General features: G+C 45.6%; 2 protein-coding genes and 1 long non-coding RNA gene across 3 annotated transcripts; 1 reads left to right on the top strand and 2 right to left on the bottom strand.

The window, feature by feature from the left end:
• Positions 1–13,556: 13,556 nt before the first annotated feature.
• Positions 13,557–14,181, bottom strand: LOC116887612 (interferon-induced transmembrane protein 2-like). Its single transcript, XM_032889223.1, is given in 2 exon segments — positions 13,557–14,069; positions 14,071–14,181. Coding segments are annotated over 2 exon segments (435 nt in total). The 5' UTR covers positions 14,143–14,181; the 3' UTR covers positions 13,557–13,706.
• Positions 14,182–35,518: 21,337 nt separating this feature from the next.
• Plpp3 (phospholipid phosphatase 3) lies at positions 35,519–110,652 on the top strand. Its single transcript, XM_032901190.1, has 6 exons — positions 35,519–36,282; positions 72,551–72,708; positions 85,783–86,063; positions 86,462–86,519; positions 96,529–96,705; positions 108,788–110,652. Exons 1-6 carry the CDS (start codon positions 36,144–36,146, stop codon positions 108,911–108,913), a joined length of 939 nt encoding a protein of 312 aa, XP_032757081.1. The 5' UTR covers positions 35,519–36,143; the 3' UTR covers positions 108,914–110,652.
• A 3,785-nt stretch (positions 110,653–114,437) lies between these two features.
• LOC116887604 lies at positions 114,438–117,567 on the bottom strand. Its single transcript, XR_004386225.1, has 2 exons — positions 117,388–117,567; positions 114,438–114,991 (listed from the first exon to the last, which is right to left on the bottom strand). It is a non-coding gene; the product is annotated as an uncharacterized LOC116887604 (long non-coding RNA).
• Between the last annotated feature and the right edge of the window lie 26,612 nt (positions 117,568–144,179).

The raw sequence follows: 144,179 nt of genomic DNA, 5'->3' as shown, positions 1-144,179 counted from the left end.
AAACAGAACAAGAGGTCAATGCTGTCTTCAACTGTAGGCTCAAAAACATGCCTTTAAGGTTTCCTCATGAAGGGCAGAGAGGTCACCCTTAGACATCTTTGTTGTGCTGCTGTTTGGTGTTTTGGCAATGGGAGGGGATTTTTCACTTACCTGTTTGCTTTGTTTTGCCCTTAGAGACAAGATCTACCTCAGGATAGCCCAGAACTCGCCATCCTCCCTTAGCGCCTCCCGAGTATTGAACTGTATGTTACTATGCTTGGGTGTCCTTTGTTTTTAAATATATATACACATTTAAAACCTTTACATTTTTTGTCTGGGGAACAATGAAAACAATAGATTTGGAAAGTTCTTATTTTGTTTTCTGATTCATTTTGATTTGTATGAAGCTTAGGCCTACTTCTTCTGATACAGGTACAAAAGACTTATCCCCTGACCCATATTCTCAGGGCTTTTCCCAAAGCAGGTATGTTCCAGTGAAACAATTGTAAAACAATCTACTGTCCGTCATTTTCACAAACCCCTTTTAGTTATCCAGAAAGAACTTTTTTCTTGGTGTTTTGCTTCCCAGCTTCACTAAATATAACATAAATTCCCTTGATTAACAGACGTGCAAACAAAGTGCGTGCACGCCATTCTGCGGGATACTTTCCCATTTTAAAATCTAATAGTCACTTCATGATACACATAGGCCAAACACTAATTAATGTTGTAATTGGCCAATGAAATTTGTATTTTCTTTTTTTTTTAAATATTTTATTTGTGAGTACACTGTAGCTGCCTTCAGACACACCAGAAGAGGGCATCAGATCTCATTACAGATGGTTGTGAGGCACCATGTGGTTGCTGGGATTTGAACTCAGGACCTCTGGAAGAGCAGTCGGTGCTCTTAACCACTGAGTCATCTCTCCAGCCCTGCCCAATGAAATTTACCTAGAAGACAGGCTGGATTTTGAGACAGAACTATCCAAGCCTGCCTTGGACAAAGGGTGTGTTTCTGACTGCTGTGTACTTCAAACTCAAACTCATCTTCCACTCTGAGTACTTGCCACAAGTGTCTTCTGCATGGGTCTCCTCTTTGTTCCTGGCCCCTTACTTTGCCTTGTAGGTAACCACTGAAGTCTTCTCTACAGTTTTGAAGGCTGTCCGTTTCCCTTTGCATCTCGATCCAAACTCTAAAAAACAAACAAACAACTTTTTAAAACCCTCTTGCTCATTTTACAAGTTTAAAATTCATTTTACAAAGTTCGGATTCATTCAGAAAACTGCAGGCCTTTCTCATGAAAGGGTTGCCAAAGAGTCTAAAAAGGAAGGAATATGGCATTCTGGCACCTCCAACCACGGACAGCATTTTTTTTTTTTTCAACATTGGATAGACTGCCCTTTCCTCTACATCATGGAAGAGAGTGGCATAAATATTTATTTGTGGATTTGCATTGAAGAATCACAGGCATTGAGAGGTATCAGATGAGAAGTTTTTTCCACTGGCTGTAGAGAAATGAGGAGCTTTTATGAATTGGAGAAATGAATTCCAAGTTTGGTTAATAGCACATTCCACACCTTGTTTCCTGCTCAATCAATGGGGCATTTTTGTGGAACTACGCCAAAGTGTTTTATGAATAGTTCTTTACTTTTCTCCATCTGTTAGGAACATTTTTTTCAAATATAAATTAAAAATAAATCCCTTACAAAAATGTGTGTGTTCTCAGTCTGCTGCTGGGAGCTCAGTGCTGGGAGATACAGTTTGTCGGCATATGTCTTAGTTGAGTCTGCATCTGCTAAACTACTCCTAATAGAGATGATCTGTACACAGAAGCACCTTGTTCTTATTGTATTGCAAATACTTCTCAGGTTTAAGCCAAGACTTCCAAGATTTCAGCTGTTCACTATGTGGGGAAGGATTGACATAGGGTCTTGCTATATAGCCTTGGCTAGCTCAGAGCTCACTACGTAGCCCAGGCTGGACTTGAATTCCTAGCAATCCACCTGCCTTAGCTTTTGAGTACTGGGATTATAGGCATATACCACCATGCCTGCTATGTAAATTATTTTTAGTTACTATGTTTCCCTTACGATATAGTTAAGATCCTTAATGAAAATCATCTGGACTGCTAGGCTGATGGCTCAGTCAATCCAAAGAACCTACATGAAGAACACCAGGGTTGTGGGGTGGTCTGTGGTTAGAGTCCCAACACTGGGAAGGCAGGGATAGGAGGAGCCATGTTGTTGGCTGGCCACTCTAGGCTAACTGATGAACTCCAGGCCAAGAGAGACTGTCTCAAAAGAGGTAGATAGCATTCCCAAGAATGGTACCCAGGGCGTCTTCATGCCTCCACATGCAAGCCTATGAGTACACATAGAGCACGACAACTCATACACACACACTCACACGAAAATGCTCATCACAAGCTGTTGCTTCTTGAGGCAAGCCATGTGGGTTTTGGATAATTAACTCGCTCTACACTGTTACCACATTTTTGTGAATAATAAAAAATAAACAGCAGGGCTGGAGAGATGGCTCAGTGGTTAAGAGCACTGACTGCTCTTCCAGAGGTCCTGAGTTCAAATCCCAGCAATCACATGGTGGATCTGTAATGAGATCCGATGCCCTCTTCTGGTGTGTCTGAAGACAGCTACAGTGTACATGTATAAATAAAATAAATAAATCTCTAAAAAAAAAAAAAAAATAAACAGCAAAGTCACTTGAACAAATCCTTGACTAAGAACTGACATTCATCTGAATGTTCAAAAGTTACCGTGAACAATTAAGCTTCTTGTATTAAGATGGCCCAGCATGTAAAAGTCATAAGCAAACTCTGTTTTCCTTGAGAGTAGATACATTAAAACAATATTTGCTATGTAATCTAGCTAAAACCAGCAGCAGAATTGGAAGGCTGTCTTCTGGGAGAGCAGGGGGAACTGCAGAAAGGATGCTTCAATATTATTTCTGGATGACTTGTAAAGATGCAATTCTGTATAAACTACCTCCTTGCTTCCCTGTGAAGTTCAAATTATGAAAATACACAATTGAGCCGAGAGAGTTCAGCAATCATTTTGTAGATATTGAAATGTTTATTATATGTCGAATGGTAATAGAAACCAGTTTGCAGCCCACCGTTTCCATTTTCATCTTTTTGAAATTATATCAGCTTTCTCATTCCTTCATATTATTATCTGCTCTTTACAATAAAGGCACTGCATTACACAGCCTATTTGAAATCTTTTTAGTAGCCTACTAGGATAACAGTTCTCCTGACAAGTTCATAAATACGTAATGTCAATCTCCATAGCTTTTCACAATAAACAAATCACAAAAGATCAATGTTAAGAAGAATCTGACTCAAGAGCTGACGTTCATCAGTAGCACAGTGAGTGGATAGTGGATATATCCCTGAGATATTTCCAAATGCAGAAAAACTCCTTTCACAGATTGCATGCTGTCTCTGCACTTATCAGCAAGAAAGTGTATATCAAACAAAAACTATTCATTTTCGTTTATTTAAAATAAAATAACTTCACTGGTTTCTAAAACTACTTAGCAGAGAGGAGGTTTCCAGTTCTATAGCAGCTGATTTCAAGTCCTGTGACCAATGTGTATGGTGTCTGCAGTAATGGGGTCTTGCAGTAATAAGTAGTAAGTTCTGATGGGCAATCAAGTTAATGACAGTGGCCTTCATTTTTCTCTGGGATTTCTTCCCCTATTGTGTCCAATCTACATCTTGAGGGGAGGTTTCCCAAACCTGGAACTGGGCTTTTTCTTTGTTGATCTACGGTTCTATAAAGGCCATTATCCTATATACAAGGGAATTCTATTTAACTCTGTGAGTGTGAGTGTGTGCTTATGTATGTGCGCGTGCACTTGCGTGCATTTATGTAACAGCAGATTGGTTATTCTTTTTCTTGCTCCCTCCTCATTCCTACTAAGTTGCCTGGGAATAAAACTCATGAACAGTCTTACCTGTGAATGCTGGATGTGACTAGATATCCCCAAGGCTGCAATAATGGCACAACTGTCATGGAGGCAACCAACCACTTTCTGATTGGATTTGAGGTCATTCCACAGGAGGAAACTCATGCATAGTGCTATGAATCTGAACAAAAACCCATGGATTCGAAGCACATGGTATTATTTTGCTAGACAGGCATCAAATTCTTGTAAATATGAATCTCTACACTCACAGATTAGTGCAACTCCCAGTCTTCATCGGAGAAGCATGCTGGTTAATACAAAGACTCACGGTGGGTCAAAGTACAGAAGACAAGTGTTTGTGCCTGCTCTGCCATAAATGAGACATCAGTGTCACACACTCTCTCCTCAAGATTCTGAGAACATGAGCAAAGAGGGAGGCAGAAAGATTGTAACAATCGGAGGTTGGAGGTCACTGAGGTGAAACAGCATCTTCTGGACATGACAGGACTATCACACTCATGAGCTCATGGCAGCTGTGGTTATAAGCACAGGACCCCTGCAAGATTAAAGTGTTCATGCCTCTGTCACAGAGGAGAGAGGGACACAAGAGTTCATACCCTTGATGATGAGCTACTGACAGATGATGGCTGCCTGGGGAGGAAAAGTCAGTTTTCTTTAGGGAGATGGTCTCTGGTGGATTGATCATGCCCCAGTAGATGCTGCCTCACGCATGCATGTATGGACTCAGTAGTTTATATAATAAAATACATTTTTAATATAATAAAAAGAGACAAGTTGAAAGGGGGCAGTGGGAGGGGGATCCAAGAAGTAGAGACAGGAAGTCAAAGTAGTTATCACAATATTAGATGAATGTATGAAGTTCTCAAAATAAAAATGTATTTATAAATAACTGAGAGAAGCAACAACTAAAAAGTTTCAGGTAGAAGAAGATAGGGAAGAAAATGGGAAAGAAGTTAGCTTTCCTGTGATACAGAATGGGAATAAGCATATGCAGGTAAAATACCAGTAATTAGCACTAAATCATAGCACCACGTGTTGAGTCATGAGTTTATTAAACCATTTATCAAGCAGTCATTGCATGCCTAGTCCGCGCCACAGATTTTCCTAGGTTCCAAATATATACCAATAAAAGAAAATACCTCTCTCTTTATAAATAAATAACCAAAAAGAATAATGGCAAATTAAATGCTAGGAGACAATAAAGAAAAGCTTCCAAAAGGATGACTACGCTTTCATTTTATGCTTTAAGTATAAAATTAATGCATTCGATTGCTTCCTATAAACTCCCATTATGGTTGCCAAATTGTTATTTCCTTTATAAGTTAATAAAGACGTTTTCAATTTCCCTAGATATATATTTTTTATTAGTTAATTCTTGCTAGTCTGGGATACAGTCATGCTAGCTTGTAACTAGTTACTCGCCTATCCTCCCACACCATTTGAAATATATATTTCCACATTAAAGAAGGGCTGGTTCATGTGACTCTCTTTGGCCAATGAAATGTGAATGGTACCTTACATGGATTTTAATGTGTGTCCCTGATTTGACATGAACTGGATGCCCCAGACCTCTGCCCAAAGAACAATGGTCTCCAGACATCTCTTGATTTGTATGAAGGGCTATGCTCACTCCACGGTGTACAGAGTAAATGTTTGCCTCACTCAGTGTGCACCGTTGTGATTCGGGCTTCCCTCCCCAAAGACGAATCTTTGCTCACACTTGAACTATTTTTTTGTTTGTCATTTTAGTCAAGTTGTTTTTACAACTAATTTTTGCAATAGTTTTTTATTATACCCTGTAGATGTATTAATGTGTTTTTATTAAGTTGACAATTTATTATAAACAAGCCTATTTCATGTCAGACTTACTATATTTCCTCCATAAGAGGAAGTCGGGATTAATTTCAATCAAAGAAGACATAAGTAATAGTCCCTGCAGGAGCCCATGTAAGTCTTTACTAGCCTGAGGCTGAATACTGATGCCGGGGAGATATGATCCCCTAAAATACAAACAAAAATATTTTCACAAAGTTTTCTGAATAGAAAAAGGAAAATATGCCTGGGATACACCACACAGATATTTTTTTTTAATCCCCTGGTCTATGCCGAGAGAACCCACAGCCTAACAGATGCGGTTGATGATCCTGCAGCTGGAGACTCATTGCTTTTCTGCTTTATATGAAAGCGCAGGTGACTAAAGCCGTTGGTCTGAATTTGTACTTACAGTAAACAGGTAATGAATTGCTTCCTCTGCTCTCTCTGGGAACTGAATAGAAGCCTTATCACGAATCCAGCAAATACTGAATGTCTAAGGCTGAATATTGAGGCCGAAAATGCCTTTTTCAGAGGTCATTTTATCCTCCTGTGCCTTGGTTCCTCCTTCTGCCCTTTCCTTCCCTTATTTATTTATCCAGTTAATGATAAATATTTATCGAGTGCTTCCCTGGAAGCAGGCCTGTGCTAAGTTCGGAGAGTACTGGGTAAATAAATAGACACCGGAGGGGCTCCAAGAGCAAACCTCCATCCTCCTTAAATCCCACTCTATTTATTTATTCTATTTATTCTTGTTTATTTCCAATACAAAGTACAATGAACAGACTCCCAAAGACAGGATTTAACTCTTCTTTAGCAGCTGAATGGTCTTGGGGCCAGTTACTTAAATCCTCTGAGCCTTTCCATTCCGTCTCCAAACAATGGAGGGCATTACAAAGATCAAACTTCCGGACACTCCGTTCTCCTCCTTCCCACTCACAGCTCACTCTCCTCAGAGCCTAGAGGTATGGAGTGAGCAGGAGATACTGTATAGCATTTTACTGAGTTGAGACACAGAGCAGTAGAAAATGTTACCCCTGCCTTCTGGAAAGTTACATTTTGAATGGTAAAGGCTATCATTTAACCTCTACCAAGCATCAAGAGCTGTGTAGGCATGAGCTCGTCCTCCAGATGAGGCATATATCTATCCTCCTGGCTGCTGAAGAAATGGGTACAAATGATGGAGTAAGTTTGCCAAAGCCAGAGAAAACAGTGAGCAGTGAGGATGAATTCAAGCCCACTGTCATGTGTGTGTGTGTGTGTGTGTGTGTGTGTGTGTGTGTGTGTGTGTGTGTGAAACAGAGAGAGACAGAGACAGAGAGAGACAGAGAGGCAGAGAGACAGAGAGACCAAGAGAGGAAGGAGGAGGGGTCAGAAAACAACTTCCCAAAGCTGTGATTTTAACCACAGCTACACAGAGAAACACTGTCTCAAACAAAAAAAAAAAAAAAAAAAGTTTTCTAAGTTTCTCTACTCTGGTCTCCTCTGGTTCTTTTAATGATCCCTGCCTTGCATGTGTTTTCTCTCCCTCATTTGTCTTTGCTATGCTGACGGGCTTCCAGGTGAAACTTATTTTAGGAAATGCATTTTCTGTGAGAAAATAGATTCTTTACAAACTGACATAAAAAGTCACTAGATGTTCTAAGGTTACTTGAAGACACACTGGAGAAAGGGGCCTTTGAAAGGAACTGTGAGGTGCCTGCTTTCCTGTCATGAGACCTGTCACTAAGGATTCCCTAAGCCCTGTTTCCTGTGTGTGAACAGGGGCTGGGTAGGGGTCAGGTTCCCCTGAAGCCAGTTAGTGGATGCTAGGAGAGAGTGACACTTATTAAAAGGTGTAGGAGGAATGGAGAGGGAAGGGTGTAGAGCACCCAGTTCAGTTCTGCACACCTAAAACCCCACCCTGCTATCAAGAATTAGGTAAAGCAGCCTATGGAACACAAGATATCAGGTCTGGGGCACTTTATAATGTTTCCTTTTTTAAAATATAAGTCAACGGGGGTGAGTCGGAGGCCTTCAGCCTTGGAGTATTTAAAGGTTTCTATAAATTTCCTTCACTGAACCCCACACCGGTGCTTGAGTTTATAATGTATGTGACTGCTCTTCTGCCTAAGAGGGTTGGCATCTTTACTCCCCTCAAGAATAGAAGAGAATGCAAAGAACTGTTGGCCAGGGTCCTAGTTCCTCGTGCAGCGCTGTAGCTTGGCCTGCCTGTCTTGATGTGCACCTTTGTAGCCCAGCTCCGAGGATGGCAAGCTTCCCTGCTGTGGGTAGTCAGGTACCTGCAGACAGAGGAGACCTTAGTCTTAGCACAAGGCCCTAGGCCTGGTGTGCAGGAGCATTGACGTCTCGTGCTACAGCAGTAGGCACAGCAAGTTTCTTCGGTGGATTTGATTGGCTAGTAGCTAGGAAGAGGGCTTCTGCAGAGATACCCACACTTGGAAGGGTTTTTAAACCATTGTAGACAACGAGAAGGTGGTTTGCCCTCTTCATGTCTATTTCCCTTCCAGATAGTTGTGTCCAAAAGACAGCTGTTTTGTCCCACTCTCCTACTTTCCTCCTCTGTTAAAATAAGAACAGGAGTCGACTTATGTCCTCCTCCTGAATACATGTAAAATTTGTACAAAAATATCTTCTATGAAAATGATTTGTAATCTGTAGACATCGCTTGGGAGATGTCGTGAGATGTAAAATCCCATCCTTTGGGTTGAGGGTTTTTTGTTTTTCTCCAAATAAATCCAGTCTTTAAAGTTGAAAAGAAAATATATATACATAAGTCAGCGTTCAGAATCCATAAGACTCGTTTGCCCTAACTCCATACTTGTTCCCTGCACAAGCCTAAACTATTGCTTTGGGCCTGTAGCTGTATACAGTCTGGCTAGGGGCAGATGTCAGTGTCCCACAGTCCTCCTCGAGGTCTCATTCCCAGCCTCTCACTAGGCTATGTAAGGCTTCCTATCGCCCTGTACTAGAGCAGTATCTATTCCTGCCCCAGATGCCCTGACAAAGCTCATCTAGTTCTGTGTTGGAACCATTTCGCTTCCCACCTCTGCCTTCCACCTGTCTCCTCCCACCCCAGGGCTTCATTTGCATCTCAGCCCCTTCTCAACCCTACTAGGTGTTGACACTAAGTCATGTGCAACCAGAAAGCACAGGGCGTCAACAAATATTTTTCGGTGTTTGTTTGCTTTGTGAAGCAGGATCCCAGGATATTAGCCAAGCTGGCCTGGAACTTGCTCAGCACACAGACTTCTAACTTAATCTCTACAGCCACAATGTCCAGTCTCAATGGCTGTAGATAGTGGATAAAACCATTACACCTAGGGTCTCCACACTTAAGTGAACAGTCCTGAGGTGCGGTGTGTTCTGATGATTAGAAATGCCGTCTTTGACTGCAACAGTGTGTCACTTTGTAGCGCCTCCCTTTGACTCTCAGTTGATCATCCTTACCGAAGCATCTCGATCCCCTAACTCTTCTTCCCTGGAGTTCCTCTCTCTCTCATACAAAAGCATAAGCTGTCCGCTTTAGGCTCTGCTCTCAGGAGATCCAGCCCAAGATACAAGGAAAGTAGAGAGCCGAAGCCAGCATCTAGTTAATTCAGTCCTACCTCTTCCGGAGATCAATTTGGATTGACTTACAACCGGATGTTAAGTTCAGAACAATCATACGGCCACCTGGCATCTCTCTTATAGCTCCCTTCCCTCCTCTGAACTATTGATTTCACAGTTTCGCTTCCCTCAACTCTTCCTCCTCCAATCCCTATCATGTTCAAACGACAGCGTCTCTGCAAATTTAATTGAGAAAGCAGAAGCCAGGAGGTGCGCCTTCCCTCACAATCTCATCGCCCCATCAGCAGATGTACCTGCGCCTGCTGAATTCCCTCCGCTCCAGTTTCATCTGGCAAGTCCCCTTGCTTATTTATTTATTTATTTCTGTGACTCACTTTTACTATTACCTGCAGCTTCTGTAGCAGGTAGAAGTCTTTAAAATCCATTCCCCAGACTGGGAGAGATCAGCAGTTAGGAGCCTTTGCTGCTCTTCCAGAAGATCCAAGTTCAGATCCCAGCACTGACACCAGTTGTGCTTACACAACTGTCTGCGACTACAGCTCCATAGGACCTTGTTGCCCTCTTCTAGGCTCCTTGGGCAGGCACATGTATGTGTGTGTGTGTGTGTGTGTGTGTGTGTGTGTGTGTGTGTATATGTATATGTATATATATATGTATATATATATATGTCATACATTCACACATACATACACATAAGTAAAAACAATTTTAAAAATCAAAATGCTTCTTATGAGGCAAATGATTCTACCTTCCTGTGCTGGAGGAACCTGCTAGAGCATCCCTGGACTAGGACACCCCAAGAGAGGAAGAATGGGGCTCCTCTACCAGCTCAGGAGCTCTGTTCTCCTTTACGACCTTCATTATACAGGCTGCTTCGAGCTCCTCTCCTGGCCTACTTCTTTTTCTAAAAACAAAACAAAAAAAAATCATATGCATTTACTTATTTTTTGTGTATGTGTGCGCATGTGGATGTATATGCCACAATGGTGCTTGTGTGAAGGTCCAAGTACAATTGTAGGAGTCAGTTTTCTTGAGTTTTCAGGCTTGGCAACCAGTACCTTTAGCTGCTGAGCCATCTTGCCAACAGAAACACCCTCTTCTTGAAGACTTGTATGAGCAGCTGCAGGCCTTGGTGATCCCAAATCAAGCCACTGGACTGGGCCAGGAAGTTGTGCGTGCACAGTACTATCCAGTCCAATGGTCAGATTCCTCAGGTTCTTGAGGATAATGAAATCTGTGTCCCAGCAGATGCCAAAGAATTGGAACCATGGAAGCATCCATAACACTGGCAGCTGAAAGGGCTTCCAGCTTTACCTTCTGTGGCTGTACCAGGCTGCCACTGGTGTGCCCAAGAGCACATTGTACCTGGCATCAGGAAAGCACCAGAAATAAGATGTGCTGGCTCTGGAGCAGGTCTGCATTGCCTTTGTGTAGCCCCTCATCTGCACCACCACCTGGGACTCGGGGGCAGGCCCCGTGTGGGACCCTCCAGAGCACATAAGCAGGAAGTCGTGTTTGGTCTGCTCCAATGTCACCAGGAAGATGTTGCCTGGAGTAGGGTGCTGGGGGCAGGGCGAGAAAAAACAGAGAGTACTAAGGGACATTTACTGAAAGGGTACGTAGCTTTGGTCCTTGGGCTCTCCTACAGTATGCCAGTGGATTATGACAGAGATAAAGAAAGTGAACTTGAAGCTGACAAGAGAGGATCCATGTGTATTGTCTGTGGATGCCTGGGCAGCTGCAACAAGCAATCCAGGGCCTGGATGTGTCTGACCTCTTGTCTCTCTTCATAGCAAAAGCTGCCAACAGGAACTGGTTGCTGTACAAGCCAGCATTCAGGAAGACAAACATGCTATAGGCATTCTGGATGCTCAAGCAACACCAGTTTCCAGAGCCCAGGGACCCCAAGGCCCAACAGGCCTAGGTTAAACCCTGGCCAACTGGCTACTCATCTATAAAATGGCAGCCTTTAGACTGTGATGTGATCAGGGTTCCTTTTGTTCTCTGTAGCAAACCTCTATGTGCCCAACATGTGGGCCAATGTCCCTGACAGTTTGTGGCTGGGTGTAGTGCAGATAGGGCCTGTTAGAAGTGATAGCTTTGCCTTGTGGTACTTTCTTCATGGGGAGACCTGTTCATCTCTGCCTGTTGTACTTGTAGCCTATCACTAGAGGCCGGGCGTATGCACCTCTTGGCTCCACAAACAGACTAAGCCTTAACAAGGACAGACCACTGGATGGTCTTGAGCACATCTAGCATGAAGACCACAGTGTGGACAGGCCTGGTGATGGCTCCTGAAGGGATGGCATGACACAAACTAGGACTCATGCTAGATATATGGCTCTAGGAATATGGATTCTGCTGAGTCCCATAACTCTTTCCCCCAGACATGAAGGGATCTCCTGCTCCTTGGCTTCCCCAGTCCAGGCACTGGACTGTTTGCCATAGATAACAGACGTACAGTAAGAAGGCAGGGAAGATACGCTTTCAGCTTGACCTTGACTAGTTCCAGTGACCTTGGACCCTCACTTTATCTTCTTGACGTCCACATGGACAGTCCCTAGGAATATTTCTGAGGCCTAACAGGAAACTGAGGTACCAGATACCAGATACCAGCTTCTAAGAGTGGAGCTATGAGGCACAGGGATCCCAACTCTGCTAAGCTGGTAAGGAGACCTGGCGTAAGTCACTGAGGTCTGACTTTTCACATGCAAGGCAGGAACTTTGGGACCTGCTGGAGGGTGACAGTCATACCGTTTGCACTCTTTTCTGTGGTGTCGGGGATGGAACCTAGTCTCACCCATGCTAGGCAAGTGTCCCACCACTCAGCTACAACACCTTCAGATACTTATCATTTTTAATTTGGGGACAGGTTCCCACTAAGCTGCCAGGGTAGCCTGAAAGTTATTGCATAGTCCAGGCTGGTCTTGACCTTATAGTCTCCTGGCTGAACTTTCTAGAACTTGGGAATTATAAGTACATGCCGCCATGCTTAGTCAATGAATATACTTACTCATTCAATAAATACTGGTTATCTAAGGAGTACAGAGTAGGTGGCCTTGTCAGTATTTTATACATATAATGACTTGTCAATCCCTTACAAGCACCCTGTGGTGGGTTACTGCTCACTCCTGTATTACAGAACAGGCAGAACTCTATGCATCACACTGTCCCATGGGCTATCAACAACAGAGGTGAGAAACAATTATGGTCTTGCTGGGGCATTACGTGGACTCTTCCCTGAGAGAGAGCTGGTATCACTAAGGTTCCTGGTACATTGGAGGAATTTATGGCTGTGACCAGAAAACACTTGCTATTAATAGGAATTTCAGCCGCCAGTCACTTCTTGCCCACTGTGTATGCCAGGCTACATCCATACCCCTCTGGCCTTTGGCCATCCCTGGGGACAGTTGCATTGTTTCTACTTTAGGGGTCAAGGACTAGGCACAGCTGAGAGCTGAGGGAACATGGGAGCTAATTTCCTCCCAGGACAGTTGGAGCAGCTGTCCCACAGCTTGAGCCATCTCACTTAACTGTCCCCCACGCTAACGGGCAAAAGACCAGCCTGGGTAACACACGGCAGAGAGGCGTGATCCAGGCACCCAGGAATCCCCTAGAGACGTTTGATGGCCCAGCAGCTGGTTCTCTCTGCCAACAAGAGCCTTGCTTTCCTGCTCAGCCTTGCCTGCCCACGCTGGGAGATGGCTTTGTTTATCATGGCAGGACAGCAAAGGTGGAGTTTATGGTCTGTACTTGCGGTTGGAACGAACGTCTTACATCTTACGTTAGTAAACCAGGAAGCAGGAGAAGGAGCAAGCCAACATTCTGTGTGGTTGCTTTTGTTGAAGCCAACTCTTTCGTGCGGATCAGACTCACCCAGGCCCTCTCAAGCTAAGCTCCTTGTCATGCCCTTCTTTCTTTCAGCTACAATGCCTCACTCCACCACCATCCCATGTGCATGTGAAACAGCCTTCCATCTTACCCTCATTCCAGCCTCCGGAGGCCGACTTCCCTTTTCTGTCATGCTTGTTGGAGGAGGAAACTGTCCCAACTTTCTCCCTGTTGTCGCTCAACTTAGACTGTGGTTCCAGGGCGTCACTGAATCTTCCCTGACTGAAGACGATTGCACAGTGCGCTGTGTGCTAGTCGAACGTCAGCTGACATGCTAACTAGATGTATCTGAAAGGAGGGGCCCTCAATAGAGAGAATGCCTCAAAAGATCTGCCTATAAGGCGTTTTTTTTTTTTTTTTTTTTTTTTTGCCACCAAGTGTACTTTTTTTACTCCCTTGTGGGCAGATATACGAAGGTAACATTTGCATACACATAGGGTAAAGGGTCAAGGCCTCAGCCTCGGGCAGGGGGAGGGCCAGATGTGGACCATGGGACACAGGTCAGCTAGAATCCAGAATGTGGCGTTCTTTGTGAAAGCGACTGAAAGACTATCGCAGAGGTGGTAGAGAAAATGATGATGCAGATAATGACCATGAAGACACTGAAGATCAGGGAGCTGATGTTCAGGCACTTGGCAGTGGTGGCGTAGGCCTGTGCTCCAATCACATCGCCCACCATCTTCCTGTCCCTGGACTTCACAGAGTAGGCATAGGCAATGAAGCCCAGGCAGCAGGCATTGAAGAAGAGTGCATTGAACAGGGACCAGACCACATGGTCAGGCACAGAGACCTCTCTGGGTATGTTGATCACGGTGGTCCTCACAACAGCTGAGTTGTTGGGTTCCCCCAGCTCAGTCACCCCTGCATCTCTCTTTGATTGTCTCATAGCTTGGAGGAAGCCCGGCATTGGCAGGCAAGAAGGCTTGGGAATTGTGGCTCATGGTATTGACTCTGGAACAATCGCACCGTCTGGAGGATGGCTGCTGTTCTCCTGGTTCTGTAGCTATAAGGCGTTTTCTTAATTAGTGACCAGTGGGGGAGGGACCAGCCCTTTGTGGGTGGTGCCATCCCTGGGCCGGTGTTTCTGGGTTCTAGAAGAAAGTGGTCTGAACAAGCCACGAGGAGCCAACCAGTAAGCAGCACCTCTTCATGGCCTCTGAATCCACCCCTGCCTCCAGGTTCCTGCCCTGTTTGAGTTCCTGCCGACTTCCTTTGATGACGAACAGCAATATAGAACCCTATCCCAAATAAATCCTTTCCTTCCCAACTTGTTTTTTGGTCATGGTGGTTTTGGTGCAGCAACAAAAGCCACACAGTCTAATAGTCATCTTTATGGCTTCCTCTGAGCTCAATCTCAGCAACAAATGCAAGACAACAGTTTTCCCTTCCTTCACTTCCTTTTCCCTCTGCTTCCCCCTTTAGCTCGGCCCCAAGGCTGCTATCCCCCTGGCTCTGTGCACTCCTCCTCTTCCGGCTATGCAGACTTATCAACGCTCAGGGCCTAGGCTAGACCTCTCCTCCCTTATTAAATAATGAGGCCTTCTCCTGTCTGCCCACGGATTCAAATTAAACCACCTGGCGGAGACTGAACTGCATGCCATCAACAGACGCCGCTCCCTGCCCCCACCCCCACCCCCGTTTTCCATCTGGTACTAACTTATCTTAGAATTTAAATAAACCTGTCTTAGCCTGATCCCCAAATCAGCACATTGTTTCCATTCCACTCCTCCATACTCCTGGACCTAAACTACTTGCAGGGTTTCCTGTGTGTGGGTGATTGTACTGATGCCCATCAATCATAGAAGCAGAAGGGTGAGAACAGAGCACCCCTGGAACGACCCCTCCATTAAAAGGCATTCTAAATATTTAAATTTATTTTTAAAATGCCAATGATTTTCTTAGCACTTTTTTGTTGTTGTTGTGGAAACTAGGTTTCATAATTTAATATTAAACCTGAGGACATGTCTTCAGGTCGTCTGCTTTGCCATATCACTGTGGCCTGAGTGCACCAGAATCAATATCTCTTGCTTGGGCTACTCATGTTTCTGTTCATACTACAGCTAGCATCATGTTTCCCTTCCCCAAATCTGCTTGTATGACTTTGTTGCTTAAACTCTTCCAGTGGACTCTATATGTTAGACCACAGGGAAGCATACTTAACCTTACCTTCAAACATTGCACATTGTAGGCTCTTCCTACCCAAACCACTCTTTGCTCCTTGCTGTGAGAGAATACCTGGCCAAAACAACTAAATGGAGGAAGGATTTAACTCTTGGCTCAGGGTTCAGAAGGATTGCCAGGCCCCTGCAGCAGGAATGAGGCAGAGGCTTGTATCACGTGGGTAGTCATCAGGAAACAGAGAGGTCAGGCCAACATAACAGAGGCTGCTCAGCTCCATGGAGATCCTCCAGGTAGGCCCCATCTCTGAAAGGTCACCTTGGGAGGCCCCAGCCTCCCCAGACAGTGCCACCAGCTGGGGACCAATTGTTCAAACTCTGAGCCAATAGGGAGCACCAGCCAACACTAATTCTGCAGTTTGTTTTCTTTGACTTGGTGCTCTTTCAACCCACTAAGATTTTGGTCTTGTTTGTTTGTTCTTTGGGTTTGGTTTGTTTGTTGCTGTTGTTGTTATTTTTGTAATTTTGTATAGGAGTCTCACATTCTTCCCACATATTCATAGAACCATACTTAAGGATATCTTTGCCTCTTTGGTAGAATATCCTTGGTCTAGTTAGTATGTCTTCAGTCCTTAAAGACAAACTTAGGAATATTTGGGGGAGGGCAAATTCCTATTTCATATTCTCTCCTGTGCACTAAAATACTGATAAGTGTAAGAAAGTACATCCAAAAATGGTTCACAAGGCTGTGGCTTAATGTAGAGATTTTAGGGATTAAAAGTCAGAAGTCAATTTGAAATATAATTAGGAGATAAATGTAATTATGAGATAAAGGTATTTTAATTTTGTCTGCATCAGTGGTGGCAGAGATTTTTTAAATGGGGAAGAGATGGAGGAAATTCCTAAATGTCTAACGTGTTTGGATAGACAGAAGTCCACAGAGGAAGGTGACAGATTAAGGCAAAGACATCCATTAATAGGGTCAATCCCAGTTAATGTTTACCAAAGTTGCCAAGTTTGACTTCGCAATTATGTGCTTAAGACCACCTTAAAATAAATGAGGTGACAGGAAAACTGACAAGAGTCTAATGTTATTAACAACAGATTAGGTGAACATCTCATGCTACAGTATATTTATTTAACAGAACATCAAGCAGAGGGAGAAGGAGGAAGAGTTGTCGGAGAGATGGCTTAACAGTTTAGAGCATTTGATACTCTTGCAGAAGACCTGGATTCAGTTCCTAACACCTAAATGGCAGCTGACTGCCATCTGTAACTCCTGTTCCAAGGGATCTAATGCTGGCTTTCAACCTGGGTAGACATCAGGAACGTGTGTGGTTTACTCGGATTACATGCAGACAAAACTCTAATTGTTGTGTAACAGTTTTCTCTGAGATTGAAACATTCTATCCAGAAAGGAAACTCCTTAAGTAGGAAAGCAAACAATTTAAAATAGCTTCCAGAAGTCCCTGAAACTGACCAGATTCACTAGGCTCCTTCTTGACAGAGTAAACAATAAAAACTGAGTATCTCTTAAATGGAAGGAAGCTGAACTGCAAAGAAGACTCAAAGAAGAGAAAAGACTGCAAAGAAGGCCCCGAGATCAGACTAGCTGCCTAGGAGAAGCAGCAATCAGCCAAGCTGCCTGGTAGAGGTTTAGACACCTGAGATACCTGGAAAGGACATCCTCCAACCTATTGAGCTACCTGCAGGCTGTGCAGTGTACTCCAGGTTCCCAGCTTTGTGATTTGTCAACTCATGCTTTAGTGGGCTTTAGTGGGCTTTAGTGATGCAGCTATCTTTGAGTTATTTCTATTCCCGTAAGAAACCTCAATAAAACTCATTGGTTCCCCAGGTTGGACTTTAGTGGTATCTGTACTTTGGTCTGTTATAGGACTCCTCTCTGGAGTGATTAGACATGTGTGCTGCATGTCCCCAAGAAAAGTTTTGTCACATGACACTAATATACATCAAATAAATAAGTGAAATTTAAAGAACAAAATTTCTGCAAATTACCATGAAGTATATATGGTTTGGTACATAATATGTGTGAAAAGCAAAGTGCTGAGTGTATGCTTATTACACTAATGTATATCAAACAAAGAGAGGTGAGGATATATATTAAGTGTATATATTTTTTTAAAAGTAGGTTTACTTCTTTCAACCAAACAAATAACAACAACAATCTAAACAACAACCCAAACCACAGAATAACAAATCATCAATGTTTTTAAGATCTATTGACAGAGAAGGCTTAAAACTTCAGGATAGAACTAGAAAGTGCTGGAGAAATGATTAAAAGTCCAAATTGGGCAAAATTGCATACACTGTAGTATATTGCATTAGTCTGCACAGTTTTGGGTTTAAAATGAATTTTCAGTACAGGGCAGCAACATTCAGTTTGTAACATGCATTGTAGTTAGAGGCTAGCTTGAGTTTGCCTCAACTAGGCAAAATTCAGTTGTAGAATCCAAGAGAACTCTCAAAAAGCAGGAAATGAAGGCTACCAGTTGGCTTTCCTCTGTGTAACTACAGGCAAACCCCAGGTCCTTTCTCGGCAGGGGGGAGGGAGAGGCTGCAGAGGTGCATCTCTGTGACCTCTACATTGTGCTTACAGGATGTAGAGTGTGTGTGTGTGTGTGTGTGTGTGTGTGTGTGTGTGTGTGTGTACATGTGGTGAGAAAGCTACACTGTGCTTACAGGATGTAGAGTGTGTGTGTGTGTGTGTGTGTGTGTGTGTGTGTGTGTGTGTACATGTGGTGAGAAAGAAATGTAGGAGGCTGTTCCATATGATAGCAGAACCTGGCAATTACAAAGACAGCGTAAAATTTATATTGTGTCTCGAGTCCACAGGCAACCTGAAGATCTAGCTTCTATATTAAATCCTTCAAATGATGAGGCCTATTCTTTAACTGGGGCGGGAGGGTGCAGGGGCGGTAATTCAGTTTGCCAAATGTCTACTAAATCTAATTTTATTCATATCTAAACTGCTTTCACAGCAACATCTGGATTGTAGTTTGACCATACACCCGCACTCTATAGCTTGACCAAAGTTGGCACAAAGTTATCCACCAAAGTACAAATGTTAAATACCACACCCTGCTCCAACAGTTTTATAAGTGTAGGTATTTTCTTTCCCCAGTAGGTAGTTACCCATGTAAATGGTCTCTCTAAGAAACAATGGGAAATTCTGAGTGAATTTGCTGTGGGAGGGCAGTGTCCTTTTTCCAGGGGAAACACTGCCTCTTCCTATACGCTAGGAATGAATTGATTACCTTTCAGTTCCAAATGCACCCATCAATACTTCCTGCATGATGATGCATGGAATTCCACAACCTATTTCCATAGTGAGAAAATGCTGAGCTTTCCCAGCAGAGGATGCTAGAAGACTGGTCTAGGAGGGAGGAGAGCTTTCTGCTCCAGGTAGCTGTGCTGTTGTTGTTCAACAACGAAGTCAGTTGTGTTTCACCCAGCTCCGCCTGATGACCAGTAGTCAAAGGCCTTTCAGTGCAGGCTTTATGCCCTCCGGGCTTCTTGTCCATACTATACCAGCACATTTCTCCTCTCTCTGCATAATGAGGTATGAGCTCTGCCCTTCAGGAGATAATGCCTTTCTTTACAAATTTGTCTTTGCAGGGTCTCCCTCACTGCTGGGGTAGTCTTGTATTTACATTTACCCCTCTTAATAGCTTAATTATTCTTCATATTGAACTTCCCATGTTTATGTTCTTGCATGGTATCTATGTCCTGATTGGACCTGAGCTGATAGAGAATAGGAATTGTCCCAGAATGCATGCCGTTGCTGTTATGATTTGAGTGAAAACCACATAGATTTGGTCCTAGTTGGTGGTGCTGTTGGGATGGGAGTTATAGACATTTTGGAAGGTACAACCTTGCTGGAAGAAGTGTGTCCATAGGAGCAGGTGTTGAGAGTTTACTTCCTGTTCTTTCTCTCTGCTTCCTGTGTATGGATGAAAGGTAATCAGCCAGCTCTCTGCTCAAACTAGAATGCTTTTCTCACAATTATGGACTCCAGCCCCCTGGAACCATAAAACTAGGCAAACTCTTTCTTAAGTTGCTTTTGGTTATGGTATTTTATGAGCTGCAGGAAAATAACTGCTCTCCATGCTTGGGAAGTCATGATTTAGGGACCGGGGCAGCCATACCCCTGGTCTTGCATGCAGTGCTGTGTATGTTGCTGGCAGGAAGTGGGATGCTAGTAACCTGAGCATGTGATGACATCATAACTAGTTAATTTGTGGTTGACTACAATAAAGTACAAGGTAAAACACACGTCTTGGAAACCCCGTTGTCTGCTGTGTTTGAGCGGTATGGCAGCACAATAGGTATCAATACCATGATCAGGAATAAAGTAAATAAGTGAAAATTTTCCATAACTTTCAGCATTTTTCAGCATTTACTCTGCAAAAGTAGCTTTCTCTTCTACCCTTCACATAAAACCCTAAGCATACTTAGCTGCTGGCTGTGCCTGGCCTGGGTCCCAGGTAATCACTTCCTTCTTGCCCAGTGGCTGTGAACCAGCTCTGTCCTGGGCAACACAGAGTCTCTGATAGTCCAGTGAGCTCTGCTGTATTTTCACTAATGAGGGCTGCAGCCCACTTTCCTTGTCATTCAGGAGAGCGTGCCTATAGTCCTATACACTCATCTTTTTCTCTGCCCAGACAATTGGTAATTCTGTATACGGAACTTTTCTGTCTAAATCACCTTGTACTTTCTGGGGCCTGGTTAGACTTGTCTAAGACAATACCCAGGTCTGACATTTGAGACAGGGAGATGCTTATAAAAACTAAATGTCAGTGAGAGATTCAGTACTTAGGTCAGATGGAAAGAAAGCAGAAAATAATGTTTGTATATATGTTGTAAAATGATATTAGAAGGGAATGCATAAAACATACAATCAAGCTACTATATGAGGCTGTAGGAACTAAATACTGACTCCTCTTTTATGTTTCAGATAATGTATACTTATATACTTCTTTTAAAATGGTCTTAAGAGGGCTGGAGAGATGCTCAGCAGTTAAGAGCACTGACTGTTCTTCCAGAGGTCCTGAGTTCAAATCCCAGCAACCACATGGTGGCTCACAACCATCTGTAATGGGATCTGATGCCCTCTTCAGGTGTGTCTGAAGACAGCTACCTGTACTCGTATATATAATAAATAAATAAAATATTTTTTAAAAATCAAGAATAGGGCTAGAGAGATGGCTCAGTGGTTAAGAGCACTGACTGCTCTTCCAGAGGTCCTGAGTTCAAATCCCAGCAACCACATGGTGGCTCACAACCATCTATAATGGGATCTGGTGCCCTCTTCTGGTGTGTCTGAAAATGACCACAGTATACACACATACATAAAACAAATCTTTTAAAAAAGTGGTCTTAAGGTTGGGGATTTAGCTCAGTGGTAGAGCACTTGCCTAGCAAGCGCAAGGTCCTGGGTTCGGTCCCCAGCTCCGAAAAAAAAAGAAAAGAAAAAAGTGGTCTTAAGAAATAAGCTAAAAGTGTAGTACCTTTGTTTCCTACCCAGCAAAGTGTAAACTTTTATATCAGCTGTCTTTACTGTGAGAATTAACTGGTACGCAAAATATTTAAGCCTTTAGCGAAACAATGTTTGGACTGTGGTCAAGTGTGTCAGTTCTTTTCCTGAAGGGTCATTTGTGCATTATCATTTATTATACTGTGTTATGTGACATCCCTGTGTTCTGGTCAACTTCCAGTCATAATGAGTGACCACTCACACATACAAACCAGCATACACATTTACAATGTGTGTGTGGGGCGGAGGTGGGGGTGGAAAACCACATGTGAGGATTAGAAGGACCTGGAGCGGGTAGATATGGCCAAGTTTCCCTTTCCTTATACTTTTGTTGAAGCAGAGTCTTTTCACCAAAAACAGAACTCACAATGTGGTGTGCTGGAGAGTAGAACAGATTGGGAACGACATTTGAGAGTTTGTTTTTTCTCTACTTTGATCAAACCCCTCGGATTCTCTAGACTAGTTTCCTGCTTATAATACGAGACGGTGTAAGATACCATCACAGTCTTGCCAGTTCTACGAGTTAATGGATTTTGTGTATTAAAGAAATAGTTTGGGGGCTGCAGAAATGGCTTAGTAGTTAAGAGCTCTATCTGCTTTTCCAAGGGACCCTGGTTCAATTTCCAGCACCCAATGGCAGGGTCACAACCATCCATAGCTCCAGTCCCAAGGAAGCTGATGCCCTAGTGCCTCTGTGGGCACTAGACATACATATGGTGCCCATGAATATATGCAGGCGAGATACTCCTATGCATATAATAAATAAAATATAGAGGAATAATTTTGCTGTGGTGCCTTCTTTCTGTGACCATAGTGATCCCTCAGTCTAGTTTTGGAGCCTGTGAATTACAGAGGAAGCTCAGATTCTATCTCCTGTCCTTCACTGTAGAGGCAATCAAGTGATCAGGGTCAGAGTAACAAAGCCCAGGAGGAGTTTCCACGCATGCCGGCTTCCCAAATGGAGATCATTTGTTGCTGTTGTTGGCTGACAGGAACTCTGAATCACACTGGAAACTCTAGGCCATGATTGTGCATATATATGCTCGCCTGATTTAAAACACCATCACATACCTTCCCTCTTTTGTCTGTAACCTAGAAATCTGAGCATTTTGATTAGCAAACATGAAGACTTTGTGTCCATTACAGAAGGTAAGTTCCATTATGATGCTGGATGGTAGGTAGGACGTACTTCAGAACCTACCCTATCTCTCACTTAGAGATAGAAAATACAGCAACAGGAAGGTGACTTAGCCTACCAGTGATGACAGCTGTGGACAGATTAGGAATTCTGACCTCATCTCTGAACTGAGGCAGCGTGAAGGTGAATCAAATCAGTTATTTAATTAACCCATGGACATGCACCCTCTTCCAAAGAGAACTCAGAGACATGCCCATCGAAAGTGAAGATGTATCCCTAACACTGGCCTTGGAATTGCTTCCTCCGATTCCTGTCATAAGCTAGAGAAAGGGGAACAAGTACTGGAAACTATATAATTACTGTTTATTCCTGAAGAACAATCTAGAAAGAATGGACCAGGGCAGAATAGAACTTTTTAAATGAACTTTGAAATATGTGTGTTCACTTCCTTGGCAGTCTACAGGCTAGGGAAATAGACAAAAATATTTTCCCCATGTTCAACTATAAAAAAGTCACAGCACTAGGACCCATAAGGACTATCAATGAGTCTTTCCTAAACAAACTTTTGTTCATAAAACTTAACAGAGGACATATGTCCAATAGGTAGTTATGCAAATGGGTGGCTCCATCAATGAAACACGGTTTTAACCAATGCTTTGTGGTTGGCGTGGCACACAACGATATTCCCAGCTACTAAGGTGGCTTAGGTAGCAGGATGACAAGTTCAAAATCAGCACTGACTATGTAGGAAAACCTTATCTCAAAATTAATTAAAAGAGGTCAAGAAGGGCTGGAGAGATGGCTCAGCGGTTAAGAGCACTGACTGCTCTTCCAGAGGTCCTGAGTTCAATTCCCAGCAACCATGTGGTGGCTCACAACCATCTGTAATGGATCTGACGCCCTCTTCTGGTGTGTCTGAAGACAGCTAGCTATAGTGTACTCATATAAATAAAAATTAATAAAAAAAATTTTAAAAAAGGTCAAGAAATGTTGTAGGGAGCCATTCTGAGCTATATAGTCACAAAGGATGTGGGGAGCGGGTGTGGCAGCAGTTCCAAGATGGCGCCCGGGACTGCGGCTAAGTCTCATGACTAGCACCTGACTTCCTCACACACCTGAAACTAGCCACGTCCATTGTGAGAGCTGCGCAGACGCACCATGACGCAAGATCAGGCCATGTGATGTGGACCTATGAACTGAGACTATGCAGTCTGGACTGAGGAAGCTGAGTTGAGGGAGGATATAAGGGCGTGTGCTCGGGGGCTGGGGGGAGGAAGGGAAGAAAAGAGAGATTGCTGCTTGCATGCAGAAAGAAAGGTTCCTGAATAAACTGCTTTGAGAAGAATGTTGTGGTGTTGCTCCTTTCTGTGGGACGGAGACGGAGGCGACAAAATGTGGCCTCTGCTTGCCTAGCAACCATAAAAACAGACAGTAAGTACCTCATGTTTAAAAAGAGCAGAACAGAGCTGGACTTTGGCTGGTTTGTGGGTTCTTTTTTCTTCCACCTTTCTCCACCCTTTTTTTTCTTCCTTTTTAATCCCCTAACACTAGATAAAAGATAAAAAGGACAGAGGGGAAAATAGAGTCTATTTTTAGACTGTGTCCTGCTAATGAGAGGTATCCAGTTCCTTCTTCACTGTCAGGATTTCTAATTTCTTTCTTCTGTTTCTTTTTTGCACATGATTACTTAACAAACCTCGACCAACAGCAATGAACCATCAACACCCCAACAACAAGAACCCACCTATCTGGGACCTAGCATTCCCATACGTCTGAAAAGCCCCCAGAATTCCAAACACTGAACAACTGAAGAAACTGTCTGCAACTGACAGAAATCACACACCTGCTAGAGCACGAGACAAATCATAGTCAGCTGCTGTGGGCAATGCTAAACAGCCCCACATCCCATATCTGGGATTAAAATGAAAGCATATTCCCAAAATACTTGTGTGCTTTTCAAAGATATCAAAATTCTTACTACAGTAGAAATCCACATATTTGAATACACAAATGTAAACATTTGCTTGTCCCTTTTAGACATTATAAGTTATCTGTTGGGATGTATCATTTTTCACTTTATCTGTTTTAAGAGCCCGGGGTTAGGGTTAGGTTCTGGGGATATGTCTGTTATTGACAATATAGTGATTGAAATCTTAGAACTTGTAAAGATGTGTGTGATACAATCACCATCCTCGGGAAAACACAGCATCAGAATCCACACATGACCACAATCAGCAGACAGAATATTAGAAATACCATATCGGGTGTGGAGGTTCTGTTATGAAGGACTTGGAGAAGAAAACAGTGGCAATGTAATGTGAACTTTTGTTTACCTTGAATAGTACGTATGTAATGAGAGGATAAAGAGTTGTTTGTTGTTTAAAGGAAAGATATTTTTAAACTCATGGTAGTGAAGCAACCATAGGAAAGAGATCGTAGAGAATCAAGGATACATAGAACATTTTCTGTTTTCATTGTTTGGTGAATGAAGATAAAGAGAAGAAGCTATCTAAACCTAGCAAAGGGCCAAGGACATGATGTCAACTGGGAACCCCAGCTTTCATTGCAATAAGCAATAAGAAGGACATTCAAGACTGTGGGAAGATTTCAGCCACCATCTTTCATGACTCCACTTTAAAGCTGAAGAACCTGAGGCAGAGGTGGGCGATAGGTGATAACATCCCCAACCCTGTCATCAATGGAAACGATACAGAGCAATAGGCTCCAGGGTCTACCCAGCGCTAACTGACAGCCAGCAACACACAGAACTCGGTGCAGAGCAAAGATATCACACTGTTCTATGAAATGCCTACAGTGGCTCCTTATACATAGCAGGCACTCACTAATCATCCACTGAATGGATTGAAAAAAATCGTTACAATTAACTGTTTGATGTTATCGAGAAAAAATTAAGTGATATCTATAATATAGATCTAGTTATCTACTCGCCATCCTGTCACTGAGCTGTCTAAAAGCTTGTTCTAGATTTAGCATGTCTAAACAGTTCCAGCTCTCCACTACCCAGACCTGCTTCACGTCAAAGGAATCTTTCTCTTTCTTGTTGATGGCAACTCCTTCATCATCCTGGTTACTGGGGATCAAATGTCGGGAATTACCTTTGATATTTCCTGTTGGTTGTTCTTTCAAAATACACCCAGAAACTGACCACCCCCTCCCAAACTTCTCTCCCTGCCTAACTCAATTCACAGGCATCTTTCTCTTCCTCAGCACAATGCTCTCCAGAGTCCTGATTTTTATCTTTGCTTATACCTAGTCTACTAAAAAACCAAAAACCAAAACAGCCAAAAAAAAAAAAAAAAACAAAAACAAAACAAAAAAAAAACCCAGAGTGAGTCTTTTAAAGCAAGTCAGAACAGCTCTCTTCTGACTCATATAAAGTAGACTTACATTACACTTAGAAGAAGGGCATTGTTCATGATATTCAAGAAGTGGAAACAATCTAGAAATTTCCAAATGAATGTATAAACAAATGTATCATATTCGTTTGGCTAAATAACATATAGCTAGGAGAAAAAGGAATACGCTGAAGTGCACTACAACTTGGCTGGGTCTTTAAAGCATTATAAATGAAAAGACAATGGTCATAGGCCACACAGCATAACTCCAGTTACAGGAAGTCCAGCGCAGGCGAGTCCACATGGAAGGTACATTAAAGTGCCCAAGCCTTAGAGAGATGGGAGAAAAGGCCAGTGAACTTTGCCTGAGGAGGGGAAAAGAAAGAAAAGAATGTAAAGAGAAGATGAGATGAGGGGAGAGGGCCAGGGAGGGGGGAGAGAAAACAGAACAGAAGATATGGAACTTCGTGTAGACCCAGGGCAAAGGGTATAATCCACGGGGAAAATGGTCTGTTCTGGAACACAGTGTGCTGTGAGATGAATCTCTCAGGCCATGACTGTGCTTTTTAATCTAATGAGCAGTGAAGAAGCAGGCTTCCATAAGTGAAAGCACTCCCTCCACAGTATCAAAAGTATGACCTCTCCCTTTGTGCATAGGGACACGAGTCCTTCATATATTCACTTATACATTTGCTTATCTTCTAATTTATTTACCATTTACTGAGTGGTAGGTATTAGAAAGAGATAAGTAGGGGTGGGGGAGGGGAGGAAGTGGGAGAGGGAGCAACCTCTCAGAGGCAAAAGAGAAGGGGGGTGGGGTGAAGAACTCTTAGAGTGGGAACCAGGAAGGGGGTAATATTTGGAATGTAAATAAATAAAACAATTTAAAAAAAAGCTACCATTGAAAGAAATTACAATTGTAGATTTTTGTAAGGTAAGATATGAATATATATTATTAGAATTGGTGAAAAGGTCAATAGAATGTGTGCTAAGGTTAAAATTTTTTTGTTGTGACAATAAAGATTTTCCAGAAAAAAAACAAAGAGATAACCAAGGAGTTGGGTGGGGGTCAGGGAGCATCCCTCTATCCTAGGAGAATTTGATGTCTCATAGATGAAGACAGGTCTGAAAATCCAATAAAAATGCAGGGTCAGCTAACTTCCATGAGAACATCGGCTGGGAGGTGTGGGCCTGGTGAATTGTGACCTGGTCACAGAGTGGACACTCAAGGTACAGGCCCCTTGATATGTTCCTGTAATCTTGCAACTCGCTTTCGGTCATCCAAGATTTAAGGAAACTTTTATTCCCTAAATAAAAAGTGGGCTGGAGGGGTTGGGATTTAGCTCAGTGGTAGAGCGCTTGCCAGGCAAGCGCAAAGGCCCTGGGTTGGTCCCCAACTCAAAAAAAAAAAAAAAAAAAAAAATTTGGGCTGGAGAAGATAATTATATTTATTTTCCCAATGGTTTTGGTTTAGGGTTGCTATAACAGTGGCTTAGGACATGAGAAATGTGTGGCCTTGCTCTTGTCCTCCATCCCTTCAAGGGTCTTTTGGAAGACCCCATTGTTTATCTCTTCCAGCGTCTTGCATCTGGGTCTACACTGCCTCTGCTGTGGGAGCTTTCCAGTGATCTTGTGTCTTTACTTTATTGCTATCTTTCCCCCAGTACCAGAGGATCAAACCCAAGGCCTGTTCATCCTAGGGAAATGTTCCACTGCTGGTCTACAGCCCCATCTCCTCTCTGTCTCTTGTAAGAACACAGTCATTAGATTTAGGCCCCACCTGGGTCAAAATAAATTTACCACAAGATCCTCAGTGCAATTCTGTCAGAAACAATCACACTTCCCGTCTTTTCCAAATAAGGTAATTTCCTAGATTTTTGGATGAACTTATCTTTCTTAGAGGTTACCTTTCAGTTTGTTATAGTCAATAAAAAATATGAAGTTTGGGCTAGAGAGATGGCTCAGTAGTTATGAACATCCACTTCTCTTGCAGAGGGTGTAGGTTCAATTCCGAATACCCGCTCGGCAGCACAGAAGCTCGTATTTGGCCATGACTCTGATTTCAGGGGATTTGACGCTTTCTTCTGACCTCTGAGGGCATTGGGCATGCATGTGGTACATATATACACACCCAGGCAAAGCATTCAAACACATAAGATAAAAATAAATCTCGAAAAAATATAAAGTTCTCCTTTGCTTTTCTAAAACTTTCTCACATATTTTTTCCTTCCAGGGTAAAAGATTGCCTTTCAGAAGTGCATGTGTGTGTGTGTGTGTGTGTGTGTGTGTGTGTGTGTGTGTGTGTGTGTGTGTGTGTCTGTGTGTGTCTGTGTGTGTGTCTGTGAGTATCTCTGTGGAGTGTCTGTGTGTCTGGAGTGTCTGTGTGTGTGTAGTATCTCTGTGTGAGTGTCTGTGTGTGTCTGTGTGTGTGTGTCTGTGCGTGTGTGTGTCTGTATCTCTGTGTGTGTGTCTATGAGTGTGTGTGTGTGAACTCAGGATCTTTGTAGAACTAAATGAAGAAGATGAGTTACCTACGATAGAGATGCTCATGTGACCATAGCAATTATTAATATGATCCAAGCTTATGGTGGTTAGTTTGACTTCTATTGTGGACTTATGATGACAAAATAGGTTAATTTTTTAGAATAATTATTTTCTGTTGACCATACACCAAATTGGTGAATGTAATCAATGTTAACACTCTGGAAAATTGGGAAAGTTTTCCCACTTAACCCTTTCCCCATTCATAACACGAATGTTGCTCCATAAGGCTCAGTGAGTAGCTGTCGAGTCAGTGACTAGAAGAGATTTGATTCAGGAGCATAGAGAAAACAGCCGGGGCACACACATGTCACAGTTGCACAAGGTGCGTGATCGATTCGTACCCAGAAATGGAAGCACTGACCTCTGACCCACATCCCACTCAAAACTCAATACTAGAGGGATTATAGACAGCACAAGATGGATAAAATACAACTAGTCGGGTAAACAAGGGGGATATAGTCACAACACTGCATAAGGCAGAGATTTCTTACATAGGTAAAAAAGAAAACAGTAATGATAAAAGAGGCAGATAAACTGGTACTCATTAGAATGAAGAGCCTAGGTTTATAAAATACGCTGGAGCTTGGCAAGTTATGGACCAGCAGCTAAATCAAGCCTGCCACATTCCATTGAGCAGCTTGTGAAGTAAGAATAGTTTTTTCTATTTTTATAGAGGTGAAGAAATCGGAAGATGGTATTTTGTAATATGTGAGAAATGCATGAAATTCCACTTTAGTGTCCATAGATAAATTGGATTGAAGCATAGCCCAACTCACTCATCGGGCTTCTTCAATAATAGGTTCTCTAAGTGCTGTAGTAGTAGTGTGGGAGAGCTGGCTGGTTGCCATGGAGATCACACACCCTGCAAAGCCTAAAATAGCTACTACTTGGCACTGTTCAGAAAAATTCTGCTGACTTCTAAAAATGTAAAATCAAGAAAGTACAAGGATAAGTTACAGATAAGGGAAATATTCTCCAGAGGAGAAGGCATACCATCCCTAAGGAAACAGTTAAGGGAGGGACAGACACCTTGAATATGCACCTCGCTAAAGAGTACATACAAATGTCTATCGAGCACATAACACAGTGCTCATTAGAGACATGCCTATTAAAACCACAATGAAATATCCACGCATGCCCATGTATACCCGCCAGAATGGCTAAACCCCCGAAGCCTGACAATATCACGTGCTAAAGACACAGCCAGTTAGGGTATGGATTGGTGTAGCAATTCTGAAAACTCTCTTGAATAGAATTTACTACATGGAAACATAAGCCATCCTGTGAGGGTTGCCTAGGAAGAACATCCCCCTGCAAGACGTGTGCAAGGGGAGGCTCATTTGCAGCTTTGCCCATGACAGATCACAAATAGAAATAACGCAATTAGAACAACCAAGTTATGACCTAGAGGGAAGTAGGACAGCATGCCGGAAGTGAAAAAGAATAATATTTAGCTTCACGAAAGAGCATGGCTGGTCCTTTCAGACATCATATCGAATAAGGTAACGCAGGGGCGTCATCCTCATGCATCCTGGATACTGGTTGTAAGAGGTTCAACGAGGAACATTTCAATGTTGGTCAACTCTGGTGAAGGGTTGTTAATTGGGACGTGGCTAGGGAAGCCATGGAGGTGTTTGATTCGAATGTAGTTCATGACATATTTATATAAAAGTTAATAGCGTAAGATTAACAAGTGAACTCAAAGGTTCACAACTAATTACTCACACAGCATAGTGCGTTCCTCTACAACCAAAGACTTAAAGGTGTGAAAAGATGAACTAGGATGTGTGTGAGGTAGAAACTTGGTGTGTCTGTTTCTGTGCACTTAAGTTGTCACACACCTTTCCAGCTGCGTTGTACAATCACAGCTCGTATGCACTGTGGCCCTTTCTCTTGGGCTCCTGTGGTGAATCATGAGTCTCTTCCTATCATGACTGCTGCTTGAAGCCTTACATGTGAATTGAAGCCTTGTCATAATACACATGAAGCACATATTTTAATTTTTTTGTCTGAGATTATAGTCTTTCCAAAGAAAACAACTAATCCCTGTGAAGGAAGCAACACCGAGCTCTAATACGTTTATCCACCAGTCCTACAGGGATTCCTAACATAGCATGGGTGCTCAGAAAAACCTGGTGGGTGATTAAACAGTGAGTACATGTATGCACACAAGTGATACATGAATGCTTGTATGTACACAATGAGTGACACGTGAATGCATGTATGCACACAGAAATGCAGTGGACGTGTCTATTTGTGAGTTCATTGGTTATATGGACACAACATTTGCACACAATCATCCACCACTTCCTCTCAGACAAACACACATAAGCAGCCACTTCAGAAAAACTTCTTCTCCTTATTAGTTTGACAGAAGGTAAAGTTTATTCAGCATTGATTAATGATTAAAATCTTGATGTCTCCTCTCTCCATGGGTTCAAGTCTGGGACTCAGCCCTCGGGCAGCCTTCAGAGAGTTTCTTTACTTCTCTGTGATTAGCAATCTTATCTTTATCATGAAACAGATTTGTTCCTGTGACTGTTTAAAATTTAAGATGAGTTAATGCTTATAATAGTCAGATACTTAAAGGCTCCGTGAGGGTAGGAATTAACCTGTTCGTTTGCTTGTTTAGTCTGTTTGACTTCTAGAAACCCTAATTCCTAGAAGTGTTAGGAGTGTGCATGGCAGACACACATTAAATATCTACCAAATAAAAGACCACTATCCAGATCTTCAAATCTATCTACTCTTGCTTGTCTATTGTTTATACATCACAGAATAATTCCAGCCATTCCTCAGCCTCCAACTGCAATTTCCTCCCAGTATAGTAAGAGCATTTTTCTGTAGCGTCACAAGGTGGCAGCATGAGTCTTTTTGACCGAGCCGAGGGCTGGTTTAGAACAAGCTTGGCAGTGTCTTTATTTGCTAGTTTCTTAAGTCGGCCCGCATCCCTGGCTTTTGTTTTTACCCCATCGGTACTGACTGTGTGAAGTCCTGTAACATTTTCTCTTCGAAGCTCTAACTTTCAGCTAAAGAAAAGAGTACTGTTTGTAGAGCGGTAAGAATGCTGATGTGATTCCTAAGTCGCCTTACAGCAACCCGTTTTGATATTCCTAAAGCTCTTTTCCTGTAACAACAACCTGCTTGACAAATGATGAACACAGATCTCTTGTCTCGGAGACATGATGTCAAACGACATTGTGATCTAACCATCCTGTAAGAAACAACAAACCAATTAAAGTCTCGTTTCCTAACAAAAACAAAGGAAGGCCAGTTCTGCAAGGGAGCTCGAAAGGCCTTCTGGGAGACCGGCTGGGTGGAAGTGGAAACCTCTGAGCATCTTCCAGAACGAAGATGCCTGGTGGGATAAAGACAATCTTGACTTAGAAATGAACAAATCTGGCTTCTAGCAGGACTTTAGGAATCTCCTCACCTCCAACCTAAGGCAAGCTCTCGTCCTTCCAGAATTCGGTTTCTGCCTTTCTGAAGCAAGCATAACACTCTCCTGCGATCAGGGGAAAGGAGAGAGATTCTTCTATAGATTGTACAGTATGGCTGACTTTGCACTGCATGAGCTAATGTGAGAATCGCTTCCACTTTATCTGTAAGAAAACTGGTTCCATCCAGTTGAATAGGCTTGCCTAGATTTTCTCATCAGTAAAATAGTACTAATGAGTACTGAAGTCACTTGTGTTGTAGAAATAGTATTCACTTAATACATCATTTATTATTTCTGCAATGCCGGAACCAACTTGTTTATCATGCATCACGTGATTTCAGGTGTATTATTTCATTTTTAAAAGGTCTTGGAATCTTCCACAGAAGAAAAAAAAAATTCAACCTGACTGAAAAGTTTTGAGGAAAGTAAGGATTGGGCTGGTTCCTCTGTTTGCATCAGGTCAAACAGCAGAAACCAGATTTTCTGAACCACATCCCTGCTCCTTCCTGCTTTGGCTAAAGTATGGAGTTACTCAAGATATCAGATTCAGTGTTCACAGTAGCCAGCCAGCCAGCTTTGATTAGAACATACGGAGGTGGAGTGGGTCAGCTTTGAAGAACCTGAATAATTGGGTAGTTTCTAGCCAAACTAATGTCTTCTTAATTTTCACAACTTAAAACAGGGAGCTCTGAGTTTTTGAGTACACAACTATGTAGAGTGACTGCCACTCTCTTTCTTCAAACAGCTCCAGAGCCAATTCATATCTTTTTCCAAAAAATAAAAAGAGATTAATTAAATATCAGGGATTAACATGATTACATAGATATTAGGAGGGAGGAGGGAGGAGGAGAGAGAGAGAGAGAGAGAGAGAGAGAGAGAGAGAGAGAGAGAGAGAGTTATGAGGTAACCGAGAGAACCTAGAAATGAAAGCTATTAAACCTCCTGGGAGGGATCAGTTATTTGAGAATGACATGTTGTTGCCACACGTAGTAAGTTACTCTTAAAAAGGCGTTTATCCCTGCTGATGTGATAGTTTTTACACAGCCATGCTAGTGAACTGCCTGTCATTTCAATGTGTGAGTTTTGGTAAGCTATGTTTACCAGGAATTTTAATTACTTAATGACTTTGAAATGACACCATTGTAAACTATCATCAGATTGGCTTCACTGAGGTTTATTTGCTGGTAAAAATGGTTCAGCGTCAGGTGTACAGCTGAGAAGAGGGAGAACAAAGGGGAACAAACTAGAATGAGGAAAAAGAGTAAGTCGGGTTTCCAGATGGCCTTGCTTGATTTCCTTTGAATGGCGATGCTGCTTCTGATTGGCAGCTGACACATCCACTCCTTGCCAGTCCTGCTATTAGCCCATCCCAATGCGAGTTTGGGCTGCTTTGTATCTGATCACCCAAGGAATTAAGTTGACACTGTATTTGGTGACTTGTTGAAGTCAGTTTTAATGAATATTTCAAATATTCCCTTGAACACTATCCAAATATAGTCTTGTTTGCAGAGAGCTGCGCCTACCCCTTAACACCACAATCTGATCCTTTAGTCAGGAAAGGCCCGTAAGTAGAAATAGAAAGCTTTTATTTAAACATTCACTTATCATCCTTGCTTTTTTTTTTTTTTTTAATCTGCGTTTGGGATAACAGAATTTTATCTTTCTTAATAAGTGATTGAGGTTAAGTCAGAGAACCTTAACATAGAATAGGCGCCTTGAGCCAAAGCTAGTGTGGGCTAAAGTCAGCCATCTCAGTAATTTGTAAACCCAGCAATGGTGGCCCAGCTATTGTTGGATAGCAAGGGAAGTGCATCTATTGCTAATGTACATCATCTCCCAGATGAGGAGGAGCGGGTAGAACGAACTAACTGAGCTTCACTTAGTTGTTTCTTGGGCAGCCGTTTTCACTATTGCTCCTTCTGAATCCAAGACAGGCTTCGGGGTTCAGGCCTTGGAGAAGCAAGTCATGGCTGCCTGTGAAAGGGAAATCAGGTGGAGTGGGAAACGGGAGCCCAGATGCTTTGAGGCTCCAAGGTGGGGGACAGGTTAGAGAAGGCTGCCAAAGCTGCCTTTCTTTTCAGCTTGGACTTCTGAAGATTTGCATCTTTGAATTTCAAGGCGGTGTATGCTGGAGGGTTGTGAGCAATGGAAGAGCCTCTGGTAACCCAGAATCCCTTGTAGAATGCTATTAATTATAACATTAGCTTCTCATTGTCGCTGCTGTTTTAACAGGTGAGGCAGTGCTGCTTCTCCTGAAGGAGATTTAAAGGAACTTCTCTTAGATGCTAAGGGGCCTCACCTGCTTTCCTTTGAATGGGGACGATGCCTCTGATTGGCAGCTGACATGGCTGCCCCAAAGCTCCCTTAGTGTAGTTTGCTTTCAGAAGTTAGGACTTTACCTTTCCTTGCTGGTCTCATTGTTAATTAGTTCCAGTGTGAGCTTAATCAGCATACCTCAAACCCAGAGAACTAAAGAGTCTCTTTGAGGGTCATCAATGGCCCCTAATCAGAGGCCACTTATACAAATGACTAGTTTTTGTTAGCCCACACCAAATTAGAGTGAGTGTGACAAGAGTGCCTAGACAGAACATTGAAGGTAAAATTAATTCTGTGCAGGAATCAAGCAGGGCAAGGAGAGAGGGTGAAAGATCGGGGTGCACCAGAGGGGAAATGGTTCGCTAGTTGGGAGGAAGGCTTATAACGTAGGCAAAAGGGTAGGAGGCAGGGCTGTGCAGTGAAAGGGATGCTCCAGGGGGCTGACGGTGGGATACAGAGTTACAGAATGGTTCAATAAGGCAGTCAGATTTGTACTGCGTATCCAAAAGCTAGAACTTGGAGCTGGGGAGATGGCTCAGTGACTAAGAACAATTAGTGTTCTTGCAGAGGACCCAGATTTGGTTCCCAGGATCCACACATTGGCTCCCAAACATCTGTAACTCCAGTTCCAGGATCTGACAGCCCTATGGCCTTTGTGGGTGGCACATGGTGCACAGACATACATGCAGGCAAAACACTAATCTGTACGGACTGATATAGAATAATATATACATAAGTCATCTTTTTTTTAAAAGCTAGAACCAGTTGCCTTTAATTCCAGCTCTCGAAAGGCAGAGGCAGGCAGATCTCTGTGAGTTTGAGGACAGCCTGGTCTACATAGTGAGTTCTAAGGCAGCCAGGGCTATATAGAGATATAGAGAGAGACCCTGTCTCAAACAAACAAACAACAACAATGCTAGAACGGTGGAACCATTTCCATCTCGGTATTATAAAGACCCTTGGAAGAAATGTGCTTTTGTACATTGTAGTACGCTCAGGCTAGATACTATTGAAGGTGTAAGGGCCTTTCAAATGTTAATTCTCTTTCTTGACCAGGGTGGGGTAAGGGTGGGGATCAACTCATATAAAAGTAATCAGCATCATGAGGATCATCAGCACTTTCAAGGGGAAACAGCAGATTCCTTGAAAGTCAAGGCCAAATAGGCTGGGGTATGCTGGAGGCGAGCTGGACTAGCAGAAGGGGGTGGGCTTGGCTTTGGTTTTCCAATTCAGAAATAGAAGTATTGGCCCAACTTACGAAGCTCTTCTGGTGTACAAGCTCTCTTACAGAAGCGCGTGTGAAATAATCAGTTATCTCCCCCACCATGACTGCCTGGGGAGAAATACTTCCGTGACTGCAGTCTACTCGCTGGGAAATGAAGGCACAGAGACATAGTCAGGATTCTAGAGCAGAGGTGGGTGGGTGGGACGGTGGGGAAGGGTGGGACGGTGGGGAAGGGTGGGACGGTGGGGAAGGGTGGGTCCGGCTCCGGAATCTTTTACACCACAGGATCTTCCGAATCTAACACAACTATCCCGTGCTTAACGTTAAAACCAAAACAACAAACCCACCTTAAATTGAAAATTGTATTTTTAGGATAATTCAACTCAAGGCTGAAATTTGTAAATAAATAAATAAATAAAGCAAGCAAGCAAGCAAGCAAGCATTTTAGTATTATAGACCTCCCACCGACCCTCTCCCCACATCTAATCAAAGGCCAGCAAGAAAGTGCTTCTTTTTATTTATATGGTTTTTTCCCCGTTTTGTGATGCTTTGGAGTTTCTGAACGCTAGGGGCTCCCGGATTCTCTGGTTTGAGAGCAACTTTTTCTTTCAGGATTTTTTTTTTTTTTTGAAAGGGGGTGGGGGAAATGTGGCCTTAATTATCCTACGTTTTAGGCAGCTTAAGGAAGGGGCTGTGCTTTCAGAACCCTGTTGGAGCCAAGTAAGGAGGTCCCTCTCCTCCCCCCTCGCCTTTTAAAGGCGCTCGTGAAATATAAGCTCAGAAAACAAACCGAGCGATCACAGCGGCAGCCCGGGCGGCAGCAGCAGGAGGAGGAGCAGGAGGAGGAGGCAGAGTTGGAGTTGGGCAGACGCTGTGGAGAGCTAGCTGCAGGACGCTGCGGAGTTGCAGGGCTCCGCGCTACTCCATTCATTAAGTAGCTGCGGAGGATCGTGGCCGGACGCCGACGCTGCCCACTCGCAAACTCCAGCACGCAGACGCACGCCAACCCGGCGCGTCCGGGGCAGCACAGTTTTGCAAAAGTTCCTGCTCGGGATTTGGCTCTCTTCCCTTTGGACTAGCGAACAGTTTGGGGTTGAGAGGAAAGCAGAGGCGCTCAGGGGGAAACCTACCCGCGTCCGCAGTTGGAACTACTCGGCCGGGCTGCACACTCGCCGCCGCGTCCCGAGCCCGCAGACCCGCTCCTGAGCAGCGGCGGCCCGCAGCGCCCCGGGAGGCTCCCCGCAGCCAGCGCCATGCAAAGCTACAAGTACGACAAGGCGATCGTCCCTGAGAGTAAGAACGGCGGCAGCCCGGCGCTCAACAACAACCCGAGGAAAGGCGGCAGCAAGCGGGTGCTGCTCATCTGCCTCGACCTCTTCTGCCTCTTCATGGGTGAGCGCAGCCCCACGGGTCCCACCCAACCCCCCTCCCGGCCCCCGGCCCCCGACCCCGGGCCCTGCCGCGCTGTCAGCCCCCAGGGTCCCGCAGCCATCTCCCCCACCACCGGGCGCCGTGCTGGCCGCGAGCTCCCCGCCCTCCCGGACCCCAATTCCCGGCCTGCGATTTCAAGTTGGGGCGTGCTTGTGCTTTCGCGGTAGCTGGAACCACCTCCTTAGGGGTGACGGACTCCCAGCTGAAGATCACCCCTAAGGAGGTGTGAGCTCGAGCTCCAAGATCTGGAGGAAACCTGTGGCTCTCCGCCCTGCGTCCGAGTAGATTAGATGCGAGTGAGACCCATCTCGGTCTCCGGGCAAGGCGGGCTCCTACCGGAGTGGCGCTGCTGGTCCCGGCTGCATGTAAACATCCACCCCTTCCGTCGCGCTGCCTTGCAGGGCCAGTCGCACTAGCTGGCCTTGTCACTCGCTACTCGCTTGGCTGAAAGCCGCAGAGGGTGGAACGTGGCTCTACCCGGCCAGGTGCTGGGCTACAAGGAGCACATCACTTGTTGAGCGCCTACTGTGTGCCGGATGATAGGCCGCTTCGCGGGCATCAGTTTTAAACTAGCTCACTTGTGCCGGGAGGCCACTGAAAGAAAGGCAGTCAGTCTTGCTTGGGGGCCACAGTTGAGCTACACTGCCTCAAAGTTGAGGCCCTAGCGCACGTCTGAACAGATGAAAACTTCAGCTGAAAGGGGCGGCCGGAGGCACAGGAATTGGAGTGGGAAAGGGAGAAGGATTTATTGAACCAGGCTAGGGGGAAGAGAGAAGCAATTGACGTAAATCCACCATAGTTCCAGGGTTGAAGTAAAAATCGGACTTTTTCCTTTAAAGCGACTTTTGATGTAAAAGTATGCAAAACTTGTCACCAGAGCATTGCCCCTCTGCTACCAGCTGGGCGTGCCACCTAACTACCCCTTTGGCCTCAGTTTCCTCCTCAGTTGAATGAGTGGATTCAAGTAGATGGTCTGTGAGGCCCCTTCCTGCATTAAGAACTCGGATGCGGTCCAGGAGCTGTTCTGCCAGCACTGCTAACGGAAGAAACATCTGTGTTCCCAGTTCAGTTCCCCCAAAATAGAACTCCTGCACGGACACTCCATCCCTTTGGAAGGGATTTTGTCGGGGCTGACTGTGGCTACCTGGCTTAGCTTCCCTTACTGAGGACTCTTGGGCAGTGGCCTCTAGTTCTTGCCCAGCTACCCACATAGAATTTTGTGAGCCGGGGTGTTTCTTAGAATTTAAACTTAAGAATGGCTCTCTTCTGGTGGAGACCGTTGGAGGGAAGATTTCAGTCTGAAAGGCTAGGGGAGTTTTACTATAGTTATGTAGATCCCTTTCTCTTCTCTGTTCAACCTTAGGATGCTATTCAGGGGAATTGTCACTGGGGGGCCTGCCTTCCTGGAGACAGCGGGCTTATTATCATGCACAGTGAACCAGATGTGTACTTAAGGTCTTATAATCAAGTTGTTGAATTTTTAAAAGATCCTTCCAGGTCCTGGGGTGAGGGGAGTACGGGGGAGACCACTAAATTAGTAGAAGCTGTGTGCGGCTATCTTGGCTGAGGCCTCCCTGGGTTTGAGTGTCTCCTAGGTGGGTGGGATCAGCACTTTCTCTGATGCCTGTGTTGGCAAGTCCCCTTGCCTCCTGCTTTATCGTTAGGAAGCAAAGCTGGATTTCAACAGCCATTGCTCTCCCTTCTAGACTTTCTTCTTATTGGGGGCTGGGGGGAATGTGTGCACCAAGAAATGTTGCATTCTTATTAGAAGAAAACAGTGTTAAGCAACGTGCAGAGCTAACTATAGTGTAAGCAGGGACAGTGACACCCCAAGATGTCTTTCTGTGTGTTCAGGGTGGAATTTAGGGGTGTGGTGCATGTGCATGGGCTTCAGCTCTTTATGTGTAGCAAGTTCCTCTCTGGAGTGAGCCTTCTAAGCCAGTTGTCAAACTTCGGCATAAGCACAAGTTACAGGACAGTATTACTGATGAAATGCCTCCTAATACCTTTAATTGGAAAGACTATCTGTAAGCTTAACGTGTATCTTGAGGTGGTTATGCAACATAACTCTGCTTGGCTTCCAAAAGAAGATTTAATAATGCAACATGTGATTTTAATATTCCACACACTGCCGTCCTAAAAAAAAATGTTTCTACTTGGTTCAGTTTTTGCCTGAGACTGTCAGTATGATTTAATTTTTCTACAGTTTATTGATCATATGGTCTGCATTACAGGGTACTAATATATTAGGAAGAGAGACAGTTTTTGGTTTATTCTCCCATAGGAATATAGACCGAGCCTCATCTCCTAGTATCTGGAAAAACTAAAAGCTGATGTTGAGATGTGCCTGTTATGTAAGTGGAAATATGCGAGTAGTGTAACCTGCTTCACATACCTTTTGGGAATGTTAAATTCTGGGTGAAAAGCAAAAAGTCCACCCTTGTTTGACAGCCAAGAGAATCCCATATGAGAGAACCCTGCTGGGAGCTTACTGGTCATCAACAGTTACCTTTCTGCACTGATTGCTTTTAAGTACAACTACAAGTCTTTGCCTGGTAGGTTTTCGGAAACCCTTTTTGCTTTGCTCTTGTTTAAGTGGGGTACCCCTTCTCACTTTCCCCTCACATTAGTTCTGGTATGTGGGGTGCCATGAGAACCACAGACAATCCTGTCATCTTATGTTCTATTAGCTTCTTTTTTTTTTTAGATTTATTTATTACATATAAGTACACTGTAGCTCAGACACACCAGAAGAGGGCATCAGAGCCCATTACAGATGGTTGTGAGCCACCATGTGGTTGCTGGGATTTGAACTCAGGACTTGTAGGAAGAGCAGTCAGTGCTCTTAACCACTGAGCCATCTCTCCAACCCTATTAACTTCTTTTAAAAACACAAGTCAATTCATATACGTTACGCTGTACCACTTATAAAGCCATCTCCACGGTATAGAAAAGGCTCCTCTCAAGAAAGTCAGCTTCAGTTCTTCCCTGATTCTCAGCATAAGCAGAGTCCTTTATGCCATTTGGAGATCCCTGAAACTGGGACCTCATGACAAATCCCTCTAGCTCAGCCACAGAGCTGCCTGCCTCTTCACTTTCCTGGGGCATAATCCATTTGGACCAAAGCAGGAAGATAAACAAGTTCTAATTCTTCTTATCAGCAGTGCACAATGTAGGTGTTCAATAACCACACATTCAATCTGGTTCTCCTAAAATGTTGACTGTTTTTATTGTCAATTAAATAGTCGTGATGGTAACCTTACTGCTGGCTTCACGTGGCACATGAAGGGCCATTGTTGTTATTTGCGCATTATTCTGCATTGCTCTTGTACTATTTGATGAGGGGGGGGGGAGATATAGAGAACAAAACAGAACCCTTAACACGGAAACTAAGGTTTCTTAGATGGCGGCTGGCTAACTCCAAATCTAGTTCCATGTTTGTGGACGCACTGATTTCTCCATAGGCTTTAACTTTTTTGCACTGCAAAATGGCTTATTGGGTGAGATTATGTCTAAAATCCCAGGCCACTGTCCAATACACAAGGACCTACATACACCTCCTAGAGAGGAAGAAAACATCTCTGTATTTTTTTTTTCTAGGACAGCAAAAGTGAGGACCCCAGAGGTGTGAGTCCTGACCTTGTACTGACTACTCGCTCTGTGTGTGATTTGGGCAAATTTACTTTCTGGACATAGGTTTCTTACTATGGCAGCAAAGGAGAGAGACTCGACCGTCTTGAACTCCTAGCTCTTCACAGTTTTGTGAATATCCTGGAAGAGGTGCTCTAGACACTCAGATTCGACCAAAGACGTAATGAAAAGGAGCCTAAGTTGGTGGTAGCTGCTTGGCCCCACCCCTTGGCTGAATGTCTCCTTTGACTTTCCATGTGTAATAATCAAACGCAAACAACTATGCAAGCACAGCAGGTGCCTCCCAGGTTCCCTTGCTTGGTTATTGCATTTACCAAGTGTTTTAAGTAACTCCATCAAGCAGTGTTGGTTTTGATAACCTAATGTACTACGTTGAACCACAAAATATAGGAACCGGATTTTCATGAATCTGCTGCATGCATCATAATGAACACGAAGGTGGACCGCACTTAGTAGGCTTTTTTTTCTAGGATGGTAGAAAAAGTGTTTCTTTACTGTCCAGAATTGCTGTCCCACTCATCCATCCTCTTTTTCTTTCTCTCCCCACCCCCCACCTTAAAATCCTAAAAGATACCTTGGAGGTAGCTTGCTGCCTGGGTGGGAGAATACTAAAACGAGTTGGTGGCCCTTCCATTTCTAGCCCTTTACATGCCTGTCAATTTGAGATTCTTTGCCCCTTCCTGTGCAGTTGTCTGGGCTGGCGAAGCCCAGCTGGTCACAGCATGGTGCCGATGAAACCATAGTCAAGGGCTTCTTCCTCCTGTGGGCAGTAATATTTTTGGAGAAACCCCACCTCATGCGTCAGTTCAATTCTACACACCATCTGAGGAGTAACCTTTAGTGTGGAGAGTGCCTCTCATGCCCACATTTAATAAACTCACCTGATGGGACACCCATCTGGTGAGAAACACAAATTCTATGTTTCCCCCAGGTGCTTGGGGCAGAACCTGGGATCTGTATGTTCATAAAGCCTTTGGCCTGTTTTAGAATCACTATATTGTGTAGCACTTGATGTCTTCGAGGCAACTGAATTATGTAGTGGGCTTTTTGTCCCTGCACTGAATGTTCCAGCACTTGTTGACTGGTCAGGCTGTAGGTGTTTGCGGCTGTTCTCTCTCTTCTGAGATGTGAAGGGACATAAAGCTAACGCCCATAGGTGTGATTTGGACAAATGGTATTTGACCTCTCCAGGCTTCAGCTTCCTCATTTGTAAAACCAGGAAAGTAGTGACAGGCTTGTGGCCTGTGGCCTGCAGCTGAGGTGAGAGATTAAATGTGCAAAGTTCACACGTGTGTTCTTGCTGTAAGGGGCCAGTTGCCACTGTCTTCATTAGTAATGACAGCGGCCTCAGCGCCTCGTTCCTTATCCTCCAGGGTTCTGTGACAAAGCCCTTCTTTTTTCTTTTCCTTCCTTCTTTCCTTCTCCTCTCCACCCCCTCCACCCCCCAGTATCCTGAAACTTACTAAAAGGAAAATGTCTAAGGAAGAAAGGCTTGCAGAGTGGACATGGATGGTTTCCATTGGCTAAAGGAAGAGTGATAGGTTTCTGACCTGTCTGGGGAAGACTGAGGGCAGCAGGCACCTTGGTCACTTTTGGTGGCCGATGTTTTCTTACTTTGGAAAAGAGATGGCCCACATCATCGGAGGGGGAAAGAAAAAAAACAAACAACAACAACAAACCCCGCAGCCACCCTAGGAAGGGCAGGGAGAATTTGGACAAATGTCCCATTTTAGATTTTACACTTCTTTTTGTTCTGGGACAGTGCAAGGGAAGCCTGACTGGAAATAAGTAAAATGCTTGTTTCCTGGGTGCTCTTTGCTTGTTAAGGAAGGGTGTCCTGTGTTATTTACCCAGGCCGATCATGTGGGTTCGACAATGATGGTAAACTAGGGAAGCTGCAGCCCACGGCAGTTCTGGTTGCTTAGCACACTGTCCTGGGGCTGTTCGTCCTCCCTCACTGCCTGCCCACTCTGCAGTGCAGCCAGGGAAGAGGCACTCTTTAGTTCCATTTCATCTGCATGGACTTTATTAAAGTCCGAATATGTGTGACATGCTCTACAGGACTCCATTCAAAGCCCGGGAGCCGCCTTCGGGACCATACTTGACAGTAGAGTAGGCAATTGAACCTGACTGAACCTGAATGATGTATCATCGTGGATGGATAATAAAACAATTCTTCATTGCCTAGCTAGATTCATGGAATCTTTAGGATTTTGTTATGAGCAATACCAACATTATTATGTTTTTAATCTCAATCAGAAAAACAGCTCTTTCTGAAGGGGTGAACAAATTGTGGAGAGCCTAAGAGAAAAGCCCAAGCTTCCCAGTAAGAGGCTGGGATGCGGGGAGGTGCGGGTGGGGTGGTGGGGTGGGGTCTCTCTCCTTCTCCCTCTCCCACTCCCTCTCCGGCTTCCTAGTGATGAGAGCTCTGTCACACTATATGATCTAACCCCACTGAGGCCTCTTTTCTCATCCATAAAAACTGGGATGGTATGAGCACAGGAGCCCAATGTCCTGTTCACCAGTGGCCACCAGAGGCCTGAACTGGCTGGTAATTGCCAAGGGGTTGTGAAAGGGCAGGAGGAGAAACAAGGTCTTACCTTTCTGATATTGGTGTTTGAAACTGGATACCTTTCAAGTGTCAGTGCCTCTGAGAGAGTCTTCTATTATTTCCCTTGCATTTGTCAGTCAAAAGAGGAACAAGACAAACAGGTTTCACTTTTAGGCCAAATTATTGAGGTCAGAGACTCCTGGTGTGCATTTGGAGGGCTAAGCTGTTTTTGATCCCTTTCCTAAGACTGGTACTGGGTCTAGAAGGCACGGCTCTTACCTCAGCTCACTGCTAAATGATTTGAGCTTGCACAGACATCACCTTCTGTAACCCAGGAGAATAGAAAAGGAGCTCATGGAAGTCTTCAAAGGTTGGGCTTTTTAAAATGCTCCGAACAGTTCTTGAGGTAGAAGTTATGCTCCTCAGCTGATGGATGAAACAGAATCTGGGACTAAATAATTTTCTGAAGATCATACACTGACTAGACGTGATAATGCTCAAAACCAAGGGAAGCCATATCTTTGAATGCTTTCATGGTACCTAAACTAACTATTCTTGACTTAGGCCCAGGTGAATGTGTAAGTTATGATCTGCTCTGATATCCCCAAAAGACCCATGGGCAGGCCTTTGAAAGACGCAGTTGATTTCAGTGTGCTTTCCGAGTACATATTGTAATCAAGGTATTGATGGTGTGCTTTTGAGGTTTGTCACAAATTTACAAAATTATATGCCTGGAGAGTTTTGCAGAGAAATGCAAATCGGCCTGAGCACCTTGCCATGACAAGTAGTGTGTGCTGACTCCTGCCCGTGTGCCCCTAAAGTGCAGACTATGCAATTACACAACACGAAGGAAGCCGTCCTCACGGATGTGGTCTTTATGGCTGCCCCAACCCCCGCCCTAATTAGTTTGCAGAGTAAACCTGTCTAATTTCTAGAGAGGGGGATTTGATCAAGTCTGTGTTTGCACTTGCCTTTCAAATCTTGTCTTCCACAGATGTTCCTGGAGCAACTGCTATGGTCAAGGTGTGCTAGGTTTGCCCAAAAGGAATTCCCTGGCTGGTGAAGGGAAAGCAGCCTTTGGTTAATGATGACATGGGAGCCTTAAAGGAAGTCTAATGCAAACACAGTGTGGCAAGATAGAGGGAAGGGTATGAAGGTGGGTCCCAGGGGAGAAATAATAGCCCAGAAACCAAACCGGGGCGGGGACAAGGGGCTGTAGAGGGAAGGAACCACTGATACTAGCAGATCCTAGGTCAGGAGAATAGAAATGTGTTTGGGAAGCCCTTTGGTGGAAGCTGGGGTGTAATGTGGTCCATTGATGTTGTGAGGGCCAGGGAGAGAATGGGCTGAAAACAGGCTTAATACCAGACTGAGAAAAGGATGTGAAAATGGCAGACAGCTGGGGACCTTGGACATTGTTGTAGAGGACCGATAGAACCAAGGGAGTTTTATCTTTGGGTTTTGCTTTCTCTTTTTTATGGAAAGTTCCACATAGCTACCAAGTGTAATCTTGAGAAGCTGCTAGTCTCTAGAGTAACTCCAAATTTAGGCGGAGAATTTCTACTTTGTTATGTGGTGTTCACACTGTTTTATGAATGTAAGGTCCCTTTAGAATAGAAGGTTAAGATAGAAGAGTTCTACGGGGGTGTTTAAAATTAGTATGTTTTAATTTTATATTTTACATTAAATTTATAGCTAAAATAAATTAAGCTATTATTAATTAATTATTAATAAGACTTAATCTAATTCGGGCTTGGGAGAAAGATCTCTGGCTTGGAAGGTTGGGGGAACTGAGGCAAGTGAGGTCTCTGAACCTAAGGCTCTTGGGGACACAAGAGAGAAGGACACGGCAAAGCTAGCACAGGTATCCCTTGGCCTTCTGGTTGGGAGCCCAGGAAGTGTGGTGAGGTCGGCCCCCTGTTCAACACTCTGCATGCGGCACTTATAGAAGAAAGGCCCCTTAAAAGGAGTCAACTGAAAGTTGTCCTGGTTTTGTGTAAAGGTATTTCTTGTGTTATAAAGTCATTTTAGAAACAACCTTGTTGAGATTATAATTTACAATACCACGTGAGGCAGCCATTTAAGGCACCCAATTAACTGGGTTTTTTATTGTGGTCACGGAATTAGACAATTATTACCATAACCAATTTTAGAACTTACCTCTGTAAAAGGAAATTGATCTTTACTTATTCCCCGTCCCAGGTCTTAATGACTACTAATCACTTTTTTCTCACATAGAAAATCTGGTCATGTTACATAAATCAACAATATGCCATGGGGTCGTTTGTAGCTGTGCCTTCTTCTTAAAGCTTTAAAGTCCCACCCATATTGTAGCATGTATCAGAAGTACTTTATTATATTTATTGACAGATAATATCCCACTGTACAGATAGACCACATTTTGTTTATGTATTTATTTAATGGCTCTCTGGGCTATTCCTATTTTGAGCTACTGTGAATGGGAAGACAGCCCTTGTGTTTTCAATTCTCTTGGGTCTCTATATTTAAGAGTGGATTTGCTTGGTCATTTATCAGGTGTTTAACTTTTTGAGGAACTGCCAAATTATTTCCATCATGCCCATGCCACATTAATTAAAACATTTAATAAAAAAAATACAATGTCTCAGGAATTAGGAAATTCATGAAATCTCTGCAGGATTATCTTGTTCTTAAGGAAAATTTCCACAAAGAAACAGGTTTTTGATCTTTCTTGTGGTGTCACTGAGTTTAAGGTGAGCGAGCAGAGAGCAGTATTCTGACTGAGAAATAGAGGCTGGGTGGACAGCTAGACCCATGTGCTGGGTAACACCTACAGAGAATGGTGGGCTTTACAGAAGGTGGGCTTTCTAAGTGGAAACAAACAAACAAAAACACCACTCCAGAGTATCTGAAAAACTGTTTAGAAGTAACAAATAGTAAGACCTTTATGTTCCCGGAACTTAGTCAATACACTTTTAGGGCCACATCATATAAATGTGTTTAGTTCCTGGTAAGTTTAAATCACCATCTCAGAATGCAAATGATTTCCTGTCTCTCAGACATTAGTGGAATATTAAAATTAAAGAGGATAAGATCATCGCAAGGCTTTATGAATTAGATGGCGCATCTCGCTAAAAATGCACGAAGCACGAAGTGGTCAACTCGTGGGTCGTGAAAGCCCAGATGTTTTATGAGGGCGAAGGGGAGAGAATCCTCACTACTATTAGCCGCTTTCCATGGTGCCTCCGTGTGTCCATGAACAGAAGAAAGCAAACGGTGATCACCGGGTCCTCAGCTCAGAGAGGCTGAGCGGATGCACAGCTCACTCAGCTAGTATTTATGGGCATTTGGACCGGAGCCTGCCCAAGTGACAGCAGTTGCTTACATGCACTGAGCATTAGCAGTGGACCTCTCACCATGTTAAACGCCGTACGTACGTTTCGATTAGGCTCTCCAAGGAGCCTATAAAGTTCCAATCACTTTTATCTCTGTTTTATAGAGCTGAAGTTCAGAGAGATTGAAACTAGCTCCCCTCAGATGGTGCAGAAAAGAGTGTTCCAGAACTGGAATGAGAGAGTCTGACTGGTGAGGCTGGTTTTCACTGCTCAGCTCGCCTGCTCACGTGTGGGTGAAGCCCTCCCTGTCTTTCCCCTCCTACCTAAGCCTGCTCTTCCATCAGTAAGCAGTCTAGGGAGACCGTTGTCCAAAGAGAGTTAGATTTGTGATTCTCACCCTGAACCCATTAAGGTCAGGAAAGGCAACCATGGTTGTTTGGATACCTCAAAACTATCTAATGTATACTGCACTTCTACTAACACGGACTTGCAAAGACTCTTAAAGCTTCAGTTCAGGGGCTAGAGAGAGTTCGTTGGGTTAGGAGCTCTGGCTGCTCCTGCAGAGATCCCAGTTCCTAGGCCAACATGGTGGCTCACTGTCTGTGACTCCAGTCCTGGTTAGGGTTAGGGTTAGGGTTAGGGTTAGGGTTAGGGTTAGGGTTAGGGTTAGGGTTAGGGTTAGGGTTAGTGGGGGCAGGGGAATCCAGTGCCCTCTTCTGGCCTCTGTGAGCGTTGCAAACACACGGTGCGCAGACACACATGCAGACAAAGCATGGGTAAACATAAACTCATTTAAATTGGTTTGTTTTTAAGCCTCAGTCTCTACCTAGACTAGCCCATGCATCGGCATTCTGAATTCCTGATTTCAGGGATACCCCTCAGTTCCCTATGGACTTGCTCCTTAGTTTTGCCTACTAGGAGATGCAACTGATACTCTCCATGCTTAGCCTAACAAACTTAGAGAATGATGGATAATATTTCTAGAAGTAATGGGGGAGAGGATAAGAAGGAGCATCCAGGGATCTGCGGGAAATGCTCATACCTTGAAGGAGAGCAAAAGCCCTATACTAAGGAAGGGGGAATACTGGAGCCTGGAGTCAGTCTTATGGGGAGGCTTAGTAAGGGGTGGGAGGGCCTTGAACGAGAGCCCTTGTGTAGTTCTCACCAGGGCCACTCTGTTAGTGACCTTTTTTTTGTGCCTGGGTTCATTCTGCTGTAGTGGTAAATTTTGAGCTCCTCTGGTTAGTGTCTGCGGATGCAGCTCGTTCATTAAACGTAGTAAATAGAACTTCTCCGCTTGGCCTCTTCCCCACAAATGACCCACATTGTTACAAAGTTAGCAACCACTGACAGGAAGTGGCAGAAATGTTTCTCAGCCGCACAGCCCATTTCATTAGACACTTGCCCAAAGGGGCTGTTTTGGTCAATTTGGCCTCTGTAGGCTTCTAGGGAGGAACAGCCTAACACATCATTTCTCATCTTTGCATCTGCTGACGTCTTGCCCTTAGTGGCTGTTTTGATTAAATGCGTGGCACTTTTGTTCCTCGCCAGCTGCACACACTGCGCTCAGGAGGAGGAACTTCTAGGAAGCAGAGACTTTAAAAATATTTCCAAAGGTGTTACCAACTTACTAGAGAGTCTTTTGTTGGGGGGGGGGGGGAGGCTTCTCATTGAAATCTATTTAGAGAGCAGTTCCAGCGGCATGGCAGGGGGGCTGCTGGGCTCCTAGCACCTTTGTGAAGGACTCCTTTGAAAAAGGCCTGAACTTGAGGCATTGAATGAGTGCAGAGCTCCTAGGCACTGGCTTGGGAAAATAAAATCTACATCTTGGGTCAGAGCATTCAAAGGACAGGGCTGTCCATCCCGGAGGGAACCGAGCTGTCATGAATTTTAGATTTAATTTTCCCAAGTCTGTGGACGGAGTTAAGAAACTCAGTTATGAGTTTGCCCTAAAACTGACCGTTTACAGTTGTGCTTGGCTATACTGTGAAATTGGGGATTTATTATTAATTAGCCATCTTTTACTGACAGACTCTTCCAGATGATAATATGTATGTATGTCCGAGAGTCTACATTTAGATACTCAGTCAGTTTTCCTCGATGTAGATAGAGCTCCATAGCTCCGCCCCGCCCCGCCCCCCAAGCGAAGAACAAAATCCAACCAGGACACCTGGAGTAGCATTGTCTTCTGTCAGCTGGAAGAGGCTAGGACAGCAGATGTTTTTGAATATTTACCCTGTGGTCAGGCACATCCCCGTCCCATCAGATCTTACAGCCCCGGAGGAGCCACAGTCCTCTAATTGATGCTGGGTGCCAGTGAGGCAGCTGCTGGTCCGTGAGATTGAGTGGCAGGCCTTGGGGTGGAGAATGGTGGTACTCTCAGCAGTGAACCAACCCACACCCTACCTTTTTTTTCTCCGAGAGTAAGGACTGACGCTTCGATTTCTCACTAACAAGCACATAGGTAAAGCGAACCCGTCAGAATGTCTTAAAATTATCAGGCCCTATAAAGTATTTAAGTTTGATTGGGGGTTTAAAACCTTCTGCCCATGTCAGTATTTCCTGTTCCTGTGTAAATTCTTAAGAGAATAGAGGTGAGACTCTGAACTCCAGGCTGGAAGGGCATGGACTTGACTGAATCCTCATTATGTGGCAAGCTGTGCGCCAAAGCACTTCATGCATTATTAACTTACTTGAATTTCACAACAACCCCGTGGAGGAGGGGGCTGGCGCTCATTTCAGTGGGTTTCTTTTTTTCTTTTTCTTTCTTTTTTTTTTTTTTTCAGCAAGCAGGGCCAGCCTCAAATCTTATTGGAGGCTTGGTGACATGTTGTATTAATAATTCAACCAGTTAATCTCTAGCAGAAATCATTTACTAAGATTCTCAGGAAAGTGCCTTTTGGGAATCTCCCTTTAGCTGGCCGCTGGACCTTGTGTCTACCTCCATTACACGTACACGGAAGAGAGCAGGGTGCCTTAGAAGAAGGGGTCAGAGAAGCCAGCTGACAAGTGTCATGCAGAAGTGGGGTGACTTTTCTGCCCAGGGATAGCAGTTTCTGATCCCAGTGTTAATTCCCCTTCTTATCCATCTTCTCCAAAGGAGTTAAAAAGCTAGGGACTGAAATGCTTTGACTGAAGCAGCCTGCTCTTTGGAGAGACCACCTCGTGTTTCCCAGGCTATTGTGGGGCTCCTTCCTATTCAGCTGGGATTTCAATGGTGCCCTGATTAGCATGAGACCAAGTGTATAAAGTAGGTCTTTTTACCCTCCCTAAAAGAAGTTTTGTGGCATTTCTTTCTGAGGGGGTTGGCATAGAGCTTTGACAAACACACAGACCCATGGAAAAGTTAAATAGGGCTGCGAGCAGTCCCGTTTGCACACATCCTTCACGCTTAAAATGCAGAGCAGCGTCTCCATCCACGGGCTCCTTAGGAAAGGGAGCAGGGTTCTTCCTGCACCACTAATGGGCGAGCAGGAAATACCCACAAGGCAACTGGGAAAGGGAATCCCTGGCTCTTCCACCATTCTCCATTGTCAGAAATCCACCACAGAGAAAGCTCCTGAGTTTGGCCGGCTATCTTCTCTCTTCCCTTTGTTTATTGAGATAAATACCGTGTGCGGTAGAAGATCCAGGGGAATCTACTGTGGAGCCTGCCATGAAGGAGCACGCAAGACTAGAAGACAGACACACAGCAGTTGGCAGAGAAGCACGGCCGGATGTTTGGGTGTGCTACTTTAATGAAACGATAAGAATAAATGTCTGAGAGGCAGCTTCTTGCTGGTTTTTTGCTCAATATCTGTGGTATTTGCCGGGGAACCTTGAACAAATTGCTGCCATTTGGTGAAGGGCTAAAGAGAGGATGAATTGTTGCGACAGATGGCGTGCCATGCGAGCAGGAAATACTTTGAAACTTTTAATTAATACTCGGGATGTGGATGCAGTTTTGTCTGAAATGTGCCCTTTTCTCTCTACCGTTCCCATTTCTGAAGCTGCACTTTGAGTACGTGCCATTACCAGATAAGGGGAAATGTCCCTGCAGATTGTCTCTCCAGGTGGCAATCCGCAGGTGTCCTTGGGCAGTATGAACCCAAGAGTTGTTCTGAATGACAGTTCTGAACACCCAGGCTCTTGCCTCAGAACACTGGTCGCATGTGTGTAGAGTCCAGCTCTCCGCATGCGTGTAGAGTCCAGCTCTCCGCATGCTTGAGACCCTTTGGAACTTGGTTCTACCTTGCCCTTTCCCTTCCCTTCCTCCTCCTATCTCTGCCCGCCTTTGTTGCACACTTGGACCTCAGATGCATACATTTGATGGCTTTCCCAGCCTTCCCCCAAACCATGTCACTCTTCCTTCTAGTTAGGAATGGGATGCCCCGTTCTTGGTAATCAGGAACTCAGGCATTCCTTGATTTTTCTCCACCACTTTAGATAGCTCTCTCTAATGATAAAAAATAAGATAAAAATTTAAAAATGGGTTCGCCTTGTACCATTGTACCATCTTATTAAACATAGAGTTTGTTTTGTAATACAGCTTACCAATTTTATTGAAAAATATGTAAGTAGAAAAGATATTCTAGACAGTAAAGACATAAAGCCAAAGAGGACAATAAAAGTTTTTTCATATAATTCCCCATTCTCAAGGTATCTTTTTTCTATAAATAGATGCATTATTAAATGTAATTATAAAGCTAAGTACTGCTTAAAACCTGCTTCCTGTAAGCCATCGTGATGAAATGGAAGAAAAAAAAACTGGCTAGAGGCAGTAACAGCCCATAATAAGTCTAAGGAATCTGAGAGTGGGAGTGTGCACCTAACGTAAGACAAATTAGGCTTTTAAACTTAGCTTTTATATTATCTTATAATGTGGTATAAACTTGGTCATCAAAAATGAACTTATGCTAGCCATGATGGCTTCTTTAAAAAAAAAAAGTTTAAAAGACTACTTCATTCTAGCTTTACTTTACAGAAGGCGTCTAATAGGAAGAGAGGGGAAGGAAGAAAGGAAGGAAGGAAAGGAAGGAAGGAAGGAAGGAAGGAAGAAAGAAAGATTGATTTTCTTGTACTACAGGGATGGAACCCAGGGCCTCACACATGATGGGCAACCCCTCTATCCTTGAGAAATGACACCCAAGCTTGGAGACAAACATTTATCTCAGTTTATGTCCTGACTGTGGCTAACTTACTGGGCTACTTTGACCAAGTCACCTTCCATTGCTCTCGACTGTTAACTCTCCCGGTGTGAGGCATCCTATGGTTCCTTTTCTACATCTGGGTACTTCCTCTGGGAAACTGTTCTACTAAACAGTGCAAGATAAGTCCTTTCAGCGAATATGCCTGGAACTACACTAGCTTTGGAGATTTAATGACCGAATGATGAACGGGATGCGGCCCCTGCCTCTTGTATCTTCTGGAGCCGATGCTGGGCAGGTGTGGTGACAGCAATACACCATGTCCTCTGTGTAAAATTACAGACACAAGGGGTTATTAACCCTATGTTGGAAAGAGGGGCTGGAGGAAGAATAGTAAAGACAGTAAGTAGCATCCCTGCTGTTATCAGGGAGGACCACACTGATGAAGCCATCTTAGCACAGTGCTGCCTCCGATCAGCCCAGCAACAGTGGCCACTCTTTAGGATAGTTTTAGAATGTCCAAGATGGAGGACTGAGGCATCAAGAAATCTCCCTTCCCCACCCTTACTTTATAGATGGGAAAACTACACTCGGAGGAGTTAGAGGTCTCAGAAAATGGATAGACTCTAGAGGGAAAAAAAAATTCTTACACAGATTCAAGGTCAAATCCATCATAGTGGGAAGCATAGTTTTAAACATCTCTTTAAACTCTAGATTTGGTTATTTTATAAATTATATATTGATCTCATGTATCAGTGGTTTACAAAGCCCTGGAAACCTTAACAGAGCATCCCAACACACAATAATGCTGTTAAAGAAATACCCCAAATAAAATTTTCTTCAAAGAGGAATGTCCCCAATTCACCATCCCCTCACATATCGCTTCCCCGACACACCCACACCTGAGACTCTGTCAGCCTTGTTTGTGACTGCACAGTTGTTCTAGTTGAGGTCTCCCTTCTAAGGAAACAAGAGCTCGGGTTGGGGATTTTCTCAGTGGTGAGTCTTGCCTAGCAAGCGCAAGGCCCTGGGTTCGGTCCCCAGCTCAAAAAAAAAAAAAAAAAAAAGATATTAAAAAAAACAGGAAACAAGAGCTCTCTGCATCTGGCCTTTGTTCCCGTGGTTTTTCCTTCTCAGCCAGCTGTAGAAGGAGAACCCATTCTGAAAGCTGGTTTCTACCCACACCCTACACCATCACCATTCAACTTGGGCACTTAAGCATCATGACTTCAAGCCATGCCAGGCAATCCTGGTGCTAGTTGGTGACCTCAGGGACAAAAAAAAAAAGTCTTCTACCCCAAGACACTATCAGTAACTAGAGGTCTTGATGGCCGAATCTCTAGACGTTGTCACCAAAGAGGACAGATGACACAATTTCCTATCATAGTTCCCCTAGTCAGGAAGTTCTAAACTTTAAGACGCTGTGTGCCCCAATAGAAAGATATGACTTAGAGTCAGGCTGTTCTGGGTTCAAATCTTGAACCTGCCGATCACTAGCATTTAATGACCTCTCCAAACTGCTGTTTCCATCTGTGAAATGGGACAGTAATTTCTACTTCGCAGGCTGTCGAGAGATCGGAAGGTGCCTAGAGACAGTAGCTTCTTTGATACTAGTGTTCCCTGACCAAGAAGTGTTTGGGTACTGCTGGGTGTCATAGATGATTGGCAAGCTTTAGAGGTAAATGTGGTGGAGAGTGCCTGCTGAATTTACAGCTTGTGTACTCCGAGCCTGCATTGGATTCAGCCTGTCTGACCTTTGCAAAGTGCTCTGGAGCCTCCTGGAGAGTTGAGTGGCAACTGTGCGGATGCAGGCTCCCTTCCATCTGCCCTGGCTGAAGGTGTTCCCCAGGTGCGGAGGCCATGTTGGAAATTTGTCTTTAATGCATTCCAGCGTTCTGATGCAAAACCTGCCTGAGAGATTGAGCAGAGTGCATTAACCAATATCATTTAAAGTTGATTAAAACTATCATCTTAATTAAGTATGAGAGAACAAGAAGTTCTCAGTTCTTCTGGTAGCAATTAAAGACTAAAGAGTCGATTTGAAGTTGTTTTTGCAACTCTTAAAATAATACTCCCTCCCCTCCCTCCCATGAAAAGCGTCCCTTAGCTAGAGACATTCCCTCACACTGAGGCTTGTGAGAGCTGTTAAGGGCCGCAAACCTGCTGGCAAGTCCTCTGCTGCCAGGGCTGCAGAGTTCTCAAAAGCTAGGGGTTCAAGCTCAGGATACGCCAATTGGGAAAGAGAGCCTAAACAAAGGGCCCTTTGAGGCTGGAAACTGGGGCTTGGCTTCGGCACAGAGCACTGTGGGATTGGAAGAGTGCCCTGGGACTTGCCCAGAAGAGGGACTCAGGAGATCGAGAGAGGAAGTATAAAGTTTCCCCATACAGTGAGGGGTTCTGCTGAAACCCTGGGAGTTTTCAGGTTTCAGAGGCTACCTGTCGTCTGCCAGGCAAGTCTGGACAGTCTGTAAAACCTGGACTTGACAACACTCTCTGTCTTGGACCAGAAAGGGGAGCAAGCCATCAAGGCCTGTGGGTATCCCCTCTTTGGTAAGGGTATCTCACTGGGTGATCAGAGATTTCCTCACAAGGCCCAAAGCCATCACTGTGATCCGTGGGCTCATCCCACCACCATCTTTATTGACTGCCTATTTTGTGTTAGGCTGATGCGGCTGCAAAGCTTACAAAACACAAGTCCCACTCATGGACTGGGCAGTTGGGGGGGGTGAGGACTAGAAGGTATGGAGACAGAGTTCTAGATTAGCAACTCCCCAGTTCAAGTGTTCACATCCCCACCCAGCCAGTTCTAGTCTTCCTAAAAATAAGACGTGGTGCTCACTGCCACCTAACAGACAGCACATCCTTACAGACAGCAAGCCAGCCAACAGAGATACTAGCAGGGACAGCTCACTGAGATAAACTCCGTGAGTGCTGCCTCTTCCCTTCCCCCATCGTGTGCGTGTGCGTGCGTGTGTGTGTGTGTGTGTGTGTGTGTGTGTGTGTGTGTGTGCGTTATTATACAGCTGAAGCTCCTTTGACCAGAAGAGAACCAATTCCTGTCAACTTTGTGGTATGATGCTGGCTGAAGGGGACAAGCACTAGGAATAACTAAGAAATAACTAAGGGTGGGTGTGTCTGTCTGAAGCACTGGCAACAGGACACACACCTAGAGAACCTGACTCAACTAAACCACTACGATGGCTTTCTTTGGTTACACATTTGAAAAACGATTTTGCGGAACAGATGGGGGGCCAGGCAAGAAGGTACAAATTTTGTTAAGTGAAGAATTCTCGTGTGTTTTTCCTCCATTCTCCAAATGTGTAGCAGTTATCTAAGCAAATGTGTGTAAGAGCTCTCGGATTGAAAGCATCCTAGGTTGGAGGTACGAGAGCCTAGAATCTGCCAACAGGTGCCCAGCACGAGATAGGTGGTGTTGCTGTGAGACAAGGGAATGCACCGCTGCACAGTGGGGATTGATACCACAGGACGCACTTGGACGCATGCGCCTGACCAGAGATGCTCCAGCAGCTGACTGGTTAACTGACAGACATTCACAGAGGGTTTTCTACTGTGTTTATGTATAAATAGAGAAGCATTCATAAGAAACACAGGCTTCTATAGAGCCCTGACAGGTAAGTCTGAGGGAAGCAACTCATTAAATTCCTAGTTCAAGGTCTTGCATACATGAGTTGCTCAATAAAAATTGAACAAAGTCGAAACTATCCGGTTTCCATCTAAACCTGTTTTCCATTATTGATGCTTTAAATGACATCAGTTAAAATTTAGAAAAGAAAGATCACACGTAGTCTGCCGTTCAGTATGACCCTGGGCATTGTGGCATATTTTCTTTTTATTTAATGATTTTTCAGTTAAGCACATGTGCATCTGTTCTTCTATGCTGACAATTAAAACGATCTTCACTTTGTCCAATCACTTGATAGCATTGGGGCCCAGCAGCATTAACTGATCAGACACAGCGTGTCTGTCCCCTGCTGCGCTCAGGTGTTCCCTATGCTCCCCAGACAAACCCCCGGGTAGGTTCTTTGCACCCTCTGTAGATCGCCAGGGCTGCTGTTCTAAAGGACAAATCAGGCAGTTTAAGTGGCAGAAATGTGTTGTCTCTCAGCTCTCTGGATGTGAGGGAAGGTGCATAGAGGTTCATTCTGAGGTTGTGAGGGAAGAGTCTGCTGCCCTCAGCTTATTGCATTGTCCTGTCTTCGGCTGTTCCCGTTTCATGTGATCCTCCCTTTGTGACCTGGAAGCATGTCCCCTGTGCAGATTTCTCATTGCTAAGGACTCCGATTTTCCTGGATCGGGACTCACCCAGTGGTGTCAGTTTAACTTGACTGTCTAGAGAGACTCGATCCGAATTAGTTCAAACTAAGCACTCCAACGCAGGAAATCTGGGTGAGGATACACTTCAACCTATAGCCTCCCCTCATACCCTCATATATATAAGGACGTTGGAGCCAGGGAAGCAGCCTCTGATTTGACTTTAGGTGTGTCTGCCTCTGACCTGGTTTTTTTTTATCCTATGTCCTGCTCCCGAATGAAAGGACATGCGCAAGGGGAAACCTGATGTCTCTTTTGATTCTAATGTGATTGATGTGAGACGGTGTTCAATGGTAATTGATTTAAATGTAACTGATCTTGGACCTGCACTGTGATGCTACTTAAAAGCCAGGTTAAATGCAGCAGTCTAGGCGCAGCCGAAACTTAATTACAGTCATGCATTTATGAAGCCTGTTGGCGAGCTAGAGCCATTCCTTTGAAAGTTCCAGTGAATAGACCTATAGACTGTCTGGCATCCTAAAAACTCACTGTTGATTGGACCACATTTCCAACAGGCCCTCGCTCTTTCCTTTCTCCGGCTCCACCTCCTCCTCTCCCTCCTCCTCTCCCTCCTCCTCTCCCTCCTCCTCTCCCTCCTCCTCTCCCTCCTCCTCCTGTCATCTTTTCCCCTCCTCCCTTCCTTTTTCTTTCTCCATTTTTTTTTTTTGTTGTTGTTTCTTTTTCTTGCATAATGGATTTTAGTAGACTGTATACATGCTGTAGATATACATGGGTCGGTTCCAGTAGCCCAAAGGAAGACTGGGAGATTGTATAGCAATAAGCCATGAGTATTCCCAGCTATCCCTGGTTCTTGGGGCCTCCAGTTCACAAGGAGGTGGAAAGTCCTGCCAGGTCTGGTGAGCAGAAGGTGCTGGTGGTGCCTGCCTAGCCAGCTCCCTCCCGGAGGAGCCGCAGTGGCACCGTCTTAGCTTCGGCCCTGACTAAAACAGAAGCTTTAGCATGGTGTCTCCTGGAGTTTGCGCCAGTGCTTAAACACCTATGCCCTTTCCCACTGACAGTTCTCTAGCAAATCACTGACCCCTAATGAAAACGAAGGGCCTGAATTAGGATTCCTGTGATTCCCCCTTGTGCTTTGTTCAATATACGTGCTTAATATTTATTAGAAGTGATCGAATAAAGAATGACCAAATGCATTATGGGGCAGAGATGGACCTATCAATGTAAGGAAGCCGGGGAACTTCTAAGGACATTCCATTGAAACCTGCATCAAGTATTAAGCTCCACCCCCATCTTCCTTTAACATTGAAATGAACATTGAAAACCGGTCTGTTTTATCATTTCACATATACTGTCACTTGCTTTAAAGGTTCTCTCTAAGCCATAGGGACAAAGAGCTCTTTTGGTCATCTTTGTTCTTCCTACTGTATTTTGTGGTGAAAACTATGAGAAAGAACAGTGGTCACTGTGGATTAAGGGTGTCCAGCTTCACACAGACCACCTTAGTGTCTCGGGATTCCATAATGAGATTAGTCATATTGTCCTTACTTTATAGTAGACCAAAGGTTTATACAGCTCACTTAATGGCAGATCAAAACACCAAACTCAAATGTATTTTACCCCCAAAGCCTTTACTTTCTTTAGATATCTTCAGTCACTCAGATTACATAAAATGAGAAAAAAATAACCAAAAAGCTCGTGGGCTTCATTATGCATATTCAGTGTCGCATTTGTAATAAACAGTAGCCCCCCTTCTATACTGACTAGCACTTGCTTGTCTTATGGAAGGTTCACTACCCCACATTCTAAGAAGAAAAGTCCCTGAGCCTTCTGTGAGCCAGACTGTCAGACCATTGCCACATCCTCTTATTCCTCCCATCACCTGCTAAGGGTGACCTGCTAAGGGTGAAGGCCAGACCCCAGGTGTATGACTGCGGAGTCCACCAATTCTCAGGCACTCTGCACCAGTGTTTGCCTTCCTGGATTCCTTGCCAGCAGGTAGATTTGTCTGTTAGCTGTTTGCATCTAATATAGACCCAGGTGTACTGTGGAAGGAATCGCACTGTGTGCCGAGGTCCCCTGAAGGTGTCTATATAACGGATGGGAGCAGTCAGTTAGAGAGGTGTGCGAGGAGAAGATGGAGTGGGCCACAGACACCCTTGGAGCAGGTTTGTTTGAGTTCTACTGTCTAGGACCTGGAGTGGCAGTGTGGTGACAGAGGCCTCTGCATAGCTCATTCTGTGTGGATGGGGATGTGTGTGAAATTCCCAGGCTCTTCACAAATGGTTAGTCACACCTCAGTGAGTTGACTCTACCTCGCCTTGCTACAGAGCAGTGCCCACCAGAGTGACTCTCTAAACACAGCCTGCCCAACCACACCCTTCCCTAGATGTGTTTGCCTAGTAGCCAGCATTGTAGAGAAGACGTGGATTAAATAAACATGAGGCCTGAAGGGGAAAAACTCAACCTTGTTTGAAAACTGCAAGGATCAAAAACAGAATGGTAAGAGATGACTGAGGCCGGCATTTCTTAGGAAATCTTTAAATAGCCCATATCCTTCTGAGTGCTTCAGTGTAACAGTGAACTTGACTGACGGCGCTGGGTGACAGGCTCCTGTTGAACTTGGGTGGGAATGACCAGCTAGTCCAGCCTCCTCTCTTCACTAGATAAAGAGGCTCAAAGAGGAAAGGAACTTCCTTAAATCACCAAGGACTTTGGGCCTCCAAGCCCTAGTGCCGGCTCTTCCACCACAGATACCTTCTAAGTCCATTCCCCACTCTGTCTGGAGACCGGGCCATGAGAAGTCACACGCTTTCCCCTGTATCTTACAGCCGTGTGTTTTGCAGGTTTTTCCTTCTCTTCTAAATAAGCCTCTGACATCTGGGTGTGGAGTCATTCATTCTCTTTCTTCCTGGAAGATATTTTGGCAAAGCGTTTGATAACTTAGTTCCTACCTAGGCAGAAGAGAGAAGGGGAGACTGCAGGTTTGAGTCCTCGGGGTCCTTCCAGGTGATCTACAGGGGAAGGCAGCTCTTGAAGGCTTAAGCACCTGTTTTAGCACCTCAGCTCTAGCACATATAGCTTCTCAATAAATATTTGCTATTCAATGCAGTCTAAAATTGTCTATAGTGTATGCATACTGTTATTTACATTACACACACACACACATATATATATATGTGTGTGTGTATATATATATATATATATATATATATATATATTTTTTTTTTTAAATATAGCTTTTCTAGCCACCAGTGGCATAGTATATTTTAGAAGCAGCTATTGCCAGGTCACTTGGAGATGGGATTGCATTAAACAGAAGAATTCTTGGTCTCAGTGACAGAGCACTTGCTTGCCTGGATTCCTTCCCAGCACTAAGAGAGTTGGAGGAAGGGAGGGAGAGAAGAAGGAAGAGAGGGAGAGAGGGAAGGATGGGAGAGAATAGTAATTCGTTCTCCTCCTCTTGTTGCTATGTTAAGTGCTTGAGAAGGCCTAGGCAGAGCAAGGAATCTCACTATTATTGAGTGCCCCTGATGGTGACTGTCTGCGTCTGAGAATCACTGCCGGGTAATGGCCGTCCCCATCCCACTTCTGCCATCTACATGCAGCAACAGGAGCACTAGCTTCCAGGTCTGGAGCCTTAACACAAACAAAACACAGTGTGCGCAGGGCTACAGAGAGGCTCTATCTAGAACAATTGCCCAGTATAGCTTGTGTCAGATTGTGAGAGGCAGTGGAGAGAAATGGTTTGCAAGCCTAATTAGGCCCACTCCCCAGTTCTCTAAGCCCCCTGCTAATTGGCAGTCCCTTAATAGATTAGGACTTGGCATCGGGCTTGCATGTATTAGAAACCACACACAGAAAAAACCCAGTGGCCGAGGAACTCCTGCCAAGGCCAGACCTGGGTTTCTGGGAGGTTTTTGAAGTGTACTGGACTCTCAGTATTTTGTATAGTCAGTGTACTGAAAAGAATCAAGCCATTCCTTTGGACGGGATTTGTGAAGGGCAAGTTTGTTGAATAATTAATTCCCTGAGACCCATTCTGTCATTTTGATGGACAAGCAGCAGGCCGCCTCTGTAGCTTGTTCTCAGCACCAGCAGGCATTGGCTTAGTTCTCACGGACGGACCTGCCCCCTTCCTAGGCACAGCTCCCTTCCCTTTTGTGCTTCGAGGGGAGGGGAAGGAAGAAGCCTCAGCTGCGCACCTGCTCTGTGGCCGGCTGCTCCGCTCGGCAGCTCAGGAAATCCCCACCATAGCCTTTCAAGACTGCAGGACCTGTTTTGCAGCTGAGGATGCTTACGGTCCAGAGAATTCACCAGTCTGGTGTCACATTGCCTTGACTTGTCCAAAGGGGGAAGGATTATACTTTATTCCACAAGCACAAAACCAAATCAACATCTCCTCCCCAAGACTTTTTTTTTTTTTACTTTTTTCAGTGACTTACAGTGGCTGTGACACAGTAATCTTTGATCAGGTGATACAAAGGGGGTTACCCTTTGTACTATAAGCTCCCCACTTCTCATCATGTGTGATGGCATCCTCATTCTGAGCTGGGCTACCTGTGGTAGGTAGAATGCAACATCGTTCTTGGGGGACAAAGAGGCTGGAGTTCGGTGCTCATTTACACGAGCGCGTTGGCTCCCAGAAGCCCAGCGGCATCTCCCAGTCCGGGATCTAGCGGCCTTGCATCTCCCTCTGGTCTCGCCAGTTAGATCCCACTTGGGAATCTTTTCTCTTCTTTTCAAGTCCATTTCCAACAAAGGGAGGAACCATAGTGGAGGATGGTGTGATCCCCACGAAAACCATTTCTCCAGCAAACATACCAGGCGGCTCTCATGGCGATGCCATGGTGAGGGGAAATAACGTTCTTTGGCGTTTTGCCCTTCAAAAAAGTGTATGTGTGCGTTTGGGGAGGGAGGTCTGGTGGGAGGGGAAAGATGGACAGAAAGAACAGTGGGCGCTTTGTAACTTCAGCAGAGGGTCAGGTGGGTAGGTCCTAAGGGAGGAGGGGGCTAGAGAAGCCTGGAACCTTCCTCCCCTGGACTTTGCTATCTCCTTCTCCTCTCTGCTCCAGAGAGGTTGTGAAGGAGAAAATGGGGAATTGTTCTTGACTTGCAAGGAAGACTCTAGACATTATTGTGTCCCTCTGAGGGAAGCCGGCTCCATGCTGCTTTGCAAGGATTAAGGACCTGGCTTCCAGAACCACTGAAGAAACATCCCGGGAAGAACCCTTCCTCTCACAGCTGTAAAGTGCATCACAGGGTTTTGGCCTCCCGGAGAGTCTTGGCTGGGGAGCCTTCTTGGAACAATGGGGTTCCTATAGCAAGCCACCTAGGGGTTAGTGACTACAGCCAGCGCTCCCTAGGGTGTGGAAACACCTAAATGCCTATATTTTATTGTCCACATTCAAGAGCGGGTGGAGAGGAGGCCACTAAGGGCAGCCCCAGAGCACCTGGATTTCTTTTTATGTGAGACACACTCCTGACAGTTCCAGTCTAAGAGATAAACACGACAGCTGCCCCAGTCCGCAGAAAGTCAGGTGACCTCTGCTGTCCCCGTTGTGCTACACTGGGACCTTGCTCCTGAGTATCAGTTGCGGCCCTTTTGAGAGGGATTGTTTGGAAAGAGAATGGGCACAGACAAAAGACCACACCTGGCTGCCCCCAACGCCATTTCTGCACAACTGAGCAGAGAGCTATCAACACTTGTGGCAATCTTAGCTGAAGATCTGAAGAATTGGGTGAGCTTTGGGATCTGTTGTGAAACCCCTGCTGGCATCTTCCTTCACACGCTAAAGAGCAGTGGGAACCTCGGTAAAGCCCATGTGTCCCCAAAAGGGACCCTGGCGACAAAGCTTTCTTGTTTGGAAATGGCTCCATACTTTTTAGGTAAAGCCCTTAATGCCTGAGTTTACATTAGTGATGAGACCCTTAGACCAAACCAACCCCCTACTCATGCTGTACATGAAGAAAAGGAACCAGAGAACAGAGTAAAAGCGAGGTCCAGTGTCTACACTTCATTTCCCGGAAGAACCAAGACTAAGAAACCTGTATCAATGGCTGCTATCTACTTGGGATTTTGAAAACCATATTGGCAACAAAAACTTAGCTAACCCTCCCAGAATCACTTGTGGCATCTTAGGGATATGGGGTATTTCTGAGCCAAAAACTAGTAATGAATTTATTTAGCCTTCTAGATAGGCTCAGATCCCCAAAGGCAAAAGATTAATTTGCTAGATCAGGTGCAGAGCCGAACAAATGTCTTCCATGGTTCTATTTGGTCTCAACTTATTTCATTGTGTAGTTATCCCAGGGATGATTGAACTAAAAACCTTTTCCCCAAATGAGATAATTCTGGGTTTAAGACATTTTAAATGGCAGTTTCATCTTATTAGCAGAAACTTTTCAAAATCTAGGTTTCAGGGAAAGATTGTCTCTCCTCTGTCGTTTCTTAGGTTTTCTCAGGACAAAAGTTGGGAAGGAGCTAGGCGTGCAAGAGCAATTTGGGTTTATTCTCCTGTGGTTGTTTGTTTGTTTGTTTGTTTGTTTCAGTGCAGCCTTGAATACATCTCTGGAATGGAAATGACAACATGGGGTCTTTGTGCATTTTGAGGGCTAGTCCATAAACAGGAGTTCTGCCTCCTGTGTGCAAGACTGTGCTGGCAGATGTCCTCATACCTCTGTTTACCAACACCGCCATGGACCTTCCGATCACTGGCTACAAGTGCATTCTTACAGGGCAGGGATCTTATTTCTGTGACCTATTGTTTTCTCTTTAAGGCATTTCCTTCTTTTCTCCCCTATGTTTCTGCCTACCTAGTGCCATTCTGCAGGCTCAGTGAGGCATGGGCCAAGCCTCAGATGCCTGGAGAAGAAGTTGGGGTTGTATTTTAATCAGGTGTCCGATGATGCCCTTAACTCCCTGGGTCCTTCTAAAATGACAGTGGAACCTGTAAAGACGGCACACAGGGAGGAAATCAACTGGAAATTAATGTGCGATTAGTGGAGCATTTAGGCAAGAAGGTCAAAGCGATTATTTTGGACTTCAAACTTTTTACTTTTCAGGGCCTGTATTCGGTTACAAAATTACATCCGTGAATTATTTGTGCAGGTGGCAGCTGTCAGATTTGAAGGTTTCTGCCTTTTACAAAAAGAACATTGACAGGCCTGGGAACAGGGAGTATGCTCCTGGAGTGAGAGCTGTCTTATCCGCAGCACCCTGGAACCACTCCAGTCTTGCTCAATGCAAGTGGGAGTCCTAGTTCAAGGTGACAGAACCCCTGTCCCTGTTAGTACAGCTGCTTTAGTGAGGAAACCATTCAATCTAGTTGACTGGCATCTTGTAAACAGGGCTGGGAGACTATCAGGTATAGGAGGGAAGAGAACTAATTGTTAAATGCCTACCATACCGTATTTCCTCCTCAGACTGGGTATTGGCATCCTCCTTTTACTAGGGCGGCACAGAGAAATTAAGCAACTTGCTGAAGATCACATGATTGTTAAGAAGATCACATAGATTGTTAAGTGGCAAAGCTAGTTTCAAGCCTGGGTCTGACCTTATCTTCTGGAGAACCTTGAGCTTCCTCTCACTTGGTTCCCTAAGAGGATCTCATCCTGGGTGTGCTGAAAGTGATCCCTTAGCCCTTGGGATAGCTAGGGTGGGGCGGGGCGGGACAGCCGAATCACTGGGATTCCACAGCCTTCCCCTAAGAGTTCAGAAAGCATGCACAGCAATTTCACCTGTGGAAAAGCCTAAAGAACTGAAGATCAAGTTTAAAGTGATGCTGCCTGGAAACCACTCATCCCGTACCCGAAACTGGTTAGGCGCCTCGTGAATAAGTCTTAATGGAACTGAGTCTCCCCGGTGGAAATGTGTTGTTTGAGGTGATTGGGTTCAGAGAACTGGGTTTGGCTGCGATCTGTATGAGATTAAAGTTTGGAAGGAAGGTAAAGGATCTTCAAGTCGTGGGGCACATTTGGTGACGGGTCAGCTCCCACTAAGTGCAGGGGAGTGTTCTCAGTTCCAAGGGATACCAAAATGGATTCTTTTCTGAAGTGATTCTTGGCTAGTACAGTGGAATAGTTAACTACCATGCCAGCGTGATGGTCTCAGCCTGGGATGGTGATATGGAAGATCCCTGTGCTTTTAGAATCCTATTCTGTTACTGGTATGTGCCTAACTCTATTTTGAGCAAGATTGGTGATACCAAGGTATCTGATAGTCTCTTCTCACTTGGCTTTTAGTTACGTTTTAGGGCTCGTACGCTTCTGTCATATGAAAGCTGGTTTGTTTTTATTTCAGATAACTACTGCCTTCAAAAATAGAAATCTGATAGCACCATTTAGGATCACCCAGACAGGTATAGGTTAGGTTAGCTCATATCTTCTGCTGAATAGCCATGCAATTTATAATGACACACCTCGTTTACTTGGCTAATAAGGGAGGTGCCCCTACATGTTACACCACCAGACTTAGAGAAGAAAGAATCTTGCTGATGGCTTCCGAGTTCAAAAAGTCTTGCCTTTCACTGGTCCTCACTTTTCTTGCATCAAAACTACAAAACCACCTGCCTTGTGCTGTGCCTTACATAATCCTAAAGAGGACAACTTGGAACATAGGAAGGTCGTCTTGGTTTAAGGCTGAGATGTACACAGGCGCACCAGTGCTCACCTTCACATGTGGGCCATGGCCAGTGCTCACTACGGAACACAAAGTTGAATCAAGGCTGTTTCTGTTTGTGTCGGTTCAATGTTGAAAGGACATCTTTATTCTGCAATGCAGAGATAGGGAAGCACGAGTGACGTGAATGTGGTAGGGGACACACAGCCTCGGTGTCAGGGATATGGGGAGGGCCGGTGGACCTTGGAGAACACAGGCTTACGAAGCTGGGAGTCAGAAGGTTATTTGAGACTGCCTGTTACTAAATGGTAACGCTAATTTTAAGCATTGGGTGGGCTAAAGAGAATAATCTCAGCCACGCAGATTTGGTGTAGACTGCCAAAGAGTGACCTTAAACTTAGACCCTCTGCCTTGAAGTGCTTGGGAGTCAGGCCACTGCTGCCTTGGCTTGCCGACCAGCACACAGCTTTGCTCCTATGGGGCTCCTGTGATGTTTCAGCCCCAACCCTCTTCCCTTACATCTGCCTGTGGGCTTGCCTTTTAACTTTGACTATCGAACTGCCTTCCAGGTGTGTCTGATGTCCTGCCAGTCCACACTATTTATTTTAGCGCCACGTGAGCACGATGTTTTTGTACACCTGGGCATCAGTGCTTAGATGGACACACACATGCTGACGAGAGCATGTTTCAACACTGGATAAATAAGAAACCGTGTTTTCTCTTCACTTTTATTTTGGACTTGCTGACCTTAAGCCCTGTGTGATCCTTTGAGAGTGTGTGACAGGGCTCCATCAGTGGCCCCGACATCAGGGGAGCAGGTCCTGCTAACCACGCTCAACAGCCCATCTGTTTGCCCACTTTTCAGATATCCCTGGAATTTTAGGGTTTTACAAGCAGGTCTTTCTTTCTCTTGGGATCAGACTACCTTTGACAAGTGGCTGGATAAGTCCATGGCTGCCTTCAGTAGATTCTGGAAAGAACTCCGATGACATCTTGTTCCTCCTTATAAGGGTTTCTGACACTAAGGCTCTGTGTTGGTTGGCTCCCTGGCACATACAGGAGTAAGAACCATTATTCACCGAGCCTGGCAGTGATGATATACACTATAAATCGCATCTCAACCCTCACGGTTCTGTGAACTGAGAACCATTATACAAAGTCCTGTTGTATGATGTCAAAAAACGAAGAGAGACAAAGTGACCTAGCCAGGGTCAGACCCAGTCCTGACAAGTGCTAAGAGATGAATTCCTATAAATCCTGTGTGCCTGGGTCTATGAATGGGGCCTGGAGATGACTCAGCAGTTAAGACCACTGGCTAATCTTGCCAGGGACTGGGGTTCTATTCCCCATGCCCACATGCTGGCTCAAAGCACACTGTAACTGTAGTTCCAGGGAATCCAACGCCCTCTCTAACTGCCATAGGTACCAGGCACACACATTGTTTGTGGGCATACATGCAGGCAAAACGTACATGCATTAAATAACCACCAAATTGAAAAACAAACAAATGTCATGAATAGACTGGAAAAAGAAAGAAGTAACTGATCCCCATGCGGTTTTAATGAAGGAGCTTAAAACATGACCTGAGTTGTTGGGGAGATCAGATGTGGTTGCAGAGAAGAGCTCCGATGCACAGTACCCTAGCTCCTGCAGCCAACCTGTTGACGCATACTGGAGGCCCAGTGTAGAGAGATGGATCTGTGTAGTCCCTGGTTTTTGTTCTTGTTCAGGCTAAATATACTTTCAACGGCTTCGTAGTTGACTTTCTAGCGCATAAACGTCTACCTGGGCATCGTTCATGTTCTGCTTAGCAAAAAAGTCTTATCTGGCCCTATCTTCAAATGGACTTTGGGCTGGATGGTTCTGTTTTGTGTCCTGTTTATTTCTCTTATCAGTCAAGTGGACAGGGACAAATTGTAGCCTCTGTAACCCTTGACTGTGATGACGACGCACTAGCGGTCGAAGTGACTGTTTTTAAACTCAAATCTGTTACTTTATCCGAAACCCCTGAAATATAACAAATTCCCAGTGAATGCAGACTTATCCTTGTCCATAGTTATAAGGGGCTAAAAGAGAAGAAAGAGGTCTTGGGAAATGACTGTTTCCCAAGATGAACAGATGGTAAGACCTCCAGGTGCTGGCCATTGCATTTTACCACGGAGAAGGGTCTTGTTCGTGGAATATATAATCTTAGCCAAAGCTCTCCAGCTCTTTCAATGAAACGTGCAAACCACGTTTTATTTCTAGGCGACTGTGACAGCTTTTTGAAGGGGCTCGTGAGATGGCATTTACCTCATAAGCCTGTGACTTGAGTTCTTTCTATCCCCATAACCTACAGCGAAAGGAGGGACCTGGCTGGTGTTTGTCCTCTGACCTGCATGCTGTGGCATGGGGATATCAACTTGTGCGACAGACACTCTTAATAATAGTGATAACGATAATAATAATAATAAAGTTTTGCACAGAATCCAACAAGAAAGGCAAAGCAGCCAGAGTTGTATCTTTGAAGACTGTTATTAATTATTCTATGGTGTGAGGCTTGATGCTTCTACCTAGCACTTGCTCTTGCTTACCATGTCTGAGGCCCTAAGTTCCATCTGGGGCACTGAAAAACTAGTAAAGATTTCACTGTCAGCACTTTCAAATAAGGGCACCCAAAGTTCTCTTTAATACCCAGGGATTAGACCACAGACGGGCTTCTCTTTGCCACGGGACCCCAGACTTCCTGAGGGTGGGAACTGAAACATAGTGTAAGCCCTTACTCACCACGGTAGCCCTAGCTCCCAACAGTGCCCAATTCTCAGGGAACCGTCCTTTCTTTTCTGTTTACCTAAGCAAGAGACCTTGGACTTGGGCTCAGGAAACACAAGCAGCAGGACTCTACCTGCCTTGAGTTTCTTCATTTAGGCCTGAACTCGCCAGCCCCGAAGAATGAGCATTTGTCAAGGAAAGTCTCTGACCCCGGAACACTGCCTGCGCGCACCGCCAGCTGCTAGTGTTTTCTGTGGAGCTTGTTTCAAAGCTGAAGAAATGCCTTCACAGTAAACTTAGATTCTGCTCGCCTGGATTGTGTCCAGTCTAAAAATCTGGACAAACATTATAAACCAAAGAAAGTTTGCGCACTTCTAAGACCAGTAGCAATTAATTACTTTAAATAGAAATACTGTCACTTACTGGCAACATAAATATTTGTATTTTGAACCTCTAAGTAGTTGTTGGGTTGACCATTCTGACCTTAAGTGATTTTACTTAGTCATATTTTAACAGGGAGTACATTTATAAAGAAGGGTCAGGTCAGGGAGGAAGAAAATATAAACCAAAAGAGAGAGCTGGGTTCTAATCCCAGTGACCCATTGATGCACTCAGAGACCTTAGAGAATAGAAAACCTCTGTCTTCAATTTTCTGTTGCATACAAAGGGAAATAACAACAACAACAACAACAACAACAACACACACACACACACACACACACACACACACACTTTTACAGTTATCGTAAACATTAAATAAATTGCAAACTGGACTATAAACCCCTTCGAGGGGAACTCGGTGTCTTCTAGCTGTAGCTCTCACATCTGGTCCAAATGACTGTCCTTTGCTCTGCACTGGGCTGAGGTTGCTTGGCTTCTCTGATCCTCGGTGTTTTTATTTGTAAATGATTGGAACAGCACTCACAGAACTCTACCCTATCAGTAAGGTTCACAGAGCTCCCACCAGAGCGTCCTGGTAACTGCCTGTCCTCCGCAGCTGTGCCTTGCCAATGCCTTTGTCTGTGCTGTGTGTCCTGTGTCGTTCTGCTGGTAAGCACGTAGGCGCCCGGTGGATGTTGCCTTAATTATTACTCCCACACATCCTAGACTTTGCTTATTCGGAAGATAACGCCAACCGCTTCTTAGTCTTTTGACTAAGATCAGGTAAAGATAAGCACAGAGTAGGTAGGGTCAAGTGGAAAACTGGGTGAGTCTCAGGAGAGGCATCTCCAGGACTTCTTGTTGGGGACAAAGGAGAACTGTCCTCAGATTCTCCGGTTTTCAGTCCTGCGGAGAAGGGCCGTCACTTCACCTTTATCCTCCTGCCCCGTTCTCCCTTCCTCGCTCCCTCAGGGATTCTAAAAGGCACTCTGAGAGAAGTGGCTGTGTTTAATTTTGTGCAGATATGAAGCCATGGCTGTGGGGAGTTGGCTTTGGGGCTGGGTCACTCTGGTAACACTTCCCACATGACTTGATCAATGGGTGGGCCATGAAAACTTATCCTGTGTTTTTTTACACCCCACCCCCAAACCACCCAACCTGACCAAGTGTTAGTTTTTCAAAGCCAGTGAAGTTTCAAAGGCCTGAACCCAACACAGCGGCCTTTCTTCGTGCTTTGATTTTCTGCCCATTAAGTGTTTGTTACTGAGTTCAGATTTCGCCTCCTCTGCAGCCTACACATCCCGAGAAGCCCCTAGAGGTAGGGAAAGTTAATTGATCGTTGATTAAAAGGAGGAGAGAGGCTTGAGCCTAGGTCTAGACACTTTAGCTTATTCTCTCTCCTTTGGCTCTGATTTGCTGCACGGAGCTCATAATACACATTTTATTATCAATAAATCTAAATTCTGGGATATTGGCTTTAGATCTTTGATTGAATTAGACATGTGTGTATCTAATTAGTGTGTGTGTGGCATGGGGTAGCCAGGAGAGCGTAAGCTAGGAGGGCTGTCTTGACTTCTCTAAGGTCTTTCTTTCATTCTTTTTTTTTTTTTTTTTTTTTTTTTTTTTTTTCCCCTACAGAGGCTTGGGAGTTACTGAGGGAGCTTCGGCTCATTTGTTCATACACATGGGTGCTTCTGTTTTAAGTGACTCACTCTAGAAAGCACCCAAGATTTAGGTAGGTCATTTGAACCTCATCCAGCTTCACCATTAACTTACAGAGTGACTCTGCTAAATCACTTTAATCTCTTTGATCCATAGGGTGGCTTTACTCGCTCCTTTTCTGTGATTGGCCTTTGGGCCCCTTGGAGGTTGAGACTTAGCCTCTTTTATCTCTGTCAGTCAGTAACTGGGTTGTTAGAGACCACAATAGTATGTGTGTGGGAATCCTCAAGTGTGGGCACAGAATGCTTGCTCAGGAAACCTTAACTATCATCATTAGTCTTTGTGCTGTGTTTCTCTTTCTTCTGTTCATTGTTTGCCTATCTTTTCCTGACTACAGCAAAGTTGGAAATTGTATTCTGTACTAATTGTAATTGCCAGGTTGTGTAATTGCCAGGACTAGAATCCTGAGTTTACAGTGCACCTTTATAAGAAGTGTACATGGTCCATAGGACCCCAAAGCTTCTCTGACTCATACAAGGTCAGCTCAGGTCTCCATCCCTTGCAGGACACTTTTAATGTGCAGTAGAGGAGTTTTGTTCTCTCAGTGCCTTTCTACACAAGCCTCAGTCAGCCATGGGATTCCTGATATTTTGGCACTCATGGGTTCGTGACTCTTAACCACATGAACTTAGCTCCAGGGCAGAGGCTGTGTCTAGCATCTTGCCCTCTGGTGCTGGGACTTTGTTTGCTGAGGCTAAATGAAGACGATAGATGATAATAAAAACAGTGGCAGAATGGGAACAGAGCCCTGCTTTGGAAAGGGCACCTCCTTCTCTTCCTCTCATTGCTCTCCTGCAGCTTAGCACGGTCTCCTGCCTTGGAACTAGCTGTCCAGTTGGGGCAGTATTATTCCGTTTCCATCAACTCCTTTGGGAACAAAGTCAAGATTTGACTGGCATCACCCTCAGTAAACACCACAAGTTTGTAAGGGAGATAGAAAAGGCCATTGGGTTTTCTAAATGATATCTCCACGCCTTTCAAGAAAATAAACAGAATCTAAACTTCTTGTCTGTTTGTAGTCAGCACCCGTATAATCAGAATCGGAAACCCTCCCCAAGCCACAGGCAAATAAAGCATCTATCTGTGTTGTTCCCAGCCAAACACAGGGCAAAAGAACCAGTCAGATGGTTTTCCTTTCTGAGCCATCTCCTCGGGCCCCTTTCTCCTTTTTGACATCACTTGTCTGCAGCGGGTCTTAGACTCACTGTTATTGCCCAGTGTAGTGCCTTGAATTTCTTTCAACTAAGTCTTCTTAGACTGATATACTGTGTGTGCGTGTCTTCCCTGGCTCGATTGGATACCCCCTGAAGGCAGTGTCTGGTTATTCTTGTATTTCTAGACCAAACAAACATAGTTAAAAATCAATACATACTTGTTGAGTGAACGAACACACACACCAATTTATTCCGTCATCCCAGTAAAACCAAAGTTAGACTTCATTCTTTACATTTAGCAGATGAGAAAGGGAATTTTGAAGATGTGAAAAAGCCCGCTCAAGTAGAACAGCATCCAGGGGATGGTGAGCCCAGCTCTGTCTCACTCCAGGACTCTTTTATGCATGTCCTGTCCTGAGAGACCTATGTTGTACAGGCCTATCATGTGAAGACTATTGAATGTAGATGCTGGAGGTCTAAGTTTGACCCACAGATGTCAGGCACCCGGACTCTGTTCCTACCCTGAGGGGTTTTCTTAGCAGCACTTTGGTTCCCAAGCATCTCAGAGGCCGCAGCTCAGCCTAGTAGCAGCTCATCATCACAAAGCATGGAGTTCTAAAATCTCTAGGCCATAGAGTAAAGATGGGCTGAGTCCCAGATGATATTTCTCCCAGCCCCGACCCCAGAACATCAGCTGAATTCTGTCACTACTACGCCTGCACTCTTATCCACTGCCTCCCCACCCCCTCCACTCCAAGGCCGGGAGAGTTTCAAGTTAATGGTTATTGCCTTTCAGGGCCCCTCTGTGTTTACTTTGCGAAGGTCGGCAGATACTGTGGTGTGTTGCCATTCTTTTCAAAGCTCTAGTATGAATTTGATAAAGTAAATTGTTGTTCTAGCAGGAAGCAGTTAGGGGTCACAAAATAAATAGCCGTAGAATTCAAATAAATCCAAAGAATAAAACCAAATAAATCCATGTGTGTATACACTGTGATACATAAATACACTTTTTGGGAAGCTAGTGTTTTTATCGCTGCTGGTCTGGACCAAAGTAATTGAAAAATTGTGCAGTTCGTGGTACCTTTTTTTTTTTTTCAAGAGGCGGCCTGGGGCTTTGAGCAATGTGACATGAATATAATTTCTAAAAAATGAAAAGAGAATTTTACTTTTTAAACAACCGCTTGTTTTGGTCCCTGCCCATATCCCCCGACAAATGAATTTCACGTTTGGATGAAACCAATTTGCAGTGTTAAATTAAGGATTTCGGCACTTAGAGTGGTTGACTTAAAGCTCCTTTAGAGCGAAAGATTCCTCTTGATTTTCCCCCGAAGAAGGGCGGGAATAGAGCTTAAAGGATGCTTTAGAGTGACCTCTCTGGTTTATTATAATGTTCAGTACACAAACACAGAGACAATCCTTTGTCAGTCTCAGGATCTAGGTGAGCCAGACCCTGTACACGTCTCCTTGGTGTCCAAAGGACTGGCAGAGCTGGAGGCCGAAGGAGAAAGGTCCCGATCTGGGGCGTGCCTGAGTCTGGGTTAGAGGCTGTATGTGACTTTTGCAAGGGAGAGCCATTAGTGGCAAGGCCTAGAGAGCCTTTCAAGAGGTAAACAGCCATGTGTAATAGCCCACACACTCTTGGCTTCCATCCCAGCACTTGGGAGGCAGAGGCAGGTGGATCTCTGTGAGTTCCAGGACAGCCAGGACTACACAATGAGACTCTGTTTGGAAATAACAACAGGCTCCCTAGTAGTATCTGTTGTAGTGGTGGTAGTAGTAGTAGTACTAGTAGTAGTAGTAGTAGTAGTAGTAGTAATAGTTGTGTCTATAGTGTCCATGCAAGACTTACCGTGGGCATTTGCTCTCTATGCTTCCAGGTCTGAGGAACTTCTGTGGTAAAATCTAATAGCAGTGACTTCTGAAAGAATGGAACTAGCAGGCTACTGAAAACCAGTCACCGCCTTAACAACAGCCTGGTACTTCCTGTACCCTTGGGCTCTGACCTGGGATACTAGATGGAAGGGCTGAGCTTGACTCTAGTGTATGACTCAGAATAGTGAAGGAAAAGCCTTGGAAACATCATCTATTGAGCCAGACCTTTTGAAAGTTCTGCTCGTCACATGCATTCCCTATGCGGTGTCTATGATGAGGGAGTTGGCCTGAGATCGGGAGCCATGGCTCGGCTAGGAGCTGGTGGAGCTGGGATTCAACTCCAAGTCTTCTGACTCTGATGCTCGCACAACTGCATGGAGCATGCTCAGAGCAGAGATAAGGGCCCCAGAGAGGTCAGTCTGGACACATAACTGAATATCATCAGCCTTGGGCCTCATTAGTTATTCTTACAAATCTGGTATTAATTTTTATCAAGGTATGGTAGAGCTATGGAAGACCCCGTTTCCTGCTCTTTCCCTACCTCTTTGAGTGCTTTGGTAAAAGACAAACAAACCAGAGGACAATGCCATTTTCTCTGGGGCAGTGAAAGGGGAGACGGGACTCCTATAGTGAAAGTGCCTTGGATGTTGCAGAATACCTCAAACAATACTGCAAATGTAGGAATTTCATTGGTGTTTCCATCTGATGCTTGGGCTAGCGTCTGCTGTAAGTCCTTTAGTCCTTTGCACTGATATTTTCCCTTTTCTCTCCCCTTCCCCCCATGTGTGTACTCCCAGCGGCTCTGCCCTTCCTCATCATCGAGACAAGCACCATTAAGCCTTATCATCGAGGGTTTTACTGCAACGACGAGAGCATCAAGTACCCCCTGAAAGTCAGCGAGACTATAAACGACGCCGTGCTCTGTGCGGTGGGGATCGTCATCGCCATCCTGGCGGTAAGTGTCTCCTTGCCTCTGCCATACTGATCTGACTTCCTCCTGTGTGGTACTGCAAAACATTCAAGCCAGTCGGCATTCACGGCCAGCCAAAAGAGATCGCCACCAAAGAGAACTTCAGTGTTATCTGCCTTTCGCAGTTAATACTATTTCCAGAAGTCAACATCTACTGAGAGGTAAACGTATGAACATTCGGCAACTCCATTCTATGCTGATTAATATGCACTGTCTTCATAACAATCTTGTGGAGTTTAAGTATTGGTTTTTCACCTCTAATGCTCACAGAATAAGACTTAGTTCATCGAAGTGGTAGAGTTGACATTAGCTCTGGGACATCTCTTACACCACCGTCCAGTCTCTAAGTTGCGGTGCTGTAAGGCTGAGTCCCGTCCTTGTCTTATAGCCAAGGTGTTTTTGTGGTCTTGCCCCACCTTTGCTGAGCTGCAGTGGCAGTGACCGATGTCCTTGTAGTTTTCTAGCCTCCTGTTTAGTTTTCCTGCCCCATGGCTGTGGTGGTAAGAGAAATAGGACTTGGAATTCCGAGCATTCGATCCAGACCCACCCTCTAGCAAGCCTGCATCTTTAAAACTGAGGATTACGATAGAGTATAAAAGATCAAGGCTGTCTGACCGAAAAGCAACTTGGGGAGGAAGGAAGGGTTTATTCCAGTTTACATTTCCAGGTAGCAGTCCAATATTGAGGAAAGTCAGGGCCGAAACCGAAGTAGAGGCCATGAGGAAATGCTGTTTGCTGACTGGTCACTCCATGGCTTGTTCAGCTTGCTTTCTTTTAGCACCTAGGCCCACCAGCCCAGGGGTGGCACTGCGGAGCCTCCCACGTGGATCATCAATTTAAAAAGTACCCCATCGGCGTGCCTACAGGCACAGTGAGGTTTCCTTATCTCAGATGTCTCTAGCTTGTGTCAAGGTAACCTAGAACTAGCAGCAGCCCAGTATTAAAATACTTAACTGCTGAGTTATTAAACACTGTGTTAAAACTCTTAATTGCTGAACAAGTGACTGGGGTGTAAGTATTCAGTCCAGCAGTCATGTGCTTCCCTTGAAGGATAGCTCCCCCATGAAAAACCCTGCAGAAATGTGTCACACACGCACTGTGACCAGGTCCAGAATTCTTTTGAGCGCATTAACTAGCTCCTGGGAATTTGGGTGTGGCCTACCTGAGCCCTACCCTCTCTTAGTGTGTCCATTTGAGAAAGGTGATAGGGAGGGTCATTCCTAGAAGGCCAGTAGTAGGATTCATGAGGTTTACAATTTTACAACTGTCTACTCCCTCCAACATTTTCTACATTTGTCCTCTGCCCTTGAACTCCTACAGTGTGGGTGAAAAGGAGAGGTAACGTATCTGCTAGGTATCCTAAGTCCTCTAGATCCTTGGATTGCTCTTCTGTAGAGCTAAGCTTGGAGATGGAGCCTTGGGCTGCTATCCCCATTACGCAGATGGAAAATCTATAGCCCAGAGTAATTCAAGAATAGACACACTAAGAGCCTATAGCTAGTAAGGCCTGGGGTTCACTATGCCTGGCTGATTTCAAAGCCCCTTTCCCAGCTTTCTGACATGCATTTCAGGATGGCTAATCTTTCCAGATGAACTGCTCCAGGAGATAGGCAGTTAGCTTATCTGGCCTGGTTTGGGTTGTGACAGGTAAGATACTGGTAACACAAGTTTTTCTTGTGACTTGCTACTCTGGTTGTAAACTCTGAGACCCCCTCTTTTCGCTCGCCTCCTCCCTGCCCCCATCCATAAGCCAGGCACACAATCTGAATTTGGGCAGTAGCAGGGAGAGCTCGTAGAATTCTTTCCAATCTTTAAAAGAAAAACAGCCCATTTGGCAGACTAGTAGCTTGGGAGGGTGCACTAAGGATCTCTATTCAAAAGCTGAAAAATAAAAGGTCCAATTTAGTATTGCTCCAAATTGATGGTTGTGGGAGTGAGTTCTTCTGGAAGAATGGCTTTTCCTGAAAAGGGCATTTGTTGTGGAAGGCAGGTAATTATAGAGTATTTCTTGCCGAGGTTTGAACAGGTGTTCTTGACAGCCAGGGGATTGGCTAATTGAATGCTTGAAGAGAGCACATTATAATCTAGGAGTCTTGTGATAAGAACAAGTCCAGGACAGGTACATCACATGCTGTTCAGGCGCTCTACCAGGTGTTATTCCCAGCATGCCGTGGGGCTGCTGGCAGGCACACAGTGGAAAGTGAATTAAACACCTTTCCAATGTAAATCAAGTGAAAGATTGGTATCAGTAACCTTCAGTTTTCTCATCTATAAAATCAAAGCAGTGTTCACAGTTCCTCAAAAGGATTGTCACTGAAGTCAAACAAACACCTGTAAAGTTCGCCAGACAAAGTGTGCACAGCCTTGTACACAGATAGGCACAGCCCTTGCCTTCTTCTAGGCCCCCGGGTGGGCAAAGGAAATGTTAATGTCTGGAGGCTGTTCTCTCCTCCCTGTCTAAATCCCTGGTCTGCAGTTCTGCTGCATGCCTCGCCCAGAAGTACTAACATTCCTAGTTTCTTTTCACGCCTGCTCTCTTGGTTCTGTCCCTTTATCAGTGTCACCTTGATGTTTTCCCTAGATACCCAGATTTTCTTGAAATGGTCCTGTGCTGGACTCTTCAATATAGGACAAGCAGTGATGTGAACAAAATAGGTTTCAATCAAGCCATTGTATGGTTCAGAGACACAAACAAGAAAGATGCACTGCTCAGAGCAGGGTCAATGAGATGGGTCAGCAGGTGGAAGGAAAGGATCAACCCCAGAAAGTTTTCCTTAGGCCTGACCTCCACGTGGTCAGTATGGCACATGTGGCATCCTCCTCTGCCAAAGTAAAATAATTTTAAAAATTCTAGAAAAAACATACATAGCTACAACAGCTGTCGTGGTCAAGAGCTAGTGTTGTCTGGGTAACATGGAGATTGTGCTGATAAAGTTCACCCTTAAAGAAACACCCAGAGCTAGGAAAAGGTATAATAAGCTCCGATTCACATCCTCTCCTGTGGGGCAGGTTGCAAATTCATGAGCCTCAGTGGATTCATCTGTTAAGTGGAAAGAATATGTAAGTAGTCGTGTTTGCTAAGGTTTTGGCATGAGATCAGCACACATAGACAGACAGACAGACACACACACACTAGTAACTCAATGCCAGGCACAGTAAAGTTTACTCAAAAAATGTTAGCCACCTTTATTACAAATGAGGACACAATATCAAAACGAGGTAACACGACTTAGCCAAAATGGGGTCTGGAAAGGAATTCCCACTCTTTTCATGGCATTAGTTAGTTAGATCTGAGGCCCCTTGCTTCTCACTCCTCTTTGCAATAGGACTTCTACTTCCTGTTCTGCCAGTGCACTCAGCCAGAGGCACATGTGATGTGTGTGCTTCCATTGCTATAGTGGTGTGCTAGCCTGCCCGCTTGCTTGCCATAATGGCAAGAGTAAGCCTGGAGAAAAGGGCAGTGCAGACCTCAGAGGCAGATGGACAACTCACTTTGGTATGATCAGGTCTGGAAAAGCTATACAAGTTACGTGCAGCAGCAGCAGGCTATTTTCCTGCTCTCCTATCTTGACTGCTGCCCCATGAGCCTGGCTGCCTTCGCTAAGAATCAGGCTTCTCACCAGAGAGCCTGAGGGGACAGTCGCTGCAAGGGAGCAAGTGGCAGAACTGAAAATCAGCTTGCTACTTAACTGCCCTGGACCCTGTGCTCGATGTCAGGTTTGTTGCAAACCATGAGAGAAGCCTTGACTGCTTCAGATGCCCTTGATCCGGTCTGCCCAGATGCCATACAAAGGAATGGAATGGTGGTGGAGGGGATCAGGGTAATTTCGAGATGCAGGTTGTCGGAGGTTATAGAGAAAGCAGACACCTTTCTGAGGCAGAACCTATGGAAAAACTCTCATCATTTTGACCTCTTTTTCAGATGTGTATCAGATTCTGGAATTATAGCATAATAAGAATTCCTTCCAGGCCTCACAGCAACAGTCACTACCCTGCCTTGACAAGGCTTAATGACTCTAGCAGCAGCCAGCGTAGGAGCATCCAGTAAAACCCTGTGTCCTATCCAGCTTTCTTTCCTTCAGCGGTAACTTGCATTTCCCCATCGAGTGTGAGATGGGCGAAGGTCTTAATATGGCTCCAAATGCTCACCGTTCAGTAAACATAGGCTCGGTGTTTGCCAGGCTCACACCCCAACATGGGTTCACATAGATTGTTTTTGTCAAGAAATCGATGCACGAGAATGCCGCAGGTCATCCTCCCTCCCTGCTGGCCGTAAGCATGCTACTTCCCCTCAGAGAACCAGCTGTACAAAAGTAGGGTGATCGGTAGTTAACTCCCTGGATTGATTTTGGCTCTCCCGTTTGTGATCATTTCGAGCCACGCTTTGTTTCTGCGGTGATACGTTGTCTGTGGGGTAGCTTTTCTGTGCGTACCCTCTTCTTGGCCCCTGATAGTCATCCTGGGAGAATGAACATTAAGACCTGAAACAACTGAGGCTCGAGGATCATCAGTGACTTCCACATAACTGGCAGAGTTGGAACAATTGTCTTGATCCTACAGCCAAGGCTTTCAAAGTCTTAACACCTCTGCTGACTTCTGCAGGCTAGCCCCCCTGACTTCTGCAGGCTACCCCTCTTTCACTGCTCTTCAGCAAGCCTCTAATGTGCCCTGTGTGGGGTATTGAAATGCACATTGTTTCAGGGGACAACCAGCCAATGCCCCATCTCAAACAAAACAACAGTGCCTTCGATACTCATTGCCTTGTCATGGGATTCCTGTCTAGGTTTGGTCCTTCCTGCTGGATGACAGGTTCCTGGGAGACAGAGGCCAGGTCTTCTCCTGAGGGAACATGACAGGCACTGAGTAAACTTCAAGCGGGTATCACCAGGAATCATCCTTTTGACTACCTCCTCCCCCACCTCCCAAAACTCCCCGAGAACCCTGAGCCTGCTGACCTCTGGTCCTGTATGTAGTGTGCTGGTTTCTCTTATTGACAAGTCCGGGTTCTGTTAGCTTCAAGGGGTGGGGATTGATCCAATATGATCTAATATTGTTAGTACAAGACGCAGACTATGGTACTTTGTATAAGTGTAAAAAAAAAATGACCGAGTATGCTTTCAATCATGGACAGAAAATCAAAAGCATTGGTCCTGAGATGCCCGAGGATCCTGCTTGTTTCCCAAAAGCCTCAAATATGCTCCGTGTGGAACAGGGGAGCGTGCGCTGTGCCACATGCAAATTTCTTACTGAAGAGACAAGAAGAAGAGCTCAATACCTCCAGGACTTGTTTATTCAGGATCAGGCTTCAGTTGGCCCACATCTGGATTTCATTAGGTCCCCCACCCCACCCCAACCTCCCTTTATCTGTAAGAGTTCTGCCAAGAAAACAAGGTTCCCCAACATTGCTCCTCATTAAAGGTTAGTTGAGTTTTCAACTGAAAAAAAGAAAAAAGAAAGGAAAGGTGAAGCTGTGCTGGCCCAGCAGTGAGTTAGTGGGAGACCCAGTCCCCCAGTTTACAATCCTCTCCATCTGTGCAATTACCAAGACCATCAACAGAGAGAGGCCACATTAATCAGTTATGCTGTCCCCTGATCAGATGGCTGCAGAGTTCTTCGGAGACCCTCTTATCCCTGGGGGCTTGTGGGAGGGGGCATCTATTTGTGACTTAACAAACAGGCATTGACGGCCTCTGTCTAGGGTTCCGTTTGTTCCCTCACCACCACCCGTGTCACTCCAACTGCCTGGAAAGAGACGAGGCTGGCAGCAGTTCCCTTCTAGCTACGCACAGACCTTGGGGTTCATGACTATGTGAAATGGGTCTCTAGGATGAACTGACAAGTCTCTGTTTTAAATAACAGATCGTAGGAGTCAGTGGGGTAGATTCTGTGTGAGTCAGAGTGTAGCGGGCGGGGATAGTGTCAGATCCTTTTGTGAGCTAGCTGAGGGACTAGAAACCAGTTTGCCTTATCTTAAGTGCTCTTCAGCAGCTATATGAAATAGACGTCATTTTCCCCATTTCATGAGTAAGCAAAGACATTTCCTACTAGGAAAGTGATTTAGTCCAAGGTTACTGTGCTGAATAAAAGTGAACGTAGGAATTAAAACCTGGGTCTGACCTGCTTAAAAGCCCAGGTACTCTAATGAAAAAAAAAAAAGATTTTTTAAAATCTTCTGTGTATTTGGAGCTATGTAGAGTGTTCTTTTTCTTTAGTCAGCTATAAAAAACATAGTTCTTAGTATTAGAAAGTTACACGTATGAAGACCAAACACCCAGGCCAATAGGCAGGTGACCACTGGTGCATGTAGCAGGGGTTCTTGTGAGATAACATACACAGAGGAGACAAGCTAAGTGCAAGGCCCTAGACTCAGCCACCGGCATAGGAGAAAAAGAGGAGGAGGAGCAGGAGGAGGAGCCCCACCACCTACTGTGTGTAGGAAGATGCTTAGTGGGTTCATAGCACACAGTCATTGTGGTAGACTCCGGGGTCCATAAGCTGAGGTATAGGATGCGATTTTGCCCTGGAAGCGTGTGGTCTAAAGGAGAGGCAAGAGTAAGACACCAGCTGTGCTGTTAAAGCCTCCGGAGAAAGAAGAACCAGAGAAGAACTAAACGAGAGGCTCTCAGGATGAGGGCACCTTAAAATGCATGTCAGACTCTCCTACTTGGGACTAAGAAATAAACTGAGAAATCTACTATTCTCCCCTCCTGCCTCTCAGTCACCAAGTTTAGAGGCTGTGAGGTGTGCAGTCCCTGGGATCTCAGAGAAAAAGGTCTTCGGGAAATTTCACACAAAGACTTGATCATCGGTTTTTAAGGCACAAGTATCTAATTATTAGACGGTTCTCACGGCTGCAGATACTAGCACCACCCTGCTGTCTGGGGAGAAGGAGCCAGGTGTAGCTTGCCTGTTACTCCAGGTCAGAGGTGAAAATGCCTGAATTTGGTGCCAAAACCAGCTGGCACTGGAACTCCTTGAAGGGAAAGGATGGTATTTTCATCAGAGATCCTGACCTGCGGGAGAGGGGATTTCTGTAACAATAGGGGAGATTTTGCAACTCTAGGGCACTTGCAGGAATGGCAAAGCAGACCTGTTTGGCTAGAGAAACAGGGTAAAGGGCGCGGACGAAGTTCAGATAGACAAAGGAGACAGGGGCAAGACTGTCAAGGTCTCTGGCGGTGAGGAATTTTCACTCCAGTTAATTGCTAGAGAGCAACAAGAATATTGTTCTAAGTTAGCGAGGTCGGACTTTTAACCAAGGTAAGAATGAAGCCTGAACCCTGGTGGTGGTAATACAAGAGGAACCAAAGGGGGAAAAAATGACACAAGGGACTAGTGAATAGAAACGGTGGTTGTGGGATAGGGAAAGGGAGAGGTCTCAAGGGTCTGGGTTTTTGTCGTTAGGTCTAGGGACACATGGAATGGGAACACAGGGATGGTGGAAGTAGTTTGGCAGAGGAGGGTGGGGCTGGGTTTAATCTTAAACTTTGCTGGCTTGATCTACTGGCATCGGTTTTGTGTCCATTTGGATGAATTATCAGAAACCGGGAACAGGACTGATGGGAGGGGGCCCATTCGCCCTTAGTAGGTCATCTTCACAGAGCTATTGAAGCAGAAAGTCACAGCAGAGAGCCGGGGATACACTCTACGGAAGACATATTTACCAAGGAGAAGCCGGTGCGGAGACATTGGAAATGGAGAACATAGCTTGGAAATAAGAAGAAATGCAGTGGTACAATGTAAAGGAAACCTGAAATTCAACACCAAAGAGGACTGTAAAGTTGGCCGTGTGCGACACTCCGGATAGAGCTGCCAGGAGACTGGCACGGACTGGCAAAGTATCTCTTCAAGGAGGCCTTTGACTGGGAGAGCTTGCCATTTGGGAAAATAATTGAAAACCATGTTCTTCAGGAGACCTGTGGGCCCAGGGCAGCCACTGACGGTTGCAGCCATAATGGGCTTCTGCGGTTTCTCTGGCCTCTTTGTCATCCGTGTGTTAGAGGTCAGAGTTGTCACACCCATGAAGCCCAGAATTGCCACTGTAGCCTTAGAAATGTCTGTGACATTACAGTCTTTCCCAGGCAGCATGCCACTAAAGTGCCCAAATGCCGGAGTCAGTGGAGTGGGAATTTTCCAATCACTCACTTCTACTTAAGTAAAGATCTGGCAGTTTCCTTCTAGCAGATGGAACATTTGGCTTCTGAGAAAATCCAGCTCCGTTCCCGATTCCATCTTGAAAGGCAGAACCCAAGTGTATTACATTTTCCCTTAGCCTCAAGACTGAGAAAAAATGATTCTCCATCATCAAATGTTTGTTGAATGAATCTCTCCTGGTGCAAAGAACTTTGTTAAGTCACATACACATGCATGAGGTATGGGGGTTAGGGTAGAGCTGTCAAGGAAGTAAATATACAAACAAACTATGATGAGACTAGACCTGTAGGGGTTTGGTCTAGTGCTGCCTGTATTTAAATGCTAAATACTGGCTCACTACAAAAGACCTTACCTGTGTGTCTTTGTCTTCGGGATATGATGACCAGCTATCTTCAGGGACTTCAAGGAAACAGCTATCTCGGTACCATTAGGAGGAACCCAAGAGTGAGGGAGAAGGGAACTGTTAGCGATGGGGCTGCCAGACTGTCCTGCCCACCTCCCCCTTTAATTCAGAAATGACTCACTGGCCTCTCTGGCCTTCACCACTCTCACTTAGAAAGCATCTGTAATCACAGTGACCCACAGGGCGCTGTGAGAAACAGACAGCTCGGCAGAGAAGCGCTTTGTAAGCTGCAAAGTGCTATGTAAATATTATTAAAGCAGAACCGCGTATAAGAACATTAGCCCTTCAGTCAACTGGGGAAGACTTCTCAGTTTCTAGAAGAGGAATTATTAGGACATACTGTGTAAAACTATGACTTTTCTTGGGGTGATTTATAAAATAGAGCAAAATGTTTAAAAATAGCACAGCCACTGAGTGGTGGTGGTGGTGGCAGCGGTGGGGGTCCTTCTGCAATGGGCTGCTTCTCTTCTATCTTGTTTCCTGGAAAGATCAAAATCACCACACACGTATTTTCTGCTTCTGCCCTGGCAGGGCCTACTTCCCACATCCAGTTTGGATTTTTCTTTTCCAAAGAATTCTTGGGAATAAATAGTACTTTTAGGTTGGTTTTTTCCCCCCAACCCCTTCTAATCACGCAAGAAGAAGAAAAACATCCAAAACCAAAATGGGTCTTGGGAAGTGCCAGGCATTTGACATATCACCCATTGAACTCCTTGCCAGCCTCGCCAGGTGGATATTATTAATGCTGTTTTCTATAAGGGGACACCTAAGCCCAGACAGGTGAAGTCATGTGACTGCAAAGTATTAGATGGATCAGACTGAGACTGACTGGCTCCCAGGTTGGTACCTCTTTCTCCACACTTGCCCTTTCCTCCCCATTTCCCCTCCAGAACAGTTAACAGCCATAAAGATGTGGATAGCTGGGCTCTCTTTCACCACAGAAGACAGAAAGAGGCTCTCTCTTACAGCTGGAGACAGCTTCCCAACCACTGGCTTGCCAGCCAAGACCTGTCCCTTGCTGTCCCCTTGTAGCTTAATTGCCGTGCCTTCCTCTGTATGAGTTTCCAGACTCTGGGCCAAACTCCTTAAAAGGCAGGTAGGGGAGAGTTCTCTGCCGGCCTGGCAGCCAGCCATCACCCCTAGATCTGCTGCTAGCTGCTTCAGAGAGAAATCAACATAGAAGGCATTTTCTTTTTCCTAAGTGAAACTTATCAGAACTTTGCTGACTGAGGCAGGAATGAGGGCCCCAGGGGTGGGGACCAAGCCTTTGGAGGAGGGGGTGGTGGTGCTCATTTTATGACCCAGGAATGAAAACATTGTGAATAATGAATAAAGTCCGAAAGTAGTAAATCTGAGACTCCAGAGAAGGCGAGTAACATGTCAGGGAGCGGTTTAAGCCCTCGCCTCTCCTGCAGAGGTGCGGCCCAAGTTTCATTAAATAGCCTTTAAGGGTTAGGATTACAAGAAGCCGAGTCCCCTGGTTCATAACGATGATTTATGGCTGTGTTGTCGACTCCGCGACCCTTCTGTACAGGGGATGGAGAAAATACATAATTTGCTGCTCATTAGCTGTGCAATCTGTCAGGGCAGCTCCAGAAGCCATGTGGTCCCGGAACCTTGCGTCTGCTAAATGGCTTCAGCCGGGCTGTTCTGGAGAGACAACTGCTCCTCCACCATAGAAAATGGTTTCGATATAACAATAGAGCTCACAAGCTGAACCCCGGGTAGCCTGCCCCTGCCTTGGAACTGAGAAACAGTACTCTGTCATCTCCCAGACCCCATCCTTCAGAGAGCCCCAGAATCCCCATCTGTACAATGGGCTTGCCTTGTGGACAGAGAGCTGCGGTCCAAATGCAACTACAGTTGAAAAGAGCTGTGAGAAATGGCTGTGGGGACTGACATTGTCAAGAGTCTGAGGGAGCATGCTCTCTCTTCTCACTTGGTCTTTCCTCACTCCCAGGATCAGCACTCACAGTGCTCTGAGAAGGCCATACCATAGGAGTTTCAGAATGTTGGGAGGTCAGGGTGGAAGAAAGTCCTCAATTTGTCATCAAACCTCTTCTCCCTAAAGTGTCCTACACAGCAGTGGCTCTTGCCTAAAACTAACCAGTAATTCCATGCAAAATTTGCTAATTTGCTGTAGAAACCCACGTGTTCTTTCTCACCAGGAACAGAAAAATCGCACAGCATGATGCTTGAGCCAGGATTTCTTTGTTTAAGTCAGTGGCCTGGCTCTGGAAACTCAGGAGCAATCCAAGGGCAGGCATCCAGTCTAGGTCCTTGGTTCTGCTCCTGGCTTATTATAGGTGGATTTTTACAAGGAACCGCCCTCTACTTTTGTCCATTACCTGTTGCCTCTGCTTGGTTAGGAAGCTAGCTCAAACTGGAGAGTTAATGACATTGCTCTTACTGAATACCAAGTCAAGATTCTGCAGATAGAGAGGCTGACCCTGCTCCAAATTCCCCCGGTGTGTGAGGACTCCCACCATGGTTACTTGATACTCATTCAGTGGCCACCCCCACCCCTGCACGTAAACACACCTGAGTGTGATTTATAAATAATCAGAAGGAGTCAGCAGGCGAGACTGTGGCAATGGACATCTGGAACGTGTTAGCCCGTAAGATGCCATAGGGTAAAAGTGTAAACAGGTTGGAAGTGGGAAGTAGATCAAGGATTGGGGGAAGAACGTTGGGTCGAGAATGAATGTTCCTGGGTCTAATCTTTGGACACAAGTTAATTTGGGCCCCAGTCTCTTTAGCACGGAATGGTTGCCTTTATTTCTGACCTGCCAAGACACTCGGATTTCATCTGTTTGGAGTTATCAGAGGGACGGACCTTAGCAAGGAATAGGGGACATTTCCAAGTCCTGCGTCACCAAGGACTGATTCCTCTCCTGCTCCCTGACATTTGTCTGTCCCTTCAGTGAGCATTTCTGAGCACCTATGAAGAATTAAACATTCTGCTTTCTCAGGGAATAGCTAGGCAAGTACGCTGACTGGACCAGCCTTTGACCGTCCCGGTCCCTGTAGAATCCTCAATGTCATCTGGAAAAACACAGCCCATTTGTCAACCGGGGCTCTCGTGTCAGCGAGCGTTGTCCCTGGGCCCAGCTGCTATGTTTATCCTACACACTATCCTTCCCACACTTGGGGGCCTTTGAGGATCCAGATTAGCCTCATGCCTTGATGCCTTGCCCCACTGTAAAGGAATAATAAAGGAACCTCTGCAAAGGAGTGCCCTGGGTGTGCCCATCTATCGCTTCCCTTGTGGATGTGAACGTATCTGCTCACTGAGAGGGCAAGTGTGGTCCATAATCCTTCATGGGAGGAAGTGTGAAAGGGACTTTTGTGGTGAGTGATGAGCTGACCATCACTGCCCCTGGCCTGGGGTTGCAACCAGGAAGTGGCCACAGCTGTGCTGAGGAGTTAAGAAAGGGGGAGGGGGCACTGCACGGTTGTGCATCGCCCAAGCAATTTGGTCCAGTGACAGACGCTACCCACATGTGCATCACCAAGGGCAATTTGGTCTAATGACAAAAAGATGCTGTCCACAGTCACCCCTTACAGAGCGGCAGCTGGCCCATGCTTACTGGAAAGCCAGGCAGTTTGAGCAGCAGGAAGACAGTACATTGTTGGAAGAGCGTGCAAAATAGCCTCCTTCTTTGGCTCTCAAACCTAAGGAGAAACCTGGCCTGATCAAGGAATTCAGACTCCTAAAGGAACAATGTTGAATGTTTTTTGGCTTTTATTTAGGTGTTTCTCTTAGTTTTTGAGACAGAGTCTCACCGTGGAGCCCTGTCTGGCCTTGAATCCTTGATCTTCCGGCCTATGCCTTCCAGTGCTGGGATTGTAGGTGTGTGCCACTGTGCCCAGGTTAGACCAGTGTTTTGTTTTTGTCATCATACTAGGTATGGTGAAATGTCAAATAATAGAAATAAGAAATAAAAAGCCTCTCTTTCCATGACTCAGCACATTTCCACTAGTATCCTCTTGCATAAACCAGTGACTGTGCAAAGGCGAGCGGCCTCCTTTTAGGGGGAAGGAGGTTGAAGCATGAGAAGCCTGAGAGGTTTAGAGCCCAAGTGTGTGCAGTAGGTGGCAGAGGCTGGATTCCCTCGGACCTGGCTGAGGTATTCACTGTGGACTGTGGAAGGGCCCATCAACCCTAGCACTGAAGTGGGACCTTCTCCAGAGTCAGTGGTACTAACATTCCTTCACCACATCCCAGACCCCTAAGATTTGCCTACGTGGGTCCCTTGACATGTGACCACTCTTAAGCGGTCAAGTGATGTAAGGGTCTTTTTAAAGAAGGGAATGGCAGCGATGTTCACGTTTTGAATGTTCCCCTCACGTTTATGTGACTATGAATACTTAAGTGGGGAATTAGGATTCTGTAGATTGTTACCTTGTCGTTAAATACTGAATCTATTCTCCTGTGTCACCAAGTGTGGTCTTTAAGGATGCCTCAGTCCTCCCTAACTCCTTCATTGGTTTCCTTTCAGATCATCACGGGGGAATTCTACCGGATCTATTACCTCAAGGAGAAGTCCCGATCCACCATTCAGAACCCATATGTGGCCGCTCTCTATAAGCAAGTGGGATGCTTCCTTTTCGGCTGTGCCATCAGCCAGTCCTTCACAGACATTGCCAAAGTGTCCATCGGGCGCCTGAGGCCTCACTTCCTCAGCGTCTGTGATCCTGATTTCAGTCAGATCAATTGCTCCGAGGGCTACATTCAGAACTACAAGTGCCGAGGAGAAGACAGCAAAGTACAGGAGGCCAGGTAGGGCACTGCCCCCACACAGACACAGCAGATATCCATCTTGACACAGTGCAGTTTGGAGAGCGCCTACTGAACACCCTAGGTTCTGGGCTCCGGTGTAGATGAGAGAGAAGGCATCGTACCTACTCTTGAAGAGCTCACAGCCAAATGACTGAGACAGATGTGTAAATAAATCATGGCACAGCAGTGGTAAACCCATTCATTCATTCTCTTGTCTATTTATGTGTGCCTGCTACGTTCCAGGCATGTACCAAAGCACTACCGAGGGTGCGAAAATTAATGAGATTCCATGCCTGCTGTCAAGGTCAGAGTCTAGAATGGGAGACAGACAAGTGAATACTGGGGGTGTGAACCCCTGTGAATATCGTCCTTTCATGTGCTTTCTCTTGTTTTTGCAGGAAATCCTTCTTCTCGGGCCACGCCTCCTTCTCCATGTTCACGATGCTGTATCTGGTGGTAAGTTTCTATCCTCTGACGGGAGCAGAGCTCAATCCTAGTTTATCCCCTTAGCCGTCTCTGAGGACATAGTTCATGGGAAATCCTTGGGGAAAACAAAAGATGAGCCGGGAACATTAAGTTTCATCAGAGCTCAATACTGCCTCAACAGAAGACCCATTCCTTTCTCAGCTTTTTCTAATTTTCAGATTAAAAATACCGTTCACCCTGCTGTGAGGTAGAGACTGTGGGTTCACTTTGAATCTATAGAGCACTCACTAGAAGGTACTTGAGTGTTTATGGTGCAAGCACTACTTTCTGGAAGGCCGAGGACACCTTTGTTACAGATAGCACACTATAGTGGGAGAAGAGAATCCGGGCGAATGTCAAGTTTACAGTAGCACCAGCAGTGCTGTTCAGATTCAAGGGTTCCAATCCCAGTGATCCCCGGCATTGGTCACCGCATGGGTTTGTGTCCATAACTGTATGGATACTGTATGGGGCAAGCCTACGGGGGTCAGAATCAGATCTCTTCCACCCTTTCCCAGGTTTCAGGGACTGAACTGAGGTCACCAGGATTGCTTCTGTTGCCAAGTAGCGAGTGCCTTTACCCTCTGACCCATCTCTCTGGCCTTCCTCATCTCCCTTGCTGAGAGCGATTTGGCTTTTTACAAAATAACTTCCGTGCCCAGGAGGATGTGTGTGAAGTGCAAAATGCATATTCCTGTTTCCTGGATCCGGAGACAGTAAGAAGTGTGTCTGAGTTCACTTGCCTTGGGGGCAGAGATGTGATTTGGGTTCACACGATGGTCTTGTCCGGCAGCCGGCTTCCTTGGACATGCGCATGGTGCAGGTGGGCGGCCTCCACCGCTCCAGTTGCCTGGTGGACAACAGGCTGCTCACTTCCCTTTGTCAGTTAAACGTGGCCTTCCCTGCTGTTCCTCACTTTATGAGTGAGATCTGGAGCAAAAGCACTTCCTGCATTCAGCTGCTCGGTGGAGTTCAGATGGAGAAGGTGCACAGAGTTCAGACGTAGCCCCAGAGAGTGTTAGCTGTTTGGAAAAAAAGAACATTTTGATTTCAACTTACTTAAGAAACATAATTAGGAGTTGGAAAAAAAACAACTGAGTTTGTTTTTATTTTGCTTTTCCTCTTCTCTCTTCCAAGTTCAGAGGCCTCTGGCTTCCCATTACCCAGGATGCAGTGCTAGAGGGTGGGCCCCAACCTATAAAATCATCTGACCTGGCTCTCACTTATTCTTGCACAGCGCTCCCCCTCTTCTTTTCCTTTGCTTGTTTTTGTTTTGCTCTTAGAAAGGATAATTTAGCAGATATTTAGGGTTTCTGTTCCATGTGTGTATTTTACCAGGGCTGGAAGCAATTTCACAAATGTAATTTCAGTATTTCGTGGAAGTGCCTAGGAGAATTGTGTGTGTTCATTTGCCCCTTGATGTCCCTTCATTTTATTCCAAGAGAAAAATACCGAGTTCTTTTGAAGCCAGCACTGGGTAGGGTGTCCTTTGCAGTGACCCGGAAGGTGTGTGCTGTGTTTGGGATGCAGGTCTGAGGGGCCTGCTATGTGCCAGGCACTGTGTGTATAGCCCACAACAACCCGCTTGCTTCTCTTTGTAGCTTAGAGGCTTGGCTTTGATTTTCTTGTTTGTGAAACAGGCTCGAATCTGAGACGTTAATAAGGACATTGTGCAGTCAGGAAAAACACAGAAAAGGGACTTGAAGGGTGGCCATCCCCAGTGGGTTCTGTGGCCTCTTCTTCTCGTTGTGTTAGCTACAAAAAGATGGAAACAAACCTTTTGGGAAAGTAGCATAAGGCATGTGAGCATTAGACCTAATTTCAGTCCCGCGCGAAGGGAAAGACACCAGCCCTCCTGTCTCCGCTCTAGCTATGGTCACAGAGGGGAGTCTGTACAGAGGATGACTGAGGGAGGAATTCGTTGTCATTGAAGATCTATTTGTATCTCTGTGAGGGAGGGGGTAGAGAAAGGGAGACAGAAAGGAGAGTGAGGGATGGATGGATGGACAGATGGACAGATAAATTGATGTTAAGCCCATGTTTCCTGGTATATTTTCACATATGCACACACACATACACACACACACCCGCACACATGCACACACACACATACAGGGACACATGCACAAACCCCATCTGATTACATACACAGCACAGGATCTTAGGAACGTGTGTAAGAATGCACACATTCAATGTTCATTCCTTGAAAACACCATACATGCAGAAGCACACACATGAACATAGATATATACACCCCCACACACAAAGTTATCTGCCTTAAAGCAACCTCAGAAGCAAAAGGCTGAAAAAGAGAGCTGTGTTCATCTCCTGAACTAGGTTTTGTGTGGTATTTCACAGAAATCCCAGTCTTTCTAATGTCTCATGTGCAAAACTTTCTCAAGGAAGTTTGAAGTGTGATACCCTGAGGGAGGATGGAAATCCTGTGATCAGCCATACAAGCCCTTCAGCCCTCCTCCACTGCTTTTATGGTGGACTTCAGGAAGTGCCAGAGTTAGCCATGGATCCTGGCCTACCCCCAAAACCCTGAACTTTTCTAACAGCCTGGGATCCACGGCTTTGTTAAAGCATCAGGGAGAGTCATTTGTAAACTAGCCGAGCTCAGTGCTGACTGCTTTTGCCCCTAGAATAAGACAGACGTGGACTCTGCTCCGACTCTGCCCATCACTGGTTGTGAACTATGAGTGAGATACTTGCCTCAGTGTTTCCATCTGTAAAATGGAGACTGTCGTGTGTATCTTATAGACCGGTTGCCGCCATTCTGATCGGGTCCTCCTTTCTCCGTCTGGCAAACGAAAACAAACAAACAAAAAAGAGTAGGAACCAGTTCTGTTTACCACTCAGTCTGCGTGTTTCTATTTTAAAGAATTGTAAAGTCCTCTATGTTCTGAAAAAGAGGAAGGGAAGCCCTGGGGGCCAAACCTCTGCCCGTGTAGCCATGGTGTTCAAACACAGGGACTGACTGGAAACACCAGGCATCATCCCCACTGTGGGCCTGTCAGCTTCAGCTATCCACAGCAGCTTCCACAGCTTTGAAGGGCCCTCCAAATTGGGTTTGGATTTGCAAAATGGATGGCTTAGAATAAACCATGGCCCAAACCCCAAATTATCTCTGAGCATGGAAGCTTAAGGATGAGGTTAAGGACCGCTAGAGATTGATGCAGACGCTAATAAAACAAACAAAACAACAGCATGTAGGAGCGCACAGTCTGCTTCCTACCTCTGGGCCACTAGGTCCCAAGGGACCACATCTAGATTGGCCCTTTGCCTCCATCTTCCAGGTATGAGGACAGTATGGTTATCTGGATAAAACCGCACCACCAAGGCACACACCAGTTTTTGTAGTTCACCTGTTATCTCCACTGTGGTACCAGGTTCTTTGATGCCCACTAGGGCTCCTGAGGTGCATCAGACCTGAGCCTCGCCCCTTCAGCATTTGTCAGATATTTAGTGAGTGCCTGTTCTGCACCAAGTGCCCCGATAGGAGTAGGAAGACGGAACTATGTGAGGCCTGGTCACATGGTTCAGACAGAGGGCCAGGAAGACAGACAGATAATAGCATGGGCCCTTGGGCACCAGGGCTGGGGAGATGAGAGGTTTTATTATGGCTGTTTGGAATCGTGATGGGGTTGATCCTGTGAAGCCCGGAGGAACCTGAGGAACCCACAGTACACAGAAGCACACACACACAAACACACACACACACACACACATACCACGCCTCCTGCCTCTAGAGTGTCAGGTGTCCAGTACAGTACTGCGGCAGGGACTAGAGAGCACATGTGGTAACTGATCACTAACCTCTGGGATCACGAGCCCCGTCTCGCCCTTCTGCAGTGCCTGTAGGCTGCAGCAGGTTTCTACCCTGCAAGCTCCTCCCTGCGAGGCAGCCCCTTGCCCTTCGCCTTGGTCAGGTCTCCTTCTCAGAGAAGCCTTCCCTGACTACTACCCTGTTGAAAATAGATAGCCTCACCACCATTCCTAGCCGTTGCTGTGCCCGTTCACATGCTTAACAAGAATTCAGTGAATGGGCGATGAATGAACGAGCCTTAGATGACCCTCAGGTCATTTGACGTCACAGTTCTATACCCTCTTCTATTCAATGCATCCCACTTAGGGATTATCGAGAGCCCACGTGGCCGACGGGCAAGGCTTCAACCACTTTGCTGAACCCTTTACCCATTGGCTTTCTCTGTACTGCCCCGTGAGAAATGTTTATATGTCATAGGATCTGTTGGGTACCAAGGAAACAGGGAAGTGGCTGACCTCTGATGGCCACATTCTCCAGGCTGTGGCCGTTAGTCATTGAGGTTTTGTTCAGCGTTTGGAATCCCAGAACATAGGGTCTAGGGTGCCCATGAGGCATTCCCACAGATCCTGGGAGAACATGTTCCAACCTCTCATTGGAACATGATTGCTGTTTTGAGGGGGGAGGGGGACATAAACCACTGTACCAGATGTTTTTCCTTTCTACTTCATTCCATCTGTCTATTCATCCACACATTTGTGAGCACTTGTTGTGAGCCAGGACCTCTGCGAGTACCTGGAAACACCAAAAATGCTCGTAATTTTGTGGAGGAAAACCATAAAACCATATAGCTGTGACAGAATCGGCGAAGCTCCCTGATTCAGGCTGAGAGTGGATGGAGCACAGAGGAAAGGGCCATTAGCTCTGCTGATTAAGTGAGCTCAGAGACTCCCAAGCCTGTGCCTTCCACTCACATATACATACAGTGTGTCTGCCTTTGAGACGTGAGCCTTTATAAGCATGTGAGACAGGTACAGTAGAGGAACCCGGAGCTCCTGGAACTGGTCCTGAGTGACAACTGTATCACTCCTTGGGATTTTTTTTTCCTCTCCGAAGACTGAAGAGAGCAAGACTTGGTGTAAAGCAGCAATTTCCCACAAAGACCAGAGGCCATTGGGTTTCTGATCGCAGATTCAGAAAGGCGCTTTGTGTGTGTAGGGGTGGGGGGAGGTTCTGTTTAATTCAGAGCTCCCTCCCTGTTGCCTTGAGCGATGTGGACTCTTCTGCCTCAGTGTCTTTCTTCACCTGGTATCCACCTGCCATGATGATTGTGGGTTGCAGGTAATTAAGCATCGAGCTCACTGTCTAACTCAGTACTTGGCAGAACGGTCACTTCCTTTCCTCCCCTTGATAGTGATGGAAAATGAGGTTTGATTTTCTGGAAAGGAAGAAAGTGTCAGGTAAAAAAAAAAAAAAATTCTTTTGTCTCCCAAGCAGTTAAATAATAACTCTACAGAGGGAAACTCTGGTTTACATCATGCGGCCTTCTGCCAAGCACAGGAGCCAGGGCCAGGGGTTAGCCAAGGAGGAGACTGAAGAGCAAGAAAGTTTCTCACTCTGGGTGTGGCTGACCTATCCTGCCTCCCAGAGCATGGTAAGGGACCTGAGGAGGACAAACTGCCTTTTCTCTCTTAAGTCACCTGTCCCGAGAGCAATGGAAAGGAAGGGAGAGAACTGTGCGGACCTGTTTCACCAGTATGCAAATCACGGAGTGAAACACAAATGACTTAGCAAGAATTAGAGACTCACACCCTGGAGGCTCGCACCCAGGTAGACAGCAACTGGCTGGAATTCAGTATAAGGAGGTCCTGTGGGAATTCCAACTCTGGAGGACCCTAGCTAGGACTGGGGAGAGCGCTCCATTTATGGGTTCCCTATGCATTCCCCTGGGGAGGGAGGCAGACACACACCTTTTATTCTTATCTTCCTCACACCCCCAGCCAGCAGTTCTGATTTAGCAACCAGAAGCAGTCTTAGCACCAGCAAGAAAAATTGTTGGGACACAGGGATATTGTTATTTCTGTTACTTTTAATTAATTTCATTAATAATGTGTCTTTCCAATTTTAAACACGATGCACACCTGTAGCATTTTTTTTTTAATGAGCCCCTCTCAGGCTATACACAAGACATGGGACTTCAGAAAAGCAGAATGACTCAGCCGGGCTCACGTGTGGAATCTCATTCTCACAGCAGAGCTGTGCTCTTGCAAGGCACTCATCACACTGTTCATCACAGTGTCCCAGTAATGCTTAGCCTGTGGGTTCTGAGCACCAAATTCTTTAGTTCAGAATCCTTCACATGGAGAAACAAACACAGGCACCAGATGTCAGGGGCAGGTTGGATGTGGTCTGGGTAACTACCTGTTTTTGTCTAGCTTTCCTCATTCTTTTCCTAAGCAACATTTGTTGTGGTGGTGGTGGTGGTGGTAGTGTGGTGGTGGTGTGGTGGTGGTGTGGTGGTGGTGTGGTGGTGGTGGTGGTGTGGTGGTGGTGGTGGTGGTGTGGTGGTGGTGGTGGTGGTGGTTGTTTTGGAGTGCTGAGGTCCTTGCTGAGCTCCTTCAGGGTCTCCCTGATACTGGGAAAATCTTTTGGTTCAGGATCATGCTTAGCAGTGATATGCCAACAACTTTACTGTCCTCTTCTTGCGTAGCCTGGACCTGTACCATGAACTGGGAATGAGTGGGGCCTCCAGAATTGCTTACAGCTCCTCAGCTCCAGGATAGAGAACCTCTCAAGGCTAGAACCGCAGTCTTGGGTTGGCTCTTGTGAACTGGGCTAGGCTCCAGGAAGATGCCATCCAGTTAGTGGTAGAGCCGGTAGGTGTGCCACGAAGCCTACTGCCCACTGGCATTGCCTAACTAACTTCAGATCAAAAGCAGCCACTGGGTGGAAGGTCACTGCACAAGGTCTTTCTTTAATAATTTATTGGTTTTGGAAAGATTGCCACAGTCACTGAATAACCCATATGTCAAGGCAAAGGATGTCTCCATCGTGGACATCAGGGTCATTCCTGACCACGAGCCCATTGCTCCACAGTGTTCCGATTCCTGATGGATACAGAAGCAGTGCTGGCTGCTGGCTGTCATTCCCAGTCCCTGTGAGGAATTCTTTTCCCATGGCCACTACTCCGGTCTCATTCATAAGCACTCCCTCCTCTCTTCCTGGAGCTATTCTGATGCCTGTCTCCTCCCTGAGTTCCGCTCCTGTATGAGATTTTTCTTTTCTGGAGCCCCAGCCTGAAGCCTCTGAGTCAGTGGCAGGGGAGATGTAGCCTTGTCCGGTTGGGAAGCCCACCCTTCCTCTGCCCCGCCCTGGCTTCCAAGGCCTGTGACCTAAGTGGGCAGGCAGCAAGCAAGGGAAGGGTGGGACCCTGCACAAGTGCCTTCCAAGGTCTGTAGATTATTTTCAGTGAAGGAAACTGAAAAATCTTAGAGCCCCTTAAAGAAAACTGGTTAAAGAATAAAATCTTTTTTTTGCATTCTAAATATTCCTTTTTAATCATTTTATTTATAAGCATAAAAGCTTGTACTTACTGAGTTGTTCGTTGTGCTATGCCCTCTGTGTAGCCCACCAACCATACTGCAGCCTCTCAGACAATGGTTACCACTCTCCTTCACCTGAGAGGAAACGGAGGCTCCCGAGGGCTTACTGATTAAAACCTGCACTCTTTCTGTTGTTATCCACCCCTGTCCTGCCCATCACCAACAGTAGCTGAAGAAGGCAAACTGGTGTGGGCACACGGAATGCCCATTCTTCCTTGACCTTGTTCTCGGTTGCTGAGAGACCATTCCCGTGCCCATGGTGAAAGAGACACTGTAGTCCAGGCAGGTCTCAAACTCACAATCTACCTACCTGGGCTGTGGGCTTAGATTATAGATACTATGCTGGACTAAGGGTAGGATCTATTGGTTCATCATATCAACGTATTGCAGCATAAACAGGGAGTAGCCCATGGCCAAAGGCTTTAGAGTCACTGTGACATTTACACCGCCTACACTCCTTACAAAGCATCTACATTTTTTTTTTCATCAAACTGAGCGCTTTATTTAAAACCAATTTTCATAATTCCCAATGTTTTTGTTTTCCTTCAAACAGGTAGATATATTCTCTAAAATAAGTAGTTTCCGGCTAAATGGGTCTTTTCCCCTGCAGGACTCAAAGCCTTCGATGATTTTATATTAAGGACTGGTATAAGTGCATCCTCCAATCTTGTCAGACCTTTCGTATTGCATGGAATACAGCTCAAGAGAAAGTGGTCTGCCTAACAAAAGGCAGGTGCCCTGGCTTGACCCCCAAGACCCTCTGCGGCCATATTTCTCCTTATACCTCATGTAGCCACGGCCCTCACCAGTCTCCCTTAACATCCATTAAAACGTCTTCTATCTGGATGGTTCAAGTCCAGCATCCTTTGCCTGTGGCAATGACCCTAGCCACCCTCCAACTTCTTCCTTTAATGGTGTCTATTCAACAAACCAATACAGTTACTGCTCCCATGACTGACTGTATCCGGAGTGGTGACGACTTCCCATTTCTTTGTCATTAGCACCTGCTGTCACATCTGCCAGTCCACAGATCTGTTCTTTGGGATTTTTTTTTTTATCTTGAGAATGAAATTTCTAGTTTTATTCTCCAAGTATTCCAGGATGTGCATCAAATTCTAATCGAATTTACACACTCACTATTCTTATAAATGAAGATTCTAGCTCTATTCAACGGACCCTTCATGCCCCCTTGTTTCAGGAGGAAGTTTTGGGTACATTCATTGGTATTAATTGTCTTCGCCTTTGGGATGGTGGTGTGTGGGGGTTTTGTGGTTTGGTTTTTAGTTTTAGATTTTTAACTGGTTATCTATGGCTGATAGGTGAGAAAGCGATTGATTTAAAAAAAAGAAAAGAATTAGCAGCCATCAACAGTGTATCCTCTTACTAGTTTTTCTTCCAGCACTTCTAGATTTTCTGTTACTCTCATTGGGTTGAAATAATGGTAGAGTCACCTGCTGTTTTCTGTGGGTGGCTCTGTATTTTCCATGTAGCTGAGGGTTCTATCCTAGACGTAGTTCCCGCACAGCCCAAGGGCCTCTGGGATCGTTCATTCTCTATCCCCTCAGCCTGGCTCCCTGGCTCTTGGCTTGCTCCTTCCTGACCACCAAAAGAAAAGTGTCCCATTGTCTCTAGAAGGGAGGTCTGACCTTTGCCCCCACCTCTGGTCTGCCTTGTGCCTAGCAGCCCCTCCTTCTGCTCTTCCTTGTCCTGGCCTCTCCCCTGCTTTGATTTGTAGTCGGAAGTTCCCCCTTGTTCCTCTTGATTCTTCCCTCACATTTCCCAAGTTCCCACAGGAACCTGGGAAGTAGGTTGTGCCCAGAGGTTAAAGCGGAAACTCTAGCAAGATAACTCCAGAAGGGACAATACCCAGTTGACGTCATTTCAGTTCTCCTTGGGCCAGAGGTAGTGTTTGAGTTGGGTTTTTTTCCTTGTCTTTTTCTTCTATCTTTCTTCAGGATTACTCTTCTTCCTACCCAGTGCAGTATCTGTCAACCTTGCCCTTGAACGTTCTCTGGCATTGTCTGACTGGTTTACACTTCCTCCTTTGGATAATTCAAAATCCAGGTTCCTACGGGTGACTTGGAAACTTCTCTTGGATAGAGTTGCTTTCTTTCAAAACAGAAACATCCCCCTTGTTGAGATGTCAGAGAGCATACGCAAAGCATCATCAGTATGTCCTTGCTGTTGCAGTGAATTGCTGGTCCCTACAAACTAGGCAGCTGTAATCCCGGAGAAAACTCACAAACGTGTGAATCAATCCCACGCCAAAACCTTTGCTGCCCTTGGTTACTGTTCCCTAAGTCCTATAGATCCAGAAGATAAGAGGAAAATCACATTTATTAAATGCTTACTGTGTGCCTAGCATTATGTAAAAAACATTCATAGGTGCTGTCTTACTCAGGTCCCCTTAGCTTATCTCTGAAAAGAAAATCAAATTTTTATGCTCTGGAAACTAAAGGTCAGCATTTACCTGTGGGGTGTCATGCATTTACCAAGTTAAGTGCTCTGTCCACAGTATATCACACCACATCTAGATGGATCCATTTGCAAGAAACGTAGAACACGCTAGCCAAGTGTTCTGATGTCTGTGAATGGGAAGCCACTTACCGTGTCCTTTGTCTCTTTCCCTCAGCTTTATCTACAGGCCCGCTTCACCTGGCGTGGGGCCCGGCTCCTCCGCCCCCTCCTGCAGTTCACTTTGCTCATGATGGCCTTCTACACGGGATTGTCACGTGTATCTGACTACAAACACCATCCTAGCGATGTCCTGGCAGGATTTGCCCAAGGAGCTCTGGTGGCCTGCTGCATAGTAAGTAGCCCTTTGTCCTTGGCACTCATACAGAGCCCTGAACTGATGCTTGTTAAATGTTTCCAGCCCAGTGACTAAAGCAGTTGAATCTTCATTGCTAGTAGTCTCTTCTTAGTGTCCCAAGAGCCTCAGGCTCCAGGATCTCATCAGTAGATGGCAATTGTCTGGTAGGTCCTGTGAATCCTCTTCTCCGTAAGCACAAAGTTTTGGCTTGTAGACTGCTGTAATCAGAAGACAGCTTAGATATTGTCCACTCATTCTGTATATGACCACAGCAGACTGGAAAGTTGCACAAGCACACATGTGAGTGCTTTCGCGGAATGACAGTCCCCTGACACAGCCTGCATTGGTGGGACGCTAGTTAGTCAATGCCTGTTCTCCACTTCTTGGGAATCTCTACCCTCTGTGGTGATCTCCAGGAACTGTGCCAACTGTAGAACTGGAGGTGTGCTGCAGGAGGAGTCCTCCCCTGACCCAGGACCTTGCATATCATCAAAACTCCATAGAGACTGAACTTGGGGTGGGCATATGTTGGCTTCCCCCAAAACAGATAGATTGCTTTTTCACATGCTTCATCCTGATTCCCAATGAAGGTGGGGTCGGGCTTTCCACTTCCCTGAGCCTCCATCCCCCTGCCTTTCCTGCAGTCCAGATGTTGCTGTGCACAGACTTTGGTATTAAGCTTTCTTAAGCCCTTCTTTGAGGTGCTCTCCCCCATCCCATAGAAAGTCCTGAGAGCAATGTAGGACCACAGAGGACACATGGCTGGGGCCTCAGCAGGTTGGCAAAGGTCAGACACTGTATGGTCAGCAACACAGACACTATGTGAAGGTGCTCAAAGTAGACACTGGTAAAAGAAGAATCTCTCTCTCTCTCTCTCTCTCTCTCTCTCTCTCTCTCTCTCTCTCTCTCTTATGCTCCCTCTGTCTCTCTCTCTGTCTCTGTCTCTCCCTCTCTCTGTCTCTCTCTGTCTCTGTCTGTCTGTCTCTCTGTGTGTGTGTGTGTGTGTGTGTGTGTGTGTGTGTGTGTGTGTTTCCAGAAGACAGAAAGCGAATCAGAGGAGCCAATTGTTACCCAGAACAACTGTCACCCTCCAGCTTGTCCCTTGGTGCCTGGCCCTTTAGTATTCGATGACAGTGGGGGATGGGTATTTGCAGGAAGGGTAACCCTTTTGCTTGCCTATGCCCTCCTGGACTTTGCTCTCAGCAGGAGGCCAGCCCCAGGGGCCTGCTGCTAGGCATCTGCTTGAGAGAGAGCTCCACTGCCCTAATTGAAGTCTCCCTTACCCCCAATTTAAAAAATTAAAAGGTGTGGGGATCGGTCCTGGCCTTCCTCTTCGTTCATACTACATCTCCAGAGCTCTGGCCATGAGCAATTAGACAGAAAGGAGAATGAAAGCTCATTTTCCAGGAGGAGCTCTGTGAGTTTGCCATTATCCTGTGTGTCTCTGACACAGTGTGGGCTGAGAGGTTGAACCTAGAGTCTGTAAAGTGCCTGCTGTTTGCTGGCACCTCTGTGGATATTTTGCCCTGTGACTTCTTTTAGGCACATGGCGCCACTGCACACATGAGGCAACTGAGGCTTGAAGAGGAGATGACTTCGGTCACCCCAGGCCAAAGAGCCTCTCTGACATTGACTCACAGCCAATGCCCTCTGTGCTTAGTGCTAGGGGAAGGACACCAGACACCAGGCCAGCCAGATCTACCTCAGGCAGAAATTGTGTAGACAGCTGTTTTAAAGAGTGTCGTGTAAGTGTTTTGTAGGGACCTTCCCAAGCCTTGGGCTGATCCGGTTAGCCTTTTGAGTCTGGAACTTTCTTTTCACCAAGGAGACAGTTTGGGAAAAGGTGACAGAAATCTTACCCTGTCTTTTGCCCTTCTACCTGTCAACATAGGGTGACAGGGACTCATTAATCTTTGGGGAGGGGGGGAGGTTGTTTGTTTGTTTGTTTGTTTTTGTTGTTGTTTTTTGGTTTTTTGTTGTTGTTGTTGTTGTTGTTTTCTGATACTGAACTCCACCAGGTACATAACCAGGACCTCCTGGTCCCACTAGCCTGGAAGCACAGCACTGAGGGATTTGTTTTGCTTAAACAGGCCCGGGCAGAGAAGTCTCTGGAAGCTGTGGCTGACTTACTCAGTGTGAGAGTTTGGGAATGCTCAGCAGGGAGAAAGGAAGCCAGTGTGTTCTTTCCTACTGAGAGATGCCTGATTGTGTGGTCCTGGTTTTGATTACAAGGAAAGACAGACGCAAAGCTCCAGCTGCTGCACTGAGTCAGACGCTGGACCTCAAGGAGGTGTCTGGTGAGGACACTGAGTGTCCAGGCCCCACACTGGCTTGAGAGAGCGTTTGTTTGCTTTGTAGGGTTTCAGCTCTGTCACCTCTCGTGTGCGATGGAGTCTCCATGTTCTGGGCTGTCTCCAACCTCTGCTTTGCTTATGCTATATGACAGAGCTATCCCATAAGATCAGAGTCCTGAGGAAAACGAGTGTTCTTCTCACATGTGAATGGGATATATTTGTGATATTTATTTCCTTAATATTATTGTATTTTTGAGACAGGACCCTACTATGTATCCCTGACTGGCCTGGAACTCATTATGTAGACCAGGCTTGCCTCATGCTCACATGGAGAGCTACCTGCCCCTGTCTCCTGAGTGCAGAGATTAAAGGTGGGTGTCAATGACACCTGTGGAGTGTCCACTGTCTGTGGCAAATGTTTTCACTGAAGATGAGAACACAGGAGTCAAGGATTAAGGCACACAGAGAAAATGTAGAGAAGCCAGAGCTGACTCCTAACACACAAAGCCAACACTCTAAGCCCTCCCGTCCCCTTCCCCTCACCTGCAGGCATGCCAACTTCTTATTTTATGACACTGAGTCCTTGCCCTAGATAGCTTCCTGCTCCTTTTGATAGAGTTCAGTCCAGTTCATCTCTGATGAACCCTCTTGTATGAGTCGCCCGTGGCTGCTGTAACAAGTAAGCCTAACCTACAGTACAGACGTTTTTCTTTACGTTCCAGGAGTCAGGAATCAAAATTAAGTCTCTGTGGGCTACAATCAAGATGTGAAGAGGCCAAAGGGAGAGTTTTCTTGCCTTTTATAGCTAGCTACCTGTGTTCTTGGTACACGGCCTCTCCCCCTGCCTGCTCCTCCTCAAGCTTTTGATTACATTTATAACCCGGAGTCATGTGTCCATTTCCACGGCCATCCCTTACCTCAGGTGTGAGGTGGTATCATTACAGATCTGGAGACATTTGAGGGACCAGTGTTCACCTTGCCATACCACCCCAGTCCCTGAAACTAGAACTTCCCAGCTTTCTTCTAGTGTCCCCCCAGATCCCAGTGCTTTACTCTGCCATGGCTCTGGCCGCCTCTGCTCATGCGTCTGTCTGCTCAACTAGATGGCCAGTGCCTTAATACAGAATCCATAGCTTAATTTTGTGATTATTCTGGGTGTGCGGTGTCATAGCCGACATTCATCGGTGGTTGATCACTACTGGGGCAATCATGAAGCATGAACTGGCTGTGGTCGTGGGTGGGATTTCCCCTCTGAGCATCAGCTCTTTATCTGCCAGTTAAGCTTGAAAGCCTTGCAGCCCGTCGTCCATCTTTTTGCACACAAGTTATTCGGTGGGGCAGTGTGTGTGTCCCTAAGCTGGGCCTGCTCCTTCAGGTGGAGCAATCTCCCCCTATCTCCAATGCCTTAAATTTGGGGCTCACCCTTAAGCACCCCTCCTCCAATGGTTCAGTAAGTTACCCTAATCATGGATCAGCTCCTGCATGGCCTTGGACAGCAAGCTGACAGCCAGCACTTTCATCCAAGTCTGAGGAGGTTGGCTTTGTCACAGCGAGCAGATTCGTCTAGACAAAGTGGCATGCCCAGGGAGAGTGAGTTCAGTCTGCCCACTCACGAATGCTTTCCAGAAAGGGAACCTGATGAAATGCAGTCTACGCTAAGCCTTCAACTCAGCACGGGTGCTAGACCTCAGTCAGACAGGGCAGCACACCAAGGCACACCTTTGTAGGATGGGGACAGAGGAACAAAGCAGAAGGCCACAGCCCAGACACACCCAGAACACAGAAGAGGAGACATTCCCAGACAAACATGTGTTATCTTTGATTTGCAGAGACCAGACCCCAGGTGCACTGGACAGACAGCCACATGCCACTTCACAAACCCTTGTTCTTCCTACCTGCGCAGCTCTGCAGCTCCCCCTACCAAAGAGTCAAACCTATACCTGGATTCAACCAGGCAGTGGGACAGAGGGGCGGACATCGGTTCATTTCCTGTCTGGTGACAACTTGCATATCTGGTCACCTCCTAACTGACCCTCTAACAGATGGTAAATTAGGGGGGCTTTGGGAGGGGTCATAGGAGGGCCAGGCCCCATGGCTACGGGTTCAGCAGAGGAAGCAGCTGCTCCCAAGTTTTATAAACACACAGCAGTCTTTCCTGGTTTTCTCTTCCTGGGGGTGTGGCCCCCACTAGCAGTTGCTCTTTTGTGCCTGCTATCTTCCTCCAGGATGCAGGGAAGGGCGAGGGCGTTCTTTGTCTCTGCCCCAGAGCAGTGACCTTGGGAAGAGTGAGGGGCAAGAATGCTCATGTGAGGAAGAGCTAGGCCATGACAGCCTTGTGAGAGGAAGCTCTGTGAGGAGAGGCCAGCACACGCCCGGGTCCACACAGAGTCAGAACCAATTCCAGGTTCTTTGTGTTGTTCCAGGGGTTTAAACAGCAGCATCAAGCATACATTCTATCCCTGGAATTTGTAAGACTATTTCCTCTTCTAGTAGGAGATTCCCACCTGTTCCCTCTGGATGTATCCAGTGTTGCCTGAGTCCAGAGGGGTGGAAGAAATGATACCCACATCCCCTGAGCTAATGTCTCATCTTCCTGCAAAAGTCTCACAGTGATGCCCAAAGTTGACCTCGGTACCTAGTTCCCCACTGTCAGGTAGGCGGCAGTGTGGATGTGGCGGGGAAAGGAATCCAACGCATAAATCAGGAGATGGTAACAGTAACTTTATAGCACCCCATAGTTTTCAAAGTCCATTAAGAATCTCCTTTTTTTGTTCCTTTGCTGAGAGGGAGGAGAGGAAGCCGAGACCTAGAGGAGGCAGTCGTCTCTTGCTGCTTGCGTGTTAGTCGGCATGTTGGTGGGTCCTGTCTAACATTTTCTAGTTTATCTTTTTAAATGCTAATGGCGACCCACTGGCTGCTCTTGTAACTTACTAACGGCATCTCAGTGGTGTGGTGGGAGCCAATTTGGACATGAGCAAGTCCAGGAGATGGGCCCGGGTGCAAGGGCCAAGAATCGAACTCTACTCTTTTGCAAGGACACCAAGTGCTCTTTTTCTCCCCTTAACTTTTAAGTTTTATTTTATGTGCATGAGTATTTTGCCTGCATGTGTGTTGTGTACTGCATGGGTTCTTGGTACCCTGAGAGGACAGGAGCTGTCAGATCCCCTGGAACTGGAGGGCAATTGTGGGTGCTGAGCACTGAACCTGGGTCCCCAGAAAAAGAGCAAGCACTCTTAACTGCTGAGCCATCTCTCCAGTCCTGTTTTGTTGTTGTTGCTGTTGTTGATTTTTAGTACCAGTTGTACACAAATACAAGGCCAAGTAGGTGACTAGAAAACATGTTCAATTCTGGACTGCAGCAAGACAAACAAGGTTGTAATTGCCTGCTGATCACTACAATGTAGCATGCTCCTAGCCCATCGCTTTCCTTCTCAGATGCACCAGGCTAACACTCAACACAGACACTGGCTAATTCACCCTGCCAGCAGTCACCGAAAGCCTTTTATTGAGGTCAAAAAGCAATGACTACAAATGAGTAACTCCCCTGGAGTCAAAAGACTAGGCTGCCAAAGATTCTCTGTCACCCTTACACAGTACTTACTGTCTCTAGGCCAGGAGGATGCATGCGTCAGTTCCTGGGGCTTTCTTCTCCAAAGGGTCTTTACTGAGTCTGAGAGATGGCTCTGTGTGGTACACTGAAAGGAAATCCCTAGGCCAAGGCACACTTCTGCAAGTGTAGGCAGAAGAGAGGCAACTCTGGTGTCTGCAGTCACCCAGGAGGTGGCCAGCTTCTATCGAGGGCTGCAACTTCTGGCTGCTAATGACTCAACACAGTCCTTGCCCTGGAGTAGCCCGCAGTCTAGAAAGGGAAGCATGATAGAGCATTTAAAGGATCACACCTCAAAGCCTGTGTTGTAACAGCAAAATGGGAGGTTATTAACAGTGCAGTATGAGGGACAAATGGGGTTGCGGGGGCAACTCTGGTGGGAGACGTTATGGTGGTTCACGCCATGGAGGCGAAGGAACTACTGTCAAGGATACAAGCTGCAAAGCCCTGAGGATGGTGTGGAGGGTGTGACCCTCTCCATTGCCCTCCCATACTGTCCACTGCTATTCTCTTAGCTTTAGTCTATACCACAGATGGCCACAATGTTGGGTAAAATGCACATTCCAGGCCACCCGCAGATCCTCAGATGTCTGCTCCCTTGAGAAACTTCCAGGTGATTCTGAAGTAGGAGGGTTAAAAGACTGCATTCAGCAAAATCCCTGACCAGCCAGACAACTCTTCTCTTGCTTTTATGTTATCTGTCCCATGCTGGCATGGAGACTCAGTGGGGTTTCTGAAAGTCTCAATGTGGGTGTGATTCCTATCTTCAAGGGGCTCACTTGCATAGGCTGGGGAGTTGAAACCCTCAAGGATTCCTGAGCACTGCAAGTCCAGTTTGCTGTCACTATGTGCTCGGAGCCAAATGCCTTTGCAAAGTTTGCTGACTAAGCCACCCGCTGCAGTGGAAGCAGAAGCTGGGCTGATGGCCTACGACTTCTGGTTTCTGGTCTGTGTGGGTCTTAGTGATCTCGTGCTGAGCAACATCCTAGCAGTAGGGGGCTGTGTGCCTTAGGGATGGCTAGCATCCCACAGCAGGTGAAGACTCATGATGAGACATCAAAAACAGACTTTTCCTAATGTGCTGACTCACTCCTCAAGGTAGCGAAGCTCTAGAAATTATAGGCCTTTGCAAGTAGATCCCATCTGCTCAGCTCAGTAACAAGCTTGAGTGTACACCTGCATATGCACATATGCATATATATGTATATCTCGTATATGTATATGTGCATGTATATATGTGTATTTACACACACATATACACACTTTTATTACATACATAGCATAAACTGGCTTTAAACTTGATCCTTCTGCCTCAGTCTTCTTAGTGTTGAGTTTGAAGACATGGACCTACCTTTCTTCTTTTGTTAGTTCTTTTTTGCCTTCCCACTTAAGGAACAGAGAAAATAAGTAATTTTTCTATAACTAGGCACTGAATATACCACCCACTGATGATGGCTACCACTCAGTGTCTCCCTTGTTGTCAGGTACTATCCCACATTTGTACCCTGAAACTCCCTGAGATAGGGATTGTGTCCCCAATAGTGGCAAGACTGGGATTTGAAGTACAAGCCCATTTACTTTTGACCAGTACCTCTGGTTGGTGGGAAGTAGCAGGGAGGCAATGACCAGGGAGCAGTGCAAAGCAGGCATTTCAAGGGGCCTCACACTGTGAGCTTCTTATCTCTTCATCGCAAGTAGGATTCCTAGAGCCTCCTTGTTTGTGTGTAGTCTTGCTGCTGAAGGAAGGGTGACATTGTCCAGGGTGTTTGTGTAAGTAAATCATCTTCCGCCCTTGCATCCGATCGCAGAAGGGCCAAACATTGGAACTGAGCAGTAGGTCAGAATCACTTCCCTGAGACAATACCTTGGGGAGCCAAGATATTAGAAGGCTGAAGAAAGCACCCCAACAAAAGCACCCCGATTTTAAGAGTTCTCGTGATAACCAGTGCTGGGGTTTATGGAGTTGAAACAGAACTAGAAGAAAGCCAGCACTTCCTCCAAAGTCCACACTTCACACCTCTGTCAGCTGAAATCTCATCATCCGCGTCTCAGAACCCACCTCCTTGTTTTCACTGCCCTCCTAGACACTGGGATCCCTTTTTCAGTCACACTGCCCGCCCTGGCGGCTCCTCCTGTTTAGATATGACCTGCTAGCGTCTCAGATGCCCTTTCTTCCAGTGTGATGTTTCGCAATGATTTCTGGGATCCAAAGATGTCTCGGGGTTGGGGATTTAGCTCAGTGCTAGAGCGCTTGCCTAGCAAGCGCAAGGCCCTGGGATTGGTCCTCAGCTCCCGGGGGTGGGGGGGGGAGGCTCACTGCCCAAAGATCAGGTCCTCTTCTTTCCAGCCTCACTGACCTCTCTGCCTTAGCCCTACTGAGCTTCCTTCAATTCCTAAACATTCTGGCTTTAACTTCTAAGACTTTTCAGGCCATGATCTCTGCCTATAATTGCTTTTCTGCCATTCAACCCCTGGCCACCACCCCCTGAGTCTTCAAAGCCAAGCTCAAATATCCATGTGCAGAGCCAGCCTTCTAAGGCCCGTTCTCAACCCATCATGTTTAGGTTAAATGCCACATCCTCTGTGCTTTCTTCTATTATGGTCCTTAAAGCAGAGTATTGTTGGAGCCAGTGAGCCCCTCAGCTGATAAAGAAAACTGCCACTGGCCTGACAAGCTCAACTTGATACCTGGGACCCACACAGTAGGAGAGAACCAAGTCCCACAAGTTGTCCATTAGCCTCAACACGAATGCTGTAGTATGCACATGCTTGTACACACGGACACAGAGTAAAGAAGTAAAGTATATTCTAACGTGTTGTAACCACAATATTATAGAGTTGGCTATTTACCTGACTCTTCCCCCACCTCCACCCCACCCCATTGATCTCTGAGCTCCTGCAGATTGAAGAATTGTCATATTAGTGTTCTGGGACTTAATACACGCTAAGAGTTTAATGAGTGTTTATTGATTATATTCATTCTCTCCTCTCAAAAATTGTTAGTTTATAAAATTCCAAGAATCAGAATGAAATTGAAGGAAAGTGTTCCGGGCAGTGTGATCTAGACCTCTTCTTTGGGGGCCGGTCTTTGGGGGATCTCATTTTTTCACTCCTGGAGACTTTACATCTTGTTCATTCTTTGAGATAGCAGAGGAGTTGTAGAACAGGGCTCAGTTGGAAGTGAGTTTTTCTTGTGTCCAGCCACAGATCTGAATCTGGGCAGAGCTTTCCCGAGCTGGGACTTCGTCTTCTCTTTCTGGGTGGGGAATCATCTTCAGTAGGAAGTGGATTGCTCCAAGCCAAGAGTCTTCTGATGGTTGGTTCTCTTTGGGTTCTGCTGTTCAACTGTCAGGAAGATTGAACCCTGTTCAAGTCTTGACAAGACCATGTTTCCTGATTCACAAAAAGTGTTCGTGTAGCCTCAAGCCATGCCAAAGCCAAAGTGCAGCTATAGGTACAATGCTAGGTATGGCTCAAGTTTTCATGGTGTCATTTAGCTGGGTGCTTGTAGCATTTGAATATGAGCCCCCACTCCCACCTCCCATAGTGTTCAGTTGTGTATGCACTTGTGGTCCAAAGCCACAATGCTTGCTTCCCAGAAAGTAGAGAACATTTTAAATTCAACGAAAACACTGGGTACCTGACGTCTACACAGACAAATTAAGTATTATAGGCAATGTAAGAAGGAGCTGGAGTAACCTCAGGAAGCAAATCTTTGTAAACATGAGGACACGTGGTTTAGTCTAGCTCCACTCACCATGCTCCAGTCTGGAGCATTAAGGAAAAAAAACCCACATCTTATCAAACTTTATTCCACACGTACAAGCCTTTTGAGACCATTCAGGAAACAGAAATATTAAACTCATAGTGGGCATGAGCCCCATTGACCAAGACTGAGAGATGACCGTTTGTGAGAAGAGGAACCATTCTCTTCTGTATTTGCCCATAGTAGATAGAAATACAGGAAGGAATCTGGGCAAAGTTCTCTCTAAGTCAGGGCTTTGAGAGTAATCTCACAGCGAAGGAAGTAGAGGTGAGAGCCACCGGCAGAGACATTGATCTCTTCCTGAATACAAAGCTATTCAGGATGAGATGAAAAGAGCCTAATTTTCAGGTAGAGAATTGGCTACTGTCTCTGCGCCTGCCAGGTGCTAACATCAGTCTAGTGCAGCATGGCGAGGGGTGGGAGGGCTTGAGGTAAGAGAGATGAAAAGCCCAGACACTGAGCAGATGGAACTTTGGCCTCCTGTGTTAACGTCTACTAGGGATGCTTGCAGTTTTCTTCCCACATGTGTAGGGGACCCCAGTAGGGGAGCCTCAAGCCCCCAGCAGGTGGTAAACAGGTGCTTTTTAATACCCACTCCACACACCGGAGCTTGACTCTGCCTAGAAGACAAAACTTTCTGTACCATGAAAAGGAGCAAAGTTTAGCTTTTTCCTTGACTCATTCAGTGACACTAAAACTGTACATTTTTAAGGGGGTTACATTTTGGGGCCAATACTTCATTCTAGTAGCATAGAAATAGCATAGCTCTCTCACACTCTTTCTCTAGCAAAAACAATTGAAATGGTTGATTTGGTACTATATGTACAAAATGGTACAAAGGACTTGGCAGTAACTCACAGGACTAGTGAACACATTTATCTTGAGGACAGCCAGTCTGTTTTTTTTTTTTTTTTTTAATTGAATATTTTTTTTTATTTACATTTCAAATGTTATCCCCTTTCACCCCACCTAATCACTCACCCGATTCCTGTCTCCCCGTCCTGACATTCCCCTACACTGGGGGGAGGGGGGGTGTCCAGCCTTAGCAGGACCAAGGGCTTCTCCTCCCTTTGGTGCCCAACAGGGCCATCCTCTGCTACATATGCAGCTGGAGCCATGGGTCTGTCCACACGTACTCTTTGGATGCCAGTCTATCCTCTTACAATTCTTACAGCTCTCTGTGATTTATGTGTAATGTAGAACGAACACTATGAACTAATGAAACTAGTTCAGCAAATAGTCCAAGGCCTAACTGCAGCCAGGGCTTGGCTTCTAGAGACTTAGTTTAGCAAATTCTAATTAAGAACTATATTTTCATAGTAAGTGGTCAGAATGAAGTCACAGTGCCTGGTAGGCAATGCAAAACCAGTTGCAGCTCAGAAATTCAAAGACACAGAGAAGTGTGTGTGTGTGTCTGTGTCTGTGTCTGTCTGTCTGTCTGGCAGATCAGGCTGTTAGGCTTCATACCCGCTAGAAAGGCACCACTGAGCCATGTCCCCAGACAGGATCTTTGTGTATTTCAATCCCAGTAGGAACCCAGTCGTGTATTCCCAATTAAACTACCGATAGCTGCCAATCACAATGGATTATTTGGTACAAACCCCTTCTGTTGCCGAATCTCTGGGGTAGATCCTGCATGCTTGCTTTGCTCCCTCATGGGAAGCCAACTCTTCTTGCTCCAGTAGCTAATCAGGTTCTTGACTCTTTCATCAGAAGCGCTCTCAGACCAGCAACCACGTCTGAGCCATCTTGCAAGTGGGTGTTTTGTAAATGTTTCCCAATCATTATGAGAACGACTCGGGAAGGTCACATGCTGGGGAGGAGGAAGAATGCTGGGAATGAGGGCAGGAGGTTTGTCCACTGACCTTTCTTCCCAGTAAGCTGCTGACTCTCAGTGTTAAGACTGAGGCTTCTTGACTCCTGCCCTGCCCCGCCCCCCTTCTCAAATGGTTGATATCCTGGGGCTTTCAGGAAAGTGTGGTCACGTGGCTCCTCCTTGCTCCAACTCCTGCTGATCAGAGTTTGTATTGGCTCCTCTCACTTCAGGTCCTGCTCTGGATTCCTTTGTAAGAAAAGGGAAAGTAGTGTGGATTAATAACTGAGCGCTTCCCTTGTGAGCCACTTAGCTGTCATGACGCGTTGGCCTTGAGAAATCAGAAATGATAAGTTGAAGATTCAAAGTACTGACTAAAAAGTCTATAAAAGTAGGGTTTGCTCTTTCGCAGCCCAGACTAGTCATTGCCTCAGTTTCCTGTCTGCCCAGTGATTGTTGTATGATCTTCATGTGCCTCCTCCCCGAGTAAAACGCTGTGATCTGGGCCCTCTTTGCCAAGTGTCTGTCTGTTGCACCTCCTGCCTGTTCCTAGGCCCTACTAAGCATTTACTGATTTGCATCTCTGATTTGTGCCCTAGGTGTTCTTCGTGTCTGACCTCTTCAAGACTAAGACGACCCTCTCACTGCCTGCCCCCGCGATCAGGAGAGAGATCCTGTCTCCTGTAGACATCATCGACAGGAGCAATCACCACAACATGGTGTAGGTGCTGCGGCCTCCAGAGCACTTTCTCTGAAGCGACTGCTTGACAGCATGTCCCTGCTGCTCTCCAATCTCATCAGACAGTAGAATGTAGGGAAAAGCTTTTTGCCCGATGGATTTTGAAAACATTTAAAGAAAAAAAAAAAGCCTTACCTTGTGGCCTTCCAAAATAGGTTGTTTGCCTGTGTGGAGACAACAGTGCCGGAGTCCTGAGTGCTGGCTGCACAGCTGGCTAAGTGTTCATGTTCTAGTGAGCACGGGCTTGTCAGGAGCAAAACACTAGGATAATTGAGCAGAGGCTGTGGTCACCTTTTGTGACCCGAGAAATCCCAGGCCAGAATAGCTGGGGCGCTTATGTAGCACGCAAGGCCTGAACCAGCCCCGAACCAGCCCCTCTGCCTGCCCCACTCTACTGTGACTTTGATTCAAGGAAGTTTTTGCGCTTTGAAATACCGGGAATGAGCACACAGTTTTTCAGTCGAGGGATCAGATCCTGAATCCAAACCCCACGTCCTGAGGCCTCTGTCATCTCTCCATCCCCAGGCTAACAACCACAGTCCCCTCACTTTTAGAGATTAGGAGACCCTTTGTGGAAGAGTGAACTTCACAAATAGCACAAGTTCAGAAGACATGTAGGGTGTCTTCTCACACACCACACTGTGACGCACGCGGAACTGCCATTGCGGGGTCAATCACCAGGCACTTGCACGTGTAGAAACCCGTAGACTTTGGTTACTGCTATATCCCCCTTGAGATCCTTGCTGGGTGCCTACCAGGATTTCATGTGAGGGCCAGGGATGCATAGGCATGGCCAACCTTTGGTGGATCAAAAGAGCCTCAGTAGAGAGACAGGGAGGGAGGGAGAGGGCAGAATGAAAAAAAAGTGAACCAATTCTTTTGGCTCCTTGGATTTAGAGAGAGCCAGGGTAGCAGACAGTCTCATGCCCAAAAGGTTACCCTTCCAGATAAGGGAGCTCCAAGGGTCTTTGCAGGAGTTGATCTTGCTGTGTAAAGCACTGTTGTCGCAGGGTTGACCCCTGGGACAGTTCTTGGTGGGTTCTGCTGGGCAGAACACATGGGTTAAATCTGTGTAGAGAGTTTTCCTCATACTCTATCCACAAGTGTCCTTCCAAGCAAGGTCCCACGCTAGCCAGTAGACAAGGTCCCTTCTACTGAACCTCCAAGGAAAAGAAGAAGGAAAAGAAAAAGTGCTTTTCAAATCTTTCAAAGGGCTACATGTAACCATATGGATCAACCACATGCATATCCTCCCAAACTCCGTCCTTTCATTTCAACATATAGCAAGCTATGATTTTATATATAAATATTATATAAATAATGTATAAAACATTAAAAGTTAACTATGTAAGATATTATTTCTGAAACAATGTTAGTCACACCCACTATGATTATAAACTGTGTCTCGACCTGTGTTATTTACTTTAGCTGCTTAAAGGAGCATTGAGGTTTTTTGGTTTTTTGTTGTTTTTTTGTTTTTTTTTTAATCTCAACTAAAGATATCATAGTTCTGTGGTAGCCATTGTTTTACAATGAAATAACTGCAACTAGAGGGAAAAAGAACTGTATAAAAACATTAAATTGTCAGTATTTTTGTAAGGTTCCGTTTTGTAAAGAGAATAATATTCAAACACTTTTGTGGCATACAAAGTGAAAAATGTGTATCTGAGAAACTAAACATGTATTAAATGTGCTTTTTAAAATAAAAGCTCATAACATGACTGACCACTGGTGCCTGCACTGTTTCAGGGATGTTTCTTTGGGGTCTGTGGAAAGGAGGATGGGGTACTGCAGCAGGGCCTCTTGCGTGGGCTTACCTTAATGGGGCACCAGCCCTTGGTTTTTAGTGGCTGTGGCAGAGGCAGGAGGTAGAGGCTGTCCTTTCATGTCTGCAGCCTGTTTGCCAAGGGAGGCTGGGGGCTGGCTCTCATCTCCAACCTCTTAAAAGGGTCTTTGTGCTCTGCAGGTTTTTCTTGGGGGAGGTGGGAGCTGTGGGTCCCCAAAGATAGATATGGAGACTTCCCTAGATAAGGTGGGCTTGAGGAGCCGGAGGGAGAGTCTTTCCCACAGCCCATATCAAAGGAAGGGGGTTCTCTACGGACAAGGGCACCGGGTTCCCTGCTCTCCTGCCTTGTGTGACACCACCACCACCACCACCCCACACACACCTAGAGGGAAAGAGAAGCTGGAAACTCAGGAGTATTGTGCATCTGTGTGCCAGGCAGTTTTACCCGGATGTCCCTTTACATCCCAAAGCAGTTCTTAGCTTGAGCGAGGAAGGATGCTGTGGAATGCAGATGATGTAACTTTTCTAAGAGCCTGTCAGTAGGTTGCAGGACAGGCCTTGCATGAGTTTATTTTTGCTGCGGAAAAATTACAAATGACTGCAAATGGGTGACTTGAAACAACACAAATCTGTTACCTTCCTGGGCAGTAGGCTCTGAGGAGCACTTTCCTCCTGTAGTTTCCCAAGGCACCTGCATTCCTTGGCTATGGACCTCTTCTCACTTTACCTTCTTGTTCTTTCCTGTTCCTCCTGCGTCTTGGTAATTGCCGGAACCCTGTGTAATCCTAAATAACTTCCCTATGTTAAAGTCAGCGGGTTAGAAAACTTAATTCCATTGGCTACTCAGTCCCCCTATGCTGTGTAATAGAACATTCAGATTCCAGGGACCTGTGCAAACTGTGACCCAGTGCAACTCAGGCAGTGTGCTCTCAAAACTCAGGGATGGGAACAGGCGTAGGACAGCACTACAGGAACTTATATTAAAGGGGGAGAGGGGCCTAGAGCTGGCTTTGGGGTGCAACACTTAGCATATATGGTTTTAATCCCTGGTGTCACACACACACACAAGCACACACGCACGCACTGTGCAGCTCCTACTTTGCTTTGCCTCCAAGATCAGTCTGCCATTTGCTGCCCTCAACCACCGCCCCCCACCCAACAGCCAGCAACATTTTGACATATTTTGCAGCCTTATATCCAGGATGCAGTCCAAATTTTCACTTCGAGTCTGAAGAACAGAGGTTCAGAAAGAGAAGAGGGGAAGAGTTGGTGCTCCCAGAATCTAAGACACCTGAGACGACGAGTCCTTCATTTCTTCTGAGTGGCACTAAAGGAATAGCCCAGGCTTCGACTCTGCTTCTCAAAGTGTGGTCCACAGAGCAACAATGTCTGTAACAATGTCTGAACATGGTAGAGGCACTGAGGTAAAAGATGCCCCTTAACCTTAACCTACATAGGACTTGTCCTAGAGGTAAAATCCTCAGGAGATTCATCTGTATAACAAGTTTTGTCTCCTAAACCGGATTCTGCTGTGTATGGTCCCCACTGTGTCTCTCTGAGGCTCACTTCAGCGCACGCTGGGTCAGACATCAGTAACCTCATAGCATGCCTCACCCTGCCTGTATCCTCCCTTCCTGTCTGGGATAACCTAGTCTCTGTTGAACCAGTTAACCAGCATCCAGGTAACAAAGCCACGGGACCATTAGGAACTACCAATTAAACAGGTTTCAGATTCAGAAAAGCTTAAAACACTGTCCTTCACTTTAGGAATTATTGAACACATCCTGTTTTTCTGAAGTACGGACAACAAACTTTGCCAGCCCCATGTCTGAGTGCCCTTTCTCCCAGTTCGAGTGAGCTTCTGTGTTCATAAGCTTAGTCCTAACTACTTCCTACAGCCAGAGTGACCACAGCATTTCATTTGGTTAGCTCCACTGGGGTCCCCCAAACACTGTTACAGTTACTCTGGTTCCCTTTACTGAGAGAGAAACTGAGGCTCAGTTCGTCTTTTCTTAGTTGACACCTCAAACCTGGGATAAAACTGGGATTCAGACTCAAACTAATTCAGTTAGTCATTGACTAAGTATTTACGTCCTATGTCCCAGATAAAGACATCAGTGTGACCCAGGAGCAATAAAGGTCCATTAGAAAAAATTAGTTCCTTCTAGTCAAGAGGATGAGCAGGGAACTATCTAACCGTCCAAGCTACTCATTCATTTTTTTTTTTTTTTTTTTTTTTTGGAGCTGGGGACTGAACCCAGGGGCGCTTGCTAGGCAAGTGCTCTACCACTGAGCTAAATCCAACCCCTTTTTTTTCTTCTTTCTTTTTTTTGGAGCTGAGGACCAACAGGGCCTTGCACTTGCTAAGGCAAGCGCTCTACCACTCAGCTAAATCCCGAACCCCTCCAAGCCACACAGAAAAGAGTTTATCCAGTTGGGCTTGTCAATCACTGGCTAAAGAGCCACCTCTGGGAGTGCAGGCTCGCCTTAAACCTGGCTAAAGAGATACTCAGGATTACTCTCCCTTAAATGAGATGCTATACTTTCTCTTCCAAAACTCAAGGCCCCCAGCACTTTCCCAACAAGCAGGCTCTTTTTAAACGATAAATAAAACTGTCCTCTTTAAATAAACTTTGGCTTTGCTTTCAGATTCATCCCCCACTTTCAGTTTGAAATCTGTGGATGCACCGAGGCTGGGTGGCTTGGCCTCCTTTCTCTATAGGTGACCACTTAAATGTCTACTATCCCACCTATTGAGAGTCAGCCTCCTAGGGAGTGAGGCCCATTCTTTCTCTTAGGATAGAGCCGCAGTCATTTGATAAACATTCATTAAACAGAGGACGGGGGCATCCCTCCTCTAGTTGATGTATTAATATGTGTATGTCAGTATACATGTATATTATATATGTATGTAGGTTTATGTATTTTCACACATATTATTGAATGTGAGATTGGATATGGGCCTGCTCATTCTATTACCCCCAATCCCCAGCATGGGTGACACAAACCTTTAGGTGACATTTGTGAAGCTGTTCCTGTATTCACAGTTGAAAGAGTAGTCAGGCGAAAGAAAAGACAAATTGTTTTTGTATTGGATATTTGGTTGTTGTACATAGAAAACCTAATTGTTAGCAAAATATTAAAAAAGGAGGTAGATGTGGCCTTCGCCAGCTGCAGTTTGGGTGTGTCCCGAAGACTTCCAGTTTAGATGCCTCTAAAAGCCTCCATAGATAAGAACGCCAAAGAGTGGAAAGGTCCTGAAGGCAAGTTGCTTGAGGAGGTCTTATGTTCTTTGCTGTATGGTCCAAGGTCATCTGGGTAAACCCAGCTACTACCCCACCTTAAAGAAGGTGAAATGCTCCAGGCCCTACTGACTTGGCCTTGAGCCCCCCACTGTGAACCTTTGATAGAGCTCTCTCTCTCTCTCTCTCTCAGAAAAGCCTTTATGGAAGGAGTTCCAAGTAAAAGGATTTTCTTTTTTGGTTTGCAGGAACAACAGAAAAGCAGCTGGTAGGACACAGAATTCTAGTAAAGAGAGCTAAAGAGCCCTCTTGGGTTTGAAGGAGCTCAAGAGAAAGGTAGACTAGCTCAACAGACTGACGGAAAGAGACTTCTAAAGAGCTAACAGTTTGGTTGTAGAGCTAAGCTTGTAAATAGATCTTTTGTATATAAGTTAAGGAAATAAAGTTAGCTTGCTGAGCGAGCAGGCTTTCACCTCAGTTTATGCCTCCCGTGTCTTTATTGATATAAATATTAGATAATTTAGATGGTTACAACAAACGACTAGAATTCTGATGAGCAAATTGTGGAATACGTGGTCCAGGCAGTTCTCAGTCAGAGCTTCTTGCTAGAGAAGGTGCCTGACATGTGTTGTGGGCAGGAGGGGGAAAGAAAGAGGGTGGTTGTGGCGGGAGTGGTGGGGGGTAGAGTCCCATGTATCAAACCAGTGAATGCAAGCATCTTGTGAGTTCAGTGCTGGGAGGAGGTAGGTAAGTCTCACGTTACAGGGTAGCCTCAGTGGGCAGCAGTCCCTGTAGGTTGGGCTTGCATGCCAAGTGTCAGGTCTCCTTTTCCTTCCTCAGTTGGCAGACCCCAGCATGAATCGAGACATCTTAGGAAATGAGTGGCAGTCCCCAAGGAGAGACCGCCTTGTGAAGTCACCACCAGCGACAGTAGAGGAAATGAGGGAGACTGAGTCAGAGTTGGGAAAGCGCTACCAATGTTTGCCTGCCATTCACCATCCAGTCAGCTGAGTAAGTTGGGTAGCTGCTGTTGAAACTGTGGACAGAAAGACAAAAGTCAGCATGGTTTAGAAAGCCCGAAGAAGAGGACTCACTGACAAAGAATGTGGGTTTAGGGTTAAAATAAAACTTTGGCCTTAAATCTTCACGTAAGCTCCTCATTTATACATTTATATATTGAGCCAGATAGCAGGTGGCATGCCTTAGGCAGAGACATCATGGTTAAAACAACATGGTTTTTAAAGCCAAGCCTGGCTCCTATCAAGCACCTGTGTGGAAGACATACTATATTTTATATGAATGATGCTCGCTGCTTAATTTCAAAGCAAATGGAGTCAGCTAGACCGCGGAAAGATACACGAAAAAAGAATTCTATAAAGAATTCAAAATTTAAAAACTGTGATTTGCCTGGGCATGGTGATGCATGTCTATAATTCTAGACCTTAGGAGATAGTGTCTGGACAACCAGGAGATCAAGGCCAGCCTTAACCATATACTTGGAGGCCAGCATGGGCTGTGAAATTCTGTCTCAAACAAAACAAAACAAAAATCATAAACAGCAATGCAATGAATTGATTCTATTTTAAGAGTAAGGGAGAACTATGCAGACTAAATAGTAGAACTTGAACTCTGACCCCTCAAATCGAACTGTACTGACGTTTGCATAACGGGCATTAATAATTTCCTTTTTTTTTCAAGTTCTCTTTTTTTAATGATATGGTTGCTTATTTGCAAAATTTCTAGATATGTGCTATATTTTATCAAGTCCATTTTACTAAGAGCAAAAAAAAAAAAAAGTCAAAGCCTAAAATTTTTTTTTTTTCGGAGCTGGGGACCGAACCCAGGGCCTTGCGCTTGCTAGGCAAGTGCTCTACCACTGAGCCAAATCCCCAACCCCAAAGCCTAAAATTTAATAAAAGTATTTTTTCCTGTTTCTTTTAGATTTGTTTTTCATTTTAGAGACAGCGTCTCACAAAGCCCAGCATGGCTTCAAACTTACTATGTAGCTGAGGCAGTCTGTCCTCTTTTTGTTTTTTTATAGTCTCCATAAATGTAGAATGAATTCATAGCTGTGCCGGCTAGTTTTATGTCAGCATGGCAAATGCTACAGTCATCTGAAAAGACAGAATCTCAATGCAAAAGAAGGTCTCCGTAACATTCAACTGTTAGGGCATTTTCTTAATTAGTGATTGATAGGAAAGAGTCCAATTCATTGTTGGTGGTGCCACCTCTGAGCTGGTGGTCTTGGGGGTTCCATGAGAAAGCAGACTGAACAAATCATTAGGCAGCACCCTCCACGGCCTCTGCCTCAGGTCCTGCCTCCAGGTTCCATCCCGGCTTGAGTTCCCGTCCTGACTTCCGTTGTAATGGACTACTATGTGGAAATATAAGCCAAGCAAATAAACCGTTTCTCCCCTAATTTGCTTTGGTCACAGCAGTAGTAAACCCTAACCAGGACAGAAGCTTTGACAACTTTGAAATGTTTGTTTTAAATGATCACGCTGGGAGGCATTGTGCAGAACAGATCGAAAAGCTTACATGGAAGGGGGAGAAATAAATGAGCCGATTTCATGCTCAAACAAAAGGCGGTGAGATTTCAAACGTGATGAAGGGCAAAGTAGATATGGAGTCCCGAAATGGGAAGGATTAAGGAACCCAGAGGCAAGCACGTGCCCGCATTTCCAACCCTAACAGTCCTCCAGAGTGTTTCCTGATCTTTACCATAAGGTAAAGGCAGTTTGGAGAAGACAGCTACGGCTTAAGTCATGCCTTGGCCATGAATTTGAGCTATTCATGGGACATGAAGATGGGCAAGTCCAGTAAATGAAAGTTGCATACGCAATTGTATAATTTACTGATACCTACTTACTGAACATCTACAGTGTTCCCAAATGTCTGGCTTGGACGCTCAGCAACGTATACAACAGAGGAGAGCTTTTGTTCTAGTTGGAGACTAGATGCTCTAGCTCAGTATAGACATCTGGGCTGGAGGCAAACTTCCAGAGTCAACAGGCAGGAGATGGTTACAATAGACATCTGTGCTGGAGATAAACATTAAGACTCAACACCTGGAGATGGTGGGCGGAAACCCTGGGAGATGTTTGAGACGTGCTTCCGAGTGAGACAGTAAGGGGGAGAAGGGTGGGCTGGTTTGGGGTCACGTTCAGTAAGACTATTGCTTTTCCGTAGAGCAGAGGACCTCACTACTCTGACACTTGTCAGAAAATGCCCTTATCTATGATAATTGCTTTCTAACTCTGTTCAACACCCCCTGCTCCCCCCACCAAGGCTGGCGAATCCCTGAACTTGGTTTTCTGAAACAGTGATGAAGTTTTAACCTGCTTTGATCTCTTTCCTTCCTCAGGGATTGGAATGTTCTTCCCTATGTCCTTCCAGCCCTTGATCCTCCTTGCCATTAAGATCCCAGCTTACCTCACCCTTCTGAAGGAGGAATTCTTTGATGGTCTGGTATAAAGCTGTGTTAGTTTCCAGTCAGCTTGACATCAGGTAGGGTCATCTAAGAAGCAGGAACTTCAGTTGAGGAAATACCTTCATCAGATTACTCTGTAGGTAAACCTGTGCGAGAATTATCCTGATTAGCGATTGATGAGGGGCAGAGGGGAGCTCACTGTGGGCGATGCCATCCCTGGGCAAGTGATACTGGGTTGTGTAAGAAAGCAGGCTGAGCAAGCCATGGGAAGCAAGCCAGTGAGAATGGCTTCTCCATGGTCTTTCCTTCAGCTCCTGCCTCCAGGCTGCTAGCCTGCTTGAGCGCTGACTTGGCTTTTCCTAATGGTGGACTATAAAATGTAAGAATACATAAACCCTTTCCTCCTCCCCAACTTGCTTTTGATCATGGTGGCGTTTTGTTTTGTTTTCACAATAGAAAGCAAACCAGATGAGGACTCAAGTTAAGTCTCCAACACTGAGGTAAAAAGCTGGGTGCAGCAGTGTGTGTAGCACCAGCATAGAGTGCAGAGACTGAAGGATACCTGAAGCTCTCTGGCCATCCAGTCTAGCCACTCAGCAAGCTACAGGTTAAGCGAGAGACTTTGCCTCAAAAAAAATTATGTAGATTGTGATTGAGTAAAACACTGAAAATCTGAACTCTGCATGTATGGGGACATGCATGCCTACCCATTGTGGTGGTTCGTATATGCTTAGCCCAGGGAGTCACTAGTAGGAGGTGTGGCCTTGTTGGAGTAGGTGTTCCTCTGTGGGCATGGACTTTTAAGACCCTCATCCTAACTACCTGGAAGCAAGTCTTCCACTAGCAGCCTTGAGATGAAGATGCAGAACTCTTAGCTCTGCCAGCACCTTGCCTACCTGGATGCTGTTCCCACCTTGATGATAATGGACAGAACTTCTAAATCTGTAAGCCAGCCCCAACTAAATGTTGTCCTTTATAAGACTTGCTTTGGTCATGGTGTCTGTTCACAGCAGTAAAACCCTAAGACGCCAACCTAATGTGGCAATAGCGCGTAAGGCCTTCTCTCCTCAACCTACATCAGCCCTTCTCAACCTGTGGGTCACGACCCCTTTAGGGGTGGGAACAGCTCTTTCACAGGGGTCGCCTAAGACCATCAGAAAACACAGATATTTACATTACGATTCATAGCAGTAGCAAAATTACAGTTATAAAGTAACAATAAAAATAATTTTATGGTAGTGGGGGTCACCGCAACATGAAGAACTGTATTAAGGGGTCTCAGCATTAGGAAGGGTGAGCCCCACTGCCCTAGGTAGATTTATATTCTGAAAGAAGGAATGCAACATGAGGCCCAGAAGATTGCTCAAGCAGCCAGGTCGCGCTGGGTCTCCTTCCTCTGCTTGTTACTTTGAGATGGTGTTCATGTCCAGTCACATCTGGACTGGGCTGTTTTGGCCTCTGCCACGCCTGTGCAATAAGACCTCCATAAAATAAACCAAAGGACATGCCTGAAGGCACTTAGATTGCTGGACGCTCATGGACTGCGGCACGTCCAGAGAGAACTGCAAGTGCTATCCCTAGCTCTAGGAGCCATTCAACGAGTTACTCCAACCAGAGGAGGTGGCTGTAGGAACAGTGATCCCGTGTAACAGCTCATCAGGAGGTCTGGAAGCCTGGCCTTGGTACTGAGCCTTCCATTTGTAGGATCTGGCACTGTGAGCTGGAAGACAGTGGCTAGACATTCAATTAAAGGACTCCCAGTGGTGCTTCAGGCTTCATGCCTGCTTTACGGGTGGAGAGAAAGCCTTCCCACGGATAAGGTCCTGAGGTCTTTGATTCTGGTGCAGGGCAGGGAAGTGTGGATTGCGTTCCAACCCAGTGTGAGTCCAAGCCCATAAGACTGGTTCTATAGTCACTCAACTGTTTGTTTTCCTGGTCTTCAGCCACTTCTTCTACTGTCCAGATAAGGTGTCCAGAAACACAGAGCACACTTTTCTCATTCTTTGTTATTGCCTCGAGTCCTAGACTGGTGCCCACCACATTGTGGACAAGCAATATGGTGAAAACCTGTGCGTTTTAAATTCTAGTGCTCACAGTTGGCACTGATTTCATTCTTTGCGATAACCTAGACTAATAATGAAGGTTTTGGACAACTTAACAATGGGTTAAGAATACACCATTTTAGGGGCTGGGGATTTAGCTCAGTGGTAGAGCGCTTACCTAGGAAGCGCAAGGCCCTGGGTTCGGGTCCCCAGCTCCAAAAAAAAAGAACCAAAAAAAAAAAAAAATACACCATTTTTAAAGAATTTTTCCTCTGCAGGTGGATGAAGATTATTGGCATGGTTATCCAAAACACAGGAATTGAGAGCTTCGAAGTCACAGGGAAAAGAAAGGCATCATGAGTCAAAGACGTGGTTCGGCTTGGTTTTTGTTCTTGTTTCAATTTATTCTTAAAGATGGGAGAAATGAGAGAGAGTATTTGTCGGCTGAGCAAACTGACTCAGAGATAGGAAAGTAATGCTTAAAAGCCCTATGGCTATTCCACCCGTGAAAATAAAGCTGAGATTGCTCCAGAGAAAAGCAGGGCGTTCCAGAAGTGTAGGGAGGATGGGGTGGGAGGGCGGTATAGAGTGGGTGAGGAAGATTTCCTGAAGGTCTAGCCTGATTTGCATCTATTTCTGCAACCAAACAAGAGCAAGGTGAGCAACAAACGGAGAAGAGGTTTTGGGGGTTGAGAACAAAGACCGAGGTATACAGTAGCTCAGAGGACCGAGAGAGAAAGCTCTGCAAAGATGGACTATTAGGTAGCATGAGGACCCACACTGCCAATGGTGTGGAGAATTTGTTGGTAACTGTGGGCAAATCCATGTGCCTTCTGCTCGCGCCGTCCTTCAGGTTCAGGTGAGGGTGGATGGAGGAACTGGACTGACCAGCTTTGTGTGTGACAGGTACATTCCCCCATTGGATTGTGGCTGCGGGTGGACCTGAAGCTGCAAAAGAAGAGGGATGGAATGGGGGTGGTGACAGGGCAGTTTCTAAGGCCCTGGGGAGAGTAGTTATTTCGCTATTGTCGGTTTAAGTAAACATATACTCCCCCAAGAACATCTGACTTTCCTTTTTTCCTGCAACAGGCTCGGTGGCAGTTCTTACTGTGTGTATGAGGACTCAGCATTTCGGGCAGTTCCTGACGCCTTGGCTTTCTGCCTGCTTACCTAGAGAACCTCCCCTCCCCTAGGAGGGCCGCTGGGCGGCAAGGATCCTCTGGTTGCCCTGAGTGCCTGTCTGTCCTAGGCCTGTGTCCCGCCAAGCTGCCAGGTAGACAGAGAAGCCTTCATTGTCCTCGGCCGCTTGGACCTCATTCAGGGCTTCTGAGTTCTGGCCGCGTGACTTTAAAATGCAAATGCAGTCTGCATTTGTAGCTGTGTTTTTGTCTGGGGTGCAATCACAGCGGAGGATGGGTTTGCACAAGAGCTCCTCCCCCTTTCCGAGGCTTGAGTAAGGCGGGGCTCAGAGACCGCCCAGTGGGCGGGCAAAACAGGCTCCGCCCAATACAATGGGGATAGCTAGTGGTTCCGCTCAGCCCAGGCTGCCAGGAGGATGGTTGAAGCTTAAAGTCCTTGTGCCTCATAGCTTATCACTGGGGCATGCTTGGTGCATGGAGTTTGGCATTTCCAAGCAGATGGACCCAATCGCATGCACCAATACTGTGTTTCCCTCTTCCTTTCAGCTACACCTCAAGTTTCCAGAAAGACAGGCAACTTCCAGCCCTTACCTGTGTGTCTGTTCCAGCAATCGGGTCTGGAGCTGGGGTGTCAGATGTACTGCCCTTTCCTCTGAGCTTTGTCTGGTGGTGTTTGTTGGTTTGTTCTTTTGACAATTTGCTAAGACTTGACTTCCAGTATTTTTAAAGTTGTCTTTGCTTAAGTAAATAAACCCCTCCCACTATTGCAGGCAACCCTAATTAAGTTCTCTCTCTCTCTCTCTCTCTCTCTCTCTCTCTCTCTCTCTCTCTCACATACACACACTCTCTCTCTCATACACACTCTCTCTTTCTCTTTCATACACACACACACACACACACACATATATGCAGGCACATACACATACACAAAGACACACACACAGATACACACACATGCAGGCACACACAGACCCATACACACACACAGAGACACACACACATGCAGGCACATATGTATACACAAAGACACACACACAGATACACACACATGCAGGCACACACAGACCCATAACACACAGAGACACACACACATGCAGGCACATATGTATACACAAAGACACACACACAGAGGCACACACACAGACACACACACACACACACACACACAGACACATACACACACATATGCAAGCACACACACACACACACACATATGCAGGCACATACACACACTCCCCAAACTTGTTGAGAAGAAGTTCAATAGGAGGTGGAGAGAGATAAGAGAGGAAAATGGGGGTGAATATGATCAAAGTGCATTATATATACATATGTGTGAAATTCTAAGAGAATTAGGAATACAGAGGTTTCTTTTTCTTCCTAATAATGGTTACCCCTATGAAAGTGACTTTCACTTAACACTCAAAAATGGGCTTTCGAGTCTTTAGAATCCTTTGCCCTTTGTGGTAATAAGTCAACTAAACAGACACTATTTACAGAGGAGAAAACAGAGACACAGAGAAGCAACTTTCCTAAGATCAAGCTGCATGTTGGAGCCTAGAGCCTGTGCTTTCCTGCTCTGCTATAGAGTCAAGGACGTGAAGAAAGGGGGGTGGGGGGACAGGGAGTGTTTAGGATTTAAGATCACAAAGCACGGGATGCTGAACACTCGGGATGGAAATCTGGATTCTAGTATTCACCTGAGGAACTGGGTGTAGATGGCCAGCGATAGTCAGAGTAAGAGAATGATAGGCCTGGCATTGGAGACCATGTTTCTCTGTTGAACACAGATGTAATATATGGAGGGAGAGACACATACATAGACACCCCACCACCCTCTTACCCCACAGACACTCCTACCTCCTACATTATACATATACACGAACCACACTCACACACACACATCACATGTACCTCATATAACATCACACACACACAAGCATCACACACATAACACACATATATACCATACATACATCACACACATATACATACCATACATACCACACACAGAGACACCACACATATCACACACACACACACACACATCACATACCATTCATACATCACACACACCATACATATCACACAAAGAGAGAAAGAGACAGAGACACCACACATATCACACACACACCACACATAACATCACACACACACATATACTATCCACCACCTATAACATGACACACACACACCACACATACCATGCATACACCACACATACCATGCATATATCACACACACACTATACATACATATCACACAAAGAGAGAAAGAGAGACACCACACATATCACACACACATACACACACCACACACACCACACACAAACACCACACATACCATGCATACATCATACACACACATACACACACACCATACATACATATCACACAGAGAGACACACACACCACATATATCACACATACATACCACACATAACATCACACAGACACCACACATAAACATCACACACACACACACACACACACACACACACACACACACACTCCACTCCTTGATAGTTATTCAAATATTCCAAAAACAACTCTGTCTTTGGAGTTTTGACCTTTGAGTGCCAAGTCCAATGTGGGTCAGACCTCATTTCTATGACAAGGAATATTCTGCTGTGTGCCTGCCTTAGTGCATGACAAGGCAGGGAGCAGAACCCAGGTCTCCCTATTGCCCATGTGGTCATTTCCTATTCCCTCACCCCTATCCTGTGGAGCATGATCTAAGAGTCCAGGTATAATCTCTAAAGGCTGTAGGGTGAAGCACTTTAAGGAGAATCTGTTCAGTAAATCCACTGTAGGTTTCAGGGGCAGAATGGGAAGGGTGACCCTGGGTCAGGAACTGCTGTGAAAGTCTGGGGCTGCATGAACTTGGCTAACACCTCTTAAATCTGAGGAAGAGCAAGCGGTGAGTAAGCAGAATTATGAATCGAGGGTACAAAAAAAAATCTCCCCAAATCTTTCTGGGTGCCAGAAACCCTCAGTGACCTGGCAAAAAAGAAACACGAGAGTGATCAGAATTAATGAAATCTGTCTGGCTTGTCTTCACCACCGACAAGGTGTTTCTGAGGGCTTGGCTTCTAGAAAGCTTGGGACGAGACCTACCACTGGGGCTGAGTGAGATTCCATGAGGTCCGGGGCTCAAGCCAGACTGACTGGCTATGTGACCAAGAAGCTACTTCTCTAGGCCTTAGTCATCACTCACTTTGCTATTCAATAAACATTTGTTGACTCCTGTGAGACTGAGGGATGAGACACTTCTGACAACAGAGCCCCTGCTGTGGAAGAACTCAGCCTCCACGGGGAAACAGTCAAACCAAAGGACTGTGTGTGTACACACACTAGACTGTTGGCTGGGGTCTAAACAAAGATTCCCTCACCAGGACCATAGTTAGCCCTTATAGAGTCATTATGAACACTTAAATAGTTATGCCTAGGTCGAGCACCATGGTGTCTACCTTTAATCTGGGCACTCAAAAGTCAATGGCTGGTGGATCCCTGTGAATTTCAGGCCAATCAGGACACAGGTTTCAGGCCAACCTGGTGATTCTGATTGGAAGACCCTATGTAGAAAACAAACAAACCAGTCTGCTTTTTCTGGACCAACTGGCAGCCCCAGAGTTCTAGCTTGATAAACTCTGCACAGATGAATTATTTTGACCGTTACGTTTTTCCCTAGGCTAATCTTTCATGTCTACAGAACAGGCTGTAGCCTGGAATGTCAAGATTGAGATGTAAAGGGCCAATAGAAGGCCAGGGGAGGAGAACACAGCCCTGGCTGCAGGAAGGGACCTACAGGCTTCCCCGGGTTAGGCAAAAGTGCACAATTGTGCTCCTTCCAAGATGACCAGAATGCGGGCCCGGGGAGTGTATTACAGACTGTAAAAAGGTGGTGCTGTGGTTTCAATGCGTAAACATCCTCAGCTTTATGTTAGTGGTATTCATGGCTTTGTAAGAGAGGAGCGCAGCCCTGAGCTGGCAGGCTCCACCTGTCTCACAGTGTGATAATGTTCTTCATCATGTTACAATGCAGCACGGGACCCTCGCCACACGCCCTCACCCCGAGCTTCTCAGTCACCACCACCACACTCACCACCACAGTGAGCGAAATAAACTTCTGTTCTTTAGAAAGTACCCAGTGTGAGATATTTTCTTGACAGTAATCAAAGCCAGGCTGAGACAGGCAAGGTTAGAAAAGTCGGTAGATACCATTTCTTAGTCACTCACACATCAAGCAAGGATTTATTGGGCACCATTCCAAGTAAAGTATTGTAAGTAAAACAGGGAGTCCGAGGGCAGCAAACTAGTAAAATTCCCTTCCCTTGGGGCGGTCCCCATCCACTGTGATCCTAGGTGCCTGCAGCCTCGTGTTAATATACCAGAAAAGCACGTTAGTTTCTGTCCCATTTTCACTCTAATACTGTGTGAGCCTTTAAGTGAGGGTATGCATGCAAATGCCCCGTGAACACTGGGAAGAGCTGGTTTATTTCCATAATCACCTTAATCCTGAGAAAGTAGCCAACTCCAATGACCTGGAATCCCTGTTACCAGACACCCACCTGACCCAGCTTGTTGATGCTTAAGGAGATGATTGTTTAAAGTTAGCAGAAAAGGCTGTTGGGTCATGATTTCATGGGCCCTGATTAGGAGTTTATCCCATCATCCCGACCATGGGATACTGTAGCCCAAGACTCCTCTGGCTAAATAGGAGAGTTCCCTAGAGCCATGAGCAAAGGGCAGGCTTTGTCTAGAGGACAAAATCTCCTGTGATTCCAGGAGTACCTCTCATGTGGGTCCCAAGCAGAAACTGGGTTTGCCAGATCAGTAGGTCTGATGAGGTGAAAGAAGGCCGGGGGAACTTGCTACCCCTGGTATGTGACTTTGTCTGTTAGTCAGAAGAGGGGGATTAATCAACTAGAACAGCAGAGTTCTTTGCATTCTTCAACTCAAACTGTAAACTAGATCAAGACGGCTAATATGGCAGCGACAAGATTGGGAACTCTGGGTGTGGCTCATTGCATCTGCCTGTCCTTCCTCGTCCCTCTGGGCTTCAGTACTATCCCAGATGCATAGAGGAACTCAGTTTGAAAGGACTGGATGTTATTTTTTTCTTCAATTCAGCACTTCTGGCCCCAAGTCCAGGGGGAGGGAGCAAAGGAAATTTGGTGACGTTTTAAAGTTTTTGTTTATGTTGGAACGATTACCTGTCCTCTTCCCATTCATCCTGAACACATTCTGGATTATCTATCCAGCCAATCCTCACCCTCTTCACCTCACCACAGTTTCTGTGGCCCCACTCGAATCCACATGTGGGCCTGTGGCAGCACAGTGGAAACATGGAGAATATTAGCATTAAAAATTCCGTATCATGTGTTTCCCAAACTGGAGAGATGTGTGAATTAGTTTTTCCTTAGAAGAGGTGTGTTTTTTTAGGAGACAGGACATGAACAATTTAGGAGTTTGTTCCTCCTCTCCTCAGGTGTCATAGCTGAAAGACAGCTCCACAATTATCCAGAGCTCTGTACTTTTCTGTGACTTTGCATGCCTTTTGTTTGGTTGGTTTGGGGGTTTTGTTTGTTTGTTTGTTTTAAGAAAAGGTTTCTCTGTGTAGCCTTGGCTGTCCTGGAAGTCACTTGTAGACCAGGCTGACCTTGAACTCTCGGACATCCACCTGCCTCTGTCTCCTGGGTGTTGGGATTAAAGAACGTGCACCCCACCACCAGGCTTGCTGAAGGCACTCCTGCCAGTGAATCTATATTCTATCCTCCACAAACCAAGAAAGGAAGAACTCTTTTCTTTTCAGTTAGAGACAAGTGGCATACATTATTTTCAAATCCCAGAAGCTGGTCTATGACCACACCTATCTCTAAGAGAAGCCCCACGCTCCCTGCCCCCTCACAATCTCTTTAGTGGGAGAGTCTCGTGACCTGTTAAAAATTCTTGTTAAACATTGACAAAGGAATTCCAGCAGGAATTCTACCACTGAGACTTAGTTTTCTCTCAGGCTTAGGAAACCTGCTTTTCTAGAGAGCATTCTAGATAGAAAATTATATGATGTGAGTAGAATCCAAAATTTTAAATCTCAGCAGCAGCTCAGAGGTCTAGATAACCCTGTCTCCTTTATTTGGTGACGATATGATGGGCCCATTTGGCAGAAAAAGCTACTCGGAGCACAGAGGCAGCGTGTGATTTGTCCGAGGTAACATGATCAATAGTAACAGAAGTTAGTCTAGTGCAGATAACCCCACAGACACTTGGGACTCACTGAGCACCTGGAAAGACCCTTGGCTCTTTGAGTTTCTGCTCCCATGATGCCCAGCTGGTGCTGAGGCGATCTGGAAGGGGCATCATTGCAGTCAGACACAGCTGCCTGTAGGTTCTGACGCTGCATCTCATTCTGTCCACTTGGCAGGCATCCCATCCTCTAGGTATTTACTATCCCTCTCTCATCTCCCTTCCCTTGTCTTCGTTCCCAGCTCCATCTCCTTCCTCCTGTCTGCATGCTGCTGTCTTCCTCTATTCTCCCCTTTCCTCTCTTCTTTTTCAAGGAGTATTCTCAGTGAAGGAACCCTGCCTGGGATTTACAAGTGTCAACTGGAGGCAATTTCCTTCAGTTCTTCCCATAGATTTCCTCCTCTCTATTCCCTCCTTTCTTTTCCACCCCTTAATTCTCCCTTGTGCCCTCCCCACCACACACACACTCCAATTTCACACTATACCTTTCCCTAACAAACTCGCTGATTCCAAAACCTACAGTAAATCAACAGCTCCTACACAAGAGAGTCTTTGAAGAACTCAATCCCCAGAATTGGTTTGCCCTAACCAAAATTTTACTTACTTTTAACATTTTTTGTTTGTTTTAATCAAGAACTACACAGAGCCCAGGGTTTCCCCCTCTGATTCTCTCGTTGCTGTCCCCTGATGTGGCCACAGTCCCCTTTTCTATCTGAGTTCTGAATGCTTTAATTATTTACATATATTTCATGCTTGCTGTGGGTGTCCTCCCCCTTGCCTTTTCAGCAGATTTCTACAGGTCCCTTGGGGACAGAACAGAACATCTGTGTATCAGGCAGGGTTGCTGAGAACCTGATCAAGACGGGTGCTTAATCTGTACTAGCAAGACCATGACTGCAGAGAAATGACTGGATCGGGTGCAACTGGAGAAGTCCTCTGTTCCCACCTCCTTGTTTCCTAGACCCCCAAATTCTTGAAGCCTGTTTGGAGATTAGCTTTCTCTGGGCAAGATTCTTCTGTCATGCTTGCTTCTTTTCATAGCCAGAGTCCCCATTCAGTATTTAGGAACAAAAGGAGTGGGGAAGGAAGGAGGGAGGAAAGGAAGGAGGGAAGGATTATTAAGTATTAAAAATAGCAACTTTAATCGGTACCGTCTTACTTTGTTTTAGGGACACTCGAAGATGTAAATGCCATCACTGTTTCACCTGAAAGGTAGAATCTTACCCACAAAAAGATAATTGAGGTTCAGGAGGATGAAGTCACTAGTCACACAGCAGACATGAAGAGAAATTGAAGCTGGCCGAGCTCCTGCTGAACCCCAGCAGTCAACCGACAACACAGTCACAGTGCACTGTGTAGGAAACCAGACCTGCGTTAGGGATTCTTCTCAACAGTATAATGACAAAGTCAGGATCCTGACATAAATCCCTGTGAACCTTGGTTTTCTTCTCAGTCACATAGGTTGGACTCTGAGTGCTGGGTTCGTCTGGCCTTCCAAGGCTGTGATATAGCCCAACTCTGAATTCCTCTGCCCCGGTGTGAGCCATTAAAACATGATAGATCCTTTCAAGAGGAGTGATGTTTCTTTAACTAGATTGCCCAGGTCAGGCAAAGCAAACTTATTTGGGGTTTGTGATGGGAGTGCTCTTAATTGATTGGGGTGAACAGTTCAAGCTACACTGGAGGACTGGCTCTTTAGCTTTAAGCTGGAGGGGACTGAAGCCTGACATGATTTGAGGTTGTTCAGTGACAGTGTTTGGTGACAGCATCACTCTTAAACAGCTGACCAGGGGCCCTCAGAGCCCAGCAGCTCCCCATTCCTTGGAGGAGAAGAAGGGAGTATCAAGTAGTAGATAAATATCCTGCCTTTGTCATTGGGAAGTCATCTCAAGTGTCTGGGACTTTCCTGTGTTTTACTCTCTTCTTGCCAAGAGGTGTTTCTCCCTCTCTCCCTCTCCCCTTCTCCCCTTCTACCTCTATCTCTCTCCCTCTCCTTCTATGTCTCTCCCTGTCTGTCTAACCCTCTGTCTGTCTCTTTCTCTGTCTCCCCCAACCCATCTCTCTCTCTTCCAGTCTGTCTGTCTGTCTGTGTCTCTTCTCTCTAAATATCTCTCTCCCCTGTCTGTCTCCCTGTCTTAGTCTCTATCTCTGTCTCTCTGTGTTTGTCTCTGTGTATATTTTTCTCTCTTCACTTAAAGATATTTCATTATTCTTTACATAAAACATTTAGGACAGCAGGAAATGTTGGCTTGCTTTCCTTTTTAGAGTCCAGCCATCACCTGCTTTTATTCTCCCAACCTTTGCCTTCCCTTTGCCTTCTGTGCTCTTTTCGCAAAGATCTACTACTAGTGCACTGGTGCCCACTGAACCACCTCAGATGCCGGACACCGTGCCTTCCACTTCTAGGAAGCTCTTTGTTCCTTTTCCACACAAATTGTAGAGTAGCAATCCCGAGGCCCTAGCCTGACTACCAGGAAGTTAACAGGGTAAAGTCCCTTCTTCACTGAGTTCAGATTGCTGTAGAGAACGCTAGGAAACAAATGTTGGTATATCCCCAGGTCACCTGGTGACATTTTGAAGACAGATGAAACCTTGCAGGCAGGGAGCATTAGCCCAGAAGTACAGATATCGGAACTGTCCACCCAAAGCCATCTCACCTGCTCTCGGTGGAGGAATTGGATTCAGATCCACTGTGTAGACATCCGAGCTTCTTACTGTGTTCCACCTTTTTGGAGCCTGTCACTGTGAAATGCTGGGTCCCACTGCTGCTGGATGAAGCCAGAGAGCCCGAGTGACAGGTGAAGAGCTGAACAGCGGGGAGGTAAGTAGAGGGCTGCCACCCCAGCTCCAGCTTGCTAGTGGTCATGACATAAAGCTCATCTCTAGTTTCTAAGAATCTGATTTTAGTCATAGCCAAGTGGGCACTGAAATGGTCACTAATTCTCACAGTGATCGATTCTTTTGTTGTGGTTTTCCATTTGTCCACTAGGCACAAGAGATCCCAGGTGATCCAGATGCCTGTAACCCTACAGAATGATTGTTGATTAACAGGACGCAGGCCTAGTATCGGTCCATAATGTTTTCTTTTATTCTTCTCTTCAGGCAAGCTGACTGTACTGGTTAAATCACTTGGAGAGGGAGGGAAAACAGAAACAACAGGCTGCTGGTGTTAGGGAGCGTTACTCTTTCATGAGCATGAAGCCAAGAGGCAGAACCATGAGGATGTGAAACCAAAAGTCCAGGGCCTCTTATTTGCATGGGTCCCCCTTTTTCACACTAAATTTTTCCCTATTATTTCATTCCATACTTAATTTTTAAAATAATTTTCTTAACTGGGGCCCATCATACATTCCAACTTCGGGGTCTCACAAAAGTATCACTTAGTGAACTCTGGGGTCAGAGGTAGCTCAAGGCCTTCAGAAACCAGTGGAGGAAAACGTGTGTACAATACAGAACCTTAACACTGAGAGTGAAGGGCTACGGTAGAGGAGTGATGGCTTAGGGTCCCCGCCACCATCACCTGCCTCAATTCACAACGCAACTATATTTGCAATAGAGGTTTTAGATAGTTAAAAGTGAAATGAGAGTTTGAAGTGTGACCCGTAATCCTACTAAAATAAAAAGGACGAAGCCCCAAAGACGTAGTCCTAGAGAAGAAACACCATGGAAGGGTACAGAGGAGGCATTCTGTACTACAAGCTGGTACAGAATGATCATGAGGAACCAATTTCCCCCAGGTGGAGCTCATGGACCTGTAGCCTCCTGAACCTCGGGAAAATAAAGGTTTGCTTTCAAACCAACTCGACTGGGGATTTGTTACAGCCAGCCAAGTAGAAGTCATAAAGGATGTGCTGGGTAGATGGATTCAAGAATGGAGAAGTGTTCCCACAACAGAAAACAACCCTAGCTAGGGTATGTGGGCCTGAGGGAGTGCAATGCGTTTGTCCAACTGTGAATAACAGCAATGAGTTCTTGTGGAGTGTGAGCACCTATGAAGAGTCTAGGCTGTATCTGATCTGTGTGAGGTGCCCTGGGCAGGAGAGGGTCAAAGTCAAGGAGCTATAGAGTGGCTGGAAGGAGAGAGATGACTAATATAGTAGACAGGTGAAAAGGGGTGTGGCCCAAAAACAGAGAGAGGGACATGATTTGATGTTGTTTGTTTGTTTGTTTTTTAAACTGGAATAAGAGAAAGGCAGAAAGAGGCAAGGGAAATAGCGTTATTTGTGGTTTGTTCATTTGGGTACCTTGGGGACTGGGTGGTGCTCTGCATATCCTGGCTATGTTTAAAGTACTTGAATACATCCAGGGGTTTAACCTGCTTATGTGGAAAAATACTTAGGCTGTCATATTAAAAAAAAGAAAGAAAGAAAGAAAGAAGGAAGGAAGGAAAGAAAGAAAGAAAGAAAGAAAGAAAGAAAGAAAGAAAGAAAGAAAGAAAGAAAGAAAGAAAGAGAAAAAGAAAAAGGACCAGTCCTTATTCCCAGGCTTGTCAACTGCATGCAATGATTTGGTAGCCAGCCACTGGGAAACAGGATGGCCTCAGTCTGTTGTTGTAAAAATATAAAAAATAAAAAAGGTTTGGTTGTCTTTTACCATGCTAGGTCACACCACAGTGCCCCAAGATATCTGCTGGATATCTTAATTCTTAATCAGCAAAGCTTCTCACCCGCTCTGCTCCATCCCCTATCACCCTGCCAAAGGCCTCTCTCTGAGCCTAGCAACAATCTCTCTACCCATCCAGTTCCCAAGGTAGGTTTCCCAACTCTGTGGTGGCCCAAATCAGCCGCCCCACACTCCATTACACTTAAATCTACACATGAAAGAACACACAACACAATAACCTTAGATCCAATTGGTAAGATATAATTGCCCACCTAAACATAAAAGCCCAGTACCATCCATCCCTTAAGAATATTCATAACAACCTGTTATGACATAACAACACAGAGCGGAATCTTAACTTCACCTGCCATGGGTTCTCTCCCTCTCTCTCCTCTCTTCCTCCTTTCCATTTCTGTCTCCTCCTCTTCCTTCAAACTTTTCTCCCACCCATCCTTCCTTCTCATCCAATGACAGGCCTCCTTCTATCCTGTTCCTGCCCTCGCCTGTATTTTACAATTTAAAGGGGAGGTAGTTCTTGTGAAGTCACCTGAGTCTTGAGCATGTGACTAGGCAGCTGTACTTGGGGCAGTGGAATTAGCATCAAAATACAGATAACTCCGGGGAAAACCACAATATCAGTCAGGGAAAGAATCTTTGACAAAATCACACTGCACAGAGGGATGTTGACCCTCCCTCCCACTGCCTTTGTTCATAGGCTTGAAACTTTAGGCCTCTAGGACTACAGTGACTCAGAGGGGACATCACCAATTGGTAACTACTTGGTTGTGGGTAAGGAACACCTTTTAATTTTTGGATACAGGGTCTTGTTATACTGCTTTAGCTGACCTGGAACTTGCTATGTACAACAGGCTGCCTTTGAATTCCAAAGATTCACTTGTCTCTGTTTCCCAAGTGCTGGCATTAAAGGTGTGTCTCATGCCTGTCAAGGAAAAAACATTTAGGTCTTGACCCTAGTCTGTGTTCTCAATTGACTTGGGTATCTTTGAGCAAGTTGTTTACTCTTTCTAGGCCTCAGCTTCTTCTTATGAAGAATTAATCACTTAAAACTAGACAGCCCTTTTAATGAATGTTCCATGCATTGAATACAATTGACCATCTCGTGGGGAAAAAAGTATGGAAATAAAAAAATAGTTGGAAGGTTTAAAGTCTCGTTGCTAGTTCAGTTGGAGTAACTAGTTTTAACCACAAGTCCTTCATCTCACCCTAGACTTGTAGACTCATAGATGAGTCTAGAGGGAATGTGTATCTGGGAAATATCCAGCCTTGCTTCTTTACACTTGAAGAAACTGAGAAATGAGAGGAATTTGGTCCAAGGTTATACAGCTAGTTAGAAAACACAACCAAGAATAGAACCCAGATTCCTAATGAGTACTGCCAAGGACACATGGTCCCAGCATGTGCCCTTGTAAACTTCTAAAAACACACTGAGTAGTGCCCCTGGAATTGTGTAGGTAGAGACTTTCAGCATGCCTCAAACTCTGTCATGTGGGCTCCCCCAGCCTCTCATACATGGCATGAGGTCCTTTCCTTGTACCTAACTGTCTTAGTTAGGGTTTCCATTGCAATGAAGAGACACTATGACCAAGGCAACTCTTAAAAAGGGCAACATTTAATTGGGGCTGATCCTCAGGTTCTGTGGTTCAGTCCATTATCATCATGGTGGGAAGCATAGCAAGGTCCAGGCCTACATGGTGCTGGAGGAGCTGAGAGTTCTACATCTTCATCCAAAGGAAGCCAGGAACAGACTGTCTCATGGGCAGCTAGGAAAAGGGTCTTCAAGCTCACCCACAAAGTGATGCACTTCCCCCAACAAGGCCACACCTACTTCAACAAGGCCACACTTCCAAATAGTGTCATTCCCTAGGTCAAGCATATTTAAACCACCTTACTGCCTGGAAGGATTCTTTCAAAACTGTGCAAATGTCATGCCTCTGGTCACCTGTTCTTCCTCTTCTGTAGGCCTCTAATATTTACATGTATGTATATGTGTGTATGTATGGCATGTATATATGTGTATATATGTATTTATGTATATGCATATATGTATATATGTATGTATATAACTATATATATTTGTGCATGTGTATATATGAATATGTCTATATGTATATGTGTACTTGTGAATATGTGCATATATGTATATATGTGGATATATATATATATATTTAGCATATCACAAAAAAAAGGTTTCCTTTCTATTATAGAGATCCAGGAAAAGTGAGATCCATTTCTTATTGATATTTATATACCTAGCATCCAGCACAGGTGCTCAATTAGTGGCCAGAGAATAAATAAATGCAATGGGTAAGTGGGGAATAAATATACACCCAGGTCCCAGAGAATACAGACTCATATGCAAAAGGCCTAGGAAGCCACATCTGGAGAGGTAAATGAGATGAAACTCTTTTTCTCATTTGGTTGTTTCTTGGATTTAGAGGTCATCACCCTCACTCAGGACAACTCCCCTAAGCTGTGAGCAGGAAATACCTCAATATCAGGCCCAATGGCCCAGATTGAAGACATAATCCTTTGGCCCAGGACTCGCCAATAGATTCCAGAAGGCACGGTGTGGGTGGCCTTCCACTATCAATCAATGGTTGGGCGTCTCTGTTTGTGATCCGAGTGCCTCCTTGCCACCCAAGCTTACAGGTTTCTGAGATGCAGCCTGTATGGAGACCTTTGGCCATCAGACCTACACAGTTTCTAACCACCCACCAGGAGACTCAGGAAGTATCCATAAAAACTTGCTTTTATGGCTACTACACCCCCTTGAGTATGGTCATTAGGATTATTTAGCGTTTATGAGACACCCTTCATGTAGCAAGGCCAAGGGGAAGGCAATTTGGCAGCCTCAACACAAACGGATGTTTCTATGTAACCCCACTCCAAGGCTGATCCTTCCCAATGAGATTAGTTCATTTCAACCTCAATGAGGAGCTCATAGGCTAGGACAAAGTTTTTCTCTCCTCCTGTATATTAACCTAGGCATCTCCAAAGGAACCCTAATCAGAACCCAGAGGAGAGAAACTTCCAATGACCTTTGTAAGACAAATGCTTGTGTTGACTCATGCTCTGAGTGGCATCGCTGAGCAAAGTCCTTCATTCTTTTTATCTCACTTAGTGACGTATACACCTGACTGGATGCCAGACCTTGTGTCCGGTCTGGACACTGTAGAGGTTATAAGCCAGCTTGTGCCCACAGAGCTTAGATGTGACTGGAAGGTAGACATGGGAATAGAAATATAGAACAGATAATGTATTAGAGCCAAGTCCACCAAGTGTGGAGGCCTAGTGAGCACGACAGGGTAGGAAGGTTTTCCAGGAGGGTGAGCCTAGATGTCATTGAATGGATAATGAGTTTGGCGATGCCTGCATGTGGACCTTTGCAGGAAGATGGACTGACTGAGCACAGGTACGGGGAGGTGAAATGGTGTGGAATATGCAGACCTGAGATCTGTAGACAGGTTTGCATCTTCTGTTGGTAGTCAGGGACTAGGTGACAAAAGTGACTGCCATCTTTAGAAAAACTTGTAAGGCTCCTCAGAATACAATTCCTTTGGTATGGTTGATACTGCCTGTAGGAGCTGGCTGCTCCTGTCTCTCACTCACTCATGTGGCCCCACCTTTACTATCAATGTTCTCCCCCCTCAACCTCCCCCACAGCTGCCTTCCACTCTTTTCCTCATTCTAGACCCCATGTCTTAAGTTTCTCCTTTTGATGATACCCCAGATGACATCTCATCCATGGCTCTATTTCAAATACATAGGGACCGTATTTCCCGAATGTCTCCACCTGTTTAAGGCAGCCAGCTTCCTGCTCCTGGACCCTTATGCATTTCTTATGTTTACAAAAGGCATCTACATCTAGCCACTTACTGTGTCTCAAAACTTGAAGTTCTCCTAGGCTCTTCACTTTCCCCCAAATGTCCATCACATACACCAGGTAGTCATCCATCCACCCATCCACCCATCCACCCATCCATCCACCCATCCACCCATCCAATCACCCACCCACCTACCCATCCATCCATCTACCCACCTACCCATTCATCCACCCATCTATCCACCCACCCATCCACCCATCCATCCACCCACCCACTCATTCATTCATTCATTCATTCATTCATTCATTCATTCATCCATCCATCCATCCATCCGTCTACCCCTCTATCCATCCATCCATCCATCCATCCATCCAATTTTTTTCAGTTTTTTTTTTTTTTGTCTGTCCCACTGGAGCTGGCTTTGACTAATAGGTAATTCAGAGATGAAGCAGTCTTGCTCCTTAAGACAAGAATAAAATGAGAAGGATGTCCCATGTTCAGGTGACTGTCACTCTGACTGACTACCTGTACAGCAATAGACGACTGTGGGAGCTTGAGGAAGGGTTGGGTGAGGGTGGTCAGACAAAACTTCCTCAGGAAGATGATGGGAGCTGGTGAGGGAAGGAGTTTCAGGAGCAGAGAGGAATGTGTGGAAGCAACTGGGCTGATGGGTGATTGCGTGTATAATTTAGGTGTTAGCCTTCAGAGCAGCTAGGGAGAGAAATGGGGGTGGGGGCAGCCGTGAGTCAGGGTCTTGTACTCCCTGATAAAGAGCATGGACCAATCAGAAGGAAAAGACGACCCAGAGAACAGTGGAAGATCATGTCCACAGTTAGTAGGGAGGAGGGCAGGGGAGAGCAGGCCACAGCAACATGAAGGTCAAGGGAGAGGGGAAGAGGTCTGAACCCGTGCTCTTGGTCTAGAAGTGATGCTGGGGAGACATTCCTCAGCACAGCCATTTGCCTTTCATTATCACTTGTGTATGGAAATGACTGAGGTAGAATGAAGGCCTGCCTCCCTCCCCACCCCCCAGCTGAAGGATGGGTGATTCTTACTGGCATTTACTGAGAACACAAAGTGGAAATGGCTTAGGAGGTGAAGCAAGTACCTTCCATGTCTGATTGGTTTTGTTTGCTTGTTGTTTGTTTTTGATGCCAGGCTGGCCTTGAACTCAGTATGAAGGCAAGGATGACCTCATACTTCTGATCCTTCTGCCTCCACCTCCTATGTACTAGGATTGTAGGTATGTACCACACCTGATTTTTATGCTGTACAGGATATTGAACTCCGGGTTTCACGCATGCTAAGTAAGCACTTTACCACGTGAACTGTACACCTAGCCCTCAGATCTGTATTGAGATACTGTACCCCTGAAGTGATCTGTAAATATGGCAGGTCTTGCAGGCATCAGTCACAGGCTGCGTGCTGGAGCACCGAAAGCAGGGAAAACATCAGACTGTGGTTTTCCCTCACAGGAGGCCTTTGTTATCTTTGCTGACCCGCATCTGCCAGCTGTAGTGGGACTTCTGCTATCTGTCACCTCCCCCTAGGAATGCCGGGATGTTTGAAATATACCACAAATCCCCATGTACACCAGAAGTGGGTGGGGCTTCCTGAACTCTGCCCACCCCACCCTCAGGCCCCTCCACCTCCATGTGTTTCTCATTAGAGGGTTGATGGAAGGGGCTGCTGAACTTGGTAGATTTATCATCATTCTGCCTTCCTCCGGCTCAGAAAGTTTGTGGTCTTAAAGGGAAAGTGGCTTTGACAAAGAAAGTTCAGTTCTTAGGCAAAAATGACGTTTAAGGCTATGTCTAAGCATTGGTTACCTTGCTTCATTGCTTTGGTTTGTTAAACTTGTTTTCCATGGCAGGTGCATTCTGCTCTGGGAGGACAGAGTAGCATTGAAAGCATTTCTTTGGGGCAGATGAAATTGGTGAAATAGAGCTAGTTTGGGCGCAAGGATGGTGACTTAGGAGTCAGAACCATGAATAGCCCTTCCCTTATCTGTAGAGAACGGTAACTCCTGCGGTTTTAATTTTTTAGCTCACTGTCTCTGTGGCAGTGCCCCTGCCTGTTAGTAGCTGGGCTCACCCCTCCTGTTTATGGCAGGCTGTACGTACACAGCTAACTCAGCAGGGCCTGAGACTTGTGTATTATAGGCCTTCTAACCTAGTCATTTTCCTTTCCTCTTCCCACAATAGACTGCCTTCTGCCCCATGATAAGCACTCTATCATTCATGACTGAAATCAGTCATGGGACATGTTGGTGGAGGTTCCGGAATGTTTTGGGAACTTTTCCTTAAGGGTCATAACCAGTAAGACATAATTTCTGATGAATCAACTCTTGTGATATGGTATCAGCAAGGTAACAGACCATAAATAGCAGAAGGAAACGAAGATTAATGTGGTTATGTCCCTGTGGTATCTGGGTAGGAAGGAGCCAAGGGGCTCCTTGGGGAAGTAGCTGGAAGCCAGGGGTGATAAGCTCATGGTGGGTGAAAGGGGGGCTCTGATGTTGACTGCCTCGACACTCATTGCAGCCTCTGTCACTAACTAGCTGTGGGATCTGAGGCAATTCATCTTCTCTCTGGGAGTCACATTCTCCCAGCTCAAAGGATGGAGGTGATGGTGGAGGTTATGTGTGCCATGCTACTGTGAATATGAGAGAGAGCGAAGGGACTTTAGCACAGAGATGGACATGTGGAAAAGCCCAGTGCATGCCAAGGTAACAATCATAATAGCTCACAGATCCGCCTGCTCACAAGGGCCAAGGATTATTTTAAGTGACTTAACCCATGAGGTTAGTATGCTCTTCAAACTCACTTTGAGTTGAAGGAATGACACAAAGTTACACAGCAATTAGTGGTAGCGCTAAGATTGCCCTGAAAGCTCATAGCTTCCACTACTTCTATTACAGGCATGAATGAAAGGGCACAATCTTAATAATACATAAATATGAATCGATATGCAGAATACATAGATAAAAATCTAAAATCTTTATAACAGAAGTTATCTTAAAACTTTCAGATACCAGGGGACAGAACTTTTATACTGAAACTGTTTAATTAACCCTTAGATTAGGCATGGGGGAAATGTATTAAGTATCCCGTGGATGTTAGAAGGAAGGAGGAGTTACTGCAGCGATGCACAGCTTATATCCTTTCTCTGCACCCCACGGCCTCTAAGAAATTCACTCAAGGTCAAGTTGTACAGGTCTCAAGATATCCCAGAGTCCAACCATCCGGGCCAACCGAAACCCTGTGTTTGAGGCGTCTTCTAACGTCCGTCAGGGAAGAACGTCTATGAGACAGCGGATGCAAACTGAGTAACGAGCAGGATTCTCAAAGGAAGTGATGAGGGGCAATAGGAAAAGTACTGGTGGATCTGATGGTCTGTGAAGCCGAGGAAATCAGGGAACACGGAAGACGGATAGGAGAGCCTATATTTAAAACTGGCTCAAGGTAGGGAAGGAAGCGAGCAGCTTAATTTTAGAGAGTCCCAGACACTGAGGCTCCTGGGTAAGAAATGTGGAAACTTGGGTGAGGATTGTCAGCCATTTATCATCGCTGTTCTCCAGAGGAGTGGGGGCTGACTCAGCGGGAGGGCTTCCCCAGAAGACTAGAGAAGGTGAGCTTGGAAAACAAACAGAAATGGAGGCCCAAGGACCTATTTGATTACCTCTGGCTTTGATCTCCTCACATATAGGATGAGACTATACCGTTTCTGACAGAGGTTTTTGTTAAAAGGTAAAGGAGAAAAGGTAAAGCCGATTCCCATGCGTGGGTTGGCCTGAGTAGGTGCGTGTCCAGTGCTCACTGACTGACTCTTCAGGATGACGGGGTAACATGTTTATAAGAGAAAGTTCTCAGCACGTCATGGGGAGAAGACTTTGGCTCACTGATTTCTTTAGATCTAAATAGGTTGCTCGCGTCTATGAGGCTGCCCTTTTCCTTAGGCAATTCCTCAATACTCCGCAGGCTCAGAGCATGTTTGCTAGCTACAGACGACTACATGTGTACACTCAGCCCCTGGCATCAAATACTGTGCGGGAATCGCATAATGTACTCTGAAGTATGGCATCATAAGACTTTAGCACCACCACGTCCCTACTCTTTAAAATTAAGACAGCCCTTGCCCTGGTGTTTCAAATAATATGAGTTGGTTGAAAATAACTTTTTCTTCTTGTTTTCTCTCCTCTCTTCTCTCTTTCTCTCTTTTGCACCTTTCTTCCCTCTCCTGTTCCTCCCTCCTCCCTCCCTCCCTCTTTCTCCCTCCCTCTCCTTCCCTCCCTCTCTTCCCCTCCCCCTTCCCACCTCCTTCCCCCTCCTCCTCTCTCTCTCCCTCCAGACATGCTTTTTCTTTATGATAAGCCTGGCCTCAAACTCTGGATGGATCCTCCTGCCTCACTCTCCCTAAGGCTGGGATTGTCACACCAGATGGTGATAGCTTTATTAATTCACGATGATCTGAAGCAGAAAGTGAAAGGCTGCATTCTAATTTCATGGAACTATTCTTATGTGCACATTATTCTAGACCCGACTCTTTACTCTAGGAACATACCTATTGCGCTCTTTAGGTAGCAATCACAATATCCTGTGAGCTCTTTCCAGGCATGAGGGATATTGTCGGCTCTATATCAATACCCATCATCATCCAAATAAAGAAGTTGATGCTTTCCCTGCCCCACTGAAGTCCCCTGTAGGTCTCACCCAGAGCATCCTTCCACCCTCCTGACCAGACTCCAGTTTCACTTCTGCCCTTTTCACAACTGTGTGGTAACTGGGATTTCTTCATTAACTATGACCGACCACGAGATAGACCATGCTCTGGGAAGGAATGAGTCAATTCACATGGTTTCAATGCATGGGGTAGGATGGGGTGGGAGGCGGTGTGGGAGGTTGGGGCTCCAGTGTGTCATCCTGTACTCTACCTGCCACCCCCCCAATCCAGGCCCCTTTCTCCCACACTGGCTTCCTTCTGAACATCCATATACTGGTAAGATGGTGGTGCCCACTAGCTCTAGGCCTACACTCTGTCGGCTCATATCCAAGAGAAACAGATCATACATCTTTTCTAGTAGCTCCCCGACAAGACCTTTGATTAAATTAGCCAGTAGCATGCCAATCCTGAACATACCTAGCTTCAACTACGGATATGTCATCTGGAATCTATCGAAACCCTTCTGACACAGTGTTCCCCTGTGTTAGGATAACAGACCCCAAGGAAAAGTTCCTTTTTCCTAATGTAGTACCAACAGGAGAAAGACAAAGATAACTTCTAATGACATACACTGAGAGTTGTAATGCACTGGGCTCCTCAGTTGTGTGGTACCCATTTTATACCTAAGGAAACAGAGGCTTGGAGAAGGGAAGCAGTGGTGAGCTCAGTTTGTGTGTGCTGGGGCCAGGTCCAGCTCTGGGGTTCTTTCACTGTGGTGAGGAAAACAATATTATTTGGTCAAATAGTATCACAGCTAAGCCACCTGGCCTCTCCCACAGGCTTTACCTCACAGTGCTCTTGTCAGATGTAATGGAAAATTCTCTGTGGACTGATAGAACTCACAAACACCAGCTCACTGAACCCACCAGCTCATGAAACCTTTGTGTCCTAAACATGCTTCTGTCGAACCCCCAAGGGGAAGGAGAAAACTCGATTTGGCAAGGCCATTCTGAGAGAAACAGATCAAGTAGTAAAACAGATTAAGTAATGAAAGAAGTGGGTATGTGATTCTCTGTTGTATTTTTTTTCTTTGTATTTCTGCAGATGTGTTTTTGAAAGAATATCTATCGTTATTTAGAATTTGTTTTAAACTTTATTCATTTGTGTGTGTGTGTGTGTGTGTGTGTGTGTGTGTGTGTGTGTGTGTTCAGGCACACATGTGTCACAGCACATACATGGAGACCAGAGTAGAGGACAATTCCATAGAGTTGGTTTTCTCTTTCCTACTTTAGGCTCCAGAATTTGAACTCAAGTCACCAGTCTTGCACTACGAACCTTTTAATCACACACCGTCTCAAGGCCCCGTGTGCTCAGAATCTTGAGGAAAATATGAAACACTTTTGGAAAGATATTTTGTTAGGACAAGTAAAGTGCAAAGTGTGCTAGGAAGAACAGAGCTCACTGGACAGTCATGGCTTCCAGCCTGTCTGTGGTGACCTCTGACCCTTCCTACCGCACAGCTTGGACATGGCTTGCTTTTTCCCCAAGCTTCCCTTTCCCCAGTGGTTTAAGGAATGGTTTTGAAAGGTTTGTGCCCTTTGGGATGCAGAAGTAACTCAGTTGGAAGAGTTCCTTGCCTAGCCTTATAAGAAGCATGGGTTTGATCTCCAGCACACGTAAACTAGACAACTCGGTCAGCACTCAGGTGGTAGAGCAAGAGAATTAGAAGTTTAAAATTGGGCTGAAGAGATGGCTCAGAGGTCCTGAGTTCAAATCCCAGCAACCACATGGTGGCTCACAACCATCTGTAATGAGATCTGATGCCCTCTTCTGGTGTGTCTGAAGACAGCTACAGTGTACTCATACAATAAATAAATAAATCTATTTTAAAAAAAAAGACATTTAAAGTTACTTCCACTTATTTAGCTAGTTCCACTGTGCCTCCCTGGCACTACATTTCTCATCCCGAACCATTTTTAAATTTAATAAACAAACACACAAACATATAAAGGTAGGGTTGATTGGGAGGTGGCCATAACCCTACACATGAGCCAGGGGTCAGATCAAGGGTCTGAAGGAAGACACGAGTTTTCGTTGGCTTTAGAGCAAACTTCTTGTGGGCTGAGGGAACTGGGGAATGGGACCCTTGGGGGCTTTCCTGCCTCTGGAAATGGTCTTGGCTTTGCTTGTTTCCCAGCCAAAGTTTTGAGAGTCCAATGAGAAGCTGCTTGCAATGTGGCCGAGCTCCAGTTTGGATTCGAAGAATATAGGTCAACAGCAAGACACATGAAGGGCCTGCAATTTGGCTTCCTGGAGGCAAGCTCCCACCCCAGCATGCTGGAGCTGTGAGTGAGAAACTCAGGCTGCAGGCAGAGGTGGGTAGGTGGGTGAGAGAGAGATGGGGCTGTCGGGAGTTGGGCCCTGCTGTGCCTTTAGCTCCACAGACTCACCTCTGTTTCTGACAGGCCACCTCTCTCTCTCCTTCAAGTTTAAAACGAGGCCAGTATTGGATGTGTTTGGGGGCTTTCCAGTACAGACAAAGAGCGTCTGAGGAGGTTAAACCACACTGGGTCTGCTGCCCGGGCCCAGGCTCACTGATGGGGTGGTGCTAATAGTCTTTAAGTTGTGGGGTTTTGTGACAGTACTGCAGATTGAGATTAAAACAGAGCCTGGCAGAAAGGTCACTCTACAAGTCTTAGCCATCACGGTAACTATATGATGACAGCTTGCTCTTAGGTAACCATTCCACAGCAGACTGTGTCCCCTGGGCTCCCGAGAAGAAGCACAAGTTCCTTGGCTCCAGAAGTGCCTCCAATTTCCTGTAGAGTAGAAAGGTGCTTTAATGCCCAACCTGGCTTGGTGAAGACCTACGGGACATGCCTTAGCACAGGAAAGTGGTCTAGGGTTGTTAGAAATCCAAGATTAAGAAGCCTGGTGGCAGGGAAGAGAGGCGCATGACAAAAGGAGAGAAAGAGAGGAGATGGTCGACTGCACACACACCGAAGATGCCATTAAGAAGACAGGGCCTGGCAGATCTGAAAACATTGCTTCCAGGGCTGGAGTGTGATCCTAAGAGTCCTCAGTGTGGGTGACCTTTAATGGATAGAGCCCAGTGAAAGACGATTTGGTCCTTTGGGATGTCACCCTCTGCAGAAGCTAAAGAGTTCACCCAAGACCCTGGTTAGTTCTCAAGAAAGATTGGGTTTAAAAAGAATAGACCAGCTCTGCCCCAGTCCCTAAATTCTATGCTTACCTTTACATATGGTTTCATCACAAAGCCCTCTGCCAAGATGTAGCACAGATGAGGAAGTTTTTGTCACAGCTAATGCCATGCCCCATAGACCGTCTGCTTCCAATACTGAGCTATTCCTCCTTACAAACTATGCCCAACCTCGGGTATTTTGATACAGCAACAGAAAATGGAGTGACACTGGCTGGGTTGTCTCCTTGCCATGGGAGCACTGGATAAATCTCTTAATTCATCTGACCTACACATTATTTCTGGGAAAGATGAAAACACAACGTCCAAGTGTCTTAGGTTACTCTTGCTATGATGGAACACCATGATCAAAATCAAAAGCAAGTTGGGGGATGAAAGGTTTTATTTGGCTTAGAGTTCTACATCAAAGTCCATCGTTGAAGGAAGTCAGGACAGGAATCTGAAGGCAGGAACTGATGTAGAAGCCATGGAGGGTGCTACTTACTGGCTTGCTCTTCCTGTTTTCTTTTTGAACCCAGGCTCATCATTCCAGGGATGGCGTCACCCATAATGGTCTGCATTGTCGCCCACCAATCATTAGTTAAGTGCCTGATAGCCAGGTTTTATGGAAGCATTTTCTCAATTGAGGTTACCTCCTTTCAGATGACTCTGGCCTGGGTCAAGATGACATAGAACTAGCCAGTGTACCACATCCCGGATCTCGGCAGAATGTGAGTGAAACCACACCTGTCTCCATGTCAGCACTCGGGAGCAGTGAGCTGGATCAGAATCACAACAGTGGAACCTATGACAGCCCAGGGCAGTCGGATCAGCCACTGTTGTTATTGTATTTGTGTATTTGTGGTAAATGGTGGTGGTATCAGTTGGTCAGTGCTTCTGTGTGTGTGTGTGTGTGTGTGTGTGTGTGTGTGTGTGTATGTGTGTGTGTTGTGTATTTGTACCTCTCACTTTCTCTGTATGTGTGTGTACCTGCCTCTTTCTTTATGTGTGTGTACCTGTGTGTGTGTGTGTACCTGTCTCTGTGTGTGTGTGTGTGTGTGTG

Source organism: Rattus rattus, chromosome 1 (genome assembly GCF_011064425.1).
Source record: "Rattus rattus isolate New Zealand chromosome 1, Rrattus_CSIRO_v1, whole genome shotgun sequence".
Lineage (NCBI taxonomy): Eukaryota > Metazoa > Chordata > Mammalia > Rodentia > Muridae > Rattus > Rattus rattus.
The sequence above is the reverse complement of the archived record's forward strand: the minus strand, read 5'-3'. Positions and strand labels throughout refer to the sequence as shown.

What these genes read in the sequence shown, in the direction of transcription:
- Plpp3 (XM_032901190.1), top strand. Translation starts at nt 36,144, where the DNA reads ATGCAAAGCTACAAGTACGACAAGGCGATCGTCCCTGAGAGTAAGAAC. An exon ending in CCTCTTCTGCCTCTTCATGG is followed by an intron (nt 36,283 to 72,550) that starts GTGAGCGCAGCC and finishes GTGTACTCCCAG; the next exon opens with CGGCTCTGCCCTTCCTCATC. An exon ending in TCGTCATCGCCATCCTGGCG is followed by an intron (nt 72,709 to 85,782) that starts GTAAGTGTCTCC and finishes GTTTCCTTTCAG; the next exon opens with ATCATCACGGGGGAATTCTA.